Here is a 144,179-nt window from a genome sequence, read left to right as displayed (position 1 = left end):
ACCTTCTGAATGCAAATAATCTGATGCATTCTACAAAATAAGTAAAAACTACATATCGCTGGAGAGAATCTCAACTACTCAACAAGCACAAATAAAATATTTCTAAAACTATTATTTGAAAAAATTGATCATGTGGTTTGTGGAATATTTGGATTCAAGAGCTAAATTGAATAACAGAAAATATGAGAAATACACAGCAGATAAATCTACAGCTGACAGAGAAAGATAGCTCAATATTTCAACATGTATGGGAGACTCACAGGAAAACCAGCCAATGGATTCGGAAAAATTGGCACCTCCATAAAAAACAATGACAATTCTAAACTGACCCTGAGATTAGGCCTTTGACATGCGGAAGTAAGTAATTATATTGAAAGTGCAGTGGGACAAGCGAGCTTGTAATTTAACTTGTAGGTACACCCAACATTCGTACGTATTAGAAGGGAAAGTAAAAGAAAAAGTAAAACCTAACCCAGACTTTGCAAAAAGGATCTGGCTTGACCTTTTCAATTGGCACACCGCTAGTGTTCAGCACAGTGCTATGCTAAATAACACTGATGCAAGAATAAGAGAAGAATTGTAAATTAGTGACCACAATATGGATGGTTCCATTGTGAAAACAGATGTAGGATAATGAAGAGTTAAAGGTACTTGACTCGAGAAAACAATAAGCTAAGAAATAACATTGCATTTTTAGATAAAATGGAAGGGAATTTGGCAAAATTGTTATTAAAATCCATACTTTTATTTACTTGGGAACTCACTATTTTTATTTATACCGTGAAAACTTTTTTCTGTTCAGTGGTAAACTTTACAGCATTGATGAGGACAACACAGGAAGGGGAACACTAGCCAAACCAAACAAGTAAAATGTCTCTGAAAGAGTGAAAGAAATGGGGAATGTGAAAAGTAAAGGAAAAATATGTCGAAGGGCAGAAAAAGGAAAAGAGAAGCGGGGAGTGGACACTATAAAGAATGAATCCACATGAATCCACTACTTATGCCAAACAAGGACAAGACATGGAGATACTACTGCTAGTGTGATGGAGTTTTAAAACTGGACCTTGGCTGAACAAAATCTTTAAAATGGCTGAACCCATGTCTGTCTGTGACCCCAGAACTAAAGAAGCCTCTTTGCAGTTTCAGGAAAACTCACATCTCGTTATATCTGAGGAGCCACTAACAATCACCTCACCTGGGGACTGCACAGGCCAACTTTAAAGGGAGCTATACAAAGGCCATTTTCATTTGATAACCCAGGCTTGCCAGCAGGAGACTGAGGGTCAGCTAAGACAAAAGACCCCTCAAGAAAAGAGAGAGAGAGAAGCCATTTTTGGTTGTGGGTAACAGAGAGAAACCTTTTTGAGTACAGATGAAAGGAGGAGACAAAAAACCTATTGGGTGGGGATCAGGTGAGACTGTCAAGTGACCTCAACTACATATTGCACTAGAAGAGTGAAAATGAACCTGCCAGCAGCAGATGTTTTCATAGCTTAAATGCAGATCCCAGACTGCTCGTCTACATTTTGGGTTTAACAGTGCACAGTAGTAGATATATCCCTAAAACATCATTATGTTGTGACATCAGGATGTCGGAAGTAAGATTGGATTTAGAAGCACCAGCATAAGTTGGCTCTCTTATTCCACAGCAACGAGAGTGATTCCCTCCTAAAATGCTTTGGGAAGTGAAAGTGCACTTTAACAGGCTAAAACAGTTCAAGATACTGAAAAATCATCAATTTCGAACAATAAAGTAATAACATTTCATATCAAAATGAAAGAGGACAATCATCTGGTTAAAACCAAATAACCATTTGATTCAATTGCTTGTAGTGTCATCTCTGAATCAGAAAGTTGACGTGTTTGAGCGCCACACAAGGGCCCAGACCCAAGCATGTTTGGACGGCTAGCAGGACCGTGGCAGCAATCTTCCCAGCAGCAGCCAATTAAGAGACCACGACCTGGCCCACAGTCCAGTTAAGGATGGTGAGCTTGTTCTCCATGTTGTTGGCCCAATCAAAGGGCCTGCAGCTCTGCATGCTCGCCAGCACTACTAAGAGAGGTGGCCCCTGCTGAGGCTGCAAGGAGTATGAGAGGGCACCTCCACTTTGAGGTGCCCTTGATGTGGAGGTAAAAAATTTGTCACCACACCAGGACTAGGTAGGCAGACCCAACGGCTCTCGTGGTAAGCCCTCCAGCAGTGACTTTGGGGCTGCAGGGTGCTATTGCCACGCTCCTTGGGCCATGGATCATCCAGAAGTTAAAACCCCTGGGAAGCAAGTGTGAAGCCACCTCTATGTAGCTGGTGGCCTCCCCATGTGGGCCTGGGCTGCTCTGCCACCAGCAGCTGAGCCACTGCTGTTGCCACCATTGGAAAAATGGCCCAGCGGTGGTGCTGCTTCGGGATACCCTCCCAACATGGCTCCCCTGCATTTCACCAACACGCCCCACCCCCTGCCACAAACCCACTTCAACCTCTGAGCCCACCACCTGGAGGTTGCTAAAATCACAGCCAAGGATTGGGTGCATAATCTAGGCTGCTTCTTCAGAGCAGTTATCGGGGTGTGTTGGCTCATCGCAGGTGCCAGTCTTCAATCAGTTGGTAAGCCAGTGCCCTGCCAATGAGCCCAAGTAAACTAATTATCTTATAACATTCCTTCCTAACCCAAATCTGTTTCTGTTTGCTGTTGGACATGGCTGGTGAGAATGGTTGCCATGGTTGCTTTGTTTTCCTGCAGTCATTGAACTTCAAAAAGTAATTGTGTGTGGCACTTTGAGATGTTTCGACAAAATAAATACAAGTATTATTATTATTCATTAAGTACCCCAGCTCTTCAGTTTTACTTCACCTGGAACAAGTGACCTTGCTTCCCCATGTTTAGCTGAAGCTGTCCTGCAGCTGACATTCCATCAATTGAAAATTGCTTGAAATGTGTAACTTATTGTCTATCTCATTATTATTTTCTAATGATAAATATTTCTCTGCAATCAAAGGCCACTGAGCAGAGTTTTATGCATCGTATGCAAATTCGACTGCACAGCTGTTTGTAATCAACAGAGCTATTTGCTTACATCTGTCTTATCCCTGAAAGTTATTCAACCTGGATTTGATTGTCCTGTTAATTATAGGCATGAACTAACACTTCCTAAGATAATGCTCCAAACTTACATATTCATTTCCCAGCGTTGTCAATGCTTGGGTTTCACTGGCAAGACCCACAGTAACCTTATGATTTACACAGCACTTCATCCAAGTGGATGTGCTCCATGCCAGAGCCTAGATGGTTTGAGTCAACAAGACAATTTAACCACAAGAAGATCACAGCCAAATCCAATCTCATTTGTACTCAACATCCAAGCAGGGATGCTTTCCAACAGTAACAGGAGAAGGTATCCTAACTCATTTCACAGAATCCCTTGAGCCAGACCCACTGAAACCAAATATAATGTGCCTACTTACAAAATAAAATTGCATAATTAAAATGATGCTGTACAGCATGATTTAAACAACAAAATTAAGACTTAATCCACTATATGCAACAAAAGAAAACCAAACCCTGTTTAACACTGTAACCCAGGGATTACTACTGAAGTTATTGGTGAATAAAGGTTTACATACTAATGTAATGCGAAGGCTGTTTAAGCCAGGTTGCTAACCCACTTAAAACTAACTTTTATTACAATGGCAGGCAAATGAATATTATGTGCAAGGCCTGAATTTTCAGCTCAGCAGCCAGGGCGGGTGCGATCAGGAGGCCTGGGATTGGCGGGGAGATTGGCCCCCAACTGCGATTTCACACTGGCTGATCAATTAATGGCCAGCCAACGTGAAGCACGCGCTGAAAAGCTCAGCACTGCCAGGGTGGGGGCAGGAGGAGGGTGGGCGATGATGTCAACGTGGGCACAGGTGAGCGCTGAGAGCAAACTCCCTGAAGGCATAGAGCTGCCTCAGGGAGCTGCAGACCCTAAAACCATAAAATACAGTTTTCAAAATCAGAAAAAAAATGTCCAAGCATCACAACCAGGCACCTGAACATTTAGATGATAAAAATGCTGTACACAGATTTTTATTTTTATTTTATTTGTTAACGGAAACCCCATCCCGCCCTTGGATGAGGTTTGATGAAAAATGCAAAATCCGCCTGGCTGATTCGCCCGTCTGCCTGCCATAAGGGCCACAAAAAATCGGAGACAATTGTGCCATTAATGCTTAATTGCCCTCTTAATGGGCTTAATTGCCCTCTTAATTGTCGGCAGGTGCACTTCCGACTTTTTTCCGAAATATCGCGTGAGCGCATGACGACATTGGAACGCTCGCTCGACGTCTTCTATTTTACAGCCGATCAGGTTGGGTGCGCGCTTGCCCACGTGGCATAAAATTCTGCCCATGTTGAGCATTCATCAACTAGCAGCACTGAGAGCAGTTTCAAGACTTCATACACATCGCCGTCATTGTAATGGCGATTTGATCATGTAAAACTTGATCACACGGCATTCAATCATGTGACATTGCTCATGCAATATTTCATCTCATGACATCAGCTCACTGTTTGCAAATGTTATTGCATTCACCATAGTTGAGTGTCTTAGCATCACCGCCATGACTTTTAATATTCTACCTTTATTACATCTCAATAATAATTTTGCCTCAGTCCATCTTCATTTCATGATGTTTTCAGTTATGGTAATATGGCTTTAGCTACAAACTCGATCATTATATTATGTGGGGTATAGGATAGTCATTGCAACATCAACCTCAATAAAATATACAAAGTACCCAACTCCAACAATTACATTTTCTTAATTTAGTTTTTCTCTCTTATTTTGTTTTCTCTCCTGTCAGCACTGGCACCTGCAGAGGTATGGTTACAATAAGTGCCAGTTGCCCTCCAGTACTTCATCTAAGTGGCAATTCTTCATGTGCGAGACCTTGCCCTATAAAGTGAGTGCTGGCCGGGTGTTCCACATGGGTGATCACATCCTTACCTAACCCCATTTTCCATTAAAGGTTAATGTTTAGTGATCAGGAGTGGTAAATCTGTCTGATATCCTGCACTGTCCACCCTCCCCCCTCCCCCACTGTTCCCAGGTAGGTAAAGGGTACTGAAATCAATTGTTGTGGCCCCAGTGATACCCTGGCTGTGATTAACTAACTCAACACAGACACAGGCATCAAATATTCATGGTTGGGTTCACTTATTTGATCAATGACCCTATCACCTGAGCTATCAGTGAGACACAGAGTTGCTTTCTTAAATGAAGGTGCTGAGCAGTGTTTCATGGAGAAAGTTCACTGGAATAAAGTTCCTGCTGTTGGAAAGGCACATGTTATATGCCAGTGTGACCCGTGAACCTGTTGGTAAATGAGCAACAAAACCTGACAACAACAAGCTTATCGGCACATTATGACAGTGAGACAGTTGGCTGTGAAGGTTAGAATAGCATTGCCATTATTTCCCCCACCCACCCCCTGTCCCCACCACTCCCACCTCCAACTAATTTACTGATCAGTGGTACACTGGGAAATTTAAAAGGATGGCTGAAAAACATATTAATTCAATACAGGTCACCAGGGACTGGCTTGAGTGAGAGCTGCACTAATTAGTAATTCTCTGTTAGCCCTGCAAGTGGAGACTTTTGGTAATTGTGGAGAGTAATTGGAGGTGTACAATGAAATTAACTATAAATATTTCATAAAAGCAAAATATTGCGGATGCTGGTGATCTGAAATAAAAACAGAAAGGGCTGGAGGAACTCGGCAGGTCTGAAGAAAGTCTGCTTCTCCGAAGAAGAGTCACATTGAACTCAAAACATTAACTCTGTTTCTCTCTCCACAGATTTTTTTAAATTCATTCATGGGATGTGGGCTTCGCTGACTGGGCCAGCATTTATTGCCCTTGAGAAGCTGCCGCCTTGAACTGCTGCAGTTCATGTGGTGTAGCTACACCCACCGTGCTGTTAGGGAAGGAGTTCCAGGATTTTGATGCAGCAATAGTGAAGGAACAGCGATATATTTCCAAGTCAGGGTGAGTGACTTGAAGGGGAACTTCCAGGTGGTAGTTTTCCCATCCATCTGTTGCCCTTGTCCTTCTAGATGCCAGTCGTCATGGGTTTGGAAGGTGCTGTCCAAGGAGCCTTAGTGCATCTTGTGGATGGTACACACTGCTGCTACTGCACGTCAGTGGTGGAGGGAGTGAATGTTTGTGAATGTGGTGCCAATCAAGTGGGCTGCTTTGTCCTGGATGGTATCAAGCTTTTTTAGAGTTGTTGGAGCTGCACTCATCCAGGCAAGTGGGGAGTATTCCATCACACTCCTGGCTTGTGCCTTGTAGAAGGTGGACAGGCTTTGGTGAGTCAGGAAGTGAGTTACCCGCCACAGGATTCCTATCCTCTGACCTGCTCTTGTAGCCACAGTATTTATATGGCTTGTCCAGTTCAGTTTCTGGTCAGTGGTAACCCCCAGGATGTTGATAGTGGGAGGTTCAGTGATGGTAATGCCATTGAATGTCAAGGGACAACGGTTAGATTCTCTCTTGTTGGAGATGGTCATTGCCTGACACTTGTGTGGCGCAAAAGTTACTTGCCACTAGTCAGGACGAGCCTGGATATTGTCCAGGTCTTGCTGGCATTTGGACATAGGCTGCTTCAGTATCTGAGGAGTCGCAAATGGTGCTGAATATTGTGCAATCATCAGCAAACATCCTCACTTCTGACCATATGATGGAAGGAAGGTCATTGATGAAGCAGCTGAAGATGGTTGGGACAAGGATACTACCCTGAGGAACTCCTGTGGTGATGTCCTGGAGCTGAGATGACTGACCTCCAACAACCACAACCATCCTCCTTTGGGCTAGGTATGACTCCAACCAGTGGGGAGTTTTCCACCTGATTCCCACTGACTCCAGTTTTGCTAGGGCTCCTTGATGCCACACTCGGTCAAATGAGGCCTTGATGTCAAGGGCAGTCACTCTCACCTCGCCTTGGGAGTTCAGCTCTTTTGTCCATGTTTGAACCAAGACTGTAGTGAGGTCAAGAGCTGAGTGGCCCTGGCAGAACCCAAACTGGGCATCAGTGAGCAAGTTATTGTTAAGCAGGGGCCACCTGATAGCACTGTTGATGACCCCTTTCATTACTTTACTGGTGATCGAGAGGGGGCGGTAATTGGCTGGTTTGGATTTGTCCTGCTTTTTGTGTACAAGACATAACTAGGCAATTTTCCACATAGCCAGGTAGATGTCAGTGTTGTAGCTGTACTGGAACAGCTTGGCTAGGGGTGCGGCAAGTTCTGGAGCACAAGTCTTCAGTACTATTGCCGGAATATTGTCAGGGCCCATAGCCTTTGCAGTATCCAGTGCCTTCAGCCATTTCTTCATATCACATGGAGTGAATCCAATTGGCTGAAGATTGGCATCTGCGATGCTGGGGATCTCCGGAAGAGGCCCAGATGGATCACCACTTCTGGCTAAAGATTGTAGCAAGTGCTTCAGCCTTATCTTTTGCACTGAGGTACTGGGCTCATCCATCATTGAGGATAGGGATATTTGTGGAGCCTCCTCCTCCAGTGAGTTGTTTAATTGTCCACCACCATTCATGGCTGGATGTGGTAGGACTGCAGGGCTTAGATCTGATCCGTTGGTTGTGGGATCACTTAGCTCTGTTTATCACTTGCTGCTTATTTTGTTTGTCACACAAGTAGTCCTGTGTTATAGCTTCACCAGGTTGACACCTCATTTTTAGGTGTGCCTGGTGCTGCTCCTGGAATGCCCTCCTGCACTCTTCATTGAACCAGGATTGATCCCCTGGCTTGATGGCAATGGTGGAGTGGGGGATATGCCTGGCCATCAGGTTACAGATGGTGTTCGAGTGCAACTCTGCTGCTGCTGATGGCCAACAGTACCTCATGGATGCCCAATCTTGAGTTGCTCGATCTGTTTGAAATCTATCCCTTTTAGCATGGTGGTAGTGGCACATAACATGACGGAGGGTATCCTCAATGTGAAGGTGGGACTTCGTATCCACGACTGTGCAGTGGTCACTCCTATCGATACCGTCATGGACAGATGCATTTGCGGCAGACAGGTGGTGAGGATGAGGTCAAGTATGTTTTTCCCTCTTGTTAGTTCCCTCACCACCTGCCGCAGAACCAGTCAAGCAGTTTTGTCCTTTAAGACTCGGTCAGTAGTGGTGCTACCTGGCCACTCTTGGACATTGAAGTCCCCTACCCAGAGTACATTCTGCACCCTTGGCACCCTCGCTGCTTCCTCAAGTGGTGTTCAACATGGAGGAGCATTGATTCATCAGCAGGAGGTTTCCTTGCCCGTGTTTGACCTGATGTCATGAGACTCCATGGGGTCTGGAGTCGATGTTGAGGACTCGCAGAGCAGCTCTCTCCCGACTGTATACCACTGTGCTGCCACCTCTGCTGGGTCTGTCCTGCCAGTGAGACAGGACATACCCAGGGCTGGTGATGGTGGTGTCTGGGACATTATCTGTAAGGTATGATTCCATGAGTATGACTGTGTCAGGCTGTTGCTTGACTAGTCTGTGAGACAGCTCTCCCAATTTGGGCACTAGCCCCCAGTTGTTAGTAAAGAGGATTTTGTAGGGTCGATAGGACTGCAATTGGCGTTGTTGTTTCTGGTGCCTAGGTCGACGCCAGGTGGTCTATCTGGTTTCATTCCTTTTTTGAGGCTTGATACAACTAAGTGGCTTGCTAAGGCATTTCAGAGGGCATTTAGGAGTCAGCCACATTGCTGTGGGTCTGAAGTCACATATAGGCCAGACTAGGTAAGGATGGCAAATTTGCTTCCTTAAAGGACAGTTAGTGAACCAGATGGCTTTTTACAACAATTAACAATGGTTTCATGACCATCATTAGACTTTTAATTCTAGATTTTTTTATTGAATTCAAATTCCACCATCTGCTGTAGCAGGATTCTAACCCAGATCTCCAGAGCATTACCCTGTGTCTCTGGATTACTAGCCCAGTGACAATGCCACTATGCCATCGCCTCCCCAGACCTGTTGAGTTCTTTCATCACTTTCTGTTCCGATTATAAATACTTCATAGCTGGTTTCCATGAACTAATTGCCTTCCATTGCAAGGTTACTTCACAGTAAAGATACTTGCCTGAATGGCAATTATTTGCTATAACAAGGAAAGGGTTTAAAATGGATGGATGGAAATTGTCATACATAAATACAACACAAGAGGTAACATATGATGCATGTAGAACAGGAAATCTGTTGCTGTGATTATGGCCTGACTTTTCATCCCTGAGGTGGGTATCAGGAGTCAGGAAAACTCCTGGTTTGGCCCACCCGCCTTGGGAGAAAGTGCCCACAAAGGCTAGATCTTCATTGTCAGGGAGGGGGGAGCATGCAGGCTGAAATCAAGCCAGCCAACCCATGGAAAAGTTCAGAGGCAGACTTAAGGCTGCTGAGTGAGGAGGTGGGCTGTTTAAAAGGCCTGCCTTGGTGCTGTGGGACTTCGTCCCAGTCAAAACAAAAACACAAAGGCCCTCCAGACCGCACCCCTTACACCCCTCATCCCCCATACACTCCCCATGGCCCATCCATGCCACCTCATGCCCCCATATCAGGCTATGCACCCCATTTCCCCTCATGCCTCCTATGCTAAGCTATTGCATTCCACCCACCCCCAGTGGCTCCTCATATCCCCTATACTAAGCTATGACACTTCACCCACACCCATGCCCCTTATGCCAAGCTATGGCACTTCCATGTCCATTGACCCACTATACATTTACAGAACCAATGAACATTATAATGATAGTAGGGTGTGTAAAAAAAACTGTTAAAAAGTCATTCATTCATTCATTCATTGTTTTCCACTATATTAAAAAAAAGTAATTTCACTACAAGGCAATAAAAGTTTCAGGCCCTTTCAACTATTAATAACAGAAACCGCATCATCTAACCTTGTATAATTAAACATTGTGAAATTGACCACAGAGATCAGAGAGCTATAGCAGTCAATCAAGCAATGGTTTCTTTGGCATGTAGCTGTTTCAACAAGAGTAATGGATATCATGCATAATGAGGCTTGGCTGAGAGCCAAGACATCCCAGACATGAGGAGCCACGAGGGGTGGGCGGTGGGTATAACGCCACAGCTTTGCATAGGGAGCATGAGGGGCCATGGGTATGGGTGGGGTGCTATGGCTTGGCATAGGGGGCATGAGAGGCTGGGGGGTTGGGAGGGAGCCTTACCTTGGCAGAAGGGGCATGAGCAAGATGTTTGGAACTCACTTTTTGTAAGATCCCCTCACATAGACTAGGGTTCACAACCCCTCTCAGATATCATGAAACACACTTTAAAAATCTGGCCCATCTCCATGAAAATTGAAGAGCAGTAGGCCTATCTCTGAAATGGAGCCAGACAGGTCAGGGGTGCCAGTTGCAGGCTTTTGGCAGGAAATAGCCTGCATCTTTTAAAGGCACTCCCAAAAATCAGACAGCCCAGGAATGGGGCCAGGAATCTTGGAATCGGGACATGCACATCATTTTTAAAGGAGTCCTGAGTCATCCTCATTCGGTGAAAATTCAGCCCTATATCAATGGTCCAGGGCAAGTGTTTATCCGTTTTGTTACCAACATTGAATGGAGAATTGGGCAGTGATACAACCAAAAAGAGTTTGCTCATCTAATGACTTATTGAGTATGTGCACTACTTAGTGTGTTACTGACCAATACAGACCAGGAATATTCTCTACACTTTGCTTTATCTATATTGAATTAGGTTTAGTCAGAGTATTGGCAGGGCAGTTATGATAGACCATACTCAACCTTTGGCTGAAGAGGGGAAGGATCAGCCAGGATTCCTACCCCTGAGTCTGGCCCAGCTGGAAAATGCATCTCTACACACTCATTGGGGACAGAATGGAAGTTGGTGTGGTCCTTTATGGGTCTATAGCCTTCTGAGGTTCATAAAGAATGGATATTTAAGTAAGGTATCAAAGTATGGCAGGGGGGGGATGGTGCTGTACCTGTGGAAATGTAACACAGCATTGTCTGAAGATGGGGATGCACTGAAAATTGCAAGAAACAACGTGAAAAGCAAAGAATTGCTGCATAATTGTAGCAGCTGTCACTTAGCTCTGTCCAAGATTAATGCCATATTGACAAACCAGGAATATCATACTGGCTAAATTTTAGTAATACGCTTTAAAATGGGTAACCAACTGCTTTTATGGCTCTTAAAAGTTTAGTAATTCAACTGCATTCTGGTAGCCTTGGAATAAGTTCCTTCTGCGTTTCATCTTCTTCATTGAGTCTTGTGTTAAGCAGGTGCCACTCTGCCTGCAGTTTCATCAAGGTAATTGAATCACATAGGCGCTTTCTCCTCATGTACAGCGGGCTGGATTCTGTCCTGTGGTCCTGCCTAGCAGAGAATGATGAAACATTGGGGGTGGGGTAGGGGGGGGTGGAGGGCATGTTTGTGGGGTGGTAGGGGTTCCTTCACCTAATATAAGTCTCCTCATATCCACCCCTGTTACAGCCATGATCCCAGAACTTGCATGCACTTGGGAGGGGCATATTAACGGCACTGAATAGCTTGCTGCATTTCACCCAGCCCGGGCCGATGTCTCCAGTATGGCATTCCCTCCAATTCTCATGGCACATGTTCTCCGAGTGCTGTGGTTGCACCTCTAAGATCTTCATCTTCTGCATTGACATACTCTTTCTTGGTGGCAGGGAGGCACTGGAGGGGCTGCCCCTGCACATTAAGTGATCCCCAAATAAAGAAAATAGTTTAGAATTATGGCAGGGTCATAATGAAAGGCAGACATGCTGCTCCTTCTGGGACACCGTCTATGGGAGGAGAAACTTAATCAGTTTATGGGCAGCATCATTCCATGAGGCAGCATGTTCCAGAGGGTGCAACTTAAGAAAGCATTGTGGTTCTCAGCAAAAAGTACAGTATGTGAGCAGCAATTGGCAGGACCAACATCAAAAATGAATGGCATTTAGTTTAGCTTTGTGAGTCCAGAGTGAACTACATAGTACAAATAGGCTTTTACAACTGGTCTTTGTATATGGCAAAATTAGATGTTTGTATATTCAAAATACGTGTGAATTGGGCTTGATTCAATTCTGTTAAGAAAGAAAAAGGCATTTTTCTACATTCTTCCCATTTAATCACTTTGTTTATCTGTCTACTGCTGATTCTCTCCCAGCAATGAGTGTGTCATTAGTAGGAAGTGAAGCATCACAAAATAACATTTATCTTCTGTCAGCCTGCCAATTCCCTTCACTAAAAAGAAACTAAAATCAATATTTCACCATGCAGAAGGACTTCCTTGTCCATTCCTAATTAAAACCTTCCCTTGTTGGATCAACGACAACAACAAAATCATAGCCGCTATTCTAGCAGTAATAATGAAGAGATCAGAAGATCTTTTCGGAAGATAAGGCTATTTAGAAGATTGTTGGAAAAGTGCACTGTTAACTCTGCACAAGTTAACTCTGCAGTTAACCTTCTCAATTCTAACTGCCCAGTGGTAAATTCATGCTGCAGTGTACACACTAATGCACTAGTTCAGGACATCTCAGATTTGGCCCACAGGTCCATGATGAGCAAGCTGACCTCAACTACAGCAGCAGGATATTATCATTTGCCTCAGTTCCCTAAGAGTTGGGAAGAAAAAAATCAGTTGCCATTCCTAATGGCTGTCTTGTGAACCCCAAGCTGGAAAGTGTATGTGTGGATGTCTGGTAAGAGTAAATGAAATTTTACAGTGATGCTCACAATTAAGTGCTTTTGAGGCTGACAGAGGAAGAACAACTTCTTGGAACCAAGCAGGCTGCTGGTCCTTCAGGTCTGAGGAGGGGAGAAAGTTCTGATGGAAAAACGTCTGAGTGGCAGCTTAAAACACAAGAATCAATGAGGAAGATGAAACACAGAAGGAACTTACTCCAAGCCTACCAGAATGCAGTTGAATTACTAAACTTTTAAGAGCCAGGGGAACAGTTGGTTACCCATTTTTAGCATTCAACATTGCTATCAATCTGAAATATATATGGGGGCCCATTTTAACCCTCAGCCGATTTCAGGCAGGTATGAGTGGGAGAATTCCTGAGATTCATCTGCACCCTGCCACTCAGCTGACCTTTCCAAATGGGCAGACAGCAGCATCTGGCTAGAGGGTAGGACAGGATATTCAGGGGACTGGAGGCCACAGCAACCAAAGTGGCTAACAGGCCAACAGCTAACTGGTGAGGAGAGAATTTCAGAGGGTCTCACCGGAAGGAAGTGGGGGAGCCCAGGGCAGGGAAGGCCACAACTTTATGGAGCGACTGATTCCTTGCTCAGGATTGGATTTAAACGTAGGCCCACTGATACAGTAGAATCTCCCTTGCAAAGTTTCATGAGGCCCCTGGCTATTTCCGGCGAGCACCTTAGAGACTGAACAGGTGAAATGGAGGCCAGCACAATTCCAGCAGGAACAGGGTGGAAGGCAGAATGTTTGTATTATTTAATACCCCCGCCCCCCACTGCTTCATTCTTGCCAGGCAGGGTGGGTTGAACCTGCATTGAGTTGCTGTTTCCCAGTGATAAAATGTGAATTGCCATATAATAAATAGGACATTTTATTCTTTCAAAGTACAATGGCTCAGGTACCAGCAGGAATTACAGTCAATTTTCTATGCTTCATTATTCAGTGGTGTTGACATTACAGCTAATACTCTGTCAATTTTTTGTTGCACTTTCTAGTCTTCAAGTTGAGAATGTCAGCACTGAGAAACATAGTTTTGTTGGAGATTCACTAGCAACTTGGAACATTCCCAGCTTGTGTTTGGCATTATTAGATGCACGGTGAAGTGCATCAGTTCCACCCTCAGAAGACCAGCTCCTCTAAGAAAGAGCAAACTTCTTTAGCCACCTTGTCAAATCGATAGGATGTTCCAAAGTACTAGGTCAAGGAGACAAGGTAGAGGAAAAGATTGAGGCAACAGACAGCCAATCAACAGCACTGCCCCCTGAACCTCCCACTCCTCAGGAGGGCGAATCAATGGAGGAGGAGGAGGCAGCAGTGGAAAAGCAGCAGGGGGAGCGGCAGACGGTGAAGAGAGCCAAAAGGAAGAAGGGGCTAAGAAGGAACCTAGCCATTTTCCAGACAAGTGGCAAGAGGCGTCTCCCATCCGACACGGATGACAAAGGCAGCAGCTCTTCGGACGAAGAAGGGCCAGGGCGGCACTGACAGAAGAAGCGGCAAAGCTCTAGGGAGTTGGAGGATGAGACACCCGAGCTCCAGAACATTGGAGACAATGAGGAGACCAGTGCACCCCAACTTTGCCTACAACCCGAAGAGGCCAGTGCACCATAGCCCCAGGAATCTGGGAGCAGTGAGGGGCTCAGTGCACCCCAGCTCCGGGAAGCCGGGAGCAGCAACGCCCCAGAGGGGGAGAGGACTGGAGAAGCTTCTCCAACAAAGGTCATTTCAAACCCTGCTCTCTGCACGGACCCCCAGATGCCACCCGAGCAGAACACTGCCAATGGGGATATCCTCAGCCCATCCAAAGTGAGGCAATTTGAGCACACTACGGGTATGAAGGAGAAGACTAAAGGTCTGGGACTCTCAGAGACAACAGGTTTGGTAAGAGAATAAATGCTTTAAAATGGGCTTAAAGATTGTATCCATAAATATGCGTAGCATTAAATCTACTACGCGATGTGTTGCAACCTTGTACTACCTTGCCAAGGTCAAAGCTGACCTGTTGTTTCTGCAGGAGTGTGCGATACCGCACCTCAGCTCTTACAGGCAATGGTCATGATGGTGGTCCCACGGGCCATCGATCTGGTTGGGCGGAAACGAATCTCGTTCCTCCGGCCTGGGTATTCTGTTGCGGGGAGGCAACTTCACCGTCTCCGAGGTTAAGGAGGTGGTGGGCGGGCACCTCCTCGTAGCAGACATAATGTACAAGAACGCTCCACTCCGGTTAATTAACGTGTACGCCCCGTCACAAGGGACCGAGCAGCTGGAGGTTTTTCACCAGCTCCCACTGCTGCTGGCGACCTCCAGGCCGGTCATTCTGGGCGGTGACTTCAACTGCATCATCGATGCGGCTGGACGATCCGGCAGGGCCGACAGCAGATTGGACGGTACGTCCAGATCCCTGATGGAAACAGTTAAGGATGCCAAGCTGCACAACGTCTTCAGCAATCCTGCAGACGGAGCGCAGCGTAGATACACCTGGTCGCGGCCAGACGGGTCCATCCGTTCCAGGATAGACTTCCTGTTTGTGTCCCGTGCATTCACAGTCAGATCCACCGACATCAAGCCGGTGTTTTTCTCTTACCACTGCCTCCTACTGGCTGACTGCCACTTAGAGAAGGACCAAAGGGTGGGCAGGGGGGCATGGAAGCTAAATGTGCAACTGCTGACCCCAGAGAACATTGAGGAGCTCAAGAGGGATTACAAAGGTTGGAGAACCGTGAAACCCCTCTTTGAGCCTCTGACACACTGGTGGGAAGCGATCAAGGGAAACATCAAGAGGTTTTTCATCCTCAAAGGCACCCAGAAAGCTAGAAAGGAACAGAGGGAAATGTCCCAACTCCAGAAAAACATGTAGAATCTGCTCCGGCTGCAGTCGATGGGGGTCAATGTCAAGGAGGAAGTCCAAGAGGTGAAGAGCCAGCAAGCCTCGGTCTTTGCCTCAGAGGCCTCCAAGATCAACTTCCGTTCCAGAGTCCGCTCCGTGGAGCAGGATGAGACGTGCTCATGTTTCTTCTTCCAAAAGGTACACAGAGAGAGCTCTGTGATCAGCAGCCTGAAGGAAGAAGACGGCTCAGTAAAGTCATCACAGTCCGACATTTTGAGGATCAGCAAATCCTTTTATGCCGGATTGTATGACGTGAAGCCCACAGACAGCACGGCTTCCCAGTCCTTCCTGTCCTCTATCACGGAGGTCTTAGACGACAGTACACGGGAGAGCCTGGACAAACCGCTAACTCCTGACGAACTGAGTCCTTGAGTCCTTCGAGAAGAGTAAAACTCCCAGAAGTGACGGCTTGCCGGCGGAGTTGTATTCGGCTCTGTGGGACTGGATCAGCCCAGACCTGCTAGAAGTGTACGAGAGTATGCTCCTGGCCGGCAGTATGTCAGAATCCATGAGGAATGGCATTATCATCCTCATCTACAAGCACAAGGGGGGAAGAGAGGAAATTAGAAATTGGCGACCCATTTCACTGTTGAATGTGGACTATAAGATTCTGTCCAAGGTCAACACCAATCGGGTCAAATCCGCTCTGGAATTGGTGATCCACCCTGACCAGACCTGCACTGTGCCAGGCAGGAAGATCTCTGACAGCCTCGCGCTGCTCAGGGATACGATTGCCTATGTACAGGACAGGGGTGTGGATACCTGCCTCATCAGCCTGGATCAGGAGAAGGCCTTTGACAGAATATCGCACACCTACATGGTGGATGTGCTCTCCAAAATGGGGTTTGGGGAGGGAATTTGCAATTGGATCCAACTGCTCTACACTAACATCAGTAGCGCAGTCTCAATCAATGGGTGGGAATCAGAAAGCTTTCCTATTAAATCTGGAGTCAGGCAGGGCTGCCCTCTCTCCCCTGTCCTGTTTGTGTGTTGCATAGAACCCTTTACTGAGTCCATCAGGAAGGATCCGGGCATAAGAGGAGTGACGATCCCAGGCAGTGGAGGCACTCGGATCAAAGCCTCCCTGTACATGGACGATGTCGCCGTCTTCTGCTCGGATCCACTGTCGGTGCGCAGACTGATCCACATCTGCAACCAGTTCGAACTGGCCTCGGGAGCCAAGGTAAATCGTGGGAAGAGCGAGGCCATGTTCTTTGGGAACTGGTCTGACCGATCCTTTGTCCCCTTCACTGTCAGGGCTGACGGCCTGAAGGTGCTGGGGATATGGTTCGGAGGGACCAGGGCATGCGTTAGAAACTGGAAGGAGCAAGTGTCTGTGGTGAAAAGGAAACTGGGCATGTGGGAGCGACGCTCCCTCTCCATTGCGGGTAAGAACCTGGTCATCAGGTGTGAGGCACTCTCGCTGTTGCTGTACGTGGCACAGGTCTGGCCCATTCCACACTCCTGCGTCGTGGTGATCACCCGAGCCATCTTTCGCTTTACCTGGAGGTCGAAAATGGATCGTATCCGCAGGGACACGATGTACAAGCCTCTAGATAAAGGGGGAAAAAACGTGCCCAACATTGCCCTCATACTGATGGCCACCTTTGTGTGTGGCTGCATCAAGCTGTGCATAGATCCTCGGTAAGCAAACACCAAGTGTCACTACGTGCTGAGGTTCTACCTGTCCCTGGTGTTGCGAAGGATGGGTCTGGCCACGCTGCCGCGGAACGCTCCAAGTAGTTGGACCGTGCCGTACCACCTGTCCCTCGTGGAAAAATTTATGCAGAGAAACACCTTTGACCACAAGTCCATCAGGCAGTGGTCGGCACGTAACGTCTTAGAGGCCCTGCGGGAAAAGGAGAGGGTGGATCCGGTGGGATGGTTCCCTGAGCAGACTGTCAAAGTCATCTGGCAGAATGCCTCATCGCCAGAACTTTCCAACAAGCACCAAGACGTGGCTTGGCTGGTGGTGAGAAAGGCCCTCCCCGTCAGATCCTTCCTACACGCCAGGAGTCTCACCCTCTCGGCACATTGCCCTCAAGGTGGCTGTGGTGGGGAAGAGACCATTGTTCACCTCCTTGTAGATTGTGCCTTTGCAAATAAGGTCTGGAGAGAGATGCAGTGGTTTCTGTCGAGGTTTATCCCGAGCAGTTCTGTGACACAGGATTCTGTACTCTACGGGCTGTTCCCAGGGACACACACCGAGACAAACATCAACTGCAGCTGGAGGATCATCAACTCGGTGAAAGACGCTCTTTGGTCTGCCCGAAACTTGTTGGTCTTCCAGCGCAAAGAGTTGTCCCCGACCGAGTGTTGCAGACTGGCACATTCCAAAGTCCAGGACTACGTGCTGAGGGACGCACTAAAGCTTGGGGCAGCTGCCGCAAAGGTGCAATGGGGAAGGGTCGTTGTCTAAGACCTTTCTGCCATAGTGCACCGAGGGACTGGGAACTGTGTTGAGCCCCTTGGGCTGTACAGCTCAAAATGAATGTCTGCAAATGATTGTAATATTCATTGTTTGTACTGATACACCTTGTGATACATGTTATAAAATTTGAACCTGATTGTACTTTTGTAATGGTGATTTTGAAATGGTTTGGAATGTAGTTGAAGATATTTTATGAATAAAGTATATTTTTGCAAAGAAAAAAAATGTTCCAAAGTACTTCACATCCAGTTAATTATTTTTGGTTTGTAGATTTTATGTAGGCAGACATGCCAACCAGATTGCACATAGGAAGATTACAAACAGCAGACTTGATGAACAGCCAGGTAACCTGTTTATTGGGACCGTTGTGACATTGGGCTACATTTTACCAGCCCTCTGGAGATGGGCTGGAAGTAGGAAGGGTGGGTAAAATGCCGGTGAAAGGTGTCAGGAGGGAAGCCCAATGCCTTTTTACCATCACGGCATATTCCAGAAGTGAGAACGGCAGTGGTGTAGTCACCTGCCAACCAGAGGCAGCAGCCAATTAATTCAATCAACTGTCCAATTAGCAGCCGCTTACCATTCCCGCTGGCATTTTACTGGCAACAAGACGGGCCCCTGTCCCGTGGGGAGACTGGTAGGCATTTCGACATGGCCTCCCCGGGAGTTTCTTTGGTGGGGGAAGGGGGGGCTTCACTTATGGCCGCTCCATGGCCTACATGGCGTCGCCGTGGCAAAGATTGCCTCCTCAGGTCCAACACTGATGCTGCAGGGCTCAGCCTTCCGAATGCTGGGGCCTGCCTGACTGGCCCTGGCACAATAAGAACAAATGCTTACCTAACCTTTAAGGGCATCTCAACATGGACGCGCCCTCTCTTTCGCCATGCAGCCTCAACGGTGGCTACCATTATAGGTGGCACGTTGAACTACCAGCACTCTGACTGGGCTGCAGTTCTTGAGAGGCAGGCCACTGTCCTTAATTGGACGGCGATCCCAGCTTTGGCCTCTTAATTGGTTGGTACAAGTAAAATACCCCCGGGATTCCGTAGACTGCTTGTACTGGCTCCTGACTCACTTTCTGACTTGGTAGCAGGACCTCCGACCTACCGGCCATTAATTGGAGGGGAATGTTGGCTAAGGCAACAGGAGAATTCCCTGCTTTTCTTCCAATACTGTCATGGAATCTTTCAATGTACACCTGAACATGCAGTCAAGGTGCTTAACTTTACATCTTAGCCAAGTGACAAAAGCTCCAATGATATTATATTACCTCAGTATTGTAATAAAATGTCAGCCTAAATTAAGCTGGAACTAAGTCTAAGGCCCAGATTTTCGCCACAACAGAGAACCTCTCCATTGAAGTAAAAATAGCGGAACTACCCAAAAATTGTAAGTTCTGCCCCTGAAGACAGCGCAAGCAGTCTGCGGAATCCCGGGGGTATTTTACTGAAGACAGCACTTCCCATTTTCATGGAGGAGAGAATGGGGTGAGGTGCATTTTGTGAAAAACGCAGTTCAAGGAGGCAGGTGGCCACTTAAATCATCCACTACCTCCACTGAAGTAGGATTTTGTTATACCACGAGTGTGAAATCCAAAGTGTGCGGATTAGACCAGGAAAGGGTAGCTCTGAACTTTGTGGATTCATTTAGATAGCCAGGGTACCCCTTTGGAGAGGTAAAGTATCCCTTTCGATCTAGTCCTGGGACACCTTTGGGAAGGTAAGGTGCCCTTTGGGGTAGGTCAGTTGCCTTTTGGGGGAGGTAAGGTGTGTTTTTGAATTGTTAAAAGTAGGCATAAATGTGCATAAAAAGTGCATAAACTCATTACTGTCAAGCTCACTGGAACTTCCAACAGACCTGTCAAAATCAACTGTTAAAACTGCCAGAGGCACCTGTCAAAGGGACCTTTAAAGCTGTCAGGCACTTAAAAGTTGCACCCTTTAAATCTTTGAAAAGGATGCCTGGAGTGTAAAAAAAAAGATTCCTTGCTATTTCACTCTGTTGACATAGGCCAGGGGGGTTTCCATTACTGGATTAGTGCCGCATGACTGATTTCAAAACCATCCATTATTACACTAGAGTGCCTGCCATTTCACAGTTTGATTGACAGCTACAAATGGTTATAGTCTCCTTGATGTGGGACTATGAATTCCAATCATTGTTGTTGTAAAGGATTGTGCACTTGAATGAAATGTATGTTGTTATAAGGATTTATGCAGTTGCAGGAATATAAACATAGTGGGCAGAATTTTCTGCCTGTCGGGTGGGCGGGCCCGACCCAATCTCTGGTAGGCGGGGAGCTGATCCCCGCCGGAGAAACGGGCCCCGCCGGGCCAATTAAGGCCCACCCAGCGTGATGTCCAGCAGGAAGCGCGCTATGCGCTTCCTGTGCGGGCGGGGGGATTCTCCAAAAGCGAGAGAGCACTCTTTCGCACATGCGCACGAAAGAGCGCACATATCCCTGAGGCTAAGTGCTGCCTCAGGGAGATCACTGACAGTTTTAAAAATATTAAAAATAGAAAAAAAAAATTCCCTAACATGTGCCCCTCATGTGACAATGTCACATGAGATGGGACATGTTCATAACTGACATTATAACTTTATTAAATTTTTTCCAACCCTGCATGAAATCTCATCCCACCGGTGGATGAGGTTTCATGTTTTTTCTATTTGCTGCCGGGGCTCCTGGCCTGGTCCTTTAATTGTATAATTGATCCTGTCAATGGCCTCAATTGGCCATTGACAGGTCGGCGGGCCCACAGCTGATTTTGCTGCGCCCCTGCCTTCCTGAAAATTTAAATGGACCGGGATGATATCGGGGGTTCCGCCCAACGTCAACACGCGTTATTTTACGCGTTGGCGAGCGGGACCCGCCCCCATGCTCACTGACGGCAAAATTCTGCTCAGTAAATGGGTTTTAATGAATGAGAGTGTTTTTTGTCAATACGGTGAAGCCTGAAATTGACACTTAGAACTTTATTTTATATAGAACTTTATTTTATATAGAACTTCATTTTATTTCATCTCTGCATGGGTCCTAAGGTCTGCCCATGGTGGGTACTAGGTGAGTTGGTATGATAGGTGTAAGGACAAAGGATGGTGGTTGCAGGGCATAGGTTGGCACTAAGTTGGTATAGGGGCCTTGGGGTGGATGGAGGGGCATAGGTTGGCATGTATGGCATGAGGGCGTCAGGGTTTTTTGGAGGGCATATCTTCAAATGGAGGGCTTGAGAGGGATATAGAGTTGCTTGGGGGTCATAGGTTGGCATGGAGAGTATGGGGGCCATGTGGGGTATATCCCCCATCCATGAGATGGCATGGGTTGGCACGGATGCGGCAAGGGGAGCGTATGGAGGATGAGGGATGAGGGCTGGAGGGATGTTTCATGTTTCATTCTTTATTTTTAAACTTTGGACACAGTGCAGGATCCCCAAGGCAGGCGTTCCACCCAGCCCACTTCCACATCCGGCAGCCTCCTCAGTTCTTCCGTGGGTTGCCGGCCCCAACTTCTAACCCAGCCCAACCACTCCCCCACTCCCGCTTCAAAAATCTGATGTTCGGGCAGCCAATTTTTAAGGTCATGTTTGTGGAGCCAGGAGTTCTCCCATCTCTGTGCACCTGACTTGGGAGCAAAAATCTGGGCCTAAATCCCTAAATCAGGTCATGCAAAAGCTTCTGATTCAGTTGAGAGAGTGAACATAATTGAATCAACCTGGCATTGGTCAGATGTCTTCATACTGCAACTTTCAATTGTAGATTGCAACTTTCAAGGAGAAATTGGCATTGTGTATGCAAGTCCCACTTTCTCCAGGTGTTGAGAGACCCAACCTCCTTAAAGGGGCCACGTAAGGCCTCTCCATAAAATCAAGTTTTCATTATTTGTTTTTCTTAAGGTTTTTAGGACCAGGGTGGAGCCTGGTTGCCTTCCCAGTGCCTCCCCATTCTCCTGCCTCCCCAACATATCCTGCCCCAAATGGGCTTGACCCATTGGTTGGCAATGTGTAGCAGTTGGCATTTTTTTGCTCCTGTGCTGTAGCAGAGGGCCTGTTTGATGCCCATAAATTGTGTTAATGAGGCCTGAAAGTGGGAACGCTAAGTTGTAAAATGTATCTCTTCGTTAAAATACTGCAGACATGATTTTTATGTGAACATTTTAATCAGTCCACTAAAAATGACTCACAAGCGAATTTAAACTGCCTAGTTAGTGACACTGTTACCTCCTGCTTATAGTGCAGGCTGGGGACAAACAACGACAAAGAACAAGAAAAGCCCATTACCTCTGTATTGCTGCATTATTTGCATTATTAATATTCTGTTCATTCTTTTTTGCTGGAATTAATCATGGCTGCAGTTTGTTTTAGAGGGATCTTTGTAGGGAACAGAACTAAACACTGGCAATCAGTATAGGGTTTAATTGGTAAATTAAACTGGCAGGTAGAATATGTCAAGCAATGTCTAATACCAAATTTTAATAATAGCCAAATTAAAGGCATCTTCACTTATTTAATATTACTGTACAGTTGAGTCAGGCATTGCTCTAGAAACAGGATGGAACTTGATAAAAAAATAGCTGAACACTCACTTATCAGTGTTTTCAATGAGCTTAGATATAAAATCGGAACCTGTGGCAATCAGTGGTTGAACTATCTGTAAAGAAGGCAACATTTTTAAGATGGAGAGTATATGGGAATGTCATTGAAAGGTGGCTTATATAAATTAATATTAAGTTAGGCACTGGACAATCATATTCAGTTGGGGACTCCTTAGCCAGGCTGGAGAGAGAGATTGCAAAAAATATTAGCAATGCACTTTCAAAAATAGAATTCACTTTGGGTGGTGGGAGATGAAATATGACCTCTCATTCAAGCCAGCACATGCACTAATTGTGCATCTGTGTGTACTAATTTGTGCATTAGCATTAGCAGGGATTTTGCTAATCTCTATCCATGCTCCTAGAATCCTTCAAGGAATTATCCAATTTAATGCGCATAACAGGTGTTAAACCTTTCTTGGCTTGTTAAAGACTAATTATAGGTGAAATACAAATATATTCATGCTTGCTTTCCAATCCATACATGAATACTGATGCCTGTTAAAGGTGGCAGTAAAGCAACAAAGTTGGCAGAAATCCAACACACAGCAGAACAAGTGTCATTGGCCTCGATGCCTCAATATTAATCCCCCTGCCCCCGCCCCCAATGGATGGAAGAGGGCTTGAATGCACCTGCTGCCAATTTAACAGAGGCACTTTTGTAATGTGCAAGTGTCCCGCTGTAGAGAAGCAGGAAACTTCATGAATTTATTTAAATCAGGATAAGATGATTGCAGGTAGAAATTGTAGCCGCTGTTTCTCAATATTGTTTGGAGATACTGGACTTTATGGTCCACTGCACTTGGCCAGCCGAGCTTTGCTGCATGGTCCCTGATTGTACAGGTGCAGTCACTAATATGATAATCCACTTTACAAAATTCAGAGGATATATTAAGAGATGCAATGCGAGTTGAAGAGACTAACTATTGCTCACACGTGTTTAAACCTGATGCCTATAAACATGGTAATGCATTTTTCTTCATCAAGTATTTATTTTTTATGACCATGTAAAGATTTTAAGGTAAAGCCAAGTGTGTCATGATTCTTCAATTTTAAGATTCTTCAGCTAAAGTAGAATCCGTTTGACTCATAGAGCAGGATTTTAGCTTTGGAATTGGGACCCTGACATTGTGATCATTGCCAGGTCCCGATCCTGCGCCACTTAGGTGCCTGATGCCCAACGCAATTTTCAAGAGGATGACCGATTAGTGGTCACGTGACCTGCTTGCTGTCAAACTAAGGACAGTAGGGGGATTAGTGGTCACGTGACCAGCTTGCTGTCAGACTAAGGACAGCGGGGGGACTTCCAAGGCTGAAGGGCCAATAAGGGGCCATCCAATACTTAAGACTGATAGTCCCACCATGGGTGGGCGCTGCCAATGTAGTTAGGAGAAAGATTGTGCACCAAGGTAGAGATGCTCTCTGAAGAAACTTCAAAAGGATAAATAAAAGTGACGACCACTGTCAAGCCCGCCAAATAAAAAAGCAGCACATAACAAATGGACACTGCCTCTTTCAGAATATTCAACAGTATTAAGGATGTCAATCAAGTTAAATGATCATTTCAAATATTATGACGAGAAATTAGGAAGCTGTGGTTAAGATCGAAATTGATGGTTAAGGGAAATGGTTGAATGAATCAGGACAGTGCAACTCTTCTACCAATGAATAATATTGTTTTTTGAAACAATTTTAAGAAAATGGACAAATGAAAAAATATTTCCTCTGAAACAATTTGTTAAACCTTAATTTTAGTGCAGAAGCCGCCACTCTGCAGAAATGGAAGATAAACCAAATAAGTTGTCCGATTTATTTATTTTTCTTTCTGTCCTGCCTGATCTTCTGTAAATTATCTCACTCCTCACATTTTAGCACATGCCATTATAAATTCACTTAACACCAGAACTTTGTGATGTGGTCATACAGCATACATAACAGTTGGTTTTCTGATCTGACCAGTGTGGCGGTGGGACTGATGGTAGCAGGCTGATTCCGGTTTAGAGAAAGGCCTTGTCACACTGTTTTTCATTGCTGACCTATTTAAATTTTGCTGGTGAGGTCCTGGCCTGGATCTGGCATTACATTGAGAACTTGCCGATTGGGAGGCAGGGTTTCTCATACAGCAGCAGCTAGTAAAGACTAGCCTAAGCATCCAACATAGCACACACATTTTGCAACAGAAATGCGCTGCTAATATAATGGTAAAGGCTCCATTAGATACCAGACAGGTATCTGAGGCCGGCTCCTGAAACAGGTTTTAGGTTCTTTGCATCTGCAAAAAGAAAAACTACTAATTATAAGATCCCCTTTACAAGATTTATCAGTCATTGATTTCACAATACATCATGCATGCTATTGACCATGGATACTATTCTCAGGTGCTTGTCAGACAAACCAGTGGTCCTTAAAGGGACTGCTGGAGATTGACTAGCGAAAGGTTTTTTCAAAAAGGAATGTTCCTATTGATTCATATTAAATGCATGGTCGCTGCCAGCTGCTGCTCACACATTGACAGTCCCCAAATAGTGGCTGCAGCCATGACTACAGACAGATTAATATTTGCAATAATCTTGCTCTGTCAAGCGGGGGCGCTATTGGAGGATGAAGACAGCGAGGCAGCTCCCCAGGCCACAGAGGACGACTCAACTGATGAGCCTGATGAGGAGCCGGAGGAGGCCCAGGGTGAGGATGTGGCTGCAGAAGTGATGAAACTTGTGGGAGGCAGGGAGTCCAGGGAGGCCTTGATTCTCCATTCATTCAGCTCGGCACCCAAGGCTGGCAGGAAAGTGAGGGCGAGTGTAATGCCTCCCTACTGAACTTTCCTGATGAGGCCTGTGACCCTCAGGTCAAGGTACGACCTCTGAAATAAAGTTTGTATTCTTTCCCGCCTGTCATAAACCACTCCCATATGTCCAACACCTATGAGAAACATAAAGCACATTCAGACCATGACACATCACAACATTCTTAAATAGTGATCATGTTTACACAATTTGAACATTGAACATCTTTCAACTGAAATTATATCACCTGTGACTACCCCTCTTATGTTTATAGTGCCTTAAACTTCTGCTTGCGAGTGCTGCGTCTTGGTGCCCCACCCTCCCTCGCTGGCAGCGGCATTAGTGGCAGCTTGCTGACTGTGATGTCCTGTCAGCCCTGATGAGCTTGGCAGACATCCTCTGGCTGGCAGAGGGTGTGCAGGAACCGCCTGGGTGAGAGCATCCAGCACCGTAGCTGGGGACTTCTCAGTCATCACGGCCTCATCAGATGCGATGGGCACTGACAGAGGGGCAAAGGGGCTTCTGCCTTTGTTTGGAGTGCCCTGAGAGGAACCCACAGATACAACATGCAGCTTGTCTGCCAGTGTGAGGTCGATTTGAACTTCTTGTTCACCATTGATGGGCGGGCAACTACCAGAGAGACTAGGTGCTTCATCCATCTCTCACACTGGTAGTGACCTGCTGATGTCACTGCCAGTGTGTGAGCTTGCATGTCCAAGCACTGAAACACCTGATTGAGTTCCTGGAGCTGCCTCTCCATGAGACTTGCCACTCTCTCAATGGAGGAGGAGGCTGTGTGCTCAGAGCTCTGGGTCAATGCAGTGCTCACGCTCCCCATGGACTCCTCCATGACAGAGAGCATGGCACGCAGACCCAAGAGATCTCCGCCAGATCTTCCCATGTATCCATAGAACCATAGAACACTACAGCACAGAAAACAGGCCATTCGGCCCTTCTAGTCTGTGCTGAAATGTTATTCCGCTAGTCCCATTGACCTGCACCTAGTCCATAATCCTCCCGACCTCTCCCATCCATGTATCTATTCAATTTATTCTTAAAACTTAAGAGTGAGCCCGCATTTACCACGTCAGATGGTAGCTCGTTCCACACTCTCACCACTCTCTGAGTGAAGAAGTTCCCCCTAATGTTCCCCCTAAACTTTTCCCCTTTCACCCTAAAGCCATGTCCTCTCGTGTTTATCTCTCCTAATCTAAGTGGAAAGAGCCTACTCGCATTTACTCTGTCTATACCCCTCATAATTTTGTAAACTTCTATCAAATCTCCCCTCATTCTTCTACGCGCCAAGGAATTAAGTCCTAACCTGTTTAATCTTTCCCTGTAACTCAACTCCTTAAGACCCGGCAACATCCTAGTAAATGTTCTCTGCACTCTCTCAATCTTACTGATATCCTTCCTGTAGTTAAGTGACCAAAACTGCACACAATACTCCAAAGTTGGCCTCACCAATGTCTTAAACAACCTCACCATAACATCCCAACTCCTATACTCAATACTTTGATTTATGAAGGCCAGTATGCCAAAAGCTTTCTTTACAACCCTGTCTACCTGTGACGCCACTTTCAGGGAATTATGTATCTGAACTCCCAGATCCCTTTGTTCCTCTGCACTCCTCAGTGCCCTACCATTTACTGTGTATGTCCTACCTTGGTTTGACCTTCCAAAATGCAACACCTCACACTTTTCTGCATTAAATTCCATCTGCCATTTTCTGGCCCATTTTTCCAGTTGGTCCAGATCCCTCTGCAAGCTTTGAAAGTCTTCCTCGCTGTCCACAACGCCTCCAATCTTAGTATCATCAGCAAACTTGCTGATCCAATTTACCACATTATCATCCAAATCATTGATATAGACAACAAACAACAATGGTCCCAGCACAGATCCCTGAGGCACACCACTAGTCACCAACCTCCAGTCTGAGAAGCAATCATCCACTATCACTCTCTGTCTTCTCCCACACAGCCAATTTCGAATCCAGTTTACAACCTCTCCATGGATACCAAGTGTCTGAACCTTCTGAACTAACCTCCCATGTGGGACCTTGTCAAAGGTCTTACTAAAGTCCATGTAGACAACATCCACAGCCTTTCCTTCATCTACTTTCTTGGTAACCTCCTCGAAAAACTCTACAAGGTTCGTTAAACACGACCTACCACACACAAAGCCATGCTGACTATCCTTAATCAGCCCTTGGCTGTATAAATAATTGTATATCCGATCTCTCAGAACACCTTCCAATAATTTACCTACTACTGACGTTAGGCTCACTGGCCTATAATTATCTGGTTTACTTTTGGAGCCTTTTTTGAACAATGGAACAACATGAGCTACCCTCCAATCCTCCGGCACTTCACCCGTGGCTAAGGACATTTTAAATATTTCTGCCAGGGCCCCTGCAATTTCTACACTAGTCTCCCTCAAGGTCCGAGGGAATATCATGTCAGGCCCGAGGGATTTATCTACCTTTATTCACTGTAAGGCAGCAAGCACCTCCTCCTCTTTAATCTCTATATGTTCCATGAAACTACTGCTTGTTTCCCTTCCTTCCTTATACACTATGCCAGTTTCCTGAGTAAATACTGATGCAAAAAAACTGTTTAAGATCTCCCCCATTTCATGAGGCTCCACACATGGACGACCACTCTGATCTTCAAGGGGACCAATTGTGTCCCTTACTATCCTTTTACTCTTGATATACTTGTAGAAACCCTTCAGGTTTACCTTCACATTATCTGCCAAAGCAACCTCATGTCTTCTTTTTGCCTTCCTGATTTCCTTTTTTAGTATTTTCTTACATTTTCTATACTCTACAAGTACCTCATTTGCTCCTTGTTGCCTATACCTGCTATACACCTCTCGCTTCTTCTTAACCAGATCGCCAATATCCTTTGAAAACCAAGGTTCCCTATGCCTGTTAACTTTGCCTTTAATCCTGACAGGAACATGCAAACTCTGCACTCTCAAAATTTCGCCTTTGAATGCCTTCCACTTACTGAACACATCCTTGCCAGAAAACAACTTATCCCAATCCACTCTTCCTAGATCCTTTCTCATTTCCACAAAATTGGCCTTTCTCCAATTTAGAATCTCAACTCGAGGACCAGACCTATCCTTATCCATAATTAACTTAAAACTAATGACATTGTGGTCACTGGACCCAAAATGTTCGCCTACACATACTTCTGTCACCTGACCTGTCTGGTTCCCTAATAGGAGATCAAGTATTGCATCCTCCCTCGTTGGTACCTCTATATATTGATTTAGAAAACTTTCCCGAACACATTTGACAAACTCCAAGCCATCCAGCCCTTTTACAGTATGGGAGTCCCAGTCAATATGTGGAAAGTTAAAATCTCCTACTATCACAACTTTCTGTTTCTTACATCGGTCTGCTATCTCTCTACAGATTTGCTCCTCCAATTCTCTCTGACTATTGGGCGGTCTATAATACAACCCTATTAGTGTGGTCACACCTTTCTCATTCCTCAGCTCCACCCATATGGCCTCTGTAGACGAGCCCTCCGGGCTGTCCTGCTTATGCACAGCTGTGATATTTTCCCTGACTAGTAATGCCACTCCTCCCCCTTTCATCCCTCCCCCTCTATCACGTCTGAAACACCGGAACACCGGAACATTGAGCTGCCAGTCCTGCCCCTCCTGCAACCAAGTCTCACTAATAGCAATAATGTCGTAATCCCACGTGCCAATCCATGCCCTAAGCTCATCTGTCTTTCCGACAATACTCCTTGCATTGAAATAGATGCACCTGAGAACATTTCTATCATGTACAAACCTTTGATTTCCGTCTGTACATGCATTCCTCGCTTGACCTTTATCCTCCTCCACCTCACTATCTGCTCTAACACTCTGGTTCCCCTCCCACTGCAAATCTAGTTTAAACGCCCTGGAGCAGCACTAGCAAACCTACCCGCAAGGATGTTAGTCCCCCTCCAGTTCAGGTGCAAACCGTCCCATCGGAACAGGTCCCACCTTCCCTGGAACAGAGCCTAATTGTCCAGAAACATGAAGCCCTCCCTCCTGCACCATCTCCTTAGCCACATATTTAGCTGCATTATCCTCCTATTTCTAGCCTCACTAGCACATGGCACAGGTAGCATTCCTGAGATCGCAACCCTGGAGGTCCTGTCCTTCAACTTTGCACCTAACTCCCTAAACTCTCTTTGCAGGACCTCCTCCTCCTTCCTATCCACGTCAATGGTGCCTACATGGACCACGACATTTGGCTGCTCACCCTCCCTCCTGAGAATACTGAGAACTCGATCCGAGATATCGCGGACCCTGGCACCAGGGAGGCAACAGACCATCCGGGATTCTCGATCTCTCCCACAGAACCTCCTATCTGTCCCCCTAACTATTGAATCCCCTATCACTACTGCTCTCCTCTTTTCCCTCCCTCCTTTCTGAGCTGAGGGTCCAGCCTTAGTGCCAGAGACATGACCACTACAACTTGTTCCTGGTAGATCATCCCCACCAACAGTATCCAAAACGGTATACCTATTGTTGATGGGAACGGCCACAGGGGTGCTCTGCTCTTTCTGTCTATTCCCCTTCCCTCTCCTGACAGTCACCCAGCTACCTGCCTCCTGACTTTTAGGGGTGACTGTCTCCCTGAAACTCCTGTCTATTACTGCCTCTGCCTCCCGAATGATCCGAAGTTCATCCAGCCCCAGCTCCAGTTCCCTAACTCGGTTTGTCAGGAGCTGCAGCTGGATGCATCATTTGCAGGTGTAGCCATCAGAGACAATTGTCCTGTCCCTGACTTCCCACATGCTGCATTCGGAGCACTCGACTGCCCTAACTACTGCCTCCATTACCTACTCCTAATTTCATTAAAGGAACTTACCCGGCCTTACCCCACTGGGAGAAAACTCGTCCTCAGCCTCTGCTCGCCGAAGCCTCTCAAGCCAAAGCCTCAAAGCTCCACTCCTTCACTGGGCCACTCACACACTGGCCGCTCCTCTTCAGCTTCCCCTCCTTTTATTTTCAATCTCTGCGCTCTTTTTCAAATGACCTCCCTTCAAGCTTCGCGCTTTTTTTCAAATGACTTCCCCTCGCTCTCTGCGTTATTTTTCAAAAATATCCCAGTGGATATTCAGCATCTGCCGCATGATGGACAACTCCAAAGGCTCATCACCCGCCTCACACTCAGCATGGTCCTGGCCTCCAGCAATCTTCCAACTGCCAGTGCCTAGGGCACTCTCTGCCTCCACCAGTTCCTCATGCTAGTGTGTAGTGCCCTCATCAATGTGCAATACCAATGGAGCTGACGCACTAATGCCCACCAACATCTGCACTGGTGCTGGGTTCTGAGAGAGGATCTGACACGGGTTCCTCTGTTGGTGGCTTCTCCTCCGGTGTCAATGGAGGATCCTCAGGGTCTCTGCTGCATCTTGAGCGTGATGCATCTGAGGGAGGAAGACAACATTGTCAGTAGATATCATCATCACAAAGTGACAGTGCATGCAAGACAGTTTGTTGACACAATGGACAACTGCCGCACTGAGGCATTGTGATTGGATGAGCAATGGGGGCTCTTGGTTTAAACTTCTCATTGGAGATGCGATAATCCTACATTTCTTATACATCCCCAGTCTCCCACCTGTACACCGGACTCTTGCCGTCCTCCGTGACCCCCGCCTCTCAGTGACCTGTGGCCCTTGCTCCACACTCACATTCCAACTCCAGGGCGTCCATCTCGAACTTGCTGATTATGAGCAGGTTGGCCATCCTCACCACCCGTTCGTGTGTGTTCCACAGCATTATGGCTTCTCCTCTCCTGTATGGACAAAAGTGTATTCATTAGTCTGCCCTCTACCCGCAACAACATATCAGCATCGCGCCCCCCACCCACCCAGCCCCCAGGAGAACCAAGTTGAGGTGCCTATCACATTATCATACCTCACCCTTCTATGCAATCAACACTAGCACATAGATCTCCCAGCCTTGGTCGGCACAGGCATATGTGCCATTTGGCACTCTAAATCTTACACCCCTGAGCACCATGATGAATGGCCATCCTCCAAGACATCTATACATAGTTCAATGCTAAGTTGGTACTCAGACTTGCAGAGCACAGAAGATCATTGAGCCTTTTGCAGCACTGGATCCATATAGCACCACATTATGCCCACTCACCTGGGCTGCCACCTACATCCACACCTTCTTCGTTTGGTGTGGTGGCTCCTCTTGGCCAGCCTGTGGCATAAGTATGTCACGCCTGGCACTCACAGCCTCCACTAGAGTGCGCAGGCACTCGTCCAAGAAGCAGGGGGCAGAGTGCCCACCAGCATTGCCCTCCCACCTGGCGTGCCCAGCGGTGTTGAGACCGTGACACCTTCCAACACCAAAGTCTTCAGTTCTTTCCTGGACACTAGCTCACTCAGGGTTCTTTGCACCTCCTGGCAGCCTTCAGGGAGCTGCCCTTGCTCTGTTCAAAGATCCCACCATGTCCCCATTAGACCCGGCGCCTCGACATGCTCCCACCCCCGCTGGGAGAGCAGATCCTATGTCCGGTCACGTTTCATGCTGGCCAGCCCTTAATTGGCCAGTCAGCATGAAATTGTATCCGGCTTGCGATTGCTGGTAGGAGCTGTTAACGCCTCTGCTTCCAGTCCCGCTGATCGCACGCGCATGGCTTATGTAAAATTCAGGCCATAGTATCATTGAAGAATCAATATAATGAGGAATCATAGAATCATGCAGCACAGAAGGAGGCCATTTGACCCATCATGCTTGTGCTGTCTCTTTGAAGGAACTATCCAATTAGTCCCACTCCCTTATTGTTTCTCGATTGCCCTGCAGGAAGTTGAATTACCTTCAAGATCAAGTGAGGGAGACCAACACAACATATATCACACTCACCAGATCATTAAACTCTCTTTTCAATAGAAACATAAGGAATAGGAACAGGAGCAGGCCATGCAGCTCTTGACTGCTCCACCATTCAATATGATCGTGGCTGATCATCGGCCTTAACTCCATTTTCCCACTCACTCCTCATATTTCTTGATTCCCTGAGAGGCCAAAAATCTGCCTATCACAGCCTTAAATGCATTCAACAATAAAGCATCCACATCCCTTTGGGGTAGAGAATTCTTTGAGTGAAGAAATTTCTCCTTATCTCAATCCTAAATGATTGTCCCCTTACCCTAAGACTGTGTCCCTGTGTTCTAGATTTCTCCAGCTAGAGGAAACAACGTCTCAGTGCCCACTCTGTCAAGTCCTTTCAGAATCTTCTACGTTTCAATGAGATCACCCCTCATTCTTCTAAACTTCAGAGAAGATGGGCCCAATTTACAGCCTCTCATCATAGGACAACCCTCTCAACCTTGGAACCATCTAGTCAACCTTCGCTGCACTACCTCCAAGGCAAATATATCTTTTCTCAAATATGGTGACCGAAACTGCAGACAGTACTCCAGGTGTGGTCTCATCAAAGGCTGTACAATTATAGGAAGACTTCCTTATTTTTGTACTCCAATTCCCTTGCATTAAAGGCAAACATGCCATTTGCCTTCCTAATTGCTTGCTGCAAGCTGACTTTCTATCTTCCTTGTACAAGTACACCTGAGTCTCTCTGAACATCAACATTTACAAGTTTTGCGCCTTTTAAAAACTTTCTGCTTTTCTATTCTTACTATGAAAATGAATAACCTCATGCTTCCCTACATTACCCTTGATTTCTTCTTCTAAGTTTCCAAGATTTCCACTAAGCCACCTTACCCAAAGTGTTGTTTAGGCGCTTCCTCACACAGGTCATTGTTATTGACTTGATTTTCCAGACAGTTTTCTCATTAGAAACATCAAACTTTATTTACAGGCTGCAGCAGCAGTTACATGCTTCCATCAAGCTCCACAACTAGAAGAAGAACCCCCACGCTAAGGTTCCCCAAGTTTAGAGCTGATTCGCTCACACTGTCACGTGATACTATACAACACAATAAGTCTTAAGGCTACAGTCACTACATTCCTTAAAGCTACAATTACTACAGTGATGAAGTTTACTTTCATCAGTTTTACTCTGGTCATAAAATGGCACAGCACAGAATGAGGCCATTCAGCCTATCGTGTCAATATATATTCCCTGATAGAGCTATTTTAAATTAGTCTAAATCCCTTAATTTGGGTATCCTGGAATATCTTGAAGGAGAGTTCTGGATTAACATTATCTGTGCTGTTTAGTATTTTACAATGCATTGATGACTCATTATAGAATTCAACAATTAGTCAGCAAAGTTTGCTGACTATACAAAGTTGGGCGGGAATGTAAGCTGTGAGAGGATATAAACAGGTTAAATGAATAGGCAATTGGGTGACAATGGAGTAATATGTAGGGAAGCGTGAAGTTATTCATGTGGTAGTAAGAATAGAAAAGCAGAAAGTTTTTAAATATGCCAGTTCAGTTGACTATTTTACTTTTAAAATTAGTTAAAACATCATTTACAGGAGAGAAATGAGAGGGAAGTGATTGTTTAAGTTTATTTTTTGTTTCCTCTTGGCTGCCTATACTTTGGTTAATGGGATGCAAACTGCAGGAATGCTCTTCCTGGACCAAGAAAAATAAAAGTTAAAGGTATTTTCATCGCTCAACATTGGCACAAATGGTCAGAATATTGCAGCACAAAAACTGCACATTCATACCTTTAAATTGCTTTCAGGATCCTATGTACATCCTAGGACCTTAACTTGCATATTACAATTGTCTCCTCATCTCAGAGCCCTATCCAATGTGGCCATGGCTGGACCTCCAGCATAATTGGGGTGCTATGAAATCCAACATCATTTTCAGGCCACTATATCTAACCTAGGCATTTAATATTGGCCCCAGTGTGTTTTCCAAGTTCCAATTTGTTAAGTTCTTAGCTTGGGTCATTGTAGGCCTCCAGCAGCTATAATTAGACACACCAGGATCAGATATGGTATAGTTAGCTGCGGAGTAAAACCACTTCTATGTTACCGCAGTGGCATGCCTTTGGTCCCGACTTTAAGATATACCCAACCTCACTGAAACAGAGGGACTTTTCTATTTGTCACACCATATATCGCTGATTGAGGTTACCAATTAAAGCTGAATTCATGCTAGTTCCATCCTGGAAAAAAATGGATTCGGGTAGCTCAATTCATCTGGTGTAGAATGCTTCCAGCCAGGAGGAATTAAAAAATAGGAAAGAGCTTGCATGTATATCCTTTCTCTTCTTTAAAATGCGCCAGTGAATCTTTTATATCTGGACCTCAGCTTAATGTCTCATTAGAGTGATGGTGTTTAGTGATTTCACTGATACTAAACCAGTTTCTTTGTTCTTCAGGAGTTTATTCTAACTTGTTCCAAATTATGTTGTATGAATAGTGAATGGCTGTATTTCAGGCTGGAGGGAGGCACACAGAAGTGTTCCCTAAGGTTCAGCACGAAAGTCATTGCTATTTCTGATACACATTAATGACCTAGACTTAGGGTTTACAGCATAATTTTAAAATTAGCTAACAACCCAAAACTTGGAATCAGTGAGGACGATAATATTAGACTTCAATTGGAGTGATATTAGCAAACCATTTCAAATTTACCCTGGGATCCAAGGGTTTCCCAGACTTCTCAGCAAACCAACAGCACAGTGGCAATTGAGGTGGCTGGATCAATCTCATGGAAATACTGAAATAAACATTCAGTACTCAAGGCTGCTTTCTTACCTACTGTTCACAGTAATTTTGCTAAGAGATTACTTCCTTCACATTGGATGTTTTCCCAAAAGCGTCAGGATGAATGGCATCATGGCTACCTTTGATTGCATCTCAGCCGAGGACCAATATGACCACAATCAGCATAAGTGCCATCCTGCTGTTTAGAGGTCTGTTGCTGTACAGCAGGGAGAGTAGCTTCAGGGGAGAGCACAAAGGGGAACAACTGAAGTGACAAGATGAAGAACCCAGATCATCCTTGTACAATTTGGAGGGGTGTGGGGTGTTAGAAGGGGAGAAAGTGGAGTAGGGAGGTGAAGATGAGAAAAGTGATGAGGGAAATGCACCCCAACTGCTCAAATTGCTGCCTGGGATGTCCTTATTCGTGCGAGGTTGACTTAGGTTTTACGGCTTCTTGCATGTCATCCGCAGTTTGACACTGCGCTCAAGCTGCTGAATGTCTGAGCAACCTCCAACCATACTTCTCTGTTTCTGTCACGGTTTCTGTTCTGCCACATAGCATGCCTCTCTGGCTCCTCACAGCCCCCAGTAGCACATTGATGAACTGGGATGCAGCCTCTGAACACCTTGAATCCATTCAGAAACTTCCTCTTCTCTTCTCCCCAACTCCAATTCCTCCAAATTGCATCTTTGGATTGGCCCTTTAAATACTGGAATCATGCAGATCATCATCAAGCTACTGCTATGGATTCAGCAGCAAACCCCAGATACAGATTCAAAGTAGCCTCTGCACAAATACTTGAAGGAGAAAAATTCTGTAGGGGTCTGGGGAAGAGTAGGGAAGTGAGACTAATTGGATTGCTCTTCGAAAGAGCCAGCAGACTCAAATTACTGATTGGCTTTCTTCTGTGCTGTACTATTCTGATTCTATAATAAGCATTCACTGTTCAAACAAAACTTTAGCCCTTGTTTAAACGGATGGATCCTAAGGGATGAATCTACAATAATTCAAGCAGAGTGTGAGACAGAGATAGGACTGTGGCCTTTATTCTCAATACCTGGAAGAAAGTTGGGAGTATGGATGTGAAGAACCACTCCTACATTTTTTACGTGGTTTATTTTAAATGGGCAATGCACAGGAAATCTAATTTTTATGATCTAGATTCTAGACATTGTTTGGGGCCTGAGTTTATCAAACAGTTGGTAATTGTGCGTGAGCAGGCACAACTTCCAGTTTTATACAGTAAAACATAATTTTAACACCACAGCCTACCTAACTGCAGGTTACTTTCATATGTTGCACATTTCCTTTAAATATCAACTCAGGCTTTCTTTATGAAATTCCCACAATAAGGTTTTGTGCAGCAGAAATATACATCAGCACAGCGAAACTGCATATATTCAGAAACAGTTACGTACTCGCAGCCAGCACTCGTTCTGTAGATTACTACAGTAATAAGTTTCATGGAGGAGGTGGAACAAGAACAGCTTGAGATGACCGTGCAGGAGCTGAGCAGGGTTAGTTTGCAGACAGATAAGCCATTCTTACTCCCTACCTGTGACAGAAACAAAGGAGGCATAGTTGGAGGCAGCAGCAAGAGAGGCGGGTCATGTGGCATCATTAACACCAGTATTAGCTACGTGAATCTCGCAAAACAACAGTGCCTTAACGTATTTGGTGAAGAATTTTCCATTTTTGAAACTAAGTGCCGTGGCGGCGGGTTCTGCTGGTCGGAGTGGTGGAAAATCACACCTGCTTTCGCCCTCGGAAGCTCATTAATTATGCATAGGCGAGTAGCTCTCTGAATCACATGGTGGATCAGGAACTGATTCGTCCGCCCCACCGTTACAGTTGAAATTATTAAAACGCTGCCCGAGCACATGCATTTCACTCCCTCTATCCCAGCTGTCTTTCAGGAGACCCAGTAGAGATGTCTGGGCAGCAGAAGAAGAAGGGTGCCCCAAGGTTTAGCCACGACTCCCTCGAGGCATTGAAAGGCATTGAATGCCAATACTGGGAAGTGTTTTATCCAAAGGATGGCTCCAGGAATCAGACCAGCCTCACCTCACCAGCCTGTAGCAAGTCAGGTCAGCGGGGCTGGCAACTACCCACGCAACGCCATCCAGTGCAGGAAGAGGATGAACAATCTCATCCACTTTGCCAGGGTAAGTCAACCTTCAGCTCACTCCAGTCTCACACTCTCATCATTGCATCATGCACTCACAGGGTTACACTCTTCAGGGATCTCACACAATATTAGCATGGGGCACATATCAGCACTGATTGTCTCATGGAAACTTCCATATCACCACCATCTCATCTATCATGTTGCACAAACTGCATCCTCAGCCCTTTCCACACACTGGGGGCTTGCATGTTTCCCAATCTCTGCTCCATCCCTTCTCCTTGCACTCCTTTCTTTTGTCTTCGTGCAGACCAACTTGCCCACAACAGAAGGGAGAGATCCCAGACAGGAGGAGGGATGGTCAACATCACAAGAGCCATTCAAATTTGAGGAGGATGCCACTGAGCTGGCTGGGGAGGACAGGGATTGCTCCTGTGGGGAAGGCAAGATCAGCTTCTCCCAGCAACCTAGTACAGATGAGACTTTCATGAGTTCATCACCTCCTGATGTCCACAGTGAGTGATATGCAATCTTACATTCTGCCTGCTCATGAACAAACTCTTGCTTCTATCTTTTACAGGCTCCAGCAGGACCATGCAGAGGAGTAGTGCCAACATAAGACCCAGCCACCAGCCCACCTCAGGTGAGGATGCTGAGGACCCAACCTAGGAAGATATGTCTGAAGGGTTCTCAAAATTCCCACATTTTTCATATCATCAACAAGGATATGACCTTTGCACTTTTACCTGAAACCAGACAACGAGAGGAGACAGAATACGCATTCTTCCCTTTAAAACAATCAACCCAGAAAAAGACTTAAACTAAAGCCCATCAAAATCTTGCATAAATAATCATTACTAACTACTAAGGCAGGAAGACGACAATCAATGCAATTATGCAAACCTATCAATACTCCACATATACAATGGTTTTCAGTTCAAAACTAGTTACAGGGGGAGGAAGACAATGAGAAACATCATGCGAGCCCATTAAAAACAAGGAGACAACAATCACCTGGGGAAGCCCACCAAAATCAAACAAAGAACTAACCTTGATTTAGATTGAGATAAGAAATTCGAAAAAAAAAACAGCATAACTGGGCCAGCAGATCTGAAGTGAGCAGGTTTTGGCAGTGACACAGAAGGGGGAGCAGTTTTGAAAGCTGACACAGGCGGGTGAGCAGAGTTTAAGCAGGGAGCTGAGCCAAGTGGAGGAAGGGAAACTGGAGGTTTGCAGGCCCGCAGGCAACATCACGGTGAGGGGCACGGGGTGGCAGGCTCAACCGAAGACAACAAGGCCACAACCGCAGCCCTCCACGAAGATCGACCACCCACAACCGCGCCCTCCACCCAACTGAAGAACCTTCGCAGATTCCACAGACCAGGACCACGTGGGGACGGCAGGCCCGAGATGACACAAAGAGCATACCCCAAAACTGCAACTGGCTTACCTGGCTGGATTTCGAACTGTCAAGGAACCCTGGTTGGTGAGCATGATCCCTGACCTCTCCTAGTTCAATTTAGTTAGGTTTTGGGGTTGGGGCAAGGGTAAGGGGATTAGTAGCGTGATTTTCCCTCATTATGCCATGTGTTCCCCATTCTTAACTAAGTGCACTTTGTAAGTCTGTATAAAATCAGTGTAATCCTAATGTTATAAGTTCATTTGTGACTTCAATAAACTCAGTTTTTTTCTTGCACCAAAACCAGTTGTCTGCTGCACTTTGTCATAACCCCCAAATAAGTCCAAGGTCTAGAACCCAGGGAGTGGGAGCGATTTGAACCGCTCAGAAGTCAGAGGTGAAGCTGACACACACAGCACCACCCCCAACAGTCACTGCGTTCATCCGCACCCTCCACAAACACAGAGAGACACACCTCGGTGAGTCATAGTTCTAGATTAGGTTCAGGGTCACTTTCTGGAGAACGCCTCACTGACACGTCTCCACAGCAGTCAGAGGCAGTGACAGCGCAGGTCTCTGGCACTCGGAGGACGGCTGGAGATCAAGCACCCACTGAGTCTGAGTCAGAAGATGAGGCTCTGCGAGCGGCCACTGAAATAATGCTGGAGATGCAATGACAGTCAGCGGAACATCAGGCAGAGATGCAAGAGTCGCTCAGAAGATGAGAGCAAAGGATGGAAGAGTCCATCTGTGTTGTGTCTGATGTCATGGCTCTGACATGCCAGCGCCTCAAGGTCACCAGGGGAAGGGTGGTGACCACTTTGGAACCTTGTTCCAGCAGGTTTTGCCAGATTTGCATTTGGAACTGCACTCCATCACTGTAGGCATTGGAGGGATCCATGTGTGGTTAGATGAGAGGGGTGTGGGGCATCTTGACCTCCCCCCAGGTGCCCCTTTTCCTCAAGGAGTCAGAGAGGAGTACTCGGGCACCTACAGGGAAATGAACATCAGATGAACACCCCGGGGGCCTCCACACAGGACACTCCAAGGGTATCCAGCTTCTCAGAGTCCCTTCTGCCTGTGACTCCATCAACTCTAGCTCTTCAGGCCAAGATGGGTGCATCTGCCCCTGAGCAGGAGACCCTCATCAGACGGGACCCTCCAGGTTTCAGGCCATCAGAGGACATCCGCCAAGGTCATCATAGACAACAGGGTGTAGCAGTCAGCAGACTGCCTCCACTTCTGCTGTGGATGTCGGGGCTGCACCCAGGCATAGTGTTAGGGTTAGGAAAATTAAGAAATATTAACATAACTTCTGGGTCATGGGTGCTCAATCACTGTAACAATCATGCACTTTTGTAAATACATTTGATGTCAATTTGTTTGTTCATTTGATGGCATTGTGCAAATTCACTTATGTGCACTCTTAAAGCAAAATGAGCCATCCTCCCACTAAATCATTGCCCCCCACTTTGTGAGCCTCACGTTCACATGATGTAAAGCCCACTCAAGATAGTTACCGGACTCTTGTATGATGTCAGGGAAATGTGTCAAAGTCTTTATTAGGGGTGTGACCTGGATGAATTTTTAACCCATATTGCTTGCGAGACAACATTGTGTGAGGGCTGCTTAGCAGCCTGAAGGGACAGCTACTGTTGTATCTCCTCAGTGGTAGAGGCAAAGCACAAAACCTGACGAGATGATGTCGTCTCCAGAACATGGCCTGGTGAATCATGAGGGTTGAAGGTATAACTGCAAATGCAGAACTTGGTGTCAATGTGACTGGTTGTAAATCACTTTTAGTGCAATGGCATGGTATTAAGGGACAGGAGGAATATGGCCTTCTCTCATTGCCTGCATCTTACTCCTCCTGGAATCTTGTGTCTATCAAAGTGTCTCATGCACGTCTTCCATGTCGGACTTCTTCGATGGCATCATCACGTGGAAGCTGACCATCATCTGCCTCTTCAGGTTCCTGGCCCTCCTGCTCTTCATCATCCGAACAGTTCTCAGCCTCCTCGATTTCTCCCTCTAGCAAGAGATCCCTCCTTTGAAGCACCAGGTTGTGAAGATAACAGACCACCACTGTGTAGGAAACTCTTTCTGGACAGTACTGCAGAGCCCTACCTGAGCGGTCTAAACATCAGAAACGCATCTTCAGGATGCCAATGGTCTGTTGAATTATGGATTGTGTGGAGCCATGCGTTTCATCATACCTTCCCTCTGAGGCACTCTGATGATGACGCACGGATATCATGAACCATCGTGTGGGTGGGTACACCTTATCCCCAAGCAGCCAGCCCTGTGCTGGCTGAGGCCCTTCGAATGTGTGAGGCACCTGGGACTGACTCAGGATGTATGAGTCATGGTACCTGGCACAAACGTGCACGATGTGCTTCTCAAGATCGCACACCAGATGAATACTGATGGAGTGGAACCCTTTCACACCAGAGGCTGATGACATGGAGCTCTCAATGCCACATGTGTACAGTCCATAGCTCACTGCATTATGGGAAGCCTGAGAAAGCTGCAAAACCATTAAATCTAGCAGCCTGGTTATCTTCATCAAGTATGTACCTCACATAATGATGAGCATTACTATACAGGATATCTGTCACATCCTTGATGCATTTATGTGTGGCAGCCTGCGAGATGCCACACAGGTCCCCTGTGGATCCTCAGAACCAGCTGCAGGCAAAGAAATTGAGCACGGCGGTGACCTTCAGGGCCACAGTTAGGGGATGTCCTCCCATTGCGTTAGATCCTCCAGCAGAATGTGGCAGATGTGATCCACGGATCTCTGGACAAGCGCAGATGTACGTGGTATTGCCTCTTGCTCATCCACAGATAGGAGAACCTTCATCAGCAGACCCTTGGTGTACAGGTAAACCTCTGTTATGGCACACCCGATGGTAAATGCTGAGCTGCTCAAATCCCAGAGGGAAACTTGAAACAATTGCCACAACTGTTTTTCAATTTGTATAAATATCGAGATGCGTGCCTTGAATTCAGTAGCAATAAGACTGCCAAGTCTTATAGGTTTTTACAAAACTAAATTAAACCTTTATTAATAGCAGAAATGATTCTAAGTACATACATAGATCTACAAATTACTATTATGAAACTTCTAAATCCCCTAATTAATCTAAACCCCAGTTACACTTTCATAAAGGGAACAGTAAGACACATAGATTTTAAAAGACCCAGGCATAGAAATGCGATACCCTGAACAATCCAATTCAAAGTGAGTTTTCTTAACATCAGTTCTTTGTAGACAGCAGCCTGAGGTGTAGATGCTGGAGGCTCTTCACACTTGTTAGATCTTAAAGTGCTTGCCTTGCACACAGCCTTCTGTCCTTTATCCATATTTTCCCTCTTGAATGCAAATTTCCATTGTTTCACTGTGTCTTTACATCTCTAATAATAAAAATCTCTCATAGTACCAATTTTACCAGTAATCTTCGGGAAAAATACACACACTGTTTCTTAATGTCCCCTGGCTAGGTGGCACATTTCATCCCTTCTTAGAAATCAATCTCGTCTGGTTTATTTAAAAATGCAAATGTTCCCTTTATACCTATGCTTTCCTAATTAACATTTCAAACCTAGCTTATCATCTATTACATCAAAGCCTTCAGACTAGCTACCTTTAATTCAATTCAGTCACACACACACGCCCACACGCACACACGCGCACACACACACACACATAGACACAGACCTCACCATTACTCTACTTTACAATAAAATCCAATAACATTATGAGAATTATTATATCTTCCTGACAACTCCTCATCCCCTGGTTCTTGCTGGGCTCCCCAGGACTCTGGACCTCAGGCGGGGCCACCTCCCGAACCTGCGCTCAGTGGTGCCAGTCCCTTCTTCTCCTCCTCCTTTCCATGAGTACCATCAAGAAAGCAGCATTGAGCCCAGGCTCTGTTCTTGTTTGCTCCTTTTGTCTGTGGAATGATAGATATAACAAAATAATGAATCGTGGGGAAAGGTGGCTAAGCTCCCACTCGCAGAAATCACACAATTGTCATAGTGCAGAAGGTGGCCATTCAGTCCATCATGTCAGCACTGGCTCTTCGAATGAGCAATTAAATTAGTGCCATTCTCCTGCCTTCTCTCCATAATCCTGCACATTCTTCCTTTTCAGATATCAGTATAATTCCCTTTAGAATGCTTCGATTGAACCATCACACTCTCAGGCAATGCATTCCAGATGTTAACCACTCACTGCATGAAAATGTTTTTTCTCATATCACTTTTGCTTTTTTTGCCAATTATATTAAATCTGTGCCTCTCGCTCTCCATCCTTTCATGAGTGGGAACAGTTTCTCCCTATCTACTCTGTCCAACCATTCTCATTAATCTTTTCTTCACTCTCTCCAGTGCCTTCACATCCTTCCTAAAAGTGTGGCACCCAGAACTGGAGGCAATATTCCAGCTGAGGCCGAACTAGTGCCTTACACAAGTTCAACATAACCTCCTCGCTCTTGTATTCTACAGCCCTATCAATGAAGCCTAGGATACTGTTTGTTTTATATCAGTACTAAAAGCACAAAGGGAGAGGGTCGAAAAGATTATTTTAATCAGAAAAAGCTATTATAGAGTATGAATGCATTCCCTATGATGTTACTTAAGCCAAATCAATCACAGCACTTCTGAGAAATTATGGTGAACACTTTGAAGGGTGCAGGAAAATGGGATTAGACGAACTCCTATGTTGAGCTAATACTCGGTAACAGGCAATATGGGCTAAATAGCCTCTTTCTGGGTTGAAATTTCAATGGAGTAAAATATGTTACATTGTCAACTGACAATCTAAACCAAACATCTCCTTTCAGCAAAAGATATTAGATGATGTTGCCTTAAGAACAGCAGTGATAAGCCCGTGTTGTGCCTAAGGTGATTTACGTTTGCGTTTGCGGGTGCTACGTCTAGGTGTTCCCCCATCGCTGACACCGGCATTGGAGACAACCTGCTCACTCTCCTGCCCTGTTTGCATTGATGACCTTGGCGGATGTCCTCTGGCTCTTGGGGCCCGTGTTGGCCCCGCCTGGGAGGGAGCGGCATGGCTGGTATCTCCCCATTTGTTGCAACCTCATCGGATACCACGGTCACTGGCAGAGGGGCGGAGAGGCTGCTGCCATCATCCAGAGCACCCTGAGAGGAGCCCACAGAGACAACAAGCAGCTCATGCACCAACGGCAGGTCACTTTGGACCTCCCTGATCGCCATTGGTGGATGGGCACCTAGCTGGGATACTGGGTGCCCTATCCATCTCCCACACTGACAGTGACCACCTGAGATCATTGCCGCTGTGAGGACTTGCAGGTCCGAGCGCATCTAAGGAAGCCCTGATTGATCTCCTGGAGGAACCTCTCCATGAGAGTCGCCACTCTCTCCATGGAGGAAGAAGTGCGCTCGGTCATGAGGGTCATTGCATTGCTCATGCTCCGCAGGGACTCCTCCATCACGGAGACCAGGACACACATTCCCTCATGTATCTCCGCCAGATCCTCCCACACACCCTGCTGGACATCCAGTTTTTGCTGCCTCAGGGACGACTCCAGAGGTCTATCATCAGCCACTGACTGAGCATGTACCTGGTCCCCAGCTGTCATCTGACTGCCAGTGCCCTGGGCACCCTCTGCCTTCGCCTGCACCTCAAGCGAGTGTGAAGTGCCCTCATGCGTTGTGCACTGAGTTACTAGCCGACGATCTTATTCCCACTGAGTTGCTGGTATCTGCGCTGGTGCTTGCTGGGCTGAGAGGGTGTGACACTGGAGTGTTCAGATCCTCTGTGTCCTCAGGGGTGAGCAGCTGCCCTTCAGGCTCCTGAGACCGAGTGTGTTCTGGTGACCCTAAAAGGAAGAACAGGGACATGTGATTAGTTGAAGTAGCTACACTATTACTGTGCATGCCTGGCACCCGGATCAGTGTGCCCTCGTCTCTCCATTATCAATGGGGATTCTATGTTGGAGGCTCAAATCAATATACAGACAACAGTGGAATGGTTGCAATGACAAACGTTCTGACCTCAGTGCACTGCACTCTTACCTCCCTGTGGCTCCCCAACCTCACCAAGGCCAGCTGACCTAGGCACATGGCGCCTCTCCAGCTCCAGTGCCTTCTGCTCGTATCCGGTCAAGATTAGAAGGTGGGGTAGTCCTCCACCAGTCTGCAGCCTCTCAGAGTCATTGTGGACTGTCTTCTCATGAAAGGACAGAGGAGCATTGATTAGTCCACCCTGTACCTACAGCGCCATTGCAGCCTGGCCAACCCCACCTGAGGAAAACCTCACAGGGTTCAGCTGATACGTGACCCTGGAGCTGCAAGACACTCAGTCCGAGCAGCCAGGGCTCACCCCCTCGGCCAGATGCTGCCTCATTGACATTTGCCACTCACATGCTAAGAGCTCTGGATGGGGGGGTGCACCTAACTGGTATGCTAAGTGACCCATGCCAACACGGTGCTCACCCTTCCCGAACGCAGGAGGTCATTAAACCGCATGCAACACTGCACCCGTGTGCGCCTCACCACATCATGGGAGTTGACCCATGATGCCACCTCCTCCCAGGCGTTTTTGGTTAGGTGGGAGGGGGGCCTCCTCCTCCCATCACTTGGGACAAGGATATCCCAGCATACAACCACCTTCCCCAGGAGGGCAGCAAGGCACTTGTCTGAAAACCTCGGGGCTGAATGCCCCAGCGACCTGCCCTCCCGCCTGCCCTGTTCTCCAATGACATTTTGCATCCGTGCTGCTCTGCAAAGTCAATGGCAGCCTTAGCATGGCTGCCTGTGCCATTTTTGAATAGGCCACCAGGTTGCCTTTGGACCCGGCGGACATTGAGCTCCTGCCCCCACCTCTCGGGAGATGCGCATTACACTGGGTGGACCTTAATTGGCCCGCCCGCATAAAATGGCAGTGCGCACCCGATCGCCCGCTCCTGTCGAGCCCGCCTGACATGGGAAAAATTCAGGCCATTCACTATCGTTGTCCCAAACATGGCATCATCTGAGAAAAGCACCTCCCACTGCACCTGTATTGCTTAACAACACAACAAAGGTGGCCAAAATTCTGCCAATTTAGGCCAAATGATTAGAATTTGTGCTGCTGACCCTGGCAGTGTAGGAACTGGGTTGACTCTGCACAAACTTATTTTATTGAGAAATGCTATGAAGAACAGAGGTCAGATATTTTCATTATGTGATACAACAAATTGTTCCGGCTGCAAACCAAGTATATCATCCTTCACATCTGAATCTCCATCAAATAAAGTTCACAAACAATATGCCATTGTCATGGCCTCAGGGTGTGTATTTGCTTATAGACTTGTCACTGATACAGCCTTGTAGCTGAGGCACAAACTCACAGAGTGAGGTAAACAAGATGTCAACCCTCACACTTAACATTTCAATCCCACAGAAGCTGGAAAGAGTTTGGAGCCATTAATGACATGCGCGACATTATCAAACTCACTCCTCCAATCTCAGGTCTGGCATACTGATTGCACTTAACTTGCACATGAGTTATGACTGGATGCCCTTTGGCCTGTTATCCATGCCAGTTGGAGAAAGCACGTTAGAGGCTTTTATTGATGATCTGGCATATACGCAACGTCTGTGCCTCCTTAACGGTTGTCCACATTCCCATTTTTCACATTCATGTGTGATAATGCTGACATGGAAGCCCATGACTCCTGCAGTCTCTTGTTATAGTGCTAGAAATGGTAATCGCTCCAATGGAACCTTCTGAAGGAGATCTAGCACTTTTCTCTCATCTCTGACTACATTTCAATGCTTTGAGTGCAAGCAGGGTTGAGGCTGCCCCATAAAATGGGGCGTCTAGTGCAGCCCTGGACTCCTCCCACACTCCAACCCCTCCCACCCAGATCCCATTCCAGTTTCAATTTCTTCCCACATCAGGAAATCAACTCTACAAGATGGTGGTTCTCAGATTTTACTTCGAGATCAGCTTTTACCTTCCCTCCATGTCTGTCACTGTGCCTTCAATCTTCCTGGAACCCCACGGTGTGCAGGTCGAGATGCCTCCTGTTATTCTGCAGCCTCCCCTAATAATCCTGGATCCAAAAGTCATTCTTGTGGATATTCCAGCCCTCCCACCTGAACCCATAACTGCCAATGTCCCAATGCTCACTGTGGACCTCACCCCTCCCAATATCGAGGCTGTGCGCACGGCTACATACAGATGTGATCTCCACCCCCCCCAGGAAAGTTTCACATACCCACCTCTGTATTACCTCTTCCCCCTTTACAGGCTGCAGATGCCTATCCTCACTCTGACCGTCCCATATGCTGCCTAGTACCAGACCAGACAAGACCATGGCCAGCAACATTAAGACTATGACCACATCCTGCACACCAAGCTGTACCTTTTCCCAGTTAAGCACACAGCCATTGCCCCTCCTTGGAGCGGGACTATGACATGCGTACCATGCATAGCCCTGTGGCATGGCCCACAAAGCCCCAGGACTGACTTCACTCTGGCACCCAGACCAGGAGCCAGGACTGCCTTTCTCTTTGCTCTAGTTCCTTCCTGACTGCTGACAAAACAGTGTGCCTCCCCCACCCACCCCCTTTCATGAGTCTCTGTGAAAAATCTACCTCATGTGCACTCCTTTTCCCTCCCCACCTCCATGAGTCTTTGTGTAAGCCTTCCCCTCTTGTGCCAAACTGACACAACCCTCCCTCGTATTCCTGAGTCTGTGTGCTTCCCCTCCAATATTTTGCAGTTTTGTTCCCATTCCACCCCCTGCTGTGCCTGCATTCCTGTCTTTAATGTTGGGTTCCATCTTCCCCACCCTCGGTCTCCCCTCTGCCTGCCATCATTTCACCCCCCCAACCCCACCCTTGCACATTGTCCCTTGTGTCTCCTTTCCTCCCCCCCCACTAGTCTATCCCACCCGCCTTTGCCTTCATCTCTCATGTCTCCTTCCCTTATTCCTCCTCATTCCCCCCACTCCCCCATCCCCCCACACCCCCTGACCCTTGAATTTATTGTGCGATATTATTGTATGAATGTTCAGTAAAATTTGATGGAGGTGGGTTGGGTTAATGCTGTCATTATACCAGTGGAGAGCAGAATTTGATTTAAGTCTGTTAAATATTCTTATGATAACAATGTGCTCTGTAATTTCCAGGCTTCAGTCTCAGCTGGGAGAACTGACAGAGCCCTAGGCCAGGAACACGGTGTCAGGAACAGAAAATCCAGCCCTACTATCTGCTTCAACCAAATTTGGAAACGTGTTTACACACGGGCACAGCTCTCTCAGAGGCTGTTAAAATTACAGTACACTTGAACTTCTGTTGCACTGGGTTATTATAGAATCTGCCAGGAGACATCCCTGGTATCCGTTGCAGTATCAGAGTTCTAGCAGATGTCCCTCGTGCCATTGAAACACCTATTTTAAATGCAATTACAGTAACAGCAATAAAAAAAACACATTTCCTGCAGTACAGGACATAAGTGGCAGGGGATATGTACCAGTTAAGTTGATCAAGTTGTTAGTTCTTGGCATACATTAACATAAAGTGATTTTACTCAGTGAAAGTACTGATGTTACATGACAATCATAAAACAATGCATGTGAGTGTAAGGTTCCTTAAGAGCACAGTTATCCCTTTCATGATTGTGCAAAGGGGAGGTGTGGCTTAATGGGTTTCTACTGGGAGGCATATATAACTCCCTAATGATCTGCTAATGGTATCCACATATCCCACATGCCCACCCTCACAAATCCTAACAAAAACCTATATATAAAGATCTACATGTCCCTATATGCCCAAACAATATTCAACCATCACCATGACTCAGTTGGTAGCACTTGCACTTCTAAGTGAGAAGGTTGTGGGTTTAAGCCTCACTCCACCACTTTGTTACAAAAACCCCACATCCCTCAGTACATTGCTGAGGAAATACTGCCTTATCAGAGGCAGAACCTTCTTCCCCTGCAGAAGGCGGGAGGGCCTGAACATTTGATGGGTTGGCATCAAGACCAATACCTGAATTCCTGCCTCCACCTGAGGTAAGTTCTGGGCAGGAAGGTCCATGATCGACCTTCCTGCTTCAACTTCACTTGAGTCCCTTAAGTGGCCAATTAACAACCACTGCCTCAGTTCATAGCACCCTCGCCTTTGAATCAGAGGGTTGTGGGTTCATGTCCCAACTCCCGGAAACCAAGAACTGTGATTGTACTCGAACGAGTTGCAACCTGTGACTGTTGATAACTCGAAAGAGTTTCCCAGCTCTAGGCAGCTCTGCCAACATGCAGTCTGCATGACCTGACTTTTTTTTAATTCATTCATGGGATGCCTGGGCCAGCATTTATTGCCCATCCCGAACTGCCCTTGGTTAGAGGGCATTTAAGAGTCAACCACTTTGCTGTGGGTCTGGAGTCACATGTAGGCCAGACCAGGTAAGGACAGCAGATTTCCTTCCCTAAAGGGCATTAGTGAACCTGATGGCTTTTTACAACAATTGACAATGGTCATCATTAGATTTTTAATTCCAGATTTTTATTGAATTCAAATTCCACCATCTGCCGTGGCGGGATTCAAACCCAGGTCTTAGACCTGGGTCTCTGGATTATTAGTCCAGCAACAATGTCACTACGCCATCACCTCCCCAAGACTAGTTAAACTGTGTGGGCTGCAAGTCAGCTGTGTTGGGGGCAGGGTGGGGAGGTGGTGTCCCTCCAACTGCATTAATCTGTGTATGAGAAGCATGGATATTGGACAGCTGCTGACCCCCATGACCCCCTACTTCCCACGGCCCCCACCACGCAAGACCACCCCCCAACTTACCTTTTTCCTGAGTCGCTCCAGGATCATGAGACTCCAGGGGATGTTGTTCCGGTGGCCTCCGATTGGTCAGTGGCCATTGGTGGGCAGAACATCGTATTCCGGAGTCCTCTGTCGGGAGGAAGGCCCTCTGCTGTCCATTTAAATGCCTGTTGGGCAGAAGATATGGTGGGCCTTCCTTCCAAGAGTCAGTGCAGGTGTCTCGCCATTTTTTTTATGCAGCGCAGCACGCAAGACATTCGCCGAGGACAGGAAATACCACTCATTGGCTGAAATTTTCCCATCTCGCCTGCGGTGTGTTCCATAGCGGGTGGGAGCGGAGAGTCCAGCGGTGGGCAAAAAGTCGCAGATCTGCCATCGTAAAAACAAGTTGAAATTCTCCCGATGGTGTGTTTGTGATGGGTCGGTTATCCTGCCAACTAGTGCCGCAAACGCCGTTTGCGTTCATTAGCATGTCCTGAGTTCTCATTAAAACAGCTGCTCACCAGAATCATGCCAATCTTCCGTCACATCAGCGGGAGATTATGTCGGCATCAAACCCGATTGAAAAGGGGTGGCATGCACACATTGGACCTCAGTTCGCTGGTAAATTTGAGGTGAGTGAAACATACTTGCTGTGCCGGCCTTGCGATGAACGCCAGTCTGTTGGGGCCATTGGGTTGGACTTCTCCTTCTCTTTGCTTTCATTGTCCCGAGGCACAGCACTGTGCTGTGGTACTCATGCAGGCCTCCACTTTCAGAGACTAGCTCTTCAACCGGGGGGTGGGCTGTGAAGAGAGGGTCAGGTTGATAAACACAATGGGGGCAATGGGGAAGGAAGGCAGTGGAACGGCAGTGAGATGGAAGGGCAAATACAATGGGGGCAACGGGGAGAGAAGGTGGTGGAATGGCAGTGAGAGCGAAGGGCGAACATTATGGGGCCTTTCTGGGTTTGCCCTCTAACCTCTTGTTGCTGCAGGGGTCTGTTTAGAAAGAAAGAAGGAATACCTCCTTGTGATGAACTCAGTCACTGCATCTCAAGAGTAACACATAGGAATGTAGAATTTGGGAATGCAGGTAATAGTGAAAGAGGCACAGCTGTATCAAAAATAGCATTCAATCAATGAAGGTCTGTCACGTGTTCACCAGATTTGACACTCCTAACAGGCCAAAGGGCTCATTGACCATGAGCAACTGATTAGTCATTAATATGCCACATCAGAGATTGGAGCACAGAGCTAGGTTGGGTCAATCATCTCAATTAAACTTTAGCATCCCATGCAGGGCTCAAGATGTTACATCTGCGATGCCATCTTGGTCACCTTGATATCTCCAGGACAAGGTGGCATCAGCCACCATGCAAGTAGGGCAGGAAAAACTATGGACACTTACAGTCGCCAAATGTGTCATCTCCTGATCTTCACTTTCTTGTCTTTTGAATTATTAATGTCTTCAATGTTTCCTTTCAGAGAGAAGGCAAAAGCAGATATGGATCCAGGGCTCAATGCTGCCTCTGTCAGGGTCCTAATGCAATGGAGGAGGTGAAGGAGGGAGAGCATGATTAAGCGGAGCCACAGCATGAACAGGAGGGTCAGGAGGAGAGACCCAGACAACCGGGGCAACTCACCAGACTGGGGGTTTATCGTAGAAGGGTCTCCTATTTCATGCACGTCTGTGCTTGTCCCGAGATCTGGTACATCACATATGCCACATTCTTCGTGAAGACCTGATGCCACGTGGGTATCCCTGCCAGTGCTGCACTTAATTTCTTGGCCATTGGTTTTTTTCAAGGATCAACAGGTGACTGTGTGGCATCTTTCAGCCCGCAACACGTTGATGCATAAAGGAGGTCACAGATTCCCTTTACAGGAAGGCCCATCATTATGTCAGGTTTGTTCTGGACAAAGGTAGCCAGGCGCCAAGATTCACTGGATTCGCTGCAAGGGTGCAGGGTGCAATAGACTGCACCCACGTGGCTATACGGGCTCCATGGCAGCAGCCCCTAATGTTTATAAACGGCAAAGGCTATCATTCCATCAGTGCACAACTGGTGTGTGGTCACTGGAAGCACATGCTGCACATTTGTACATGGTACCTGGGAGTTGCCATGACTCCTACATCCTGAGTCACTCCCAGGTGCCTGAGATTTTCGAGGGGCCAAAATGTCTGCAGGGATGGGTGCTTGGGGATAAGGGGTACCCGCTGAAACACTGGCTGATGACACCAGTGCATTGCCCTCAGAGTCGTTCCGAGGAGAGGTACAACTCTGCTCACAGCTCCACACACTCCCTTATAGAGCAGAACACAGGGCTTCTGAAGATGCGTTTCAGATGCTTGGAACACTCAAGTAACTGACTCCAATACAGGGTTTCCCGCATCATCTCAATGTGTTGCAACCTTCACAATATGGCTATGCAAAGACATGACCCCTTGCCACAGGATGACCTGGAGGGGGATGAGAGCTCATCGGAGGATGAAGATCTGTAGGCCCAAGAACCTCAGGAGGCTGCTGAGGGTCAGTTTGAGTGCGATCGCACCATGGAGGGAGGAAGATGTGGGAGACGAGCCCGTGATACGTTAATTGCTGACATGTTCCAGGAAGAGTAAAGCTAAGTGAGGGAATATGGCCACATCTTTCCTAGTTCTCAATGCCATTTTCTTTTAACTCAGGGTATGCCCATTCACACAGTGAGAATGAATCCCACATTCACACTTCCCTCATAATCGCAAGGCCGTGACCTTTGCTTTGGTCTGTGGGGCCCTGTGAGAGAGCCCACTTAGAGACTTGAAGACTTCGCCACCATCTAATGATGCAAACACTGCTGCGACTGAGATGTGGACATGCCTAGGGATCTCCTCCTCCCGGGCATGTCTTTTTTTCTGCCACTACCACAGAGGAGACACAAATGCCGCTAGAATATCAATGCTAATGAGCTGCCCTCACTCAACAGTGTTCTTTGAGGAAGAAGGGTTAGGAACACTTAAATCACACACTTCCAATAAAGATTCAAACACATCTCCCTGACATCAGACAAGGGGTGTGGAGACTAGTTCAACTGAGGTTGACACCACAGGAATATCAATCTCACAGTGGGAAACTATCACTGAGTGGGAGCAAGGCTAAACCTCGAAATAAGAGGATTCCAAAGTACAAAATCACAATGTCTTCAGTTTATAGGAACATTCACATAACCATCAAATGTATTAATAAAAGTGCAATTTACTTACATGTCTAACACACCCATGACCCAAAAGTGACATCAATTTTTCACCCACTTCCTAACTCTAGAGCTACCCCTGGGTGCAGCCCTGACATCCACAGCAGAGGTGGAGGCAGCCTGCTGACTGCTATGACCTGATGTCTGTGATGACATTTGTGTATGTCCTCTTTTGGCCTGTGGCTTGGAGAACCCTGGCCTGATAAGGGCCATCTGCTCAGGGGCAGAAGCACCCTCAGTGGCCTAAGAAACTGGAGTGGATGGGATCACAGGCAGAGGGGACTGTGAGCAGCTGCACACCTTTGGAGTGTCCTGGTGGAGGGGTGTCCGGCTGACTCTCATCCTTCCTGTGGGTGCCCAAGGGCCCCGCCCTGACTCCTGCAGGAGATGGTGCACCTGGAGGGAGGTCAAGGTGCCTCATCCCCATGTCGCCTACATCCTGATGGTTCCCAACAGGGTGTGTGGCCATGGAGTGCAGGGCCGAGTGCAAATCTGGCAAGACCTGCTGGACCAAGGTCCCATTGGTGTTTGCCAATCTTCCCATGATGACCTGGATGTGTTCGCATGTCGGAGCCGCAACATCAGACAGAACGTGGATGGACTCCTCCATGTTCGCTCTAGTCTGCTGGGTGACTGTCGAATCTCTGCCTGATGTTCCACCACCATCTGTCGTATCTCCAGCATTGATTTGTTGGCTTCTTCCAGAGGCTCATGACCTGATTCGGGCCAAGCAGGTGACTGATCTCCAGCAGCCCTCCAAGTGCCAGAGACCTGGGCTGTCCAGGTGCGGGGAAGTGTCAGTGAGGTGTTCCCAAGAAAGTGAGCCCGAGCTTAATCTATATCTGTAGCGTACTGACGTGTGTCTCGCTGAGCTGGTGGAGGGTGCGTGCGAGCGCCGTGACGATTCTTCTAGAGCTTCTTCCTCGGATGAAGTCTGTGGGCTCACACTGGTGGTGCTGGACTGGCCTGGGGGCCTCAAACTGCTGTTGTCTATAAAATAGGAAATAGAGCTTCAGTTAATGAGTATGAGCTAGGTAAGACTGTACGTGGCTCACTGTGAATGTCAGGATTTGATGAAGTGATGGAGCTGTGGTCCGTGCTGGGTTGGTGGGAGAGGCTGATCTCCCCTTCCCCACAGGAGCGATCCCTGTCCTCCCCAGCCAGCTCGACTGCAGCCTCCTCAAACTCAGGGAGGGCGATGATGTCGGCCGTCCCTCCCTCTGTCTGCACTTCCTCGTGCCTGTTGTGTGCCAGATTGGCCTGTATGAGGAAGAAAGAAAGGCAGGTGATGAGAAAGGATGGAGCAGAGGTCGGGTGAGATGCACGTCCCCTGTGTGTGGTGAGCCCTCCCCAGAAGGGCCAGAAAATGGAGTGTGAGCAACATGACAAATGGGATGGTGGTGATGTGATAGTCTCAGTGAGAGAACGAGTGTTGATATTTGTCCCCTGCTAAGGGTTACATGAGACCCCTGAAGAGAGTAGCCATTTGAGTGCATGATGCCATGTTGGGAGTTTGATATTGGAGGGAGTTGAAGGATGACTTACCCTGGCAGAGCGGATGAGATCATTCATCCTCTTCCTGAACTGGGTGGCACTTCGGGCTGACCTGCTCTGCGATGGCCTCCCAGGCCGGCGGGGTGAAGCTGCTGCGCTTCCTCCAGCCATCCCTGGGTAGAGCATTTGTCTGTGCATCTGCACCCATCTGATCGAGGCCTGGATGGCCTGTTGCGTGAAGCGGGGTGCTGCCTTCCTGTCCAGTGTCTTGGCCTTCCTCTTCTGGCTGCCAGATATCTCTGGTGGGCTGGAGAAAGTGAGATTGTGTGTTGGACTGGTTTTTAAATATGGCGCTTAGACCTTCGAACCCACCAGCTGATGGTGGACGGACGAATCTCCTGACCTGCCAGGTCATTCGGACCGATATGCTCCTCTGCATAATTAATGAGCACAGAATCGGGCACAAGTTGCAGCCATTATGGGCAGCGGACTGGACGCTGCTGAGACTGCCCGCCACCGCGCTTAGTTTCATTATGGGAAAATTCCACGCATTGTCTTTCAGCTGAGATGTTAAACTGAGCTCTTGTCTGCCTATTAAGGTGGCATAAATGACCCGTGCCCAGAAGGAAAAAAACTGTTCGGACCAGGGCTCTTATTTCCCAGTTTTTACTGGTGTTCCATTTTAAGGTATACAAGATCAGTTCGGACCAGTGTTCTTGTTTCCCAGTTATTAATGTTTTTTCCTTCTTTTCGTTGGCCAACATCTCTCCCTCACCCACATCTACGAAAAGCCAAGCTAGATCATTTACCTTATTTGCTATTTGTGAAACATTACCGTGCACAAATTGGCTCCCATATTTGACTACATACAATAATGACTACTTGTCTAAAGTCATTTCATTGGCTGTGGCACACTTTGCAATGTTCTGAGAGGCACAATATAAATGTATGTCTTTCTTCAGTTATTTGGCGTGCTGAGGCCATCCTGTCAATGCATAGCTTGATCGGGGCGGGATCAGAATGGGTTCCAGAAAGGGTCTGCTGCACACTATCACAACAGATAGAAACTTTGCATTGGATTATGCTAAAATGCTTCCCCAGTCTTGGAAAAGGCAAAGAAAGAGGCTGCTGCCAAGGAAGCACCACTAGCAGAGATCCTAATGCAGCATGGAGCTTTAATTGGCAATAGATTCAGCATTAGCATCGTTGATGTGCCTTTAGGTGTGATTTATAACTTAGGATCATTTGTTTCATGTTATGCATGTACTATGGCATTCCATTGATGAATGTTCTATCATTTTCATGGTGCCAGATGACCAAAAGGATGTAAGTAAATATTCAAAGGGTAATATTTGTTTGTGTAAGTTTAATAGTCCATATAATCACCAGGACAGACCTGGTTCTGCCTCTGCTAAATCACCATTATGATCCTTCAATCTCTGTGTATGAGGGGTTATTCTGATAGTAAATAAAACAAATTCAGATTCCCATGAGATCCAGTCTGTTGAAGGAACTTGCCGTAAGCAATGGACACAAGAAGAAAGGCTGAGGAAAATTGCATGCTTTGTAACAAAATCCCAGAGCAGGCTTGCTTTTGATATATGTAAAAACATCATAAATGTATTCATGAAGATTTCCCCTGTTGGTATTTCTAGCAATGCACTTCTAATATCAGTAAACATAACAGACCACAGCAATTCTTCTCTAAACTTCCCATTGTATTAGGCGTTTACTGTGTTTGACATAGTACTGTAGGTAGGTTAACCCTGACTAAATCCATCCCAAATATATTCATTTTCTCATATTATAGTTTAATAATTTTGCCTTGGTCTTTCCCCTAAACATTTCCGAAGCACTACTTCACTGGCATATAGAGATGATGAAGTATACTAATAATTTCAAAGTTGATTTATTGTATATAATAAAAATGAGAGCTCAGCTCCAGCTGTTCCTTTTTATAAGATTTTGATGAACTCACTAAAAATTTCAGAAATCATGGAGCATGTTAAATCTTACCCATCTGGTGGGAACCAAGCGATTGGAGAGTTAAGATTGTTCAGATTATATACCCACCCTGAAGCTACAAGGAACTAGCTGGATGGGGTTTTCCCCTACATATCTGAGCAGGTGCAGTAAGGGGACCTGCCTAAAGCAAGCAGGGCTCTTTTCAACACATGTATGTTGGGTCCCGATGATGTCATCTGGACTGACTGCTATTTTACCTCTGCAAATTAAGCAGGGAGCAGCAGTCAGTTTCCCGCCAGGCCAACCAAGGGAGAAGACGATCGGTTTCACCTGTCGAAAATGCGCCCAATTCTGAGACTCCTGTAGGATGGTCCCAACAGCGCCCATTGTCAGCTGTGGCTCAGTCGGTAACACACTTGTCTCCGAAGTACAAGGTTCAAGTCCCACTCCAGCACAAGAATCAAGGCTGACGCTCCAATGCAGTACTGAGGGAGCATTGCACTTTGGAGGTGCCGTATTTCAGATGCGACATTAAACCAAGCCCCAGCCACTTGCCTAAGGTGGATGTAAAAAAATCCCATGACACTCATTCAAAGAAGAGCAAGGGTTTTATCCTTGGTGCTCTGGCCGATATTTATCTCTTAATCAATATCACAAAGTACAGGTGATCTGGTCATTATCACATCGCTGTTTGTGGGAGTTTGCAGAGTGCCAATTAGCTGCCGCATTTCCTGTGATATGACAGTGACTACACTGCAGAAGTGCTTAATTGGCTGTAAAGTAGTCATGAAAAGTGCTATATAAATGCAAGCTTTTCTTACCTGGTCTTAGCAAACAGCCTCTGGGCTCCTGGATCAGGCTGAAAGTTGGGTGAAGGATTTAAATAAGTCCACTGGGCCTCGTTTTCTAGAGCAGCAAGTGAGTCTTGTACACACACCGCCCCCACACCTGTTGAAAACTGGACCCATGTTTGACTGGAGAATATTACTGAGGGGTTTATCATATTTAGTTGAAAACAGTTAACTAATTCCTTCATATGAATCAAAGTTTTAATACACACTCTGTAACGAGCAGTAGGGAAATGTAAGTTCAATCATACAGGTTGCAGTTTTGAGACCATTTTCTTTCCCCGTCAAGTTTTCCGTCCTCCATTGTGGGGATGTGCTGATTTTTTCTAGGCCACCACAAGTGCCAGGCACCCTTGGGTACCTTAGCATAGTGGGCATTTTTGATTGAATCCCATTTTCCCCAGCAGAATTCATTGGATAGCAAACAGGAAGCCTGGTTAATATTTCAACTCCCAAACCAAAGAAAACAGAGACCAATTACAGCCCCTACCACTGCCCTGGATGAAATTAGCTAATAAAAAGTAGGGCGGGATTTTCTAGCAAAAGTCAATGGACGTTTTGCTGGGTTGTCACATTTTCCATCCGGCCTGTGACGAGTCCCACCATGGGCGGGACTGGAAAATCTCAGCAGTGGCCTGGGGAATCAAAGCTGGAAGCTTCCCGGTCCATTTGACTCTGTTGTACACTGGAAGTGCATTTGTCAATTGAGGCCTGTGAGATCGCTTCTTGGTAGATTCTAAACCCAACAACCAGAACTCTTGGGTATGGGAAAACATGATAAAACGGTCCAATATGTGCACTGAAAGCCGCGATGTTTTATTGGAACTAATTACAGCTTCAGTATCTCTTCATCTGGTAAATAATATAAGAAGCTATAAATCTGACTCGTAACTGATAATCTGAGTAATTTGATGTGTGAAACCAATTCTCTGAAACCAATTGCACAATTCATTGAATTTATCATTAACAAACCAGCAGCTAGCTCCTAGTTGCCATGGTTTTGAGAAGGTAAGAAGGTAACAAAGCAGGATATCATTATTTCTGTTATGGTTAGCTTTAGTAGCGGGGCTAGCAGTGGTTTCCTATTCCATGGTGCTAAACATATATTCTATTTGACAGTCTATGTGGAATTAGGTGCAAAACAGTTGCATTTCTAATGGGCCAGCGTTTGCTGTGGCAGCACATATAACAATATCTGCCGAGGGAAACAGAGTATCTGGGACCTAAGTGAACAAGGTGACCGACATGATGTCTTCTTAATGAGATTTAAGGGTTGGGAAATAAACAGGAATAACAGAGAATGAATTGAGGTGAATTAAAGTCAAATCAGGTGCAGAAAGAGAAATACAGAGAGGGAAAGAAAGTTTAGATTGGCAGAGAAAGAGAAAAGAGAAAGAAAGGGGGAAAATAAAAAACTCCCTGGGCGGGTGGTCAGCAGAGCACCCGCTGACAATTAAAAGGCCTATTAAGGCCATTAAGTTATCAATTTTGCTGAATTTTTCACTACCTGTTGAACCTAATGGTTGACGGGCAGATGAAAAGGCCAAGTGACCTTTGCATTCTTTTGAAAACCTCATCCACAGGCGGGATGAGGTTTTCAAAATCAAATGCAAACTAAATAAAAACTTTGATTTGTAATTAAAAACCTGTCGCTGCTCATGTGACAGAGTCACATGAGGGGACAGGTTTCACTAATTTTTTTCTGCTGTTCAATAATTTTTTTCCACATAACCTTCATCTCCCTGAGGCAGCTCCATGCCTCGGGGAGATTATTCAGCACTCTTTCGTGCGCGCACTAGGCCTGCTCGTCCTCCTCCCCCCGCCCGCACAGCCAGCGCTCAGCGCTGCCGCTCGCGTATCACGCTGGGTGGGCCTTAATTGGCCCGCCAGCGTGAAATCGTGGTGCGCTGTCAATCGCGGGTGGCGGTCAGCTTCCCGACTGCCCCCGCCCGCCCACGCCGACCCCGCATGCCAAGGCCAAAATTCTACCCCCTGTAGAAATCAAAACCTGGGAAATGAGTCCCAGAGCCAGATTTTCACCACAGAGGTGGGCCGGTCTGGTTTTGTCCAGAAGATGAACTCTGATTTTAATTTTTAATCCCTACTTCATAAGAGAATCCCTCGTTTTAATGTTATAACTCTGAATTTATAGCTGGATTCCTCCACAAGGGTCCACACCTTTCTGAAGGGTCGTGTTATGAAGAGTGCTCCGACCACCTCAATGAACAAGACCCTTGCACAACGGTATTGCAGGGCATCACCCGACCACACCAGGCGCTGAGCCCAGGGCATTCTGAGCCTGCGATGCCCATCAGTTGTGAATCTGATGTGTTGTCCAGCCTCAGTGAAGAAGGCATCTGGCACATAGAAACATAGAAAATAGGAGCAAGAATAGGTCATTCGGCCGTTCGAGCCTGCTCCACCATTCAATACGATCATGGCTGATCCTCCATCTCAACAGCGTAATCCTGCACTCTCCCCATACCCCTTGACACCTTTAGAGTCCAGAAATCTATCTATTTCCTTCTTAAATATATTTAGTGACTTGGCCTCCACAGCCTTCTGTGGCAGAGAATTCCATAGGTTCACCAATGTGATACACCTTAATACATCAGTGTGCAGCCACCTATGAAATGCTGCAGAGGTTGCCACTGATGAGGACACAGATGTCGGTGACCTTTTGCCTGGAGAGTCACAGTCTCCTTCAACACTGGTTCCCAGCCATCTCCAGGTATTGCACCTTTACCTGTAGATCCTATGTTCACAGTGGTGTCTCCTTCTCCTTCATGTCACTCTTCCCTCTCCTCTGGCCCCCTGATGCATGGCGCTCTGCCCACCCTGTACAGGTTGCTACTCCCCCATCTCCAATGGCCTTGATTTTGGAGGGCGTATCACCCAGTTCCAGTTGCACCCTGCCTGGTGCTCAGGCAGAATCCAAACAGCCTTGCCCTCTGCTCTGATGCCGCATGATGCCAGGAGGGTGACAAACCCCTGAACTGGCAAAGCCTGGAATTTCCAATTTCCTGATAAGAACTCCCAGTGCATTTCAGGAGGCACAAAAGTAAGTGATTTATGGTTAAACTGGCATCCTTACTCCGAATTTGCAGTTGTGGGAAATAGAAATGTAATAATAGGGTAGAAGGGGGTATTTTTCTGAAGTTGATTCAAGGATATATTTTTGAGGCAAAGGTGGCATTTTTTTGGATTATGCAGGCAGTTTGCAGAGTGTATGAGAATGAGGGAGATTTTGGCATCACTGGCATCAAATTTTGTGGACCAGAAGCAGCGTTAATGGCCCTCATGATGGTACAAATATTTTTAGAAACATTTGAGTGTTCTGCAGCAGTATCCTTAAGGACCTCTGCTTAGGCTGCTCAGTGCAAGTATCAATAAGTGGAGAATGCACTGTGGCACCTGTAAATTGTAATGCAGTCCCATTGACATCATTCGCATGGGCAAATACAGTACCTGCCTCTTCTCAATGGATTCCTGTGCCACCTATATCAAGATTCCATTAAATGTTACCATTTTGAATAATTAACATACAAGGGGTAAAGTTCTCTCTTCACTTTTTAACCAGAAGTGCTAATCCAGTGAAAAGAGTCAAACGCAGAGAGAAATTTGACAGGAACATATTATGCATTTGTGTGGTAGCATCAACAATAAGAATTTCTACCAAAATTCATCCAACATCATTTCATTCACAAGAGTCAATATGTTGAGTGTAGATACACATTCTTCAGGCTTCTCAGTTTCTATTCATATTCCCACTGCAGTTATGAAGTAAATGGAACCATTTATTTCAAAAATATTTTTCCACTGCTATGGTAGTTATGGTTTTATCTAAATGTGTAGTATACCTTTAAGAAGGATGTGATAAAGGAAGATCACACGATCTTGTGTAACCAATAGAAGAGTAGCACGGGCTACCTTTGTAGTCAATAGTCTGTAATTAGTAGTCAGTACTATGGAGATAGGATTTGATGTGAAAGCACGCATGTGTAGCTGCTGAGTACCTTGTAAATAAAAAGAATTTGTTCGACCCAAGAAGTGTCTGCTGATCAACTCTGTCTATAGTACCAACTCGGCCACCCCTCAAACAAGTGTGCAACTGGGATTCGCAAGTCTCAACAAACCGGTGATGAGGAAAAAGTGAGAAAAAAGTGAGGATAAAGTGAAGATACAACAAACTAGCATCCAGAAAAAAAAACTCAACGGAAAAAATCAAGAGAAACGAAATCGGGCTGTACCTCGCACGGTAACTGTAAGTAGAATTTCCGTCCAAATCGTTGAAGCAATTTCCTGATAGAATGCCGCAATTTGGAAGAATTGATCCTTTCAATCCAGGCACGGACGATTGGTCTCATTATATTGAACACCTCACATTCTTTTCTAAGTGAACGAGATTATGGGGGAAGAGAAGGGGCGAGCGATCCCCTTATCTACATGTGGGAATAAAGCCTACAGCTTGATTCAAAGTTTGACGGCACTCAGTGCCCCAGATTCTAAACATATTGATGAATTGGTGGACCTCATGAAAGGTCATTACCAGCCAAAGCCCTCGGTAACGGTGAAACGCTTCAAGTTTAACTCAAGAAATACAGCCGCTGGGGAGACTGTTGCATGCAATGTGGTAAGTTTGAAACAGTTAACAGAATATTGTGAGTTTAGTACATCTCTAAACATGCTCAGAGATCATTTAGTGTGCAGTGTGAATGAAGGCACGATCCAGAAGAGATTACTGTCCGAAACAAATTTGGATTTTAAGAAGGTGCTGGAGTTAGCACTGGCCATGGAAAGCACAGTAAGGGATTAAAAAGCCATACAGGGAGTGCAAAATGGTGCCATCCTCCACGTTGGGCGGGAAGCCCCAGTCAAAAAGGGTGCAAAAATGCAAGGCTCTGCTGAGAAGCGGGAAACAGCCACCGCTAACAGAAAAATAAAAAGAAATGACTTAGCAGAGAAAACAAGGAATAATTGCAATAGAGATGGAAACAAGCAATCTTATAACGATTGGCAGTTTAAAATAATTGAATGCCATTGATATGGACACATAATGAGACAGTGCAGGGAAAGAATCAGGCAGGCTTTCAAAAAAAGGAAAAAGAAAACCCATGAGATCTACAATGTAGAAGAGCCTGAAGCAACAAATTCAGATATTTATTTGTCATTTAATTTGAAGGTAGGAAAGACAGAACCAGTATGTATAACAGTGAAGATAAATGGCAGACCTATTAGAATGGAAGTGAACACAGGAGCTTCCACTACAGCAATTGGTGAACGCACCTTCAAATATCTGAATTATGGTGAACGTAGATTAAATTTGGAAGAAACTGATACCAAATTAAAAACTTACACGGTTGAAGACATCTGAGTCAAAGGCATAAGCAGCGTAATTGTCCATTATGGAAGCTAATCGGTAAGACTCCCAGCGTTAGTATTGAGAGGCAGAGCAGCAAGCCTTCTGGGGCAAAACAGGCTGAGGGAAATCAACCTTGAGTGGCCACTGAGTTTCCAAAAGGAAGCTGGAAATGTTCCTGTTTTGGAAAAGGATTGCATAAGGACTCAACAACCTGAAGAAAAGCAGGCTATCTTAAGTCACAATGTGATAGAACAGCAAAAGGAGCTCAAAGAGACCATGTTTGATGACAGAGTTCGAGACGAGGTGAGCAACCTTCAAAAGGAAAAAGAAAACCTGCTGAAAGATCTTCACACAACACAAGATTCCCTCAGGTCTAAGTTTGTACCTCTGGAAAAGTATGAAGAGGAACAGAAAGAATTCAGCACTTCTCTGAATAAACTGAAGGATGGCAGAGAAGACCCAACAATGCTCAATTTTCCAGAAGGCAGCAAACAAATACAAAAAAGAAATGGAAGAGCTGAAGAATCAACTACATGAAGCCAAAGAGGCTTTGGAAGCAAAAGTCACAGAATTTTCTAAGAAACAGACAGAAGATGAAATTCTGGGAGATTCAACCACTGAGCTCACTCAATTCGAACTTACATCTGAGAGTAGTCTGGCCAATGTTGGAGTTGAAAAGAAGGTTGAGATTAAAGTAAGTGCTAGAAAGAAGAAGGCACATAGAAAGAAGACACAGAAACACAAATAAGACTTTAATCCTGGCAGCATACAAATATACTTTTGTGCATAGGCCTGGAAATCAACTTGGAAACGCCAATGCACTGAATCATTTGCCTTTACAAGAAAATGATGAGGATGTCCCAGTTCCACAAGAATTTGATTTATTGTTACATTTCTTAGATTCCTCGCCGGTATGCACTGGACAGATTAGAGAATGGACAAGTTGGGACCTAGTCTTATCTAAAGGATGAGAACAAGTGCTTCATGGTTGGTCACAAGAGCCTGTATCTGACAAAATGAAACCGTACTTCAACAGAAGACAAGAAATAACCAGCCAGGATGGTTTCTTATTATGGGGAGCATGAGTGATAGTTCAAATTATTACTATAATAACTTCTAAATCCCCTAATTAATCTGACTACTAGTTACACCTCTGTTAAGGCAACAGTAAGGCACATAGATGTTAAAAGACGCCGGCAAAGAAACATGATACCCTGAACAATCCAATTCAAAGTGAGTTTTCTTAACTTCAGTTCATTGTAGACAGCAGCTTAAGGCAGAGATGCTGGAGGCTTTTCCCACTTGTTAGATCTTAAAATTCCTTCCCTTACACACAGCCTTCGCTCCTTTATACATATTTTCCCCCTTGAATGTAAATTCCCATTGTTTCACTATGTCTTTGGTCTTTACATCCCTGATCATAAAAAATTATCATAGTACCAATTTTATCAGTAATCTTTGGGAGAAATAAACAAACTGTTTCTGAACTTCACCCCTCCTTTGAAGACAATCTAGCCTGGTTTATTTAAAAATGCAAATGTCCATTTACACCTTATATTCTAACCTTCCCCCATGTTTACTTACTTAACATTTCAAACCTAGCTTACTTTTTCTTTCATCAAAACCTCCAGACCAGCTGCCTTTAATCCAATTAAGTCACACACACACACACACACAGAGTTACACCTCTGTTAAGGTAACAGTAAGACACATAGGTGTTAAAAGATGCGGGCAAAGACACATGATAACCTCAACAATCCAATTCAAAGTGAATTTTTTTAACTTCAGTTTGTTGTAGACAGCAGCTTGAGGTGGAGATGCTGAAGGCTTTTCACACTTGTTAGATCTTTTTTCCAATAAATTCCAATAACATTATTATATCTTCCTGACACAATCTCAGGACGAGATTGAGCTTAATAATGCCAAATTTAAGAGGGAAGGCGGAAAGGAGTCAGGGAAGTCAGAAAACTAGATATGACTGACATAGTTGTGAAAGGAAATTTACAGTGGGAGAGACGGTATTTGTGAAGAACTATGGAGAAGGACCAATTTAGTTACCAGGTGAAATAAGTGCAGTAACTGGACCTCTATCTTACCATGTGAAGGTGGAAGACCAAGCCATATGGAGACATGTAGATCATCTAAGGAAGACAGAAACAAATCACCAAGAAATGATTCCACCAGTGTTCATGACCAGGTCAACGATTCCTGTGGAGAGAACTCAGCCTAGTGCAGAGGTGTCTGATGTACCTGCAAGAGATGAGGAAACAAATTTGCAGGTGCCCGCCAAAGAACCTGATGTTCAGACAACTCCAGAAAAGGAGGTTCCTAACAAAGCATCTGAAGCTGTGGAGCTGAGATGTTGTACCTGCCAATGGAAGCCCCCAGAAAAACGGAATTTGTAAATCATTTACCTGTGTAAATTTGCTATTTTGAAAAAATTGTAATTGTAAATGTAAAATGTATTTCTGAGTAAAGGGAGAGGGATGTGGTAATTATGGTTTTATCTAAATATGTAGTATACCTTTAAGAAGATTGTTAAAAAGGAAAATGACATGATATTGTGTAACTAATAGAAGAGTAGCGCGGGCTGCTTCTGTAGTCAACAGTCTATAGTTAGTAGTCAAAAGTATGCAGATAGAGTTTGATGTAAAAGCACACATGTGTAGCTGCTGAGTACCTTGTAAATAAACAGAATTTGTTCCAGCTAAGAGGTGTCTGCTGATCAGCTCTATCTATAGTACCAACTCGGCCATCCTTCAACAAGGGTGCAACTGGGGCCAGAATTTTTCCCTCTTCGGGTGGGCTCGACAGGAGTGGGCCGGTCAGGAAGCCGACTACCCCTGTGATCAGCTCCGCGCTGCGATTTCACGTGGGCGGGCCCTGCGTGGATCATGAGCGACAGCACTGAGCACTACCTCTGCTGGCAGGGGGAGGAGGGAGAGCGGGCCTGGCACACAGTTTGCGCCTGCGCGTGAAAGACTGCTTCAATCTCCCTGGGGCACGGAGCTGCTTCAGGGAGATTGCAGCGCTTTTTTAAAAAATTAATAAATGCAATAAAAATTTAATGAAACATGTTCCCTCATGTGACTATGCCACATGAGATGGGACATGTTTTTAATTTCAAAATAAAAGTTTTATTTAATTTGTATTTGCCTTAGGAAACCTCATCCCACTCATGGATGAGGTTTCCTAAAAAATCCCTTTTCGCCTGCTCACCTACCATTAGGTTGGATGGGCAGTGTAAATTTCAAGTTAATTAGCTTGTTAATGGCCTTAATAGGCCTTTCAATTATTGGCGGGCATGCAGCTAACTCCGGCACGCTCCTGCCAAACGAAACATCGCGTGAGTGTGCAATGACGTCGGGATGCACGCCTTGCACGTCATATTATGTTCAGGCGCGCAGCCGCACGCTGAAGGTAAAATTCTAGCCTGGGATTCACAAGTCCCAGCAACTGCCCCATTTTAGCTCTTTCCAACAAAGCTAGCATTAAGGGTACATAGTGCCGTAGTGAGATTAGTCAGAGCGTCCCTGTAACATTTAAATTAAATTGGAACAGAGGGTTATTGAACTTGGCTTCAATCCCTTTCTTTCCTTTTAACTTATGGGTTATTCAACCCAAATTAAATAGCGCCATCCGTCATCATATTCAAATATTACAGAGTTGAACTGCCTCTAAGTTTAGAACGCTGGCTTGAGTAAAACTCCAATCTGCAATAATCAAACAAAGCTTATCTTAGATCATCAGAATTGACCAAAATTAACATCAAGGATACTCCTGGAGAGGACAAACTCATCTTCAAGTCAGAAGGCCAAAGGTTTAAAATGAACTTTAGGGTTTATAATCCGGGCCGATCCTCTTGTGCTGCACTGTCAGGGGTGCCTGTGAGAAAATTAAGTCTAAGTTGTAGTTTTGGTATTGAATCCTTTAACTCAGTCAGAGTACAGGATTCAAAACCAGCTTTGCTCTCACATGTTGTGAACCAATGGCTAGTTAGTTATGGTCAAGCGGATGAGTTGAACGAGGATTGAAGCCATACAATTCAAAAAAACATGCTGTATGATTTAAGCAAAAAACTGCGGATGCTGGAAATCCAAAACAAAAACAAAAATACCTGGAAAAACTCAACAGGTCTGGCAGCATCTGCGGAGAAGAACACAGTTAACGGTTCGAGTCCAAATGACCCTTCAACAGAACTAAGTAAAAATAGAAGAGAGGTGAAATATAAGCTGGTTTAAGGGGGGGTGGGACAAATAGAGCTGGAGGAACAGCACCTCATCTTCCGACTAGGCACTTTACAGCCTTCCGGACTGAATATTGAGTTCAACAATTTTAGTTCATGAACTCTCTCCTCCACCCCCACCCCCTTTCCGATTCCCTCCCCTTTTTTCCAATAATTTATATAGATTTTTCTTTTCCCACCTACTTCCATTATTTTTAAATGTATTTCCATCCATTGTTTTATCTCTTCCTTTTAGCCTTTTTTGATTCCTTCACCCCACCCCACCCCCACTAGGGCTATCTATACCTTGCTTGTCCTGCTTTCTACCCTTAATTAGAACATCCCTCAGATAATATCACCACCTTCAACACCTCTTTGTCCTTTTGTCTGTGACATCTTTTGGTTATCTCCACCTATCACTGGCCCTCTATCCAGCTCTACTTGTCCCACCCACCCCTTAAACTAGCTTATATTTCACCTCTCTTCTATTTTTACTTAGTTCTGTTGAAGGGTCATTCGGACTCAAAACGTTAACTGTGTTCCTCTCCGCAGATGCTGCCAGACCTGCTGAGTTTTTCCAGGTATTTTTGTTTTATGCTGTATGATTTGTTCAGACAACTTCTTCTAAATTGATTAGTTATTTAAATTCATGAATCCCCAGCATTTATCAACATGCACATTTCAAAGCATTGACTTTCATCTGGAGCCTTCAAAGGCAGTTATCTGTAGCTTGCAAAGAATATTAGTCAGAGTAGATAACATGTGAGAACACAACCGATGAGAAGACGGAAGAATTACAATTTAAATAAGTGGCAAATCTGTACTAAATTCATTGCCATGAAACTGTTCATTATTTTCTACTGCACAATCGATGAGTTGGCAAAGTTTAATTTCTATAATAATGTAAGTTGCCATCTATTTACTTGCTCACTATCTGTTCAATAAACCTGTTTGGCAATTAAAGCCTAAAACATGGTATAGTAGAGGTTCTGTTATTAGTTGATGAATGGAATTAAACCTGTAAAGCAATCTAACAAAAGGTTTTCTGTATCTTTTTATGGGCATGATAATCAAACGTATCTACGTATCATGGCAAGTCTAAATATTCTTGAGACCCCCTCTATCATTGCAGTCTGAGGCTTAGAAGCCAAAGTCTCTTGAGTGAAAAGGGAAAGAAGACTCAAAATGAGCAAGAAGAAACAAAAACAGTGCTACCTTCCAGATGAGATGTGAAACCAATGCTCCATCTGCCTGCCTCAGATAAATGTTAAAGACACCATTTAATTTCTTTAAAAGTCAGGAGTTATCCTCCCATCCTCCCTTACAAACATCACGAAAACAAAGTGCCTTGGGGTAGAAATTGGGCCTCGAGTGTAAAATGGATGCAATGAGGGTCACTTTTGGTTACCAATATCCTGCAGTCCAACAACACCTGAAACAACTCCAATCTTAAATTGAATCGGACCATCTTTCAGGTGGAGCTGTTAGACAAATGTTAGACCCCTTACATATGTCAGTGAGAGCCCAAACATTTATTTTAGGACAATGCTGCCTAATTGGGCAGCTTGAAATGGAACTAGCACCAGGCCTATTCCACTGAGGATTCATCAGCAGCCACTACAGCCTCAACAACAGCCTCCACAGAAAGGTCATTTTTTTTCTAAAAGATGGAGAAATCTGTATCTGTCGAGCTAGGAGGAGCAGGACCACATGCCCAGCCCCACAGTATCTCGATTGGTCACCCTCCATTGCTACTCCACACGCTCCTCCATGTTCCTGTGTGGCTCGTGGTCCAAATTTCTTCCATTTAAAATGGGACACTGCCTGAGGAGGCTTTAGAGCTGCTGAGAGCTTGCCCAAATACATTTAATGAGGCTCACAGCCCAGTCTCAGGCCTGTCTCGGGCCTGCTGGTTGGGGTGTGTGTACTGTGTGTGTCACCCATTTCAGGCTTGGAAATGAGCCTGAAGTTATTTTTCCCCCTTCATAGGAAGAACATAGGAAGAGGAATAGGCCAGCAAGCCCTTAAGAGTGTTTTGTCATTCAAGTACATCATGATTGATCGGTGTCTTAACTTCAGATACTCTTCTTAGTTCCGTAAACCTGATTTCCTTGTCCAGCAAAGTTCTATCAAGCACAGTTTTGAAACCTTCACCTACTGTTGTTTGTGATATCCAGCTTCTTCGCAAATTGTTTGCATGCTTGTGTCACAGTAATTCATTGTATTCAATACATCAGTAATTCATAGTATACAATACATTAGTAATTCATGCTTGGGCACAATTCTTACAGACACAATAAAGCGCAAGTTTTTATTTTCTATTTTAAAACTGATTTTTCTCAGGCTCAGGCTTTGGGCATTCTCCGCTCCCCTCCACTGTACACAGTGAGAACCTGGAGCTGGGCAGCCAACTGGAGACACATGAGCCTTTTAAATTAGAAATTAGATAGAGAAGGGAATAGCAGTTATAAAGGTTTTAGTATCAATTGACAATATGAGTAGGTAAATCACCCCATAGCAGACCATTCCCTAAGCTATTAACTCGCACTATGCTCCTGCTTCATCAATAATAGTGGTCTTGGCAAATCACTAGAGGAAAGTCAAGCTGAGGTCCAGGAACTGTTTATTGAAAATCTGAACAGATGACTGACAAGAAGAAGTTAACTGCAGCAGAAGGAGCGAGTATAATGGTGAGGTCTTCTGGTCTCTATTGGCTATCATGCCTGCCTGATAAGTACTGCAGCACAGCATTCAATTTTACATTCAGGTTTTAAAATGAATGCATTGCCCAGGAGAGATTAAAAATGAGCCTGTATCCAACCATTGTGCTCTTCTTTATGGTAAACCTACTTCATCATAATTGGCTAAAATTATCAGTTATTTTTCACACAGATCCCAGCAAAAAGAAAAACCCCAAAACTAAGTGATAGTTGTATATGAGGTGTCCCATTAGGTTCAGTGGCTCACCAACACAAGACATTGATTTTAATGTGAACTGACTGTTCCACAAAGCATTATTTGAGAAAGAGCGGAGAAGACTGTTCACAGGACTCGGAGAGCCTGGTGAATGTGAATGTGCTTGAGAGCAGGCAGCCAGGAGAACACAAGCTGGTTGAGGCGGGGAAGCATGATAGAGGCAGTGGGAGACTAGGAGCTAAGACTTAGGGTGACAGCAAAAAAGCATTGGATAACTGCCTCATAAGTTAGATACATGTTTCATCACAAAACACTGGTCTTCAATTTTTTAGTACATTTTAAGCTGAAATTGGTTTTCAGCAGGAAGTTACTTTTGGAGTTAATTTCTTGGCCTGTCAGAGACAGTAGGAAGCTATGTCCTTTTTGCCCATCAGGCTGCGTTTAAATTCTACCAGTATACTTCTTGCCCAAAAAACAATGGTAAGAGAACCCAGAGCAGCTCCAGCAGGGGAAGATCCAGCAGTCCTTAGCCAACTCCCAGCTTCAAGATAAGGGGCGAGAAAGGGGTTTCAGAATGGTCCCAAGACTTTCCTTGTGGAGGCCAGAGGGGCACTCCAGTAAGGAAGGCCCGTGGCCAGACTTCCCGTCCAGTCACCAAATGAGGCCATTAAGTAGGCAATTAATGACCACTTAAGGGCCTTATCCCACCGTCGCTTTTAATAACCTAGAAGAGGGTGGGCCTGCAGCCATTTGTGGAGCACAACAAGCAAAGCTGTGTTGCTACTTGTGGTCTCCAGAGTTGGGGGAGGGTGGAGGTGTCCTTCATTCAAAGATACTCAGCGCCTGATCAAGGAACACGGCATTGGGGAGGAGAGGGCCAGCTGAGAGCCAGCCCCATGCCCTTGCTGCCAAACCCCCACCCCATGAAACCCATTCCACCTTGAGGTTGCTACTTGATCCTGGACCTCTGGTGCTTGTCATTCCTGCAGAAGCCACCGCCTCCCTAGTAATGCTGGTGAGCAAAAGAGTTGCCAACCTCTGATTGGCTGGCAGCTCTCAGTGGACAGGATTTCTGCCCCCTGCCCGGCCCCTGGGGTCCTCCCTCCTCCACGTCCCCACCCCACGAGGCCCATCTGATCATCACTCACCTTTGGCCTAGCATCCAGTGATGATGTAGTACTGCCTCCCTGGTGCCACTGCCATTCAATAGAGCTGCCACACCCTCACCCCCTTGGAGTCTTTGATCCTGGGGAAGGCCCGTGGGTGCCCAGTTAAGTGCTTGAGAGCAAAAGCCAATGCACAGAGATTTATTGATTCTTCTCTCCCGAGTCTCCTAATATATCAGTTCTGATAAAATAGAGACAGTTTACTCTTGAAGAAAATCATTTTTTTTTAAATAAGCCGGAACATGCCATCAGAAATAGAGCACTTCAGTTAACAGATTGTCATCACCCTTTGAGAGTGTATATATCAGGCTTGCTTTGTGAAACAGTTGGATGGAAAAACCCTTTTCAAGCTGTTCTCTCAGCAGCGAGTGTATCGGTCTTGACAGTTGACAGTTTAAAATCTCAAGCCTATTTCCAAAAGATTGCTTTATTAATTTTGCATATATTTTGTATCATGCGGCAAATATGGTAACCTGAGCGTCACAAGTTTGGCAAGCACAGAAATATTATTGAACAACACTGTTTTAGTCTAAATCTCCAACTCGCTTAATAGCTCAGGGTTTAAAGAGTTTTGAGTGCTGCCAGGGTAATAATAAACACGTCATGCTGATATTATTGGTGTTATACTCTATCTGCACATCAGCAAATGTAGACCATAAGAAACTCCCCCATCCCCAACAAATTTGATTTGGAGCATGTCCGTTATATTACACAGCCGGAAGGATACTGCCAATGGCAGTATCTGTAATTAATATAGCAGAGCACTATCCTGTTAAAGCAGTCTTGGGCATTCTCAGCAAGAGCACGAGGGGCTAGTGGGAACAGCTAAAGGGACCCACACTAATAACAACATTTACAATTGTAAATCTTTAAGATTCATCTGGGAAATTTTACAATAAGTAAAAAGAATTCCACCTGGATCTTACTGCAGTTTGCTGATAATGTAAAATTGTTGACAACACTAAAAAATAAATTATCCAATAAGTTGCGTTCAGTCGTGTAAATAGTACAGTGAAATCTAAATTAAGGCTACATTTTTAAAAATTCAATAAATGGGTGGGGACTTGTAGGTGTCTGTTGGTAATAATGAACCAAAAGCACTGACAAGTCTCCAGTGACAGAAGGGGTCTCTGGTTTCTCTGTCGGTGCTACAAGGAGATTTGGGAGTAAAGCAGCCAGGAATACTTCTGATCTAAATGTAACTTCAAAAATGACTTTGGATATTGGATGATGCCAACAGTGTTATTGCAGACGCCACCTTCACTGGCACCAGAAGGGAAATAACTGTTGGGGATTTCAAATACAAACCTTCTATTAATTCATAACACTGCTCGACTATCACGTACTTACTATAAATCTCAGGAAATGTGTCAGGCTAACCACTAAAATATTTAAAAATTAAGAAGCGTGAACAAGTCATTCAACCCAACAAGTCCAGGTTGGGTTTTGTCCTCCACACATGCATATAGTTGCAGTTACATTTGCCTGACCTGTTCCTATATCCATTCATTTGCTTTGCCTTCATCTATTTATCTGATCTAGTCTTGACTGTTGACACATCAGGGAGTTTTAACACTACCTGCATAGTGGACACTAGATGGACAATTAAAAGAGATTACTTACCTGCCTTCTAAGTATGGAAGCAAAGATCTGAAAACATCTGGGTCCTTCTTTAAGTATGCATTTCAGCATCTGATAGCATTGTTGGATCATATGTGCAGCTTAAATAGTGGCTTGCGCAGGCAACGTATTATGGTTTTCTCACCAAGTAACGATAGCAGGAAGAGGTTCCATGACCAGAAGAGGCCCAACCAGGTTAGGATTTTAACTTATTTTCACTATCCCATGTGTCCAGGAAGGGCAGGAGTGGCACTGCTGACTTCGAGTGGGTGATTTTGCTGCCTATGCAGAACAGCCAGTTAAAAAAGAGGACAACAGGATTGGTTAAGAATTTTGGTGGGTAAGTAATCAGTTTTAACTGCCCGCCCAGTGTCCACTTGACATGCAGAGTTAAAATTCTCTTGATGTCAACTTTCAAGATTGGATTTGATAAATTAGGTGAAGAAAAGCTGACAAAGGAACAGATCCGGCAAACATAATTCTAACTATATGCTTGTGTGAAAGGTAAAACCCGAGGTGGAGTTGTTGAGCAGGATTTTTCCTAGCTGATCAGGGGCTTGAGTTCGAGTAAGATATTCAGTTGTGGGAAGCATAACCATCAAACCTGCTCTGAATTTGTCCGGTTGTCCATAGTAACTTTGGTGGAATATTGGCAGAAACCCTGGACTGGATTTTATCACAGAGGCTGAAGTCATGCCACTGGAGCCAAAAGCAGGAGGCAAGTCTGCCGGCTGGACCCAGGGAGGCATATTCCCAGCGATGGCCATTAAGTGGCTGCAACCAAGGCTGCCATCCCAATAAGGATGGCAGCCTGCCCTCAAGAGCTGCTGGCCCAATCAGGGGGCTGGCAGCTCATCAGTCTCAGCAACACCACCAGTGGCCATTGATAATTAGCGTGCATCATAATTGGGCACCCCCAAAACCAGGTAAGTAGGGCCTGGAAGCTCTGGGGCCAGGAAGTCAGACCCTAGCAATTTGGGGTGGACGGAGTCATTGAAGACAGGTGGCATCACTGCCATGGGGCTAGTCATTGTGTGGGGAGAACCTTCCATTGGCCATGGAGCACCCAAAATGGTGTACCCCCTCCCCGAACCTTCTAGGGAGCCAGGTTTCACTGGACAGTATCGCCACACAGCCACAGGCTCTCCCACCTCTGGAAGAATGCCTGCGGAGGCAGGAAGAGGCCCTTATTAACCACTTAAAAGGTTGAATTGGGTTCCTGGCAGCCAATCTGCCAGCCTTCCTGCCATCAGAAAAATGGTATAGTGGCGGGAAGAAGGTAGACATGCTCCCCCTGATACCTTCCTGTGCCATTTTGACAGCCTTCCTGCCTCCCAATTTGTTGCTGAGAGATGATAAAATTCAGCCCTCTGCTTCTGAATATAACTAGAGTATTTGACCAACTTTCGCCAAAGTTATGGTGGTCAATCAGAACAGCAGCTGATGAAATTTCCAGCAGAATACATTCCAACAAAGAAATCATTGCGTAGTGGTATTGTCACTGGACTAGTAATCCAGAGGCCCAGGTTAATGCTCTGGGGACCCGTGTTCAAATCCCACTGCGGCAGATGGTGGAATTTGAATTCAATAAAAAAATCTGGAATTAAAAGTCTAATGATGACCATGAAACCATTGTCCATTGCTGTAAAAACCATATCACTAATGCACTTTAGGGAAGGAAATCTGCCATCCTTACCTGGTCTGGCCTACATGCAATTCCAGACTGAGAGCAATGTGGTTAACTCTTAAATGCCGTCGGAAATGACACAACAAGCCGCTCAGTTGCACCAAACGTTACAAAGGCTCAAAGAAGGAATGAAATCGGACAGACCACCCGGCATTGATCTAGGCAGCAGAAATGACAATGGCAATCTCAGCCCTGTCGACCCTGCAAAGTCCTCCTTACTAACATCTGGGGGCTAGTGCTAAAATTGGGAGAGCTGCCTCACAGACTAGTCAAGCAATAGCCTGACATTGTCAGCCTCATGGAATCATACCTTACAGATAATGGGCGGAATTTTATGGCAGTGGGATTTTACGTTCCCGCTGAAGTCAATGGGGTTTATAACGGCTCGCCGCAATTTACCGCCCCGTCCCCACTGAAACGGGGCCATAAAATTCTGCCCAATGTCCCAGACACCACCATCACCATCGCTGGGTATGTCCTGTCCAGGACAGACCCAGCAGCAGTGGCAGCAGAGTGGGATACCGTCGGGAGGGAGTTCTCCTGGGAGTCTTCAACATCGACTCCGGACCTGATAAAGTCTCATAGCATCAGGTCAAACATGGGCAAGGAAACCTCCTGCTGATTACCGCGTACCACCTTCCCTCAGCTGATGAATCAGCGCTCCTCCATGTTGAACACCACTTGGAGGAAGTGCTGAAGGTGGCAACGGCACAGAACATACTCTAGGTGGGGAACTTCAATATCCATCACCAGGAGTGGATCGGTAGCACCACTACTGACCGAGCTGGCCAAGTCCTACAGGACATAGCAGCTGGACTGGGTCTGCAGCAGGTGGTGAGGGAACCAACAAGAGGGAAAAACATGTTTGATCTCATCCTCACCAACCTGCCTGCCGCAGGTGCATCTGTCCATGACAGTATCGGTAGGAGTGACCACCTCACAGTCGTTGTGGAGACGTAGTCCCGCCTTCACATTGAGGATAACCTCCATCGTGTTGTGTGGCATTGTCACTGTGCTAAATGGGATAGATTTTGAACAGATCCAGCAACTCAAGACTTGGCAACCATGAGATGCTGTGGGCCATCAGCAGCAGCAGGATTGTATTCAACCACAATCTGTAACCTGATGGCCGGGCATATCCCCCACTCCACTATTCCCATCAAGCCAGGGGACCAATCCAGGTTAAATGAAGAGTGCAGGAGGGCATGCCAGGAGCAGCACCAGGCAGACCTAAAAATGAGATGTCAACCTGGTGAAGCTATAACTAAAGGACTACTTGTATGCATAAGCAGCAAGTGATAGACAGAGCTAAGCAATCCCACAACCAACGGGATCAGACCTAAGCTCTGCAGTCCTGCCACATCCAGTCGTGAATAGTGGTGGACAGTTAAACAACTCACCGAAGGAGGAGGCTCCACAAATATCCCCATCCTCATTGATTAGGGAACCCAGCACATCAGTGCAAAAAATAAGACTGAAGCATTTGCTACAACCTTCAGCTGGAAGTGCCAAGTGGATGATCCAGACCGGCCTCCTCCAGAGGTCCCCAGCAACACAGATGCCAGTCTTCAGCCAATTCGATTCACTCCATGCGATATCAAGAAATGGCTGAAGGCACTGGATACTGCAAAGGCTGTGGGCCCTGACAATATTCCAGCAACAGTACTGAAGATTTGTGCTCCAGAATTTGCCGCACCCCCTAGCCAAGTTGTTCCAGTACAGCTACAACACTGGCATCTATCCAGCTATGTGGAAAATTGCCCAGGTTTGTCCTGTACACAAAAAGCAGAAGAAATCCAACCCAGTCAATTACCGCCCCGTCAGTCTACTCTCAATGGTCTGTAAAGTAATAGAAGGGGTGATCAACAGTGCTATCAAGAGGCACATGCTTAGCAATAATCTGCTCACTGAGGCCCAGTTTAGGTTCCGCCAGGGCCACTCAGCTCCTGACCTCATTACAGCCTTGGTTCGAACATGGGCAAAAGAGCTGAACTCCCCAGGTGAGTGAGAGTGACTGCCCTTGACATCAAGGCCGCACTTGACCGAGTGTGGCATCAAGGACCCCTAGCAAAACTGGAGTCAATGGGAATCAGGGGGTAAACTCTACATTGATTGGAGTCATACCTAGCATAAAAGAAGATGGTTGTGGTTGTTGGAGGTCAGTCATCTCAGCTCCAGGACATCACTGCAGGAGTTCCTCAAGGCAGTGTCCTCGTCCCAACCATCTTCAGCTGCTTCATCAATGACCTTGCTTCCATCATAACATCAGAAGTGGGGATGTTCGCTGATGATTGCACAATGTTCAGCACCATTTGCAGCTCCTCAGATACTGAAGCAGTCCATGTCCAAATGCAGCAGGACCTGGACAATATCCAGGCTAGGACTGACAAGTGGCAAGTAACTTCGTGCCACACAAGTGCCAGGCAATGACCATTTCCAACAAGAGAGAATCAAATCATCGCCCCTTAATGTTCAATAGCATTACCATCACTATCAACATCCTGGGAATTACCATTGGCCAGAAATTGAATTGGACTAGCCATATAAAACCTGTGGCTACAAGAGCAGGTCAAAGGCTAGGAATCCTGTGGTGAGTAACTCACCTCCTGACTCCCCAAATCCTGTCCACCATCTACAAGGCAGAACTCAGGAGTGTGATGCAATACTCCCTACTTGCCTGGATCAGTGCAGCTTCAACAACACTCAAGGAGCTTGACACCATCCAGGACAAAGCAGCCTGCTTGGTTGGCACTGCATCCACAAACATTCAATCCCTCCACCATTGATGCACATTAGCAACAATGTGTACCATCTATAAGATGCACTCCAAGAATTCACCAAGGCTCCTTATACAGCACCTTCAAAACCCATGACCACTACCATCTAGAAGGACAAGGGCAGGATGGGAACACCACCACCTGGGAGTTCCCCTCCAAGTCACTTGCCATCCTGACTTGGAAATATATTGCCGTTCCTTCACTGTTGCTGGGTCAAAATCCTGGAACCCCCTTCCTAACAGCACTGCAGGTGTACCTACACCACATGGACTGGGGCAGATCAAGAAGGCAGCTCACCACCACCTTCTCAAGGGCAACTGGGGATGGGCAATAAATGCGGGCCCAGCCAGCGAAGCCCACATCCCATTAATGAATTTTTAAAAAGTCAAATACAGTGCTTGTAGTTTTACACTCATTAGGGGCTATGGTGGATCCTTCCAAATACTGAGTTGGCTAAAATCAGCTAACTATTCACAGATCACTTTCATTGTATGGCTCAGTACACCACACTGGATGATGCCTTTGCCCATGAAGCAATCAATTGAAATATAAGAGTTATATTGTAATTTTTCAATCACGAGCAAGATGTGTGTTCACTGCATGTTGCTTTGCAAGGAACCTTACAACTGATAGCTACAATTCTCCTGACACTATGTCTGAATAGCACTGCAATGAGTCACAATACGCCAACCATCGCAATGACATGTGACAAAACATTTAAAAAATTGAGTTTCAATTTTATTCTACTGGTAATCAGAACAAGAGATTCTAATCCATCTATTTCTGCTATTAAACCTTTTCATAAGTCTGTGCTCATTAACATAAAGGATGTCAGCATTATAGAGTGTAACATTTTCCCAGCTTTTGCCTTAAAGAGGCAAGGTGGCTTACAGTATAGAACAGCTATGGAATAAATATTTCCTCTAATCTTATCCAACAGATTGTCAGGTGGATAAATGAAAAAGGGGATAAAGTTTTATGGAAACATGGGTGGTGGGGGGGGGGTGCAAATATACTTCGGACTATTCGCTTGTGGGATTTAAATACCAGTATGGAGTGGTTGGGCTGAATGGCGTGTTTTATTGTTGTAACTTCTATGTATTTTTATGCTAGTTGAATAAGAATATGAGTGACCACAATGTCCCTGAGTGTTGGGGAGCCCTGCTCCTGCACATTTAGCATTTGATTATCAACATAAATGTTTTAAATCAGCACTGTAACATTACCAGCACATTGGTCAAACGATCTGAGTTGTGTACTTCCTTAATGCTATTGTCACAGTGTGATTGCAAGACAGGATGAATAGTTCCTAAGACCTACCTGCTTGTTTTTCCTCCTTAATAAGACTACAAAGCTCCACAGCTGTGAAGTGCTCTGTCTCGTTACCCAGATGAAGATAAGTGAAGCAATTTAATTTTGAGGTATTGAACTTAAATGAGAAGAAAGTGCAGAACAAGTAATGGCTGTTCAGTCCTTCCTTTTATCTTTAAATGAACTAAAACCCTACCAGCAGAGTGACTGTGTCTGTAAACTTTTGAAGGCATTTCTTTGGAAAAGAATGTCGACAGAGGTAGCTCCAAGAGACTTTACCATACACTGTGAAGAATGCCAGCTTCGAACTAACAATAATTAATGTGTTCTTTCTTGGGCAGATAAGTAATGACAGTTACTCTAGTGACTTTGATCTACAGACTTCTAAAGGAGCTAAATTCTTTGCTTGAGGCAATCCAAGCGAAGTGATGTAATGCGCTATGCACAGGTATCCCTCCCATGCCACCAATTCAATCTATTTGTTTGTCAGCTTCTGGGCCATCTGTTTGATGCCCATCTTTCATGGCTGGGTAGTACCAAAATGGTGCCTGGGGAGATTTAAACAGTATGCATACATTGATTTATTCCCATTTCCATGGAAGTATTCCAGTTGACCTGTTTCACAGAGCTGTTTTATAACTGTGCTTTTAGAGATAAATATCAAGAGATAGTAAATAAAAGACAGAAGTGAGGTGGTCCTTTATTTACAACCATGTTGGTGAGATTCCTCCCTCAGAGAAAATTCATAGCAATATATTGCTCACATAATTAAAACATAGGGCTGAATTTTCCTCCCGTTGGGGGGGAAGTTGATGGGCGAGCTCATACGAGCACGCTTCCGATTGGCGCCCCCGATCGGAGGCGCGATGCCATTTCACGTGGGCAGGCCAATTAAGGTCCACCCAACGTGATGCATGCGCACAAAAGAGCGCACTCATCTCCCTGAGGCTAAGTGCAGCTTCAGGGAGATCGGCTGTACATGAAAAAAGATAAAAATAGAAAAATAAAATTTCCCTTACATGTCCCCTCATGTGACAATGTCACATGAGTTGGGACATGTCCATAATTTTTACAAATTCTTCATTAAAATTTTTTAAAGCCTACATGAAACCTCATCCCGCCCGTGGAGGAGGGTATAAATTATGATGCACAAATGGGAAAGACTGAATGGACCAATGTGTCTTTTCCTATCTCCAATTGTTCATATGTTCATATCTCAATGACTCCACCACTGCTGGAGTTAAAGGAAGAGGAATCTTGTTTTTGAATTGATTAAGATTTTGTGGGATGGATAACTTTTTTGGAATTTTGTTTGATAGTCTTCAGTGATCAGGGAGTATTTATGCGAAGCTTTCTGTCAAGAGATTTAATGGATGGGGCAAAGTCCATGGTAAGGTCAATTGTTCATGGTCTGGGGAAGGAGCTTGTTTGATGGAATGAGTTACCTATTCACATAGTCACCGGGATTTTGCAGTGAGAATAACAATGAGGCTATCATTATTATGGAGTAAATTGGACAGCAACTTCCAGTGATGGCACTTGTGCAGTTTGATGTGGAAATTCGAAGGTTGTTAGCTGAGTTATTGTGCTCTGCCACAGGCTGTGCTATACCAGTCCCTCACTATCAGACATTAAAATCCATGTAACAGCATGAAGGTGTGGTACTTAGCCAGTGATACTCACTAAATACGATTTTAAAAGTTATGGCTGATGTATTTAGGTATAAGAGAATTTATACTGGTTTGATAAGTCATATTTACTACCAAACAAACTTTGTGACAATGAAAATTTAATTTTGTAAGTTTGGGATCTCATTCCCTTAGAATTTAATTATTGTTGGTGATATTATATTTTGTTTTTACTTTTTTTGTCACTCCTCTTGATAATTCCTTTCTTCACTTTAATTTTGTTTTCTGTGCATGATTTAACTCTAATTTAAATTTCCTGCTTGAGACTCTATGTCGTTCAGTGAAGATTCTTCAACCTGATTGGTGGAAGAGCCACACTGTTGCTTTTCCAACTCATACGTGCCACAAGTTCCCTCTATGGATCTGATGCCCAATGAGAGTAAATTGCTGCTTAAAAGCCCATGAAAAATCTGCGGGCAGCTGTCAAGATAGTGACTGGTGAGAACCATTTCTTTACTGCTGACCACAAAATCTAAGCCATGTTCTTATATTCTTCTAATCACTGGTGTCATTTGTAGCTTGCTAATTTGTTATTTATTCATCCTTTACAAGAAATTAAATGAGTGATAACATAGGAGAAGGTAATTCAATTTATTCGAATTAACAAGTGGACAGGTATTTAACTATTAGAGGTGGGGGTGATGCAGTAATTAGGAAATTTTAAGAATAATATTATTGGCCTGGAAAATGACCTAATCTAATCCAGCAAAGAGAGAGAACATGACCCAGGCTTCTAAAGTGCTAGAACTCATGGATTTCTGGATGTCACTTGTTTTCAACTTAATGGGTTATGGGGGAATAAATAAAAAATCATGAAGCTACAAATGACAACAGTGATTAGAAGAATTTCTCTTTCCCCCTGCACCCCTCACATATGGGATAAACCCCATCAAAATTCTCTGCTGAATAATTAATTTAAAAACTGTAGGCAAATGTACATTCAAGTAAATGATTGAAGGTGATATGAATTATTACTTCAAAAGATAATCATTAATACTTTGGAACATGGTAGTTCCAATTTTTGAAATACAATAGAAATTGAATAACTCCATGGATCAGTTACATTGAATTTAAAGCACAAAGCCATCATTTAACCTAACAGGTCCATGCTACTGTTCATGTTTCACACGAGCCTCCTCTCACCCACTTCATCTAACCTTATTAGTATATCCTTCTATTACTTTCTCCCTTGTGTACTTATCAAGCTTCCTCTTGAATGTACCTATACGAGTGGTTCTAAAACTTTTTGGTTGATGGATCCATTTTCAAATGGATTCATAATCATGGACTTCCATCCAAATTTCAATACTGCATAATGCTTATAATATTAATGTACTGCATGTAAACAGTATTTTAATAATGCTTTTAAAAACACATAGTTACTTACATAATATAGCAGTGAGATGGGTGTTCCTCCTTCTCACTGCAGAGCCTGTCTATCTTTGATATGATATTTGACAATGACACCTGTAAATCATTCTCCAGCTCCAATGGGACCTGGGTGAACTTGACTTTCAGCGCCCTTTCTTTGAGTTTAAGTATGTAGTACTTAAATGGAATGTGGCGCAAACCTTCCAAATTGAAGATTAGATACAACCTTCCTATTCACAAGGTGACAAACACAAATCTGAGTCACATGATGAAGAGTCAGGAAATTCAGAAGGCTCTTCGTCCACCAAACAAAAAGGTTCAGTGTAGGGTGCTCAAGAAGAACCCACTGAAGAACTTGAGGATCATTTTTAACAACTCCCCTCTCTCGAACAAGGCTGAACTCACCTGGCACCCACCATTAGCTTTGGTTACTGTCTGCCTGGTGATTTTCATGCTGATCTCAGTGTTCCCCCATGCATGCCCTCCTCCCAGGTAAGAAAGCCAACTGACCTCTGCTCTGCACATGTGCCAGTCATATTCGGCTCCCACCTCCCAGTTTTCAGCAAGCCTACCTCCAGCTAGCACTCATTTGCTTGCTCTTGACCATGGCATTGCCCTCTTCCCATGGTGCCCTTGGTGGTTGCCCACCAGTGTGGCCGGCACTGGTCAGTAAACACTTTCACATTATATCCATTGCAGGCCTACTGGAAAGTCTCTACAGACATTGTGGACCTCAGTTTGAGAACCAATGATCTATGCTATTCACCTCAACTCCTCCATATGGTAGCAAGCTTCATATTCTAACCACAACGATCCTCCTGAATTCATATTGGATGTATTATTATCCTGTATTTATGATCCCTAGTTTTGGACTCACCCACAAGTAGGAATGGCTTGAATTTTTGTAAAGACTGAAAGGGTCTCTGACTTAGCCAAAATGGCACCGCAGACCCAATTCTAGAAGCTCCACCCCCTAATCCCAGTACCCACAATTTTCCCCAGGGGGAGAACAGGGGTGGGCTGAAGTTTTCACATCCATGGTCCATGGAGGCAGCTGCACATGTTAATGTGCAGCTGCTTTCAAATAGATCCAATTTTTGTAACTGGGGCAGATGACAGAGACAGGAGGGTGAAGGGGGCTTGGTGGTGTTGGTGGGGGGAGGGAAACGATGACAGGCAGAGGGAACATTGGGGGTGAGGAGCCTGACATGGAACAGTAGAAGGCAGACACAAAAGGGAGTGGATGGGGTTCAATTTGCATGAAGGGGAGGGGATGCACACAGATTCTGGAGTATGGAAGGGGGTGGAGTTAGTGTGGCATAAGAGGGAAGGGTTGCACAGGAACTCATGGAGCTGGGGGGAAGGGAAACAGTCTTGTGATCATTCATTGAGGAGCCAGAGAACTGAGCGAAAGACAGTTATAGTCCTGGGAATGATGCCAAGAGGACAGGGTGAGAGATTAAAGGCAGTCCTGGGGCTCTGTGGACCTCGTAGTCAGGGTGAGAGAGTAAAGGCAGTCCTAGAGCTCTATGGGCCATGCTACAGGGCCACGCATGGCACACATGTCATATTCCACTCCAGGGCCTGCGTCCTCAGTGGAGATCAGGCATAACCTGGTGTGCATGGTGTGGTCGTAGTCTCACAGTCGATGGTGATGGGGGTGTCTGGCTTGGTACTGTGCTGCAGATGGGATGGTCACAGTCAGGGGAGGCATCTGAAGCTTGTAAATGGGGAAAACGTAATAAAGGGGAATACTCAAAACTCTCCTGGGGGCAGGAGCTCACCTCCGTGTGTGGCTGTGCACACAGCCTCAAGATGGGGAGGGTTAGATCCACATGGGGCATGGGGACATCAACAGTGATGGGTTCAAGGGGGAGAGCAGGAATGTCCACAACAATGACAATGGGATCCAGTGTTACTGGGAGAGGCTGGAGAGTCACCGGAGGGAGTTCTACCTGCACATCGTGAGGTTCCAGGAAGATCAGAGGGGGCACAAACTCTGACAAGGGGAGGGTTGAAGCTGGTCTCAAAGTAAAAATGCAGCACCACCATCTCGAGACCCTGAAGTTACGACATAGTTTAAAATCGAAAATAATCTGCAAGGTAGGGGACTGAGGAGTGTGGGAGGAGCTCACGGCTGGACTCAGGGGTCCTAACAGGGGGCACCCTCCAACTGCTTAGCATAACAACACGGAAATGGAGTCTGAGCTGATAGAAGCTGGAAAAGTTTATTGAGAAGGTGCAATTGGAGCCACTGACATTTGGAGCGCTTTGATGTGAGACTGCAGGAGTCATTGAGTTCACAACGAAGTTGATCAATTTGAGCGTTAACAGTCAGGAATGTGAGAATGGAAGATGCAGCCAACCATGGAGGGAGAACAGCTACTGGATATCTGCAAGGTGATCAATGAAAGCCTTTAACATACTTTCTGCAGTTGGCATGGCTAATGGGTCAAAGGGCATCCAGTCATTCCAAAAGCGCAGGTTAGGCATAATAAGTTTATCAGATCAGATATAGCAAGAGTGGCATTAGGTAAGGTTGAACATATTCTGGATGCTCTCAAGCATCTTCCAACCTCTCTGGTATTAAGATGTCAAGTAGCTGGGATGGCATCTTGGTCACCTAGATCTGTGAGGTTGTGCCTCAGTTGAAACATTGGGTCAGGGAAAGGTGAGAAGCGCAGATGCAGTTCTAGGGCATGACAGTGGATTTCTGCTCGCGATTGGGAGATCTACTATAGTTGCCCATAACTCTTTTATCTGTTGGATCTATCTGTCCTCAGGGAGAAGGAGGATTGAATAATGGAGCCTGCACTCAATGCTGCCTTCTTGATGGCAATGATCTGATTGAGGAGGAGGAGAAGGGCCGGTGCTGCCCAGCACAGCTTCAAGAAGAGGCCCGGCCTGAGGACCATGAGCCAGGGAGCCCCAGCAAGACTCAGAGGATGAGGAGGTCAGACCCATCCCGCGGAGACGACTTGCATGACTAAGGGTCTGGAGATGAGCGAGAGATAATGCCTCGCACGTCTGCGCTTGTCCAGAGATGTGGTGGATGGTATCTGCCACATTCTGTGGGAGGATCTAATGCTGCATGGAGCGGGAGGACACCCCCTGCCAGTGCCCTTGAAGTCACTGCCACATTCAATTATTTTGCCATTGCGTAATTCCAGGGATCCACAAGGGACCTATGTGGCATCTCTCATTCCTCAACAAATAAATGTATCAAGGAGGTGATGGATGCCCTCTACATTATTGTGTGAAGTTCACACTGGATGAAGCTAGCTAGGTTGCTAAATTCCTGGGTTTCGTGGCAACCACTGTCTTCCCTATAAAAAATAGCGTGTGTCGATTGCCAATATGTGGCTTTGAGAGCTCCATGGCAGCAACCCCTGCTGTTCATTAACAGGAAAGGGTTCCACTCACTAAACGTTCAGCTGGTGTGCAACCACCAGAAGTACATAATGCATGTTTGTGCCAGGTACCCTCAGAGTTCCCATAACTCATACATCCTGAGACACTCCCAGGTGCCTTGGATGTCTGAAGGGCTGCAGTGCTTACAGGGCTGGCTGCTGGGTGACAAGGGGTACCTGCTGAAATGATGGCTCATAACACTCGTGCGTCATCCTCAAAGTGCCTGGGAGGAAAGATACAATGTGGCGCATGGTTCAACAAGACCCATCATAGAGCAGGCCATTGGCATCCTGAAGATGTGCTTCCAATGCTTGGTTGGGTTGGGCTCTGTAATACTCTCCACAGAGGGTGTCCTGCATCATCGTGGTCTGTTGCACCCTGCACAACCTGGCGCTTCAAAGGGAAGAGTACTTGCCAGAGGAGACATGGAGGAGGCAGAGGACTCCTCGGATGATGAAGAACTGGAAAGGCAGGAACTTGAAGAGGGCGATGATGGGGAGCTTCCACATAAGGATGCGATCGAAGCCACAAGACACGGATGACGTGCCCGTGACACACTCATAGCCACAAGGTTTCAAGAGGAGTAAAGTGCAGGCAAGGTTACACAAGTGCATTTCTCCTGTCCCTTATTGGATTGCCACCTGAACAGCCTTTACAACCACTAACATTGACAGCAATGTTAGCATTGGACCTTGGACCTCCAACACTCATGTTTCACCAATCCCTAATCTTTGGAAAGGTCAGCAGCCAAAGCTGTATGCAGCCGCTCTGGGAGGTGAAAGGCAGCACGCCAGCACAAAGCCTGCATCCAGTGGACTTGATGCAGTCATGGCCTCCTAAGTGAGACGCTTCTTGCTGCCAGAGAGGTACGCACATGGTTGGAGGGACCATCATGGCTGCAGGTCTTCTGCTTTGGCACAAACAATGAAGACAACTATTTGATGATGAGACAACATGAGTGGTAAACTTCCAACTGAGCATGCACAACTCAATGGTGTCTTTTAATGAATATCACTTCCTATCACAATTTGCAGTTGCTTTCAATAAAGAGGTCAAAACAGCTCCCTGGCATTAGACAAGGAGCAATTAACTAACATGAATCAGTGCAACATCACATGAATGTAAGGCTCACAAAGGCATCCGGCATCCTCCTCATTACTTCCAGGGTTGCCCGCCCTGACTGCTAATCTAGCCCATCCCTGTGGACCAAAAACTGGAAGTGTGGGCAGACATTTTTAAAGGTCAGATTGGCAGAGTCAGGAATTCTCCTGGCTCTGCGTACCTGACTCACAAACAAAAATTGAGGCCCTTGCTTGTGCTAATTAAGCTTCACTTTCCTCCTATTTTTTTTCTTTCTCATTTTTCTTTCTCTCTTACTTCCATTCTAACATATCTATTATATATAATATGCTTGTCCACCTAATCTCTTCTAATCAATTCCAATAAGTTAACTATTTGTTCCTTAAATGTGAAGTTTTAAATATAATAGGTTTTTACCTGGTACTTAGTTTAGACATGGAAGCCACTTCAAAAATCACGGTCATAAAAAGGCAGGAAAGGCCATTTTTCTAATCAGTATTTTGGCATTGAGATTGACAGGGTTTTGACCAAGCTAATATTTAATGTATAAAAATAACAACCCAAGGAAGGGCCACTGCCAATTGAATAAACTGAACCACAGCATGTCTTTGTGCAGCAAGAGTTAAAAAGATCCAGGATCCCTAATGAAAAACACCTTTAACAGTGTGACATAACTGGCAGTAAAATTCTTCTGCCAACAATCTCTCAATTAGAAACTTGCAATAAAAAATGTTAAGACATTTTTTATTTCAACTCAAATAGTCATGTTACAAACCTGCTGAACTGGTAGGTTTAATGCCCTGTTTTAATTGAAAGGTTGCACTGAACCTTATCAGTTCCTTCCAATTTGTTCTGATGGTTTATGACTCAACAAAGCTACTTGACAGAATTTTCACATCGCCATGTAATTCACTGTCAACTTTCTATTACCCTGCACCTTATCAATCTGGATGGCATTCATTTTGTCAGCACTTTAATATGAACTATTTAAAACCTCCAGCACTGACAACTAAACTAGTAACAGCACTAAGGGGCATCTCTAGTCTGAATTTCCAGAGAGGTAATGCATGGGAGGTTTTATAACTTTGGGTTTCTATAAGAAAAGACTGACTTGTTGGAGACTGCTTCATCTTTGGGACTAGATTCAAACCCAGCCAGGCTAATGGATTAAATCTGAATGCAAATGCCTGCTGTCTATAAGGGTCTAATCTAAAATGAGTTTGAGGTAGTCTCAATCCACTCTGAGCGGAATAGGCTCCACAGCAGCAATTAACTTCTAATTCAGCATCAATTGGCAATGTCACATGATGATTGATGTGAAAACTCCAGAAATTACACATCAGTGCATAAGGGGTGCACTCCTTGGGACAGGCGCACATAGTTAAGACAGAGTAAACAGAGCTTTACTTGTTACCTAACTGAAATGTGTGATTTCCAGGTTGCCTGAAGTGCAAGGTGTTTCATTCTTCAGCACATTGAAGACAGTGTTGAAATCCAGAGGAAAGAAAAAGTATTGATGCATTATCAAAGCTTTTATTTATCACAGCTTCAGTCATGCTTGCCTGTTCTGCTAAAGGAATGTGTAGGACCTATGTTGTTCTATGCAATTCTTGTGGCGTGAGTTGTCATTAATCTACCTTAATGATACTGTAAACTGTTTTATAGCTACACTAAAAATTATGTTAAACTGCTCTTCATGTAATTGTGTAATTGTGTTTGATTCATTTAAAATTTATATAAAGCTTGGAGTGACTTTTCTCATATAACCACTGGGAGACTATATGGTAAGTAAAATTCACAAATGATGCCCCTTGCTCAGTGGGTTCATCTGGCTCCAGCGCTACACCCCTCTGGCACGCCAGGGTGTGTAATGTACAACAGACAATAATGATGCAGGATACCCTTGTGGGTGCACATTGCAAATCCCAAATCTATGGAAGTATAGAAACCTCATCTTCAAAATGTCAGTAGCCTGCTTAATAATGTCCCTTGTAGTCATATGGCAGAGGCTCAGGTGGCCGAGAGAGCTGAGACAACTGGGACCGTCTAAGGATGTAGGAATCACTGAAAAGAGAGATATGTTGTCAAAGATTTTCATCTTGCAGTCATCAGGACAAACACAAGAATGCCAAATTTCAAACAAACACAGCAATTTATACTACAGGAGAAAACGAGTGCTGATTGGTTGGTAAGTCAACTCTGATTGGCCAAGGCACTGCCATGGAGGTAGCAAGGGGAAATTATAGGCTCCCTGTTCTTCTTGGTAATTCAAAAAAGGCACAAAGCTTGGACATATTCTTTTTGTTTTCAGAGAACAGGTTCCTGCGTATGAATGTATGTCACTTCTATCAAGCGTAAATGAGTCAAATTACAAACTCAACTGATTATCTTAAATTGGTTGTTAGTGTAGCTATTAGCCCTCAGGATTGATCAGCAGGTGCTCCCCAATCATGGAGTCACATCTAACAGCAGACTTTTCATTTTAGGTTTTGCAAGTGCGGGCTGGTTGAGTATGGTCTATATTCTACCTACTACGAGCAGCCGAAGGAACATGTTGTTTGATTTGATCAGCCAATCATTGGGAAGTACGGCCTACAGTCCTGGCATTGCACTGGCATTGAAATTCATACATGAGTTTGCTCAATTATGTGGTAGGCAAAGCGTCTTATTGGACTGATGGCAGCATCCTATTAGGCGAAAATACCATTCGCATCGCCACTTCATAGTAGCTGTATGAAATGGATTGTTTAACCTGTTGTTCAATTTTTTTGAGATACTTTGCCTTTCCAGTCTATCACAATACCTGGTCTACCTCAAGTGAGGTACTACCAAGTGCCTCTGTACTATCGAGCGACTAGACGTAGGAATCTTGGCAGCTTCCCAGACACCATGTGTACACCTGCATATCCTCTTATGGGAGTCACAGGCAATTTGAACATTCAGAGAGTAGAACCCCTTCCAGCCCACAAAGGTTGCTCTGAGGCTTGCTGACCACGTGATGACAGTCAATGACTCCCTGAACCTAGGGAAATCCAGCCATGGCCGGAAAGTCAACTGCCCTCTCCCCGCTGACTGGCCTGATTGGTTGTGAACTTGATATATTGGCCAGCTTGATGTCACATGGCACCAGTGGCTTTGTTTATGCAGTGATGGCCGCTAGCTGAGAGATGCCACAAAGATCTCCAGGCAATACTTGGAACGAACCATTGGCAAAAAAGTTGAGTGTGCTAACATCACCTCTAATATTACCAGACTGAACTCCTGATCCAGCACACACTGCACAGTTCCACCACTGCCTGCTCCAACATAGACAGCACAGCCCCATTATCACCTGTTCCAGTATAGACAGCACAGCCCCACTATCACCTGTTCCAGTATAGACTGCACAGTTCCACCACCACTTGCTCTAGCATACTCTGCACAGTTCGACTACCACCTGTCCCAGCATAGGTTGCATAGCTCCACCACCAGCTGCCTGAGAATTGTAGTTTTTGTATGCATTGATGCTCAGATATCGCCATGAAGCTGAGCCTCTGATGTTACATCCTTTCAGCGCCTTCTGTGGCCATGAGGCTGCCCTCTCTCCCCCATGCACACACATTGTACATATCAAAAGGCTTCCTCCACCTGCTGCACAGCCGCTTCATGTGATTGTACTGACATCACTGAGTCATTCTCCCCTTCACTGCAGGAGTCAAAGTCTGAGAGCATTACCCCCATAGCTAAATGAAGCCTCCTTTGTCATGAACCTCTCAAGAACCCTATTCTATCAACCAGGAAGGCAAGTTTCCGCAAGCAACATTTCATTTTGGCCCCACAGTCTGCAGTGCCTCAAAACCTGATAATGTTGCTTCTTCAAGGCACAGCTTTCAGATAGCCTCACAGTGTGGCTTTCAATTCCCTCCAGAACTCAACTGCTGCTCATATCTCACCTCCTCTAAGAAGGCGAGACGAGGGGCCTCTGTGTTTCCCATGTGCCCTTTATAAAATTGGGAAAATGTAGGAAAATACCTGACATTTGGCTGTTCAATGCCCATAATTGCCTGTCCGCCGATGACGTGTCTGCCGATGATGTGTCTGCCACTGATCTGTTCCACTGCACGCGTCTTGGAAAACTGCTTGGCAGCAGAATGACGTTGAGAAGCTGAGCCAATGCAGGCCCACACCATTTTACTGTCCTCTACCTCCATTCCCACCACCATGGGGCCAGTAAATTTATGCCCATAATCTAGGTGATTACATCACTGCAGTACGGAGGCCCTGTTTGTTCTCTAGCCTGAATGTAACAACTGCCCTGCCATTATTTGAAAACAAACAAGAAAGTTCTCAGACTCATTGGATGAAATCTTCTGCTCTGAAGTCTAAGTTTGGTGACGGGTGCAGAAGTGGGAGTGATTTCCGCTGGGGGAGGCAGGACAGCTGAACAAGCGCAATCTTGTGCCGGTCAACTCATTATTTATACATCCGTGCGGAGCACAGTGAATCATGTGGCAGGGGTGGGCAGGAAGTCGTCCTCCCTGCCGTTACCTCATTGGCGTGAAGGGCCAGGTGACTAATTAAAGGGCACCTGGACAAACTCCCTCCCTTTCCCCCCACTTAGCCTTCTTCCCAGGTCCAGCCTCCACTCCACCCTTTCACCCTACTTCCCAACCCCCCCCCCCGCCCCCCTCCACCACCACCCCCCCACCCCCATTCCAGCCTTCACGCAACTTGTGCTACTGGCACCTGATATGAGTGAAGTTATGAGAAGGGGAAAGCAGTGTCTACTGACCTCAAAGTCATGGAAGAAGTAAAGCCCGCCAGGTGCACACCACTTATATACAGTCATAAAAGTGAACGTTCTAATTTCCCACTGGCGGGAAACTTAATTTGGTAGGGGAACTTAATTCCAGTGATGCGGCCTTTTAATGAGAATGTGTGACATGCTAATGCATGCAAAAGGGTTTCCCAATAATGTTCATTGGGAAGCTCAACCCACCTTTAAGCCCACTTTAAAGTCCCGAGAGCAGAATTCCGACAGTTCATCCTGCCAGGAAACTGATTTTTGGCGTCACGCCAAATTAAGTACCCCAGTCTGCCAGGCTTCCCGCAATTGGTGGGCTGGAAGGTTCCACCCATTATTCTTCCCACTATCAACACAGTCTATATGGACAACTATCTCATTACTGTTTGTGTGACCTAACAGAGCAAAAACCAGCTGCATAGTTCCTTATATTGCAGCAGTGACTACACTGCCTAGAAATACTTTGGGACATCCTGATGGTGTGAAACATGTTAAATAAATAAAAAATATTTCCTTATGCTTTACATCCAGAACTAAAGTAAATTAGGGGCGGATTCACTAAATTATAATGTCAAATTGAGCCAGGAAAGCAAAACCTGAACATATGAATGGAAATTAATGAAATAATAGATTAAAACAAATTATCAAGTAGAGTTCTTTAATGCCTGTAATGCACTGCCAGCTAAAGTAGTAGTGGCAAAAACATCGTAGCAGTTCAAGATTCAATTGGATGCTGTGAGGGCGGTATTAGGATAGTAGAAGGTTGAACTTTAATGGACTGAGTGGCCTTTTCCTCTCCCTGACTTTTCATATGTCATACTGTTATGCACCTATTATACTTAGAACATAAGCTTGTATTAAATACAATGGTAAATTATGAATAATCATTCACTGCCTCAATTTACTGTCCCATTACTCTTGCTGGAAAGTACACACATGGAGACAACATTGGGTTTAGCTGTGAGACAGACACAAACATCTGCTATCCTTGTCAATGTTCTTGTCCCAAAATAACACCCCAAAGATAAGGGAATAAACAGCAAACATCAAAAAGGCAAACAAATGATTTTTAACAATTGAGACTAAGCTGTTTGATCATATGAGATGGTTGTTATATCCCAATGCAGCAGAAACTTGCAGAATTCTGTGTCTTCACACTTTTGAAGATGTGGGGAAGACTTCCTATCAATGTGTTAGTGGTGTTGTCAACATAGCAGTGAAATTGATTTGTAACAACACTGTTACAAATTTGTTTCAAATTGCAAATGTAAGAAACCTTCCTACATGTTCACAATGAGACTGACAAAGAGCAACCATAGGAAATATTCCCATCAAGTTTGCAGTTTAGCTAAAACAGAATAAAGAAGGTTTTGCTGAAAGAACAGCTTTATAAATTTCTAAGGATCATCATTTCTTTCAGAAGACAAGTTTAACAAAAACTAGGCGCAAGTAATCAGGGCAAGACGGTTAGTTGACGAGAATTACTAAATCTGGCTTTGCATATTAACCACCCCAAGCCCCCAATTTTCACATCCATTGAAAATCAGCTGGTTTCTATAAGAGGCGGCTGTTCACAAGGTCAGTTTTACACTCAGTGGCAATTTAAAGATCTCACCCTGTAAATTTTCACTGTTTGCCAATTGGGTTCACTCACTACATGAATGCCAATGCCTGTTCCATCCACAAGGTTCCTCCTCTTTAAGATGTTCATTGGTGCTCGCCACCAGCAATTTTGGCCTCCTGCTGATGCACCCAGCCAATAAACAGCATGGTTAGTGCTAGAAGCAAGCAGAAGTCTTTCAAAGGAGCAAGCAGCGGGAAATTGGCACGCTACCAGCATTGCACTGAAAGGGGCACATTGCGATCCCTAGGTCTGTTTTTGGAGAATATCCAGTTTAGCCCCTTTGCATCAGCAGGTGTTATGCACCTTTGCAGATAAAGCAAAATAATTGATATGGTGTAATGCAAATAACAGAGGATGGAAGAGGAAATTACCAGATATGTAAATAGTTTGGAAATAAATAGGTGCAAGCCATCTCTTTCAGTGCCAAATGTGTGTCATATGTTACTTGATATCACTAATATGATATAATGCTTTACTGATGGAGAATATTTTTAAGACCACAGCGAACCTCAGGACCCAGCCTATCCATTGACGACATCATGAGAGATCCATCAACCCCCATTTTGGAGTGTGCTTCAAGGTTGCTTTGGATAGGAGTGATTCACAATCACAACAGCCTTGTACACATTTGGATGAACCCATTTGAGTAGGCTTTTCAAATTGCTGAGTCCTGAGGGACTGCTACTTGAATTTAAACGGAGGATCAATGGTTTCATTTTAAATAATGTGATTTTCCTTTCCTGTCAACATTTTTTCTTAACTGGAGTCTCGATATGCATGTTCTAACCAGCTTCTTTGTTAAGTGGAAAGGAAAGAGAGAGGTTGCTGACTCAATCACATTTTACTCAGGATGACTTTCAAGAGTATGGGGGGAGCATGCTGTCTTGGCAATCCCAGTGTGAATTTTTCAAGATGCTAAGGCTGCCTGGAGCACTGCTCCCTTCCTCCCACACCCCTGTCTCCTGATCTGTAGCCAGGAGGCAGAGCCTGCAAGCAGCTAAACTAGCTCCCTGCCCTCCAGAAACCTGGGTACAGAATTTTTCCCTCATCGGGCAGGTAATATTATAAATCTTCGGCTCCCTGAGGCGGCTCTGTTCCTTCAGGGACCTTTCAGTGCATACACCCACGCGCAAACTTCCACGCTGGCCCTCCTCCCACCTTGGCAGCGCTGAGCGCTGTAGCGCGTGATTCACGCTGGCTGGCCGTTAATTGGCGAGCCAGCATGGAATCGCAATCGGGGCCCGATAGCAGGTGGCAGTTTGTTTCGCAGCCGGTCCTAGACCCACCCACCACACCCGCCCGACGAGGTAAAAATCCTGCCCCTGGAGACTCACTGGCAAATCCAAGTCAGCCTTCATTAGCAGACATAGACCCTTAATTGGTTTAACAGGCTATGCCCCATGTGCGAGCTGGTAGCCCTACTGCCCAACATTCCTCCTCCAGGAAAATGGCTCACGGGCAGTGTGGCTGATGAAGCAGCACAGAGGTCAGCGTCGCTATTTTTAATGCCTGCCCCCCTCAGTTTCCTGCCACTGCGGGTCTGAAAATCAAGCCTGCTGTTCCTCAGTCAGCAGACTACAGTAACATGTCTCACTCTCATGTACTGGTGACATGTGTCCCTTTCTCCTGGAGGAACAGTGTGTTCTGGTTTTTGAGAGTGAACTCAAATCAAATTGTTGGTCAAATTCACAAATATTGCTTATGCCCTTGACCTCTGATTGGACTTCCTGAACAAATTGTAGATTCGATCAGCCGGAAACTGCCCTCACTATCTGCAACTTATCGAAGAGAGAGAGAGAGAGACATGGTTATTACAGTGGTAACTTCAGTAGGGGATTCCATTGAAAGTCAAGCCTGGATCCCAGCGTAACATTGGTGTGATTAAACCTGGTGGGATCAAGTCTGCTTTCTGACCCACCAGTGGCTGTGGAGCCCACGCAGGTCAAGATTGGGACCAGAACCCCAGAAGATCTGGATGCTAATGTTTATGTTCAATCTTTCAAAAGACTCATTTTAAGGAGGATTTTTCTTCCAGAGGACAACCCTCCAACCCTTGGGCTCCTTGACTGGGCCTTAGGGTTGTCAACTCAGCTTAGAGGGTGCATTTCTGGAGGTTTCCTGCCTGGAGCCAGGCTGCACTCGCACTCCTGGCATTGGTCTATCTGTTAGGCATGCTACCTTCCGACGTGAATTGGAAAGACTCTTTGGCACCAGTACTTACAGGGAGGATTGGCAGGAATGATAGAAAAGTTCCAGACTGGGAACCCCGGAAGCATAGGTTTCCCAGGCAACAGGCAAGGTATTAACTGCAGAATGCCTTACAAAGTATTTTTTTGCATGCTTTCTATTCAACAGCCAGTCAGGTACAGAAGTCTGCGGCACAAGATCCCAGCCAAGGCAGTTAGAAAGCAGCAAGGGAGAGTCACAGGATGGGGCGGTGTTAGAAATCATGGAGGTCGGCTGATCATGGTAGGAAAAGCAGGTAAGCCTGTTGGGACTGGAGAAAACAGTCCTGCTCCTTCTGGCCCAAGAGCAGTGCTGTAAAGACACCTGATAGATCCAATGCTTCTCTCCTACTTTTACCTGCTGGGTTTTCCAAGGCTTGGGAAACCCAGCTGAAATGGGTAAAAATAAATAAATAAAATGTTAAAATGGAGGCAGGCAGCCTCCTTAAAAGATTTTATGACATACTCCCTGATTAGTCACCTGCACCACAGCACACCCCTACCCCATAGCCCCCAAACTACCTCCAGCAGTGGGCTTGTTGGAGTTTGGTTTGAAATTTTTCAATTTTTAACTTTGTTAACCCTTTTGTTGCCTAACAGAATGAATCTTAAGCGCTAGTCAGTTATTTTTCACCATCTCTAATCTTTTTAAACAAATGGATGAAAGTGTTAACAGAAAATGAAAAAGATTTTTTTTAACACTCCTATGATTTTGTCTCCTGGGTTGCTTGCACTGATGTCCTGGAGATTAATCTTCAATTCCTGGATACTCCCGGATAATCTTGAAGGGTTGACACTCTTACTCTGGTAGCAGAAAGCATTGAATTTCCACTGCTGCCTTGCACGAACAGGCTGGAAATGCAACTGGAATTGGTTTTACTGTTTGAAATAGTGGAAAATCACAACTTCTGCATATTACAATTCAATTAATTTTCAATGATTACCACAAATCAAAACTATTTTTCATTTAAAATAGCTCCTCAGGTATAAAAGAGTGTTCTTTCAAACAAACTCTACATAGTCCTGGGATATCTAAATAAAGACTTAATGATAACAATTATTAGTTTCAGATGATCAATCGCCAACATTAGATACATGACCTTCTCAATGACTGAGTTTGCTCTATTTTAGTGTATATGATGCATGGAGATGGAAATGCTAGAACGAGCAAAGAACTATTATTACAATGAATCACCTATTAAAAAAGTGTAAAATCAATAAATCATGAACAATTTACTGCCCGCACCACTAATTATGTGATTGACTTGCTGTATTATCTTGATTAAACTGTGCATCCTTAAATCACTTTGGAAACTCTCAGCTGCTATGGCTGTTATCTTTTGAAGCTCAAATGGTTGATTCATAAAAGGAGATTACATTTCATTTATTTTCCTTTGTAGACAATGCCAAGAAACTGAAGTTGTGAAATGTTGAAGGATGTGGAAAATTAACTTTGGCAATAAACCACACCAATAAACCAGGATTGATTAAATGAGCTGGAATACAAAATATAATTTTACACCTTACACAACACATTGCAAGAAATGTTCAAATACCTAAAATCTTGAAAGGCAAAAATCATTTTGGTATTTCCTGTTAATTTCCAATACCTTGTTATGACCGATGCAGCTTGTAAAGCTGAGTTATTTAAAAATCCCAGAGGGAAACTTTAAACGATTGTCATAACCTATAATTTTAAATGTTATGTTTGAGATGCGACTCTGAATTCAGGAATCAGACCACCAGTTCTCGAGGTTTTACCTTAAACTAAATGAAACATTTTACTACTTTAGACATGTTAAAATATATATACACATGGCTTCAAATTACTACTATCATAACTTTTAACAAATTCTCAAACTAATCTCATTTAAGGGAACAGCAACCCACAGACTGAAACAAACACCAGGCAAAGCATTTTCACCTTACAAATTCAAAATGAGGTTTTTTTCACTTTGGTTCCTGTGAGACAGTTGGAGGCGTAACAGCTGCCTTTTGATCTCACATTGCTTCTGCCCTACACACACAACACTGCTGAAGTTATAAAACAAAAACAGAAATACCTGGAAAAACTCAGCAGGTCTGGCAGCATTGGCGGAGAAGAAGAAAGTTGACGTTTCGAGTCCTCATGACCCTTCAACAGAAATAGGAAAGGGGTGAAATATAAGCTGGTTTACGGGGGAGAGGGGGGGAAAGAAAGGGTTGGGGGGGGCGGTTGTTGGGACAAGCAAGCAGTGACAGGAGCAGGTAACCAAAAGATGTCACAGACAAAAGAACAAAGAGGCATTGAAGGTGGTGATATTATCTAAAAGAATGTGCTAATTAAGACTGGAGAGCAGGACGAGCAAGGTAGCTCTAGTGAGGGTGGGGTGAAATAAACCATGGGTGGAATACATTTAAAAATAATGGAAAAAGGTAGGAAAAGAAAAATCTATATAAATTATTGGAAAAAACAGAAGGGAGGGGGAAGAAACGGAAAAGGGGTAGAGCTACCTTGCTCGTCCTGTTCTCCAATCTTAATTAGCACATTCTTTTAGATAATATCACCACCTTCAACACCTCTTTGTTCTTTTGTCTGTGACATCTTTTGGTTATCTGCTCCTATCACTGCTTGCTTGTCCCAACAACCCACCCCCCACCCTTCTCTCCCCCCCCCTCCCCCATAAACCAGCTTATATTTCACCCCTTTCCTATTTCTACTTAGTTCTGTTGAAGGGTCATGAGGACTCAAAACGTCAACTTTGTTCTTCTCCGCCGATGCTGCCAGACCTGCTGAGTTTTTCCAGGTATTTCTGTTTTTGCTTTGGATTTCCAGCATCCGCAGTTTTTTGTTTTTATTACTGCTGAAGTTATACCTAGCACAGCCCGTTGAATGTAAATTCTCATTGTATCAACAACCTCTGAACTAAACATCTCTAACAATAAAACCCTTTTCATAGTACCAATTTTATTAGTAATATAAACATATTGCTTAGTATCTGCTGGATATGTGTCAGTTTTCACCCTACTTCTTGAATGCTCTATTCAAAAAATGCAAATGCACTCTACCTCTCTGTTTACATCTCAAACTAGTACATATCAAAGCACCCAGGCTAGCTGGCTTTAATCCAATAAAGACACACCCACAGACTAAACCTTGATTTTAAAAGAAAAGTATTTTCCAATAATATATACATTAATAGCTTCATAGCAACCTAAAGTTGGACTGGGAATGACAGGAGATGAATAAGATTTAGGAACTTTAAAAAGCACCAACTCAAAACAGAGTCAATATTAACACTTTTGTAAACTGTCAGATTGTAATCTTTAGTTGACCACAATGTATTTGTGGAACTTTTATATTTCAACAAATTTTCCATTTTGAAGGAAAGAAAATATCAAGATAATAATTTTAGCTGATGGTTAACATACCTGGCATCAAGGGCCTTTGAAGATCACACATTTCAATCCAGTAGTTCAGTCACAGACTCTGTCTGACCCAAATGATGTTTAAACCAACATGAGAAACACAGCGGTGTCTTCCCTATAGCTACTCTGTGTACAGTGTCAAACATTGCTTTCTCACCAACATTTTGTTTGTTTCGGGTTTTTTTTTACCCGCTACAGCTTAAGCAGTGTAAAAGTTTCACATCCTTCATAACCCTCTACCCCAGTCAAAGCCTGAGGTCTCTGCATTTTCCAACACAATCAAGCCTTTGTGCTGAAAGTTTAATCTAGCCCAGTATTCTTGAATAGACTACATTCATTTCCAAAGACCTAATTCAAGCTAAACACTAGCAACTATTTGAAGAACAATGTCCCATTAGAGAAGGCTAATGACTTGTGGGATTACTCCCTAGCTCTGTCGCTTGAATTGATAGGACTGCATACTGTATATAAATACAATTTCTTACTCTAAGTTGAAAATTTTGATTATGTTTCATTCATTAAATTTTAATTCAAGCGTATAGAGATTATAACAAACAGAACTCACTCCAAATTGCAATTGTAATATTTCACTATAAAAACAACATTTTGGAATGAAATTTTTTAACTAAAACTATGTAATTCACTGACTTTTTGTCGATGACACCAATATCAAGAAGTGACTCCACTGAGGATCACCTTCAGGAAAGTCTGATTGTGTTGCTGTATAGGACAATAGCCTCAGCTCACAACATCCCACACCCTGAGCTCTTAATTTTAAATGCAACACTTTGGCCTGTTGCAGGTTTTTCAAAAAGATGTAAAAAGAAGCAATATGATTGATAGTTCTTGGCCATTTTAGTTTTAAGAGAGAGACAGTTCATTTGCCCTATGGATACCTTTAACATATAAAGCATCAAAAGCATGTTCTAGGAGAAATTGACATTAAAAGCAGCAATCAATGACTGAGGAGGAATGGATGAAAGGCGACTGCAAGACGTTAAAACTAGTAGCCCTATGAGCACAAGGCACGCTCACGTTAACCCAACTCTAAACGCCTCCACTTTGTCACCTCTTTCCCTGCCTCTAAAACATCCTCAAAATCTGTCTATCTAACCATTCTTTTGTTCATTTTGCAGTGAAAGGAGCCGACTTGCACTTGCTGGAACTGTGGCACTTAATAAATCCCCTGGATTAAGCTGATGCCTCCTTTCCACAGCATTTATTAATTGCTTGCGTATCATCTGCACCACTGGCAGTCTGATGTAGGCGAGGGGTGTCCAACCACAGAAATATCATTCTGTTCAGCAATAACAGTTCCAGGAGGCAGCCACGATTGCATCATTATATGGCAGGTTACAGTGCCTGCAAATTTGGAGAGAGAAGGAAGAATGGGTGATGGGGGTGGGGGATTGGCTCTTAAGTGATCAGGGATAGCTCATGCACCTCTAGTTTTTGTCTCCACTGAGAAACCAACCTCCACCCCAACCCCAACAGTATTGGAGCACCTAGAGCTGGAAGCCTGAACATCTCTTGGTTGCTCACAATAAAAGTGCACAAAAGAGCAATAGTGGAATGCAATGCTTCAAAGGTTGGAGATCCTAAGTTTGGCTTGTGGTATGGTTGATGTATTCCACATGTCATGTGTTCAAGGGTGAAAGGCACACTTAGACTATCCTGCTCAGAGGTGAAAATGTTTCCCTCATTTACAGCCAAGTGTTGAGTGATCTGGGTAACTGCTTTGGCACGTTTCATGACTTCCCACCATACAGCTTAGCATTTGTCCCTTTACTAGAGGAAGGCCATCATCCCCAAATAGGGTCATCATCCACATTTCCTGCAGTCCAATCCTTGAGCATCACAGGGATCATTGCTAACCTAAAGTCTACCCTGTCTCTGTTATCCAAGTTTCTGCCACCATTAAAGCTTGATCTTTATTGGAGAGCTACAGATCGAAGAACTAATATGCCCTGGATTTTATGCTCCTGCCCAGTAAGCTACAGCCAAGCTTTCTGGGCAATTTTACCAGGTGTTAATAGGGCTACTCACAAAATTCAGTGTGATTGGCTCGCTGAGCCAGCACACCTCCACTGTTGTTAGATTCACAATGCTAGTACCAGTAGCTATTTGATGGTATCAAAGTTAAAGCAGATGCTGTCCTCACTGGACATTTTAAAAATGTACTTTCCATCAGCAGCGATCACTGTACAGCAATCAATCATTTGCAACCTTAAGTGCATTTTTTCCCCTAATTCAGAGACATTGTAGCCAACTGGGGCGGTCCAAATGGAATGAGGCTACCTCTACCACAGAATGAAAATCAATTCTGAGTTCTTCTGGGTTGTGTGGCTTCATCCGAAGCTTTAATCACCAGGCCATCAGGGGAGTTATATGATCTAACATTCTAATGAGATCTGGTCTAGCGAGACACAAACATCTGTCAATGTAATAGCCTAAAGATGAAGTCCTAACTGTTAAGTTATAAAGAGCAGCCACATGGAACATAGACTCCTGTTAATGCATTGAGTTTTTCTTCTTGTCAAATGCTTCACGGTCTGGTGAGTAATTCAAAAGGCCTCTTGAGAATTACAGCAATTGCAATTTTCCCTTCTCCTCACTAGACTTAATTAAGGGAACCAGGTTATCCAGTCATGTTTTAACCGTGACTCTTATTCTTAATGATAAGCAATTTTATCTTCTTTATTGAGCTTTAGGAGACGGTATTAAGTCATGAAAAAGATCACAATACATAAGATGATTATGCCCATCGTTGCTATGATGCTCTGCATTAGTTTAGTGGCATTTATTACAGATTGGTCAATATACAACGCACAAGCACACAAGTTTATTTTAATAAGAATGCCTTTTGAAATGTGGGTATTTGCAAAATGAAGGGAATATGGCTGCCTTTATTTACTGAGTTTAATGATAAATTATTATCTATCATGTGAATATGAATTGCTCAAGCTCTCCACATAACTACTTCCTAGGTTACCCACCCTCATATGGAAATTAGAAATTGATCAAACCCTCCAGTACTGGCTTGGTGTTTGTAGGAAACAAAAATTAAACATCTAAAGCAGAAACCTTTAGTTCTGGTTAAACAGAACTAATGGATGTGCAATCATATAGCAAAGTGAGGATAGCAGATTGATGGAGGAACCTGGTCTCCAGTTCTATCCTTCAATCAGATGCTACGTCTCAAATTACAAGATGCTGTGTTCTTTCTGTCCATCCATTATTTCTTCGTTATACTCGGACATGATAATAAAACTCAGTTGTCCTCAACTGGTTAGACTTGCCATACCTCAGAAAATCACATCATTTATAACATTAACAATCTGTGGAACTGTCATGAGCATTCATCAAAGAAAACAATGTCTGGAGTTGTCTGTGTGATTTAGAATTAGTTATCACAATGGCAGGCTGGACCAAGGTACTTTATTCTCAAGTAAAGTGCTTTGTGAAGACAATGGTTTCACTGTTAATATAGACAGCAGAAACGTTTGATTAAATTATCTTCTTGAAATGATAGGTTAAATTCATGCCACCATTTCTTTGACATTCTATTTTCTCAACATCCAAACAAATTGTCTAAAATCTACAAATTTATAAAACTCAAATTGAATATCGCCTGCACTTATTAAAAGAAGCTGGGGAAGAGATAGCAGAGATATTATTACATATATGTAAACAATTACTAGAGAGAGGAATTGTGCCATACAGCTAATGTGATTCTTATAGAAAAAAAGGGAGATAGAACAAGTCCATTGAACAGTGGGCATATAGCTTAATACCAATGGTAGGAAAGATAATGGAATCCTTCGTCAAAGATGTAATAGAAAAGCATCTAGAAATTGAAATATAATAAAAAGTAGTCAGCACGCATTCCAAAAGGAAAGGTCATGTTTGACTAACCTTAATGAATTTTTGGAGAAGTAATAGACAGAGTAGATAAGAATAATTTAGCCGATGTAATATATTTGGATTTGTAAAAAGCATTTGATAAAGTATCACATCATGACTAAGATCAGAATGTGTGGAGTCAGAGGACAAATGGATAGCAAGCTGGCTAAAAAACAGAAAACAGTGATAGGGATTAAAGTTAGTTTTTCTGACTGGCAATTGGTGGGAACCTGTGTTCCACAAAGATCTATGCTGGGACCACTGTGATTCCCCACATAGAATTACATAGACCATACAGCACAGAAAACAGGCCAACTGGTCCTTGCCAGCATTTATGCTCCACTCGAGCCTCCCCACGTCCTTCCTCGTCTAACTCTATCACAAAACCCTCTATTTCTTCCGCCCTCTTAAGTTTATTAGCTTTCCCTCAAATGCATTTTTTGCCTCAACAACCTCGTCTGGTAGAGAGTTCCACATTTTAACCACTCTGTGTGAAGATTTTTCTGAATTCCCTACTTGATTTCTCGGTGATCATCTTATATTGATTGCCTCTAGTTTTGCATCTTTAACTATTCTCAATTCTGACGAAATGCCATTGACCTGAAACATTAACCCTCTTCTCTCTCAGCCACACCTGCTGAGTATTCCCAGCATTTTATCTTTTTGTTTTAGATATCCAATTTCTGCAGTATTTTGCTTTTCTATTCGAGGAGGCAATTGACTGTGAATTTAACCCGGAATTCTGGTTTTAACACCCTCTGCATTGGTTTGCCAAGCTGTCTGCAGCTCACCAAGGACAACCAGGCAAAAGCACAGCAAGGAGTGTTCCATAGTGAAACTGTCAGGCTGAAGTCTCCAAAAAAGTGAAACTATCCAAAGCCATGCCTAGGGAGAGGCCAGTGCTCACAGAACTACTTCAGAGAATGTGCTTTCACTGTTTGACAGGTGATTTACAACCTATTGAAAGTCAATTTACCTGTCTTGAACTTCATTTACCTTGATCTGCACTTCTCTGGTGTCAGCTTTCACTGTGGCATAGCAGCAGTTTATGCAGCTCTACCTTGGGCCTCTGAGGAGGAACAAGAGAAGCAGCACCAGCAGCAGCAGGAACAGCACCAGCTGTATTCTCCTCAGCCAAATGCCACTAGATGGGACAGAGGGGATGGACACAGAGATGCAGTTCAAAGGAGGCCCAGTTCCAATATGTATAGAGCAGCTACGTATAGAGGATCAACATGTATGAATGTCAGTGCCTCATGAAGCTCAGATTTTCATGGCTGGTTTGCTGACAACTCCAGCCACCTGGAACAAGATCTTCTTCTCGAGGACCAGGTGGGCACAAATTGCTAGTGGCCACTTAGTTGGCTATCAGTGGGAGCACCCTGTCCTGATTCTCTGCCTCTCCCTGCAGTTTTGTGTTCTCTTCTCTTGTCATGGGCGAAAGCCAAGAGTTGGGAGTGTGAGAAATGGATTATACGAGGAGGAAGAAAAGAGGGAAGAAGGGTGGAAGGTGAGTGTGAGGCATGGTGTGAGATGCCACAAAGGTGAGGGCGAGTGTTAACCATTCAGATGAAAATGTGAGTAGGTGCCTGGAGAGAGAAGAATGAGTTGCAAGGTGTATATGTCTGGAGTTTTTCAGTGAGGTATATGTGTCTGAGGAGTTTCAAGCTAGACTAGAACTAGGGGTCAGAAATATAAGATAGTCACTAACAGATCCAATAAAGAATTCAGTAGAAGCTTCCTTACCCATGGAGTGGTAGACTACGGAATGCACTACCATAGAGAATAGTTGAGGTGAAAAGCAACAATACATGGAAGGGGAAGTTAGATAAATACACAAGGTGCAAAGGAATGGGTATTTTGATGGGGTGAGATGAAGAGGGGTGGAAGGAGGCACTTGTGCAGCCAGCATGGACCGAATGGCCTGTTTCTCTCCTGAAAATATTTTATAATTGTAATTACTTTGTACCAATCATTTCTCGATTTACCTCATCTTTCTTCCTGCTCTTTTTAGCCTTGGTAGTGCCATATGCTATGGGCCTTGACCTTACACCTAAGCTCCTCAATGAAAAACATTACAATTGGGTCAGTAAAATGTTTCAATGTATCAGGAAGCATACAAGGGAGGTCTCAAGGATAATGTTCTCTATTTTCCCTTCCTTTTAGGGGAACACCCAACCTGCACATGGCATTTCGTTATTGTACTGTGTTTATGGCACTGCGGACAAGAAGAGAAAGCTTAGTTGATATTAACTTACACAAAAAATAATTGGAGCATAGACTGCTTTGCCACAGAGCTTGGCTCAGGAAGAACCATTCTATTTTAAGAGAAAATTTGATCGATATTTAAAATAGAGGGAAATGCGGGGCAATGGGACGAATGGGATATTGGAAATAAATTTAGATTCCTCTGGCAGAGAGCCAGCATAGGTATGATGGTATAACGACCTCCTGTTGTGCTATAAACCTCTATGGTTCGATGATAATGCCACATAGGATTTCATTTTTTGCTAGTTCACTGGCTTGTTTGGGATAAAATAAGATAAACTATACAGTTATTGAAGTAATATTATTAATAATGATGCTTAATTGCTTGACCTGACTTGTCCATTTACTCAAATATTCTGCTCATTCTTCTCTCCTGAATGCATTGATTTTTATTTACGAATGCATCTGCAGGCATTTGTTAGTGTCCTACATCTTGCCAGACTGAATTCGTCTGCCAGCTCAGACAGTGAATGGCATCAGATTTTTGCTGTGTCGTAATTATCATTTGTAATACCACTAGGGCTCTGGGCATTGCTGAGGGATCAGTAGTTATCCTGGCACACATATCTCTCAAGTTCAGGAACACTCTGCACCCTCACACTGCTCAGTTATGCCTGCTGGTGGCTGCAGAGCTGGAGGTCTGTCACCTGGGTTCAGCATTGCCCTCACAATCAAGCCAGGGGAATAACCCTCGTTCAATGAGGCGCATAGGAGTGCATGCCAGGAGCAGCACCAGGCATACCTAAAAATGTGGTGCTAACCTGTTGAAGCTACAATACAGGATTAAATGCATGCTAAACAGTGGAAGCTGTCTGTTATCAATAGACCTAAGCTATCTCATACTAACGGATGAGATCAAAGCTCTGCTGTCCAGCCACATCCAGTTGTGAAGGTTAGTGGATAATTAAACAACTAATCAGAGAGGAGGCTTCACAAATATCCCCATCTTCAATGAGGGATATCCCAACACATCAGTGCAAAATACAAGGTTGAAGCGTTTGCAATCGCCTTCTGCCAGGTGTGCTGGGTGGATGATCTATCTCAGCCTCCTCCTGAGGCTCCCAATATCACACATACCAGTCTTCAACCAATTCCATTTACCCACCTTATATCAAGAAATGGGTGAAGGTACTGGATACAGCAAGAGGACAACATCTCGGCTGTAATGCTGAAGACTGTGCCTCAGAACTAGCTGCACCCTTAGCCAGGTTGTTTCAGTGCAGCTACAACACTGGCATCTACCCAGCATTGTGGAAAATTGCCCAGGAATGTCCTATCCACACAAAAAGCAGGGCAAATCCAATCTGGCCAATTACTGCTCCATCAGTCTACTCTCAATCATCAGCAACGTGATGGAACATGTCATTGACAGTGACAAATTTAACAATAACCTGCTCACCGATGCTCAGTTTGGGTTCCACCAGAGTCACTCAGCTCCTGACCTCATCATAACCTTAGTCCAAACATGGATAAAAGAGCTGAATTCCAAAAGAGAAATGAGAGTGACATCAAGGCAGCATTTGGATGAGTCAAGCAGCTGTAGCAATATTGAAGCCATTGGGGGTAAGGTGAGAAACTCTTTGCTAGCTGCAGTCATATCTAGTGCAAAGGAAGATAGTTGTTGGAAGCCAAACATCTCAGCCCCAGGACGTAACTGCAGAAGTTCTTCAGGGTAGTGCCCTCGGCCCAAACACCTTCGACTGCTTCATCAAAGACCTTTTCTCCATCATAAGGTCAGCAGTAGGGATGCTCGCTGATGATTGCATAATTTTCAATACCATTTGAGATGTCTCAGACACTTAAAGCATTTCATGCCCACAAACAGTAAGGCCTGGACCACTTTCAGGATTGAGCTGATAAGTGGCAAGTAATATTCACTTTCACAAGTGAAAGGCAGTGACCACCTCCAACAAGAGAGAATCTAACCATCTCCCATTGACATTCAATGACATTACCATCGCTGAATCCCCCCGCTATCAACATCCTGGGGGTTACCATTGACCAGAAACTGAACTGAATCAGCCATAAAAATACTGTGGTTACAAGAGCAGGTCATAGGCTGAGAATTCTTCACCTCCTAACTCCCCAAATCCTGTGCACCATCAACAAGGCACAAGTTCAGGAGTGCGATGGAATATTCTCCACTTGCTTAGATGAGTGCGGCTCCAACAACACTCAAGAAGCTTGGTGCCATCCAGGAGAAGGAAGCCTGCTTGATTGGCACCCCAGCCACCACTTTAAACATTCACTCCCTCCACCATTGCCACTAAGTGGCAGCACCATACAAGATGAATTTTAGCAGTTCATCAAACCTCCTTCAATAGCACTTTCCAAACCTGTGACCACCACCACGTGGAAAGCCAAAGGTATTTAATGCAAGTTACCCTATAAGCTTGACTTGGAGCTATAATGCCGTTCCTTCACTGTTGCAGGGTCAAAATACTGGAACTCCCTTCCCAATAGCACTGGGGTTGTATCTACACCACATGAGCTGCAGAGGTTCAAAAAGGCAGCTCATTACCATTTTCTCAAGGACAATTAGGAATGTGTGAAAAATGCTGACCTTGCCAGCAATGCTCACATCCCATGAAAGAATAAAAATATATACACGTTTGAAGTGGGTGGAACAGAGGCAACGATTTGAGTTGCCACTTGCCTGTCCCAGTTGGCTGAAGGTTAATACACTGAGTGAGATGAGATGTACCAGCCTCCAGATGACCAAACATGGCCTAGACCCAAAAGTAGGTTACATTTGTTTAATTAAAAATAAAAGACCATATTTAATGTCAAGCTTCATTGGGCAGGAGGCATTGCGATTCAGAGGAGAGGGTAGGCAACTGGTGGGGATGCGCCAATAATGACACTTGCAGCCATTTGCCACAAGGAAATGAGATGCCCTTGAATGATCCTGCAAACTCTAAGAACTGGATCTATAACAATCAGAATGGTCTCTCAAGGATTATCAGGGCTCTGGGCTTACAGCTTTTTCCTTTGGTACAACCCAAAAGTTAAACCCAAAAATGTGTTCAATGTTGCCCCCATTTTGCTGATTATTTTTTATTCATTCATGGGATGTGGGCTTCGCTGGCTGGGCCAGCATTTATTGCCCATTCCTAGTTGCCCTCGAGAAGGTGGTGTTGAGCTGCTTTCTTGAACCACTGCAGTCCATGTGGTGTAGGAACACCCACAGTGCTGTTAGGGAGCTATCCTCCCAGTCTCATTAAAATATTCTCAAACTCATTATAATGGGCATAAAAGAACCTAAATCAGCTCAAACAAGGAAATGCTGAACCTGTACCAGTATTTTTTTTCTTGTGTGTGTTACAATTTAAACATCAGGCAATGCATGTCTAGGAACTCGCAACTAGTGAAGCTGTTCCCTTTTTAATGTGACTTATAATTTTGTCATAAAAGTGCATTCAAATAAATAGAAAATACAGAGCAGGTCTCAGTGAGCAAGACATTAAAAAAACACTCAAAAATTTCAATTATAAGACTGCTGAACATCTCCTTGGTATGTTGAGAAACCCAAAATCAAGTGCAATAGGAGGGTAGTCACTTTTGGGGCACTGCCAGTTTTATGGGGGGAGATTCAATTGGTTGAAAAGCCAGATGGATGGACATAAAAGATTTCAGAGACTTGGGCATATTGTAACTACGTGGATAACTCACGCCCAAAATTCCTCAATACTTTAAACCATGCAATTGATTTGCACTCATATTATGGGTGTACCTAGGTACAAATGAGGAGGAAACTCCAGGCCCTAACATCGGGTGGGGTGGGTGGCATGGGTGTGGGGAGGAGTCACTGGATGACAAGAGAATCAGGAACCAGATTTTATCATCCCCTCATTATCTTAGAGGTGCTGACACCAATCATAATGCTTTTATTAGGAGATTGAAATCAGTAAACTCAGCATAGACCAGGAACGTGGGGATCATCTTGTGTCTATGGCTCAGGTTCCCATTTGATAAACCCATTGAACCAGAAAGGCAACTCAAATACTTTAGCTTCTATAAATGTATTGTAACCAAATCGAATCATAGAATTGTATAGTACGGAAGAAGGCCATTGAGCTCAGAAAGCTTGCACCAATTTTTTTAAAGAGAAATCCATTCAGACCCACCCCCCTGCTCTTCCCCATATCCCTGCAATTTTTTCTCAATCAAGTATTGACCCATTCCTTTTTTGAAGACAATTATTGAATCTGTATTCACCACAATATCAGGCAATGCATTCCAAATCCTAACCATTTGTTGCATAAAAAGATTTTGCTTCTGTTTTTTCCCCCCTATCACCTTGAATCTGTGCCCACAGTTTCTTAAACCATCCAAAGAGATTGGAAACAGTTTTCCTTCCATTACTTTATCTAAGCCCTTCATGATTTTAAACACCTCTATCTATATCTCTTCTTAGTCTTTGCTGCTCTAAGGGGAACAACCTCAGTTTCTCTAATCTCTCCACGTAACTGTACATCAACATTTCTCCTTTCTCCGCACAGTCTGGAAATACAGCTTCCAGTTTTTTGAAAGACAATTGGAGATTAATAACGGTAGCTGTATACCGTAGCAATGGCAGGTGCATACTGACAGGTTCCCTGCAAACACTTGAAATGCAGAAAAAAGACAATGAAGACTGGGTGAAGAGAATTGCTATTCATTCCAAACTGAAGTCATGGAGAACAAGATCAACAGAAACTCATGCTATCCTTAAAGCTGTGCAAAGATTAACAAAACAATCCCATGCCAAGGTAAAAGGGAATTAAAAACATGATGGAACTCTCCAATAAAGAGGTAAAGAAAATGCACCAACATCAAAAAGAATACAAACTGCTGGGAACTTGATCTCCGCAAGGAATCCAATATATTCAGAGACTCAAAAGCAGTGGAGCCACCACAAACATGCTGCTTTTGGACTGCGGGAGAAAGAACCAGAGCCAACATTTCTCTGCTTAGTGTCCTTTCAGTTTATTTTTTGTATAGTGACAAGTATCAGCGCCAGACATAGTTGAAAGAGTTAAGGTTGGCACACTGTAAATCCAATGTCACTTCATGGAGACCAATTTTGTACTGTCATAGGCAACTAGAAGAGTCACCTAGATGAGTTTGTAAGAAGGTATCTAGGAAGTAATATATATAAGACGGAAGTTTTGCAGACATGGTCATACCCAAGGTACAGACAGATAGATGGGTGATCGCTAGAAGGGGCAGGCAGTCAGTGCAGAAATCCCCTGTGGCTGTCCCCCTCTCTAACAGGTATACCGTTTTGGATACTGTTGGGCAGGATGGCCTATCAGGGGAAAACAACATCAGTAGCCAGAGCAGTGGCACCACAGCTGGCTCTGTTGTTCAGCAGGGGGGGTCAAAGCACAGAGCAATTGTCATAGGGGACTCTATAGTCAGGGGCTCAGATAGGCGCTTCTGTGGTCGTGAAAGAGACACCAGGATGGTATGTTGCCTCCCTGGCGCCAGGGTCCAGGGTGTCTCTGATCGGGCACGGGACATTCTGAAGGGGAAGGGAGAATAGCCAGAGGTCGTGGTACACATTGGTACTAACGACATAGGCAGGAAGAGTGAGGAGGTCCTGCAGCGGGAGTTTAGGGAGTTAGGCAGAAAGTTAAAAAACAGGACCTCTAGAGTTGTAATCTCAGGATCACTCCCTGTGCCATGTGCCAGTGAGGCTAGAAATAGGAAGATAGTGCAGCTAAACACTTGGCTGAACAGATGGTGTAGGAGGGAGGATTTCCGATATCTGGATCATTGCGATCTCTTCCGGGGTGGGTGGGACCTGTACAAGAAGGAAGGGTTGCATCTAAACTGGAGGGGCACCAATATCCTGGCTGTGAGGTTTGCTAGTGTCACTCGGGAGGGTTTAAACTAGTATGGCAGGGGGTTGGGAGCCAGAGCAATAGGTCAGCAGGTGAAATAAATGACTGGGAACCAGTGAATATGGCCAGTAGGACTAAGAGGAAGAGCAGGCAGGGAGAAATTACTGAACACAGTGGGACTGGGGATCTGAAATGCATTTGTTTCAATGCGAGAAGTATAACAGGCAAGGCAGATGAGCTTAGGGCTTGGATTAGTATTTGGGACCATGGTGTTATTTACAGAGACTTGGTTGAAGGATGGATAGGATTGGCAGATAAACGTTCCAGGATTTAGATGTTTCAGGCAGGATAGAGAGGGATGTAGAAGAGGTGGGGGAGTTGCACTGCTGGTTAAGGAGAATATCACAGCTGTACGACAGGAGGTCACCTCAGAGGGCTCATGCAGTGAGGCAATATGGGTAGAGCTCCGGAATAGGAAGGGTGCAGTCACAATGTTGGGGGTTTACTATAGGCCTCCCAATTGCCGGCGGGAGATTGAGGAACAGTTATGTAGGCAGATTTTGGAAAGATGTAAAAGCAATAGGGTTGTTGTGGTGGATAATTTTAACTTTCCATATATTGACTGGGAATCACTTAGTGCTAGGGGTTTGGATGGTGCAGAATTTGTAAAGTGCACCCAGGAGGGCTTCCTGAGACAATATGTAGATAGTCCAACTAGGGAAGGGGCAATACTGGACCTGGTATTAGGGAATGAACCCGGCCAGGTGGTCGAAGTTTCAGTAGGAGAGCATTTTGGGAAAAGTGACCATAATTCAGTAAGTTTCAAGGTACTGGTGGATAAGGATAACAGGAGTCCTCGGGTTAAGGTGCTTAATTGGGGGAAGGCTAATTATAACAATATTAGGCAGGAACTGAGGAATCTAGACTGGAGGCTGATGTTTGAGGGCAAATCAACAACTGACATGTGGGGGGGCTTTCAAACATCAGTTGATAAGAATTCAGGACTGGCATGTTCCTGCTAGGATGAAGGATAAGTATGGCAAGTTTCAGGAACCTTGGATAATGAAGGTTATTGTGAGATTAGTCAAAAAGAAAAGGGAAGCATTCGTAAGGGCCAGAAGGCTGGGAACAGATGAAGCTCGTGGAGAATATAAATAAAGTAGGAAGACACTTAAGCAAGGAGTCAGGAGGGCTAAAAGGGGTCATGAAAAGTCATTGGCAACCAGGATTAAGGAAAGTCCCAAGGCCTTTTATACATATGTAAAAAGCAAGAGGGTAGCTAGGGAAAGGGTAGGCCCATTCAGGGACAGAGGTGGGAATCTGTGTGTGGAGCCAGAAGAAATGGGAGAGATACTAAATGAATACTTTTCATCAGTATTCACCAAAGAGAAGGACAGCAGTCGATTTGTCTAGGGAAGTGTGTGTAGATAGCCTGGATCATGTTGAGATCAAAAAAGAGGTGTTAGGCGTCTTGAAAAATATTACCGTGGATAAGTCCCCAGGGCCAGATGGGATCTACCCCAGAGTACTGAGGGAGGCAAGGGAGGAGATTGCTGGGGCCTTGACAGAAATCTTTGTATCCTTACTGGCTACGGGTGAGGTCCCAGAGGACTGGAGAATGGCCAATGTTATTCCATTGTTTAAGAAGGTTAGCAGGGATAATCCAGGAAATTACAGGCTGGTGAGGCTTACGTCAGTGGTAGGGAAATTATTGGAGAAGATTCTTCGTGACAGGATTTATTACCATTTGGAAGCAAATGGGTGTATTAGTGAGAGGCAGCATGGTTTTCTGAAGGGGAGGTTGTGTCTCACTAACTTGATCGAGGAAGTGACAAAGATGATCGACGATGGAAGAGCAGTGAATGTTATCTACATGGATTTCAGTAAGGCCTTTGACAAGGTCCCTCATGGCAGACTGGTACACAAAGTGAAGTCGCATGGGATCAGAAGTGAGCTGGCAAGATGGATATGGAATTGGCTTGGTCATAGAAGACAGAGGGTAGCAGTGGAAGGATGCTTTTCTGAATGAAGAGCTGTGACTAGTGGAGTTCCGCAGGGATCAGTGCTGGTACCTTTGCTGTTTGTAGTATACATAAATAATTTGGGGGAAAATGTAACTGGGCTAATTAGTAAGTTTGCAGACGACACTAAGGTTCGAGGAGTTGCAGATAGTGAAGAGGATTGTCAAAGGATACAATGGGACATAGATTGGTTGGAAACTTGGGCGGAGAAATGGCAGATGGAGGTTAATCTGGACAAATGCGAGGTAATGCATTTTGGAAGGTCTATTACAGGTAGGAATTATACAGTAAATTATACAGTAAATTATAAAGAACCCTTAAGTGCATCGACGGGCAGAGGGATCTGGGTGTACAGGTCCACAGGTCACTGAAAGTGGCAACGCAGGTGGATAAGGCATTCAGGAAGGCATATGGCATGCTTGCCTTCATCGGCAGGGGTATTGTGTGTAAAGTGTGGGAAGTCATGCTGCAGCTGTATAGAACCTTGGTTAGGCCACACTTGGAATATTGCCACATTACCAGAAGGATATGGAGGCGTTGTAGAAGGTGCAGAGGAGGTTTACCAGGGTGCTGCCTGGTTTGGAGGTTATTAGCTATAATAAGTTTTTTACGTAGAGGGTAGTGAGTGTCTGGAATTCGCTGCCAGAGGAGGTGGTGGAAGCAGGTACGATAGTGGTGTTTAAGAGGCAGCTTCACAAATACATGAATAGGATGGGAATAAAGGGATACGGACCCCGGAAGTGCAAAACATTTTAGATGGACTGGCAATATGATCGGCGCAGGCTTGGAGGGCCAAAGGGCCTCAGTACAGTACTGTGCTGTACTTTACTTTGTTCTTTGTTCTTTGTTCTTTGTTCTATAAACAAGGATGGTGTTCTCCCATGGAAGGGAAAGTCATAATTAATGCAGAGTGATGGCAAACCTTGGGCCAGATTGTCATGCCTCTGTCCGTGCGGAAACAGAGGTGGATGGCATTTTAAAATGGCTGGCAGGAACCAATTTCAAGATTCCCGCCTCCATTCCCATTATGTGGGTTTTTTAAAGGCATGGATAGTGAGCCCACATGCAACAATCACACCCTTGCCAACGTGGTCATGGCAGTTCAGAGGAGTTGTGAACCATGGGAGAAACCTAGTCTGGAGTCGAGAACCTTTTGACAAGTAACTTCAAAAGGTGTTGACAACTTCACATGTAAAATATGTTTTAGTACAGTGATTGATGATAGTTGGTGATGGTTTTTCTTTTTAACAAAGGTAAGTGGCCATTAAATTGAGTGACATTGTGAAAGTGGTCAGATGCATTAGAGTACTTTACCTTGTGGATAAAGTGCTCTTTTGCATTCAACAGTATCGAGATTCAGGTTTTAATGTGCCAATTGGACCCCATGATTAAATCCTTTTTTTTTGATTTGGTCCAGCCATATGCTGAGTCTCTGAAGCAGTGGAACCGATGGTCGTCTGTCCCACTACTTCAAAGGTTTTAATGTATTTTTAAAAATTCATTCATGGGATGTGGGTGTCACTGGTTAGGCCAGCATTTATTGCCCATCCCTAATTGCCCTTGAGAAGGTGGTGGTGAGCTGCCTTCTTGAACTGCTGCTGACCATGTGGTGTGGGTACACACACTGTGCTGTTAGGGAGGAAGATCCAGGATTTTGACCCTGAGAAAGTGAAAGAAAGGTGACATATTTCCAAGTCAGGATGGTGTGTTGATTGAAGGGGAACTTCCACGTGGTGGTGTTCATATGTGTCTGCTGCCCTTGTCCTCCTAGGGGGTAGTGGTTGTGGGTTTGGAAGGTGCTGTCGAAGGAGCCTTGGTGAGTTCCTGCAGTGCATCTTGTAGATGGTACAAACTGCTGCCACAATGCATCGGTGGTGGAGGGAGTGAATTATTGAGGATGGGGTGCCACTCAGGTGGGCTGCTTTGTCCTGGATGGTGGCAAACTTCTTGGGTGTTGTTGGAGCTACACTCATCCAGGCAACTGGACAGTATTCCATCACAATCCTGACTTGTGCCTTGTAGATAGAGGACAGGTTTTGGGAGGTTTTGCTTATATGGCTGTGTAATGAAGTTCCTTGATGAATGCTTGGCTGGGCTCCAAACCCCACTGATGGATTCAGCTCAGCAGGGGTTGTTGACATAGCTGTCAAGGAAACTCCAAGCTTTGTTTTGATTGACAGTGCTATGAACAGTTAAGAGGATTATGTATTTGAAGAGGTTTTTTAATGGCTGTTTGCTAATTTTGGCAGTTTTATGAGCATTAGAAGGATTAAAGTATTTTGAAGAAATTTTTGAATGGCTGTTTGTTTACTTTGACAGTCTCACAATCATCTCAAAAACTTATAAATGGTATTATAGGGCTCATGAGTTCTGTGCATAGTGGATACTGGGTGAATGGGCATGGGGGATATGGAGTGGGCATGGTGGGTATAGAGGAGGCGTGGGAGATGTGGGGGGGTTTGGAAGGATTTGAGAGGGCATGAGGGTAGAGTGAGGGGAAGAGTGTTATGCAGGGACCATGGGGGATATGCAGCAGCATGCTGTGAGCAATTGATTTTTAAAAATATTTTTGGGGAATATTGTGTGTTTCCATGGAAAAGGTTGTGTGTTTCTGTGTGGGTGTATTACTTAATTAAGTTGGGCAAAGATTAATAGGAGATATGTTGTCTGGGGGTTTTAAAACATGAAAAGGATAGAGGTGTTAGGCTCAGGCACAAGTAAATAGGTTAGATCAAACAATTGCATTCGTAGATAAGAACATGTATTAACCCATTGCACAAACTAGATCTCACAGGCATATATTCCTCAAATTTAGCAGATTACTTAATGTTCGATGAATGTGTAAAAGTGTTTTAAGGCAGGACAGATGGATCAAATGCAGCTTTTAAATGCAGCTGAGAGTTTTTTTAGAATGGAGGCATCACTATATTCTGTTCGCTAATGACACATTGTTCAAAGTAAAACAGGAGTTAAAAAAATGTTTTAAAAGTGGCTGAAATCAACATATCTTGAATCAGAGCTCGCATCCTCATCTGTAATGTATGCTTCTCTGTCTTTCCACCAAGCTACTTGTGAACTAATTGAGTAATCAGATTAACCTGGCAGAAGGGCTCCTTGGAATTGAGAGCCATACAAGGAAATGTTAAATTACTTAATAAAAATTGATCTGAACAATTCAAAGGAATTAAAATAAATAAAAGAATTTGTCAGAAAAATATTTCTATGATCCATTATTGACCTTTATCTTCATTTATGAGACAATAGGCTACATTGTAACATGCATATACTTAATAAAAGCGGAGTCGAACAGTTTTGAAAGATAGCCCTCCAGAGAATATTCATTTTATTAAAATGAGTAAAACCTGCACTGCACATCCATAATGCATTGCCGTGCCAAAGTGTTACACCCCATGGTACTGCTGTACTGAGCAGAAGCCAAGAATTCTTGGAAAGATAAACTGTGAATGCTGGAAAAGAAAAAAACAGAGTATGTGCACCAAGTCTGTCAACATCCGAAATCGAAAAGGTAACTTTTCGGGTGGGGTTCTTCAAGGTACCAATCAAGAATCTTTTCAAGCTGCTGTCTGACATGCACAGAAACTCATCACTCTGCTTGAAGAGTCTCCAGTCGAAGCTATGCAATACCTACTGTTGCTTGCCTAAAATGTGCTATATATACACACACGTGCAAATATGTATATACACATATATATATGTGTGTGTGTGTGTGCATATGTATATTGTCCAACCAGACCAGAAAGGAGATTGGAAACAGAACTAGAGTGCAAGCAGTTGAACTCATGGGACCTACCAGGATAGAGCGTTGCTAAGCTTCCAGGGCCAGGGAGAGAAATCATGGGCCCTGATGCTTCTCCTGTTTCCAGACCCCTTACCCGTTTCCCCCCCTTAACCTTCCCCCTCACATCCTTCGAGCGCCCAGAATTGGGAACCATAGTCATAATGGGGCCGAACTGTTTTACACAGGTTTAAAAAAATTCTGGCTTTTGTATTCTATGCCTCTATTTATAAAGTCCATCGAAAGCTCAAGTTTCAGTATGATACACTTTACAACCAGGCTTTGTCAGTCAATTACACAGAACGTGGTCATTCATATGATGCAACCAGCTCCACTTCTTCGAACCTGGCCCTGTGCAACATCCGGACAGCAACATCCAAAAGACTTGAATCTCACAAGCACTTCAAACAACCATTCCATGTGCAAATGAGAATATCTTGAACTACCAACACCATATTCTATTTGCGCATGACTCCTGGTTTCACTTCCAAGTTTAAAAATGGCAAAACCTTCCAGTGAATTAGCACCAACCAATTCACCTGCACTAATGTGCTATTCCTATCCACACAAGTGGATCTGTTAACAAAAAAATTACTCTTTGCATTGAGTGATAAATATTTTCCCATTTTAAATTGAAACTAACCACACTTACAAATGCCCAACGAGGAGCATAGAATAGGAGAGCAAAGTACTGCAGATGCTGGAAATCTGGAATATAAACAGAAAATGTTGGAAATACTCAGCAGGCCAGGCAGCATCTGTAGAAAGAGAAACAGAGTCAATGGGTAGAATTTTAACCAGCAGGATTTTCGGGCCCCGCCAAAGTCAATGGATTTCTGAATACCTTGGCGCATTTTACAGCCCCACACCCGCCACAACATGGCCATAAAATTCCGTGTAATGTTTCAGGTCCACAATGTGCACTAGTCCTGACAAAGGGTCACCGACCTCTGTTTCTCTCTGCACAGGTGCCGCTAGATGTGCTGAGCATTTCCAAAGCTTCCTGTTTCTACTGGAGCAAAAATAACCCCTTTTGCCAGCCCTCCAAAAAAGCAATCTAACTCTTGAGTCTCTCATTCCCCTTCCGCTACAAACCCAGCAGCAGCTGCCTGGGATCTGGTTTGGCACAACATGTGAATTTTTAAAAAAAAACTTAAGGTGTGAAGAAAATATTAACAACTTGCTGAGCAAAAAAAGCTATAGGCAGAATTTTTCGTGCCCGCTGGTGGCAGGCATGACAGGTAGCGTGAGCGGACAATATGGTGTGATAGGTTTCATGACGGCGGGAAGGCAGGTCGCGGTTGTCCGCTCAGCCTGCCGACGATGGGCCACGTTTCCCCTCATCAGTCGTCAGGAACATCATTGCAATACATCAGCATATCACTGTCAGGCCATCCCGCCAGGGTCTTGTACCCCCATTGGATCGTCCGTCCATGTCGGGGGGAAAGCACGCCGACGTGTTTCAGAACAGCACAGAGGCGACGTGCATTGGCGGCCTTCGCTTTGGGTGAACTTGGGGGGGGGCGTGCACAGCAACATTCTGCAGAGTTCACCAGGGTCGCCTGTTGCTTTGCAGGCTTCAGGGGCACCAGGGGGCTGGGGTTAAGTGCCGCCCTGCCTCGGAGGTGGCTTTTGAGGGTGAGGGGGAGCAGGGAGCAAGTGCAGCCTCACCGCTGAGGCAACTTGTGAGGGGGGGAAAGTGCAGCCTTGCTGTTGAGGTGACTGGTGCCGAGGGTGGGGTGTGGTGGTTAAGAGCAGCCCTGTCTCTGAAACGAATGGTGATGGGGGAGGGGGCAAGAGGAAACAAGGGCAGCCCTGCTGTTGGATATAGCGCACATGCATTCGAGGTGTGGGGGGGTAGGGTGGGCGAGCGAAGTGGCCATGCACTAGGGAAACCCTTAGAAAGTGACCACTCCCCCGCAACTGAGACAGTTCAGACGCAGCCACATTACTATGATTGGGGTCGGGCTCCTAGCTTATCTGCCCACTCAAGCAACGCAGAGGCAACGGAGTGCCACCAAGTTCTCCAGAGCAACCCCCCTCCCATGTCATATACTACAACTTCATGAGCACTTTAGTGGATGCAGAGCAGTTGGACTGCACACGTTGTACAATCTTCTCGCTAAAGCTGGCCATGGAGCAGTCACTAGTGGAGGCGCTCACAACCCTTGCAATGTCATCATTCAGGTTTGGACCAGTCTCCCCCATGGTTCAAGCTAACAGGGCAGCCTTGCAGCGCACTAATCTCTGGCCTCTTAGTGGTGGCCAGCACCATATCGGAAGCGTTAAGGGGCTATCATACTTAACCTGGACAGGTTCTCAGTACACCCATGCTAAACACGTGTCTCTCTCTTTCATCCTGCAGGAGGAGAACATCAGGATCATAGAGCCTGGTGAACTAGCTGTATGCCTGATGGCCTACAGAGAGCGAAGGTGAGGGAGGAGAGAGTGACTGAGGCTCCTGGCTGGGCAGAGGCAGGAGCAACAAGCTAAGAAGAAGGGCATCTGGGGCTCCTGCACATGCCACTCTAGACCCACAGCGACCTGTTATAGGCCTGTGCCTAGCAACACCCAGGGTCTATAGATGCCGCCTTTCATTCCTGCAAATAGCCGAGAACCAATGTCACCGAAGACTGCGAATGTCTATGGAACTGGTCGCTCGTATCTGCCAAGGGGACGTGGAGGGCATCCATTGCCAGTGGCTGTGAAAGTGACCACGGCACCCAATTTCTATGCCAGCAGCTCCTTTCAGGGCTCTACAGGTGACGTCTGTGGGATTTCACAAGCTTCCAACCACAAATGCATCCATGAGGTCACGGATGCCATCTTCGCGAGGGCACACAACATTGTGCATTTCACCCAGGACCAGGACAGCCAGGATAAAAGAGCGATTGGAGTTGCCCAGATCTCAGATTTCCCACAGGAGCAGGGTGCGATTGGCTGCACTCATGTGTGCTCAGGTCTCCGTCGCTACACATGGTGGACTACATCAACCACAAGGGCTTCCAATCGCTGAATGTTGCAGCTGGTGTGCGATCACCAGAAACGCATCCTGCAGGTCTGTGCACGGTTTTCAGGGAGTGTGTACTATGCCTACATCCTCAGTCGGTCACAGATCCCTGGAGTCTCCTAGGGTCCACAGAGGCTGCAGGACTGGCTTCTCGGGGACAAGGGCTACCCACAGAGGCCGTGACTGATGACACCCATGCGGTGGCCTCAGACTGCAGCAGAGCGACGCTATAATGAGGCTCATGCTGCAGCTCGCAACTTCAGACCATCGGGATGCTGAAGATGAGGTTCCGGTGCCTGGACCGATCTGGTGGAGCCCTGCAATAACATCCACAGAGTGTGTCACACATCGTCGTCATCTGCTGCACCCTTTACAACCTGGTGCTGCAACGAGGAGATGAGCTGGCTAAGGAGGAGATGGAGGAGCTGCACGTCTCTGCCAATGAGGACGTTGCCGACAGTGATGAGGCTGAAGAGGTCCTCAGAGGCGACGATGACAGGGATGAGGCCCTCGCGCTGGCTAGACAACGCAGGTGCGCTTGGGAGGCCCTCATAGCTGCTAGATTTGTGGAGATGATGACGACATGCAGTGAGGTGACCCCATAGATCCTCAGATTGCATCTGTGAATGTTTGACTCCAGTCTGTCTTATGGTAGCGCCAATATCCTCTGTGAGAATGCTCCTATCATGGAGACACGGTGGAGGCCCTAATAGTCGCTCGATTGGAAGAGGATGATGACAACATGCAGGGAGGGCACTCCATAAATCTTCACATAGCCTCTGAGAATGTCTGACTCCTGTCTGGCCGAGTCTCGCTTGCGCTCTGTTATCAGGCTCATATCATAGAGATGCAGCCATGAAACTTTAAAAGCACCTGACACTTTGTCCGCCTTCAGCACCAGAGCCCTTCAGGAGCTGGAGCACAGATCACTGGTCACAGATGAAGAGTTCGGGGCCAACCCCTCCATAAAGGTGCTGAGAGCACACTGAGAGAAGGAGAGAGCCCTGTGGCACCTGCCCACTACATTTTGGTAGCAATGACAAGCACCCCCGGGGTTCAGTCATCAGTAATGTGTCCAGGGAGTGTGAGGCTGGACCATCACTTTGGCCTGAAGGCTGCACAAAGCACAGGGAAGAGGCCCTGGACTGAGACACCTGCCTCTATCTTGTGCAGAAAGGTTTCACATCTGAGAGGCAAGAACACTGCTCATCAGAACAAGGAGCCATAGGCAGGGAGGCATTCTTGGGAGTTTATTGACAATAGTGAACAGTTACGTACATGTGATTAACACCAGTGCCCAGGCTGTGTAACTAATTCTCCTTAACCACTCTAACCCTGACACTACGTCTTGGTGCTCCCCGGACATCCACAGCGGAGGTGAAGGCAGCCTGCTGACTGCTACGCCCTGTCTGTGATGACCTTGACAGGCGTCCTCTGGAGGGCTGAGACTTTGAGGGCCCCAGGGTGCTTTCGGGGTCCTGCTGTGTGGCAGTGGCACCCTCCTCGGCCTGTGGAACTAGAGCTGCTGAGGTCACAGGAAGAGGGGGCTCGGATGGGCCGCACACTCTCATTGTCGCCTGGATGGGTGGCCTGGAGTGTGCACCTGCGGATCTTCCCCCCTTTGGGTGACCGGGGCCCCCAGGCTGACTCCTTGAGGAGTGGGGGTAGCTGGAGTGAGATTGAGCTGCCCAGCACCCCTCTCACGTACACACTGTTGGAGACCAACTATGGCATCAGTCATGGAGTTGAGCCCGCGCAGCAGTGCAGGACCGACATCTTGGATCAAGGTTCCCATGGCGGCTGCCATCCTGCCAGTGCTGACCTCGGTGTGTTAACATGCCAGCACTATCACCTCAGCCTGAAGACGGATGGATTGTTCTATCGTGCCTTGCAATCTGAGGAGTGCAGCGGACATCCCTTCCTGATGTTCCCGAGCTTGCCTTTGCAGCTCCAGCAACTGTAACATGGCCGTGTCCAGAGGCTCGTCATCTGACTCAGACTCAGCAAATTTCTGGCCTCCAGCAGTCCTCCAAGTGCTGGGGACCTGGGAAGTCCCTGCCTCCCCCTGCTGTGGATCAGACAGTGCGATGTGCTCACCAGATTGTGATCCCGAGGCTACTCTAAAACTAAGTCCCACTGAGGTGTGTGTCTCTGCGCTGGTGGAGGGTGTGGGTGAGCGCTGTGACAGGACTCCAAGGAGGGTGCCTTCAGATTCCTCTTCAGAGGTTTCTCCAGGGCTTGATTGGAGGCCCTGGGTTGTGGACTCCATCGGCTGCTTCCCAAATATGCCTGCAAAAGCAAGGGGAGATAATTCGTGTATGGCAGTGACACATCGCTCCTGGCATGACTGTCTGTTGGATGTTGAGCTGCCGGATCCTTGCTTGGTAGAGCACCACTGGCCTCACCGTCAGCACAGGACTGGTCCCGGTCATCGCCAGCCAGTTGGATGGCTCTGTTTTCAAAGTCCATGAGGACCTTCATTTCGGGTATTCTGCCACCGGCCTGTGACCTCTCTCTCTTGTTGTGTGCCAGCTTGTCCTGCATGAATAGAGAGGGAGAAAGTGTAAGCAGGATGCCTGATGTGCCAGATGTTAAATGTGCCTGGCCTGTGTGGGTGTTGAGTGGTCCCATGGATGGGATGAGGACAATGAAGGTGAGTGTGAAAGAATGAATGATGATGTCTCTTGAACCAGCAGTGTGTGAGAACCCTGTGGATGTGCACTGGGTTTGTGAGTGTGTGAGTTGAAAGTGATGAAAAGAATGACTTACCCTAGTGGAGCAGAGGAGATCATTCACCCTCTTGCGGCACTGGGTGGCTGTTCTCTTTTGCAGGGCTTTGACACTGACCACCACTGCCGCTGCCACCCAAGCCAGATTTGTCATGTTGCTGCCCATCCTGCAGCCAGAGCAGGGGTACAGGACATCCCAGTAGGCCTCCACAGCATCCAAAAGTTGCTCAAGAGACGCGTCAATAAAGTGGGGTGTTGCAGTCCTCTTCAGTTTCAGGGCCATGTCTTCCATGCAGCAGCAATGGTGAGCTGGAAGCACTGAGATATGTGCTTGCGGCTAGACTTTAAACATGGTGCCCGGCATGATGCAGCAGCGGGGTCATGCTCACTCACTCACTCTCATACACACTCACTCACTCTCGGGCTATGGAGGTTTGGGGAGGGGTGAGAGTTGTTGATGTGATGTTAACTAAGATGGTAACTGTGCTACCTTCTGTACTACAGCAACTTTTTATATCTTGGCTGGAGAAAGTCTGGCCTGGATTCAGCTTAAGAAAAACATTGATTTTTATATGATGCAAACGTGATGTGGCAATAAAATTGGATTGTCGAAACTCTAGTCCTATAAATAGCAGTTGTGATTTCCCTCCCATGGCTTTGCGGTGAGTCCAACCTTTCAGTTGGCAGCCCGGAGCCCTTCCCCTCCCGACCTCTTTGAGGCCTGAAGTCCTCTCTCAGTCCAGTTCCTCGATGTCTTCGACGATTGTGTCTGTGGCACAGGGCCCTTCCTCTCTTGGATCTTCTCTGAGCTCTCCCTCAAGACTGCGGGAGGAGTCAGATGAGAGGTCAGGAGGGGAATGGCCGCTGGGGAGGGGGTATTGGTCGGCGTGTGGATAAAGTAAATGTGGAGGCACTTACCTTGTACTTCAGCAGCCTACAGGCTCCAGCCAGGACTGAAGAAGCATGGAAATGAAGAAAGCAGCACAAGAGTCCGACAACACCCAAACAGAAATCCATGAGGGGGTAGGAAAGAAAAGCAGGGGCAGAGGAATCTGGCGCATCCTACTTGGCCAATGATTTGCTACTGTTCAGATCAACAGCAATCATTGGCTAAGTACCTGTCAATCAGGATGGTCTACAAGTCAGATTGGCTATTTTGGATACTGACCATGCAAACTGATGGGGCAGAAGAGGCCAATAAGGTAAGCTATTTAAGCTTTCGTTGTGAGGATAAGCACAGGTATGGATCATATCCAAATGTCCACGGCCCCTTATGACAAGCAGGGCAAACTGTGATGTTAAAATTGAAATGATAACACACATAAAACGCAGAAATTGATATATTTGGAACTTTGGCCATGACCACCTTGGGGAAATTCACAAAGAAAATTAGTCCTAATTTTTGTGGAATGTTACTTCAATGATTTCAAATTTGAATTATAGGTTAAAAAATTTTTGTGAAAAATATTTCCAAATATGTCTGGATAATTTTCACTATACTCGGGTAAATGCTCCAAATAATAAACTATCGATTTCCTGTTCCAAAATGGAGCAATACTTCACCCACAAGTGGCTTAATCTTCCAATATAGGGATTGCATGTAAAACAAAAATGATAAATATCCTGTAAGAAGAAAATAAAAATTGATTGTGGACTGATAGCTGTATATACATTGTGCATGCATTTTACAATTGTCAATATGACCTTGCCAGTGGAACAGAAATGCAGGCGGTGTATAAAATAAGCTACTGATTCACTATTGCCTACTTCTTCTACTACCAATTTTCCTCTTCGTCTTCTTAGGGCTGAGGATGACTTCCTTCCACTCTGGGGTTGTGGGTCCTGAACTGACTAAGAAGCCCAATACTGGACACTCTGCCACAGGTGGGGCAGGTAGTGTTTGATGAGGTGGGTGGGATTCTCAGATTCTGGTACACGCCTTCTGCTGTTTGCGCTTGGCCTCCACCTGTGCCTGTCGGAGACATTAGAAATGGTTGGCAGCTTCGCGGATGCTTCCACAGTTTGGAAGCCCCGAGCAAGGGATTCCCACAAATCGGTGGGGATGTTGCGTTTTATCAGGGAGGCTTTGAGGACATCCCTAAAACATTTCCTCTGCCCTCCTGGTAACTGCTTGCCATAACGAAGCTCAGAGTAGAGAGTTTGTTTTCGGAGTCTTGTGTCAGGCATGCAGACCATGTGGCCTGCCCAATGCTGCTGATTAGCCATAACCAGTGCCTCAATACTGAGGATGTTGGCCTGAGAGAGGACCCTGATATTGGAGTGCCTATACTGTCACTGAATTTGCAGGATTTCTTCAGAGTTTTAAGGTGTCCGCTGTACGTTGTCCATGTCTCTGATGCATACAGGAGGGCAGGCAGTGCTGCAGTCCTGTAGACCATGAGCTGGGTGCCGGATTTGAGGTCTTTGTGGTCAAACTCTCTTTTCCTCAGTCAACCGAAGGCTGCGCTGGCACACTGGAGGCGATGTCTGCCCTCGCTGAGAGGAGGCTCTCAAGGTATGAGAAATGATCAACATTGTCCAATGGTTTGCTGTGGATCTTGCTAGTCGGGGGGGCGGGGGTGGGGGGCAGTTTTGCACAGCGGATGTAGGCTGGTAGAGGACCTTTGTCTTCCGGGTGTTTAGTCTAAGGCCCATTCTTTCATACGCCTCCGTGAACGCATCGATGGTAGTTTGGAGCTCAGCCTCTGGGTGTGCGCAGACACAAGCATCGTCAGTGTACTGCAGTTCGATGTTAGAGATTAGGGTGATCTTGTTTCTGGAATGGAGGTGAAGTAGGTTCAGTAGCTTCCCGTTCATCCTGTAGAGCAGCTCCACTCCAGCCGGGAGTTTCGTGGAGTGGACTGTTGTAGCGAGGAAGATGGATTGGTGCGATGACACAGCCTTGCTTGACCCTAGTTTCCACTCGTATTGGGTCTGTGGCAGATGCGTTGGTAAGGGTCACAGCTCGCATGCCATCGTGCAGCGGGCGTAGGATGGTGACGAATTTCTGTGGCCAGCCAAATTTGAGGAGGACATTCCACAATCCCTCCTGGTTGATGGAGTCGAAGGCCTTTGTGAGGTCAAAGAAGGCCATGAACAGAGGTTGCTGCTCTTGGACTTGTCTTGCTGTGAAGACCATGTCCACTGTGCCTATTGATGAACGCGACCTGCATTGTGACTCTGGTAGGAGCTCTTCAGCCACGGGGAGAAGGTGATTGAGAAGGACTCTTGCAACAACCTTCCCTGTGGCGGAGAGCAGAGATACTCCTCTATAGTTACCACAGTCGATCTTGTTTCATTTTATTGAAGATGGCCACACTTACAGTGTTTCCCCTGGCATGCTCTCCTCCTTCCAGATCAGGGAGATGAAGTCATGTATTCAAGAGTACTTCTGCGCCGTATTTTAGTATATCGGCAGGGATTCCATTTGCACCGGTGGCCTTGTTAGTTCTTAGGTGTCGAATGGCCTTTACAATCTCATGTCGGGCTGGGACTGTGTTCTTCACAGAGTCCTTGAGTCCAGCAGCAACACTTCTGCACCCGCTGCCGTTTTTGGGCCAGGTTGATAGAGATAATACCTGGATTAGGTGATGGTCAGTTCAACAGTCATCAGCCCCTGTCATGGCATGGCTAGTGCCAACATTGTTGTAGCCCCTCGCTCAGACAATGACATAGTCAAGCAGGCGCCAATGTTTGGAGAGTGGGTGCTGCCTTGAGTTCTTGTATTTGTCTCACTGATAAAAAAGGGTGTTCGTTACGATCAGACCATGTTCTAGGCATTTAGTCAGAAGGAGAATTCTGTTTTTGTTAGCTTTCCCTACACCTTCTTGGCCAATCATGCCTTCCCAGAGGTTTGTGTCCCTCCCAATTCTGGCATTAAAATCACTGAGGAGAATCACCTCGTCTCCCTTTGGGTTACTGGACAACAAGTGATCAAGATTGGAGTGGAATTCCTCTTTGGCCTCATCTGTTGCTTCCAGGGTTGGGATGTAAATGCTGATGACTGTGGTGTACTAGTGTTTCTGGGCTAGGGTGAGCCAAAGGGATATGAGACATTCATTTATACCACAAGGGGGCTCACTGAGATGGTCAATTAGATTGTTTTTTATGGCGAAGCCAACCCCGTGGAGCCGGTGTTTTTCTTCTGATTTACCTTTCCAGAAGTTGGATCCACCACCTTGTTCCATGAGCTGGCCTTCTGCTGCCCGCTGTGTCTCACTCAGGGCAGAGATATTGATGTGGTGCTGGAGTTCCCGGACTATGATAGCGGTATGACGTTCTGGTCTGTCGCTGCTAGGGTTTGTCCATGAGAGTCCCGATGTTCCATCTCCTGAAATTCATTTGAGGGGGTGAAAGATGCCTGTGCGTGGGTTTTTTTAACGTGGGGTGGCCATTGCACACCAACTACCACACGGTCCTGAGAGAGCAAGGTCTTTGTCCAATGGCAGGGATAGCTAAAACAATTGGGGACCAGGTTCCAGTGTACAGTTGTGGCTAACAAGCACATATAATGTTGCTCCTAATGCCCCCTATCCTGGGGGTGTGCAGTACAGCTAGCTTATGGGTCAATGTTGAGGGAGATAATCCGTGTCCGAACCTGCCCTCATGTTATGTCAACCCCGCCTGGGCCTCAGGACAATAGCAACTCACACTGACTCACTCACTCAACCCTCACTCCACCCTCACTCACACAACCCTCACTCACTCGCCCTCTAATATATCTTGGCATTCCTGCTCGCTAGTGGAATGTTGGGCTGGACCCCGGCTTCTCCCCAGCTCTGCCCTGCTTCCCCCGCACCGCCTTACTTCTCCCTGGCTCTCCCCCACGATCTCCCCAGCTCTTCCCTGCTTCTGGCATTCCCCGCTTCTCCTGGCTCTAGCTCCCCGCGCTTACCATTGTTCCCGGCTCCTCCCCGGCTCTCGCTCCCATCAGCAAGCACCTGTGTTCAAGTGCTGCTAAGCCTCAGGCCTAATACACACATTCACTAACACATACATCCACTAACACACACATCCACTAACACACACAACCATTAACACACACATTCACTAACACACACATCCACTAACACACACATTCACTAACACACACATTCACTAACACACACATCCACTAACACACACATCCAGTAACACACACATCCACTAACACACACATCCACTAACAGACACATTCACTAACACACGCATTCACTAACACACGCATCCACTAACACACGCATTCACTAACACACGCATCCATTAACACACACATTCACTAACACACACATTCACTAACACACACATCCACTAACACACACATCCACTAACACACACATTCACTAACACACACAACCATTAACACACACAACCATTAACACACACATTCACTAACACACACATCCACTAACACACACATTCACTAACACACACATTCACTAACACACACATCCATTAACACACGTATCCACTAACACACACAACCATTAACACACACATTCACTAACACACACATCCACTAACAGACACATTCACTAACACACACATTCACTAACACACGCATCCACTAACACACGCATTCACTAACACACACATCCATTAACACACACATCCATTAACACACACATTCACTAACACACACATCCATTAACACACACATCCATTAACACACGCATTCACTAACACACACATCCATTCACACATACAATCATGTGCACACACATTCATTAACATACACATCCACTAACACACACACATCCACTAACACGTACATCCACTAACACACTCATGCATTGACCAGGGCTCTGTTCACTCCAGCCAGAGCTCGGTGGCCAATTTATGCTAGATTTGCTGCTCACAATTCAGTCATCTCTCCATTTGAGAGACCAAACACAGCTTGGGTCATTGCCTTGCGGAACTCCTCCATTCAGTCCACAAGTCTGGCTTTGAGCTTCCTGTCGCTTGTCATTTTAATCCTCTGCCCCACTCCCTCTCTGACCTATCCGTCCTCGGCCTCCTAATGAAAGTCAATGGAAGCTTGAGGAGCAACATCTAGTTTTTCAATTAATCACTTCAGAGCCTTCTAGACTCAATATCTGGACTGCCAAGGTGCACCACCCCAATTATCCATCCAATAAATCCCCATAATCTTTCCCCCACATACTTTGGTACCTTTGCAACTCCTTTCCATGGAGAAATCTTGGATAGTTTTATTTAAATAGCTTATTTTTGGTTAACACATTTCATCATCTGTGCCCTGCTGCCCTTAACATTGGACATCACAATGGTCCTTCATGACCGCCCCTCCTATGCAGTGCAGGTGGTTTCTCTGTCGGGGGAAGTGCTCTTTCATGATATATCGTGCTCCTTTGGCTCACTCCTTCATGGAACAACTCCAATAGTGTTTTTATGGGCAATGTCCCATTGTTTTCCATTGATTGACTTACTGCCTGTGATTTTCTTAGTACAACATAAATAAAGGCCTTTCCTTTAAGTGGAAGATAAAACCATTTAAGAGCGTGAGCTGGGTCAGATCTCCCTCCCAACTCTGCTTGGCTTCTTGTTAGCACACCCAATCCAGGAAGCAGCTCCTCATGTCTTTAATTAGGCCAATCCAGGTCTAGAGGGGTTGACCATTCCTAACTAATTGCACCTTGGGTACTGAAACTGAGAAATCCACTCTGCTGCTCTGTATTCAATCGTCAGGTATATTTTGATCACCCTTCCTGTCCATAAATAATTCTGACAATTTCATTATGGATTTAAAAGCAAACTATCGGAAGCATAAATCTAGAGCAATACTTCAGGTCAAACCAAGACAGGAATACTAAGGGGTGCAAGTTCAAAAGGGCAAAGGGGTATTTAGAACTAGTGTTAGAGTCCTTATTTGTACAAGGACTGATCAAGACTTGGTATGGCAAAAACCCAGGTTTCTACAAAAGTTGGATGTTGTTAATCAAGCAACTGTAGCTTCTTTCTGGCTAGATGGCCAAGGAATGACCTGATGGCCTTTCCTATCGATGTCCACCTTGTGACCTAGTGAACTTGCGATAGGACCCTCAGCAAGTGTGCAGTTTCTTTTTTAAAGAAAGCAGTATCATTTTGCCAATGATCTTGAAGCAGTTTCTCCAGAATGTACTGTCAGTTCATGAATTGTTATAATGCCAATCTTGATGATAATGCTTCAGTCTTGTTCGTATTTCGTTTAACATGTCATAAACTGCATGACAAGCAATTAATTCAATTAGAATAAATTACTTTGAATCACAATAGTGCATTAGTCATTGAAGTTTTTTTTTCCAAAATCATAACCAGCTGTGACATACTTGCGTCCTGGGTATATAAATCAAATAATGTAATTATTGGCCAAGAACTTACTTGGAAAATAGCAGCAAGTTTAATGCGCTCACTGTTATTAGTGTGTAAATCAGCCAGCAATATCTGGTAAGGAGGAGATACCCTGTGAATTGCAAATTACTACAAAGTGCTGGACAATTTGGGCAATTTCGCTGTTAACCTCATGAAGTCAACAATTCTCCCCCAACCTCCCCATGTGCATCAAGAAGTTGTTGCATTTGCACCATTAAAACAAACTAAACTCACCACAGAAAGTTAGGGCTGGCATTTAACAAAGGAAGGAGCGTTTTAATGATCAGATGTATGCTCCAACAAAGCCAATCAAACTCTACAGGCCAGAAAGGGAACAACTGAAACTGTAGAGTCTCATTCCCACAGGCAGTGAATTGTTCTTAGAAGTTTTAATTATTTTTCTTATTTCTCCTTTCTGTTTCTTTTTTCTCTCTTTTCATCCAACCTTTCTTTCCCTCTCTTTACTTCTCTTTCTGTTCCAATTTTGACTCAAATTCACCCTATTTCCTTTTCTGATGCTCCTCTATTCTTTCTTTACCCTTTACACAGGGGGAATGGTAACACAGTTGGTGTGTTACTGGACAAATAATTCAGAGGCCATAAGACTATGAGGCGTAGGAGCAGAAGTAGACCATTCGGCCCATTAACTCTGCTCCTCCATTCAATGGAATCATGGCTGATCTGATAATCCTCAATTCCACTCTCCAGCCTTTTCCCCATAACCCTTGATTCCCTTACTAATTAAAAATCTGTCTATCTCAGCCTTGAATATACTTAACAACCCAGCTTCTACGGCTCTCTGCAGTAAAGAATTCCACAGATTCACTACCCTCTGAGAGAAGAAATTCCTCCTCATCTCTGTCTTAAATGGGCGACCCCTTACTCCGAGATTATGCCCTCTAGTCCAAGACTCTTCCATAAGGGGAAACAGCCTCTCAACATCTCCCTGTCAATCCCTTAAGAATCTTATATGTTTCAATAAGGCCGCCTCTCATTCTTCTAAATGCCAATGAGTACAGGCCCAACCTACTCAAGCTCTCCTAACTCTCCTAATAAGAAAATCCCTCCCTACCCAGGATCAACCTAGTGAACCTTCTCTGGACTGCCTCCAATGCCAGTATATCTTTCCTTAGATAAGGGGACCAAAACTGTTCACAGTACTCTAGGTGTGATCTAACTAGTGCCTTGCATAGTCTTAGCAAGACTTCCCTATTTTTATACTCCGTTCTCTTTGAAATAAAGGCCAAAATTCCACTTGCCTTCCCTATTACCTGTTGAACTTGTATGCTAGCTTTTTGGGATTCATGCACGAGGACTTCCAAATCCCTCTGTGCTGCAGCTTTCTTCAGTCTTTCTCCATTTAAATAACATTCAGTTCCTCTATTCTTCCTGCCAAACTGAATAACCTCACATTTTCCCATATTATATTCCAACTGTCAAGTTTTTGCCCACTCACTTAACTTGTCTATATATCCCTCTGTAGACTTTGTATCATCCTCACCATTTGCCTTCCCACCTATTTTTGTGTCATCTGCAAACTTGGTGACAGTACATTCACTTCCCTCAGCCAAGTCATTAATATATATTGTAAATAATTGTGGCCCCAGCACTAATCCCTATGGCACTACACTAGTTACACGTTGCCATCCTAAAAATGGCCCCCTTATCCCAACTCTCTGTCTTCTATTACTTAGTCAATCCTCTATCTATGCTAATATACTACCCCTAACACCATAGGCTCTTATTAAGTAGGCTTATGTGCGGTACATTATCGAACGCCTTTTGGAAATCCAAATATATTACATCTACTGGTCCCCCTTTATCTATCCTGCTTGTTACCTCCTCAAATAATTCTAATAAATTTGCCAGGCATGATTTCCCCTTCATGAAGCCATGCTGTCTCTGCTTCATTATATTATGCATTTCTAAATGCTCTTCTATTATTGCCTTTATAATAGACTCTAACATTTTTCCCAATTACAGATGTTAGGCTAACTGGCCTATAGTAATCTGTTGTTGTCTCCCTCTCTTTTCAGGTAAGGGTATTACATTGGCAGTTTTCCAATCATCTGGGACTTTTCCAGAATCTAAGGATTCTTAGAAGATTACTACTAGTGCATCCACTATCTCTGTAGCTACTTTAATATCCTAGGATGCAACCCATCAGGTCTAGGGGACCTTTTTTTAACCATTCATGGGATGTGGGCTTTGCTGGCTGGGCCAGCATTTATTGCCCAACCCTAATTGCCCTTGAGAAGGTGGTGGTGCATGCTTTCTTGAACCGCTGCAATCCATGTGGTGTGGGTACACCCACAGTGCTGTTAGGGAGGGAGTTCCAGGATTTTGACCCAGCGACAGTGAAGGAACGGCGATTTATTTCCAAGTCAGGATGGTGAGTTACTTGGAGGGGAACCTCCAGGTGGTGGTGTTCCCATCTATATGCTCCCCTTGTCCTTCTAGATGGTAGTGGTCATGGGTTTGGAAGGTGCTGTTGAAGGAGCCTTGGTGAATTTCTGCAGTGCATCTTGTAGATGGTACGCACTTCTGCTACTGTGCGTCGGTGGTGGAGCGAGTGCATGTTTGTGGATGGGGTGCCAATCAAGCAGGCTGCTTTTTCCGGGATGGTGTCAAGCTTCTTGAGTGTTGTGGGAGCTGCACTCATCCAGGCAAGTGGGCAGTATTCTATCACACTCCTGACTTGTGCCTTGTAGATGGTGGACAGGTTTTGGAGATTCAGGAGGTAGGTTACTCGTCACACGATTCCCAGCCTCTGACCGGCTCTTGTAGCCACAGTATTTATATGGCTAGTCCAGTTCAATTTCTGGTCAAAGGTAACCCCCAGGATTTTGATAACAGAGGATTCAGTGATGGTAATGCCATTGAACATCAAGGGATGATGGTTGGATTCTCTCTTGTGGAGATGGTCATTGCCTGACACTTGTGTGGTACGAATGTTACTTGCCACTTGTCAGCCCAAGCCTGGATATTGTCCAGGTTTTTCTGCATTTGGACTTAGACTGCTTCAGTGTCTGAGGAGTCGCAAATGGTGCTGAACATCGTGCAATGATCAGCGAGCACCCCCATTTCTGACCTTTAGATGGAAGGATGGTCATTAATGAAGCAGCTGAAGGTGGTTGGGCCGAGGACACTACCCTGAGGAACTCCTGCAGTGATGTCCTGGAGCTGAGATGACTGACTTCCAACAACCACAACCATCTTCCATCATGCTATGTATAACAACAACCAGTGGAGAGCTTTCCTCCTGAGTCCCATTGACTCCAGTTTTGCTGGGGCTCCTTGATGCCACACTCAGTCAAATGCTGCCTTGAAGTCAAGGACAGTCACTCTCACCTCACCTTGGGAGTTCAGCTCTTTTGTCTATGTTTGAACCAAGGCTGTAATGAGGTCAGAAGCTCAGTGGCCTTGGCAGAACCCAAACTGGGCATCAGTGAGTGGGTTATTGCTAAGCAAGTGATGCTTGATAGCACTGTTGATGACCCCTTCCATTACTTTACTGATGATCAAGTGTAGACTGATGGGGCAGTAAGTGGCCAGGTTGGACTTGTCCTGCTTTTTGTGTACAGGATATACCTTGGCAATTTTCCACAACAAAAACAAAAATACCTGGAAAAACCCAGCAGGTCTGGCAGCATCTGCGGAGAGGAACACAGTTAACGTTTCGAGTCCGAACGACCCTTCAACAGAACTAAGTAAAAATAGAAGAGAGGTGAAATATAAGCTGGTTTAAGAGGGGGTGGGACAAGTAGAGCTGGATAGAGGGCCAGTGATAGGTGGAGATAGACAAAAGAACAAAGAGGTGTTGAAGGTGGTGATATTATCTAAGGAATGTGCTAATTAAGGGTAGAAAGCAGGACGAGCAAGGTACAGATAGCCCTAGTGGGGGTGGGGTGTGGTGAAGGAATCAAAAAAGGCTAAAGGTAGAGATAAAACAATGGATGGAAATACATTTAAAAATAATGGAAATAGGTGGGAAAAGAAAAATCTATATAAATTATTGGAAAAAAAGGGCGGGGGGGGGGCGATTGGAAAGGGGGTGGGGATGGAAGAGAGAGTTCATGATCCAAAATTGTTGAACTCAATATTCAGTCCGGAAGGCTGTAAGGTGCCTAGTCGGAAGATAAGGTGCTATTCCTCCAGTTTGCGTTGAGCTTCACTGGAACAATGCAACAGGCCAAGGACGGACATGTGGGCATGAGAGCAGGGTGGAGTGTTGAAATGGCAAGCAACAGGGAGGTCTGGGTCATGCTTGCGGACAGACCGAAGGTGTTCCGCAAAGCGGTCAGCCAGTCTGCGTTTGGTTTCTCAAATGTAGAGGAAACCGCATTGGGAGCAACAAATGCAGTAGACTAAATTGAGGGAAGTGCAAGTGAAATGCTGCTTCATTTGAAAGGGGTGTTTGGGCTCTTGGATGGTGAGGAAAGGGGAAGTAAAGGGGCAGGTGTTGCACCTTCTGCGGTTGCATGGGAAGGTGCCGTGGGAGGGGGTTGAGATGTAGGGGGTGATGAAGGAGTGGACCAGGGTGTCCCGGAGGGAATGATCCCTGTGGAATGCCGCCAGGGGTGTGAAGGGAAGGTGTGTTTGGTGGTGGCATCATGCTGGAGTTGGCGGAAATGGCGGAGGATGATCCTTTGAAAGCGGAGGCTAGTGGGGAGATAAATGAGGACAAGGGGGACCTTATCATGGTTCTGGGAGGGAGAGGAAGGTGTGAGGGCGGATGCGTGGGAGATGGGCCAGACATGGCTGAGGGCCCTGTCAACCACCGTGGGTGGAAAACCTCGGTTAAGGAAGAAGGAAGACATGTCAGAGGAACTGTTTTTGAAAGTGGCATCATCAGAACAGATGCGACGGAGGCGAAGGAACTGAGAGAATGGGATGGAGTCCTTACAGGAAGCAGGGTGTGAGGAGCTGTAGTCGAGGTAGCTGTGGGAGTCGGTAGGCTTGTAACAGAAATTGGTGGACAGTCCATCACCAGAAATTGAGACAGAGAGGTCAAGGAAGGGAAGGGAAGTGTCATAGATGGATCATGTGAAAATGATGGAGGGGTAGAAATTGGAAGCAAAATTAATAAATTTTTCCAGGTAAATTTTCCACATATGTGGGTAGATGTCAGTGTTGTAGCTGTACTGGAACAGTTTAGCTAGGGGCGTAGCAAGTTCTGGAGCACAAGTCTTCAGTACTATTGACGGAATATTGTCAGGGCCCATAGCCTTTGCAGTATCCAGTGACTTCAGCCATTTCTTGATATCATATGGAGTGAATTGAATTAGCTGAAGACTGACATCTGTGATGCTGGGACCTCCGGATGCCGAGATGGATCATCCACTCGGCACTTCTGGTTGAAGATTGTAGCAAATGCTTCAGCCTTATTGTTTGCACTGATGTACTGGGCTCTTCCATTATTGAGGATGGGGGTATTTGTGGAGCCTCATCCTCCAACGAGTTGTTTAATTGTCACCACCATTCACAACTGGATTTGGCAGGACATAGAAACAGGGAAACATAGAAACTAGGAGCAGGAGTAGGCCATTCAGCCCTTCGAACCTACTCCATCGTTCATTGCGATCATGGCTCATCATCCAACTCAATAGCCTGCTCCCGCTTTTTCCCTATACCCTTTGATCCCTTTCACCCGAAGAGCTATATCTAACTCCTTCTTGAAAGCATACAATGTTTTGGTCTCAACTACTTTCTGTGGTAACGAATTCCACAGGATCACCACTCCCTGGGTGAAGAAATTTCTCCTCATCTCAGTCCTAAATGGTCTACCCCATATCCTCAGACAGTGACCCCTGGTTCTGGACTCCCGCACTATCGGGAACATCCTTCCTGCATCTACCCTGTCCATCCTGTTAGAATTTTATAGGTTTCTACGAGATCCCCCCTCATTCTTCTGAACTCCAGCGAATATAATCCTAATTGACTCAATCTCACCTCATATGTCAGTCCTGCCATCCCAGGAATCAGTCGGTTAAACAGAGCTTAGGTCTGATCCGTTGGTTGTGGGGTCGCTTAGCCCTGTCTATCACTTCCTGCTTATGCTGTTTGGCATGCTGTTTGCCATAGCTTCACCCGGTTGACACCTCATTTTTAGGTATGCCTAGTGCTGCTCCTGGCATGCCCCCCTGCACGTGTCATTGAACCCAGGTTGATCCCCAGGCTTGATGGTAATGACAAAGTGGGGGATATGCCAGGCCATGAGGTTACAGATTGTGCTCGAGTACAATTCTTCTGCTGCTGATGGCCCACAGCGCCTCATGGATGCCCAGTCAAGATGTCTCCACAAGGACTGTGTGGTGGTCACTCCTACCGATACTGTCATGGACAGATGTGCATCTGTGGCACGCAGGTTGGTGAGGATGAGGTCAAGTACGTTTTCCCTCTTGTTGGTTCCCTCACCACCTGCCACAGACCCAATCTAGCAGCTGTGTCCTTTAGGACTTGGCCAGCTCGGTCAGTAGTGGTGCTACTGAGCCACTCATGGTGATGGACATTGAAGTCTCCCACCCAGAGTACATTCTGGGCCCTTGCCACCCTCAATGCTTCCTCCAAGCGGTGTTCATCATGGAGGAGCACTGATTCATCAGCTGAGAAAGGGTGGTACATGATAATCAGCAGGTGGTTTCCTTGCCCATGTTTGACCTGATGCCATAAGACTTCATGGGGTCTGCAGTCAATGGGCAAGTCATTCCTGACTGTATACATTGTGCCGCCACCTTTGCTGGGTCTGTCCTGCCAGTGGGACAGGACATACCCAGCGATGGTGATGGTGGTGTCTGGGACATTATCTGTAAGGTATGATTCCATGAGGATGACTATATCAGGCTGTTGCTTGACTAGTCTGTGACACAGCTCTCCCAATTTTGGCACTGGCCCCCAGATGTTAGTAAGGAGGACTTTGCAGGGTCGACAGGCTGAGATTGCTGTTGTCGTTTCCGGTGCCTTAAGTCGATGCTGGGTAGTCTGCCTGGTTTCATTCCTTTTTTGTGATTTTGTGTCGGTTTGTTACAACTGAGTGCCTTGCTAGGCCATTTCAGGGCGCATTTAAGAGTCAACCACATTGCTGTGGGTCTGGAGTCACATGTAGGCCAGACCAGGTAAGGATGGCAGATTTCCTTCCCTAAAGGGCATTAGTGAACCAGATGGGTTTTTACAACAATTGGCAATGGTCATCATTAGACTTTTAATTCCAGGTCTTTATTGAATTCAAATTCCACCATCTGCCGTGGTGGGATTTGAACCCAGGGCCCCAGAGCATTACCCTGGTTTTCTGGATTACTAGTCCAGTGACAATGCTAACACCTCCCCCTACATCATAAGGTCAAAAGATTGCACTGTGTTCAGTACCATTCATGACTCCTCAGATACTGAAACAATCCATGTTTGGGCTGATGAGTGGCAAGTAAGATTTGCACCACACAAGTGTCAGGCAATGATCATCTCCAACAAGAGAGAATGGTTGGAAATTCAATGGCCTTAGCTGGACCAGCCATATAAATACTGCGGCTACATGAGCAAGTCAGAGGTCGGGAATTCTGTGACAGGTAACTCAGCTTCTATCTCCCCAAATCCTGTCCACCATCTACAAGGCACAAGTCAGTGGTGTGACACAATATTCTCTACTTGCCTGGATGAGTGCAGCTCCAACAACACTCAAGAAGCTCAACACTATCCATCTTAAAGCAACCTGCTTGATCAACACCACATCTACCAACTTAAACATTCACTCCCTCCACTACTGATGCACAGTGGCAGCAGTGTGTATCATCAAGGTGCACTGCAGCAACTCACCAAGGCTCTTTCACCAGCACCTTCCATACCCATGACATCTACTACCTAGAAAGGCAAGAGCAGCAGATACATGGGAACACCACTGTCTGCAACTGCCCCTCCAGGCCATACATCATCCTGACTTGGAACTATGTAACCATTTCTTCACTGTCACTGGATCAAAATCTTGGAACTCCCTTCCTAACATTTGGTTAGGTGTACCTACACCAAATGTACTGCAGCAGTTCAAGAAGGTGACTCACCACCACCTTCTTAAGGGCAAGCAGGGATGGGCAACAAATGTTGGCCTTGCCAATGACACACACATTCCATGAAAGAATGAAAAAAACTGCTCTACAATCAAACAGCAATACTAGCAAGGAAGATAAAATTTTGCCCCTATTTGTGATTTTTTTTAAACCAATATTCGAGATTGATGTGTCCAAGCTTTTATTTATTCTCACAGGCTCTCTAAGTGAATACAATAGAGCCTTGGGGAGGGTTCATGTGCAAAACCTAAATTCACCTTGCCCTAAATTTGCATATATCTGACATTGCCAAGGAGGTATTGCGGCACAATGGCTAGTACCCTGCCTCTGAGCCAGATATTCTGGGTTCCAGTCCCACTCCAGGACTTGATGACCATGGGAGGTGTGTTCATAATGTGGCCAAATAGATTGAACATCAACCTGTAAATCCTTCCTATATGCCTACTGTGGGTGGGAGAGTCTCCTGGTCAGCCATGCTTGATGTAGAGTGGCGTTCCTCAACTTATAGCCTCTGGTGACAACCTAGTGAGCTGTTCCAGGAAAAACTAGCTATGGAAACAGATGTAAGCATGTGCTTTGTCTGCATCATAGGCCATTAGGTATGGGAAGAGAAAAGGCAAAAATTGCAAATACTAATATACCTTTATTTTCTAATTTTGAATTTTTCTACTAATGAGGCAATGTGAAAAGAACAACTGCTTCCAGATGAAATGTAAATAGGAAAATTTGAAGAATAAGAACTAATGTTATGGTGCGGCAGATGATGTGTGCCAGGTAGATCAAATCCATGAGGGAAACTTGATCACACAGTCACAACGATTTAGCAATTTGTATTTATTTTGAGATATGAACCCTGAATTCAGTAGTAACAAGTCCATGAAGACTTCAGAGATTTTTTAGAAAACTAAATTAAACATTTATTAACAAAAGAAAAACTTTCAAGCACATACATAGGTCTACAAATTACAACTATAATAACTCATAAAACCCCTAATTAATCTGGCTTCCAGTTACACCCTCATTAAAGCAACAGTAAACAAAAAAAATTAGATTATAAATAGATTCCAGCCAGTTAACACAATAACAGTAAAATTCAAAATGGCTTTTCCCAGCTTCGGTTTCTGTAGACAGCAGGTTAATGCACAACTACTGGAGGTTTTTCACACTTCTGATAGATCTTGCAATGCCTTCCCTGACATATTCAATCTCCTTTATACATGTTTCTCCCTTTTAATGTATTTTTCCCATATGTCTTTGGAATTTTACTTTTCTCATAATGTAAATCTATTCATGGTGCTAATATTATCAGTAACATTCAGGAAAAATAAACACATTGCTTGGCCTAGCTTCTCTGGTTAGGTGCAACATCCTACCATCTCTTTGAAATTCAAACATCCCTGGTTAATCTAAAATACAAATTCTTCTCACCTCACATTCTAAAACTTCAGCCACGTTTACATGTTTAGCATTTCAAAACTAGGGGAAAAATTTTACCCCCATCGGCGGGGGTGGGGGGGGAGTGCAGGAGTGGGCATGAGTGGGCGCATCTCTAATTGGCACCCCCAATTGGGGGCGTGCTGCCATTTTACATGGGTGGGCCAATTAAGGCCCGCCCAGTGTGACGTCCACCAGGAAGCGCTGTGCGCTCCCTGTGTGGGTGTGGGCGGGGGGGATTCCCTCAGCCGGCAGTGTGCTGTTTCGCGCATGTGCGCGGAAGAGTGCACAGATCTCCCTGAGGCTAAGTGCTGCCTCAGGGAAATCGGCTCCAAATTAAAAATTTTAATACAAATGATAGAAAAATTTCCCTGCCATGTCCCCTCATGTGACACTGTCACATCAGTTGGGACATGTCCATAACTTTTATTGAAACCTTTATTAAAAATTTAAATACCATCATGAAACCTCATCCCGCCCGTGGATGAGGTTTCATGCTTTTTCCGAAGCTCGCCAGGGCTCCCGGCCTGCCCGCCAACCTTAAGGTTGGACGGGCAGTTCCATTAATGACCTTAATTAGTTTTTCAATGGCCTCAATAGGCCGTTGACAGGTCGGCGGGTGAGCAGCTGACTCGGCTGCGCCCCCGCCACCCTGAAAATGGAAATGATGTGGGGTGACGTTGAGAGATCCACCTGATGTCATCACGCGTCATTTTACACGTCGGCGAGCAGGCCCCGCCCCCGCTCGCTGACCGGAAGATCCTGCTCTAGGTTCTTTTGATGAGCCAAAGCCTCCAAACCAGATGTCTCCAATTCAATTAAATCCCACATACACGCACACACAGAGAAACTATCCAAAGCCCACTATTAACCTACTTTTACAATAAATCACAATAACATTATGAGAATTATTATGCTTTTGTGACACTAAGAGCAAAAGGGCTGGGTTAAATGGGTTAAAAGGCTGGGTCAGCACTTCTCAGAGTTCATTGTCAGGGTAACCCTGCTATGTGTTACATTTAAGTGCCTGTGTTATGTTTTAACCTCCAAGGAAGGCCATACTGGACATGTGTTTGCCTCAGGGATAACTAGGGATAGAAGAGTTTGAGGCTGAATATGTCTCAAGTTTATCCTCCTAAATGATAACATTTCAGCAGTGATATCTTTCTAAATTTATACAGGACTCGCTCACTGTGTATTGAGCCTTTTGACTGTGATTGTATAAATTGTTCTAAGCCACACTGAGACAGAGAAAATGAAAGAAAAATAGAAGGTGAAATAAAAAAGGGGAAGCTGCACAATCACATTTGCTAGTCAATGCTTAGAATTCACCAACTTCACTACATCCTGCTTTTAAATGCCATGGAACAGTCATGTTGTGCAATATTACTTCAGTTCACTGTGAAGAGCACAGAGAATCTATTGCTGTAAATCCTGCCTCCGTTAGTTCTTTATTATTAATTTAAAGGCTGGTACTACCTTCTGCTGCATGTATTGTATTTCTCTAAAAAGCTGTCACTACCACTGACGTCTCTTAAAAGTCCAACAGTTATATAAAAAGAATTCTTTTAATCTGTCTTTCAGTATGTTTTTGATGTTCCTTGCTAAGCAGTAGGTGTCATTTTTCGAGTTTGCTCTACTGGCGACGAATCTTACCTGCTGGCAGTATGTTTGTGATTTTCTGATATACATAGCTGGTGACCTCCCCACAGCAGTGCAAATTCAGAAAATTGCCTCCATTTCCAGTAAGTGCTGTGAACTTGTCCTGATTTAGTTAGTGAATAATTGTCTTGGGTTGCTTTGCGGACCATTATAAGTGCTTTTATGAAAACTTCCTTTGTTTGGTATTTCTTCAAATGGAAAGAGTTTATCATTTTGCTGGAAATTTCATGACCACATATATAACATTGCAACACCATGCAACTAAGGCACATCCCTCTTGAATACAATAATGTACATAACTCAAAGTACCTCATTGTAAAGAGCTTCTAAGACAAATGTAATAAGGTGTCAGATTTATTTAACTAATTATGTGAAGGGGTTGAAGGAGTTGAATTAACACTTACCAAAATAAATGTATTAGCAACTGAATGTCTACTGATGTAAATTCAGCTCCCTGGTTCAATAACTTCCCAGACAGTAAGTGCAGCTATTAATTCAAAGAGATCTTGATAATACCTTTCTTTTAGAAAAAAATGTTAAGTTAAAATACCTATTTTGCTGAAACAAAAACATTTTGTTTAATAGTGCCCTTCAGAAGAAGGAGCACGCTTTGTTAACATGGTTGAGCATGTACCAGGACCACGTGTATTTAACAATTGATAGAGGTAGGACAAATTGACAAAAAAAACATACATCATCCTAGATTTTACAAATAGAATGATGAGTCCAAAAGCAAAGAGATGATACTAAATGTATCTAAGTCATTGATTAGACCTTTAGGCCCACTCAGGGTGCCTTACTGTGGGCAGAATGGCGAGGTTGCAGCTGAGATTCAATAGGGTGATTCCAGAGACAAGAAACTTTAATTACGAAAATTAGAGAAATGAATGGCTTATTCATTAGAACTATGATTAAGAAAGATCTCATATAGATGTTCAATATTATGAAGAGTTTTGATGTGATAAATAGCAGAAAATTATTTACGCTGATAGGTAAGATCATCACCATAAGAAAGAGAGAGATTAGAAGAATTATTTTACCAGGTTAAGGCTTAGGCAGCACCTTCCTAATCCATGACCACTACCACCTAGAAGGACAAGGGCAGCAGACACATGGGAACACCATCACCTGGAAGTTCCCCTTCAAAACACTCACCATCCTGACTTGGAAATATATTGCCATTCCTTCACTGTCGCTGGGTTAAAACCTGGAACTCCCTCCCTAACAGCACTGTAAGTGTCCCTACACCACATGGACTGCAGCGGTTCAAGAAGGCAGCTCACCACCACCTTCTCAAGGGGAATTAGAGACAGGCAATAAATGCTGGCCTAGCTGATGACTCCCACATCCTGTGAATGAATAAAAAAAAAATCAATGAGTTAATTTTGAAGTAACTTTTAAAAGCACATCCTGTGGTATTTTGGTTTTAGAAACTGTTACTTATTCTTTAGTGTGTCTTCTTGGATAACAACCCTCCAATTTTCCTGTGTTTCACATAGACTACTAAGGATCTATTTTAGGAATATCTTTAGGCATTTCAGTCTCCGGCAAATGTGAGCTCAACTGCAGTATCACAGAAACCAAGGCAGCAACTTAAAGTAACTATGACAAAAAAGGGGTAGAAATGTTTTTTGTGGCATTGCGCTAAACATCTCAATATGTTTTACCTCCTCACTTTCTGTGTATTTTTTTCTTTGTGGTGTGAATGATCAGCTTCACTATCACTCAGGACCTAGTCGTGAGCCCGTTGATCTGGAGAAGTTTATTACATTTATTCATGCAAGAAAATTATACCTGGCACACCTCAAATGTCAGCAATGCTCCACTGTTCATTTGTTCAGACCTACAATCTATTCTAGTTCCTTGCCTCTGAATTGCTCAGCTGAACCAGCTAGCTTAGGTATTTGACTCCAAATATATAGACTGACTAGAAAATCTCTGAGGAGAGACAGCTGAAGGGGAGATTTAATAGAGCTGTTAAATACCCGGAGAGTTTCTGATAGAATAGATATGACAAAACTATTTCCAGTGTGGTGTTGCGATATGATGTTCACGTATGTTTAAGGGAGTGTGTCTTAAACTGCTGTCTATCACTACCACCTCAACACAGGATATGATGTGGTAGTCCCATGACTTGTACTCAGTCTACAAACAGCAGCAGCCAAGGTCACATATGCCTCAGTCTCCCAGTTAACACTATCTGTATATAGTCTTATCTTCAAATAAAGAACCCACATTAATGTTTTGCCAATCCTTGTCATATGATTGGTACATTTACATCGAAGAGAAAATGTAACATCGTGGCAACATGATTTTTAAAGATTTTCCTGAGAAGTATACAGACCTTAAGCTTTTCACATCCAGCAGAAGAACTAGCATGGAAGTGAAACAATTATCAAGTAATAACTCACTGTTTGTGAGCGATTCTATAGGAATCCTAAACACTGTACCTTAATTCTGGGACATTGATCCAGCCAGCAGGCACTGGGTCCCGGTAAGACTGTTGAAATTTGGGAGAGCTTTAAGTCTACCTGCTGCTATTCTTGTGCAGGAATAGAGATTAAGGTGATCCTGGAGGGCCTAGCTTTAAACAGAACTCCAAGGACAGATAAATCCATTACTGCTGCTTGCTGTCCCCACTGGAGGTTAGAGGAGAGATTAAAATACTGCAGACTGAGCTAGGGAGGAAAGTCCATCCAATAACATTAATCCAGCTCCCAAGAATTCCTAACAGCCAGAAGAAGCATGTAGCAAGTCTTTTTTTCATTGTTTAATTTTACTTCTGAAGCCCTGTGGGACATTTTTGTGCCAAAATTCACTGTTTTGTGGGTGGAGCTTCAGTAAAGCTGGGAAGAAGAGGGTGCTCAATAGTGCCATCACTGCAGTCAAGCAACAGCCTACGACCAGCTATGGCTATGGCTACTAAAGGTACTGCAGCTCAGAGACCCAAACCAAGTTCTGAAAAGCTGTTAAAAAAAAACCCTGAATAGCTGATCTATTCCGGATAATTTTAACAATCCTGAAAAAGCCATGAGCAGGCCACAGAAATTCCAACACTTAATTGGAAGGCAAAGGACCACCTATCTGAGTTTACTTTGTTCTGACAATGTGTAGAACTGTGTTTTCTGGACCTCAATTTTTCTGAACAGGATAAACAAGCCTTTAAGATTAAAATTGCTCCAAGCAATGAACACAGGTTGAACACTTCCGGTCTGTCAGATTCGGGTGCAAAGGCTAGCAGTGGAGCGAGTAATTTCCAGCCTAATGGTTTTATGTTTTCACATTTTCATTCGCAACACAAATGCGTACTCTCTCTATAAAATTGTAAAATAGAAGTTCTTCCTCTATGAAGCCCTACAGTCCACCAGCTTCGGATCAGATGTTTCCTGTTTTAAAAAATGGGGGTGATTTTAACCCTAATCTGTCAACGGACAGAAACTCTTCTAGATTAGCTCACCACCCAGGAGCTGCTGGGAGTTGACTGTTTGCGATTTTAACTTTCTCAGTTGCACAGGTAGAAAGGGAACCCACCAAAGCAGGGAACAGCAGTGAGATTTCCACCAGGTCAAATTACCAGGGAAGAGGATAGGGCAGGAGGGCTTCTCCATGTTGCACAAGGAATGCTTAGGTCTGTTCCACTGCAACGCATGATGACGCGTAATCAGAAAACCCCTGTGGGATGATCCCTGGCAAAAAATCTCACAAACTGGCTGGAACTGGCAAATGGAATAGATGGAAAGTTGGCACATGGGGAAATTAATGCCCTCCCCTGTGGCGAGTTTGGTGGTGGGGGCATTTTGTCAGGTGGGTGGGTGGCAGGTGGGGATCCCACTGCCTTCCCGCCTCCAACCCCAATTCAGTCTGAGGCAGGAGCGCATGTGGACGGGCCTTCCCACCCTACTGCCAATTGAGGCCCTTAAGTGGGCAATTAATACCCACTAACGGGCCTTATCCTGTCACCTCTGGTATTAACCCAGTGGCAGGCAGGGGGTCGGTGCTCGCCATGCGGAGAGCATGACAAGTAAACACATGCATTACTTGTGCACTTCCAGAGGGGGTGTCTCGTTCAAAGACACTCAGGTCCTGACCGAGGGACCCGGCATCGGGAAGGGGAGGTACCCGCTGAGAACTATCCCCCATCTCCTCCTGCGACCACCAGCTCGCAGCCCTCCCATCCACCATCACTCACCTAGTGGCCTAGAATCAGGCGATGATACTAGGCCTCGGGTGAGTGTCGTACCGGCAGCAGCCACACCGCACCACCCCCCCCCCCCCCGCCTCAGTGGCACTGCTGTTCAATAGAGCTGCCAGACTTGGATTGGCCAGCAGCTCCCGGCAGACGGGGCTTCTATCCTTGGGCTCCTTGATCCCCAGGAAGGCCCACCATTGCCCAGTTAATTGCCTGAGTGGCCCTTATTGGCAAGCCTGCTCTAAAAGAGGTGACATGGGGCTCTTGTCAGCTCTCCAGCCAGTGGGCGAGACCTCCATTGCCTCCATTAAATATCACC

General features: G+C 45.2%; 1 long non-coding RNA gene across 1 annotated transcript; it reads right to left on the bottom strand.

Moving 5' to 3' along the window:
• Positions 1 to 31,107: 31,107 nt before the first annotated feature.
• LOC144691202 (uncharacterized) lies at positions 31,108 to 97,842 on the bottom strand. Its single transcript, XR_013579057.1, has 3 exons — positions 97,620 to 97,842; positions 36,519 to 36,659; positions 31,108 to 31,241 (listed from the first exon to the last, which is right to left on the bottom strand). It is a non-coding gene; the product is annotated as an uncharacterized LOC144691202 (long non-coding RNA).
• Between the last annotated feature and the right edge of the window lie 46,337 nt (positions 97,843 to 144,179).

Source organism: Cetorhinus maximus, chromosome 15 (assembly GCF_964194155.1).
Source record: "Cetorhinus maximus chromosome 15, sCetMax3.hap1.1, whole genome shotgun sequence".
Taxonomy (NCBI): domain Eukaryota; kingdom Metazoa; phylum Chordata; class Chondrichthyes; order Lamniformes; family Cetorhinidae; genus Cetorhinus; species Cetorhinus maximus.
This window is presented reverse-complemented; position numbering and strand designations above follow the sequence as displayed.